The 131,774-nt window shown below is 41.6% G+C and overlaps 1 long non-coding RNA gene across 1 annotated transcript; it reads left to right on the top strand.

The window, feature by feature from the left end:
• Window positions 1-10,557: 10,557 nt before the first annotated feature.
• Window positions 10,558-83,816, top strand: LOC128571772 (uncharacterized). Its single transcript, XR_008375964.1, has 5 exons — window positions 10,558-10,663; window positions 15,848-15,985; window positions 78,034-78,118; window positions 80,428-80,511; window positions 83,350-83,816. It is a non-coding gene; the product is annotated as an uncharacterized LOC128571772 (long non-coding RNA).
• Window positions 83,817-131,774: the final 47,958 nt, after the last annotated feature.

Below are 131,774 nucleotides of genomic sequence, written 5' to 3'. Positions count from 1 at the left end.
CCTACCTCTCCAGTCTATTTCTGAGCTCCAGCACTGTTAAATGATGTTAGCTATTTCCTGGATGCAGACACCATCTCTCCTTCCCTGTCAGTCTAGTCTGGGAAACTATTCAATTTTTGAAACCCAGCACCATGTCTCAGAAGAGTTAGGGTTAGGGTTAGGGAAACGTGTTGGTTAACTAAATGCTCATTAAATGCATGCTGAATGAATGGCTTTAAAGAGTAATAGAAGAAGCACAAAAAATAGAAAAATCAGGCTGGTGCACACCTGTAGTCCCAGCTTCTTGGGAAACTAAAGCAGGAGGATCACTGTACTTATTGATTGCACACTGGGAGGCTTCTCCGACCCTAAGAGAGAGGGCTCAGCTGTCCCTCCTCTGTGGCCTGTATTTATCAGGACCTTTATTCTTTTCTTTCTTTTTTTTTTTTTTGTAGAGACAGAGTCTCACTGTACCGCCCTCGGGTAGAGTGCCGTGGCATCACACGGCTCACAGCAACCTCTAACTCTTGGGCTTACGCGATTCTCTTGCCTCAGCCTCCTGAGCAGCTGGGACTACAGGCGCCCGCCACAACGCCCGGCTATTTTTTTGTTGCAGTTTGGCTGGGGCTGGGCCTGAACCCGCCACCCTCGGCATATGGGGCCGGCGCCCTACTCACTGAGCCACAGGCGCCACCCAGGACCTTTATTCTTATGCTTATCCTTTTGTGCCCCTAGCCCTCACTAGATCATGATGTGTTTGCACAAGGATAGGAGCTTAACCTACTTTTTCTCTCCCACCATGTCTCCTTTTACCCAGTGCTTGGCTATTGGAAATGTTGAAGCTGGCTGGGCATGATGGCTTATGCCTGTCATCTTAGCACTTCGGGAGGCTGAGGCAGGAGGATCGCATGAGGTCCTGAGCAAGAGCTGGACCCTGTCTTTACAAAAAATAGAAAAATCAGCCTGGTGCACACCTGTAGTCACAGCTTCTTGGGAAACTAAAGTAGGAGGGTCACGTAGGAGGAGCCCAGGAGTTTGAAGTTGCTGTGAGCTATGATGATGTCACTGCTCTCTAGCCCTGGAGATGGAATGTGACCCCGTCTCAAAAAAAGAAAAAGTGGATGTTCCCAGGGGCCACTGAAAAGTATGTCAAGATTCCTGTGTCTGCAGCAAATGGCCCACATTGCTCTGCGTGGATTCCTTCTTGAATCCCTTCTACTTCCTTCCCTCTGTTCCTTTCCCCCTCCTTTTTCGCTTTCTTTCTAGATATTTCTGTCAGCTTCCCTACTGGGAATTGTCACAGTGGTCCTGTTGTGTTGTGTGCTGTTGGCTTTTACCTTCCAGTGTGGAGGCCGAAGCCACTGTCTCCCCGAAAAACTGGGTGCCTTGGAAAGCTCTTTCTTACCACGAATAATCCTTTACCCATAATCAGTCCCTAGAGAGTAAATAGTCTGGATTATTGAACAACAACTAATTTAAATGAGTTGTTTAGATTACTTAAACATATTTATATTCTTAAAAAAATGTAGGTAGTCCTTTACTATACAACCAGTCCCTGGACATGGAATAAAATGACTAAAAGTTTTCTGAATAAATAACTGGTTCATGTATATTCATGTTATAGATGACGTTGGCTAACAGCGTCCCTAAGAATTGTTATTTCAGATAAGGATGTTAAGGCACAGAAAAGTTAGATCACTTCCTTAGACCTGTACAGGTAGTTAATTGTGGTATAGTTAAAGTCTAAGCAGCGTGAAAATCATAGATTTTGATTTCAGGATTGTTTCCTTTTAAGAGAATTAAAGCTTTGAATGATGTATAATTAGGCGGTTTTAGTGCTAAAAGCATTACCACTTTCGTATATATTTATAACTAAAATAGAGCAAAGGGTGCGTGAAACACGGGAGAGGAACAAAACAATAAATAAATGGGGGAAGGGAGGGGAGGGAGAAGGATGGGTGGAGGGAGGGTAATTAGTGGGCCCACTTCTACCGTGCATCTTACAAAGGTACATGTGAAACTTACTAAATATAGAATATAAATGTTTTAACACAATAACTGAGAAAAAGCCAGAAAGGTTGTTAACCAGTGTGATGAAAATATTTCAAATTGTATATAAAACCAGTGCGTGGTACCCCATGATTGCATTAATGTACGCAATTTATTATTTATGGGATGTGCACTGCAACGGGGTTACGCTGAGTGAGACAGGCCAGAAACAGAAGGATCAATATTGAGCAACTCCACTTGCATCAGGTGTCTAGAGTTGCTGAGTTCATGAAGGGAGAAAGTAGGGTGGAGGTTGCCTGGGGGAGGGGACGTGGGCAGTTATTGTCTAGTGGGGACCAAGCTTCGGGTTGGAATGATGAAAAGTTCTGGAAACGGATGCGATGTTGATTCCACAACACTGCGCGAATACTTGGTGCCACTAACTTGTACTTCCCAAAATGGTTAAGATGCGACATACTGTATTTTTCCACAATAAGAAAATAAAAATTTTAAAAGCGAATGAACAGTTTTGTGACCCAGGACCAGAACTTCCTCCTAAGGTGGGTGAAGAGGCGGGAAGCCTGGTGGGGTAGGAGGCTGCTGTGCGCTCTCAGCAAACAGGTGAATCCAGCCGGGCGGCCTTCGGGGACAGCCGCCGGAGGCTCGGGACCGTACGGTTGACAAAGCGAACCATCTGGAGAGGAGACAGGTATCTTAGGTGTCCCCTTCAAAATTAAGGAATCGTGCAAAGTAAGTGCGTCGTATCTGATATACAGTGTAACTAGACCGTAATACTGGGCCGCCTGAGCCAGGAAGGGAAGAGAACTCGTCCGTCTGCCACGAAGAGGCAGAGTCTGATGGAGACAGAAACTGCTCCGGGTGACCTGCCACGGTGGTGTTTCTCTGAGTTGCCAATGTTTGAAAATCTGCCTATTTCTTACAAATATCTGGATTTCTAACTTTTCTTGAAAAATCAAGAAGGGGCTGCCCCACCCACACTGGCTGTGCAGAGTTCATATTCCGACCGGACCCTTCGTCTCATCTACATCCGCTGCCTGGCGCCCTCTGTGGCCGCGCGCCTGCCCTACATCACGGGCCAGTGGTCACGTGCCCCGTGTCTGCCCTACGTCACGGGCCGGTGGTCACGTGCCCCGTGTCTGCCCTACGTCACGGGCCGGTGGTCACGTGCCCGTGCTAGCCTTCTGGGTGTCCGGCCTCGCAGGTGGGTTTTCCCAGTCCCACCCCCTGCCCTTCTTGGCTGTGGCACTTGTGTCTGTACCTTTCCTGATCGTTGTCACAGGTTGCCTTTCATGATGTAATGTGGGCATGACAGAAAGTTTCAGGTTTTCTGAAACAGAAAATTTAATTATTTTGCCCCACTTTCTCTTTACTTCTACTTCAGAAAACATAGTCACTAAACAGATGTGTCTCGTGGCCCTAACTGGATTGTAAGATCCTCAAAGTGCACAGACTGTACCCTAAGACGTTTGGTTTTCCTAGCACCAAGGATGGGTAGGGTTGGTATCAGTAATGAATCAAAAGGCTTGGTAATAAGTCAATAGCTTGAGGGAGGAAGCTGACTCATGAAGCCAGCCAGTCAGAGCATGGTGCAGCCAAGAAATGGACCTCACTCCATCCTGGGGAAAGTGAACGCATCTGCCACATCCTGTGGTATCGGCCAATGTCTCATCTCTGGCCAATACTGGTCCTTGTTCAAAGGTGTGACAGACCACGTGAACTCTACCTCTGGGTCCTGGGGAGGAATCCACTGTTCCTGGATTGGCGTGATTACCTTTGCACAGGAGGCTATTCCTAGATGGTAAAGGCATTTTTACCAAGAGAAATCAGCTGTGTGTTTTTCAGCTTCATGCTACAGTATTTTGAGAGAAATGATATTGCATTAATAATGATTCTAACTCAATTACCGACATGACTTATGTGTTAGGAAGGATGTGCTTTGGAGAAAGAAAAGAAGACCAAGACAACCAGCCATGTTAAGTCAGGGTGAAGGAAGTTCATTGTTCGCTGTTACTGAGAAGTAACAGTATTTATAGAAAACAATTCTTGATCTTCAAAAAAATGACAAGGCAGCTACTTGGGAGGCTAAAGAAAATGGTGACATAGTTTGCCTATTTGTCCCCTCCAAGTCTCATCAAGTTGAAATTTGATCCCCAGTGTTGGAAGGTGTTTGGGTCAAGAATGACTTGGTGCCTGCCGTCTGGTAATGAGTTCTCACTCTGTTAGTTCCTGTGAGATCTGATTATTTACAAAAGCCTGGCTCCTCCCTCCTCCCCCTCTGTGTTACGGGCCTGCTCCCTCTTCCCTTCCTTCCTCCCTTCTGTGCTAACAGAAGTAAGCACAATGCTTTTACAGCCTGCAAAACCTCTTTTTTTTATAGCAATACAGTGGACTAAGACAAATGACTGGGAAATTGACTTTCAATGTCTTGCCTATGTGTAGCTTAACACTTTCTAGTAAAATCAAGTACAGGCAATGCTTGCTTTGCATGGCCACGATGAGTGTGATTTTAAATACCTTTTGGGGGCAAAATACACACTTATTTGCCCCAGGGTAGAGTGCCATGGTGTCATAACTTGCTGCAGCCTCAAAATCTTGGGTTCAAGTGATCCTCTTACCTCAGCCTCCCAAGTAGCTGTCCATATAGGTGCCTGCCGCAATTTTTAGAGACAGGGTCTCCATCTTAGGCTGGTCTCAAACTCCTGAGCTCAGGCAGTCCACCTGGATCTGCCTCCCAGAGTGCTAGGATTACAGGCATGAGCCACCAGGCCCAGCCCATCATTCAAAATATTTTTGAGTTTTAATTGTGTGGAAGGCACTGTGGCTAGTAAAACCAGGTGGGGTGATGATAATGGATTCTGCCCTCCAAGGATTTTACGATGGAGAAAGGAGATGGTAGCTATATAAAAGGACTATAATATAAGTTAAATATAATTTAAAAAGTAAGTTAATATTTACTGACTCTCAACTATGTGCCAGGCTCTGGGCTGAGCACTTTGTATGATTTAACTTATTTCACTTTCACTACACGGGGTACCTCATTTTTCAAAACAAACACAAGCTGCGATGCAGAGATGATAAATGATTTGTCCAAAGTAACACAGCTAGAAAGCAGAAGAACTGGGTTTCAAAACTAGTTTTCTTCCTCTAAAGCTGTGCATTTAACCATTGTGTCCTGTTGACTTCCCTATATGTGATAAATATCACAACAAAAATATAACTGCAAGACAAGAGTCTACCTCTATTAGAAGGGAAATTAAGGAAGGCTTCTTGGAGGAAGTGGCATTTGACCTCATCCTAGAGGCATTACTAGGATTCAAGGAGAGAGCATTTGGAGAGGGTATGGTATAAACAGAGGCAGGAATGAAAAAGCTGAGTGTGTTTGGGGAGGACCAGAAATTTGTGTTTGGCTGAAATTGATAGAAAAGATGGAAATGAACTTGAAAAGTAGATTTGAAGTCAGATCACAAGAAGGCTTAAATGTCAAGGAAGTCTGAACTTGGTTGGAAAAAAGTAATAATGGCTCTTGAAACCTTTGAGCAGAGCCGTAGAATGAGGAAAGGCTGTATCTTGCAATGAATAAACTGGCCAACTATGCGAAAAGTGGATTAGATCAGGACTGTCTGGTCAGAGAGACCAATTAGGAGCTCTGAAAAGGGCAGTGGCAGGAGAATGGCAAAGCATGAAATGAGCAAGCCATTGACAAGTGGAACGGGCAGCTTTTGTGCTGCCAACAGGAGGTTGGGGGGGGGGGCTGGAAGAGGGGAGGAATAAAAGATAACCTGGTGAAAAGTCTGGATGCTTCTTTATTTTCTTACCATTTACACTTTGTTTCTGCTTTCACAATTTATCTTTGATCCGCAGGCAGGAGCCAAATAGGAATTTTACAGCAGATTCCTTTGGGGAGATTCAGTGAATGCCAATGGAACAAAGCTACTTATATTGTGAGCTGTAAAACTTCAGATCTCTTCTCCCAATGAAAATCTCATTAGCCGATCATTTGAAAAGTAGCACATTCAAATCTGACTTTGGCTTGTATGGTTTGATCTCTTTAAAGTGATAGTTTTTCAGGAGTGTGGCAGGAAGCCTGAAATTTCAATTAGATAAGCCAAAGGTTTACCTGTTGGAGGAGAGAAGGTATTATCTCCCTGTTGCTAGGTGATGGGTCTCTAAAGCAATAGTTCAGTCTTAAAGGATCAGAGCTCTTTTAAAATTCCCTTTCTTTTGAAAACAAGTATCAATTTAAACCAATCCCACATGTTCAGCTCTGGTTCTCTAAGGAAGAAGACAGCTTCTCTGCCATGGGGCCTGCAAACCTGCTCAACCCCAAATTTACACAACAAGCAGCATTTACCATATCTGTAGGGGAATAGGTGACAATGACTTAGATTAATGCTGGGAGCCACCCTTATTGCTTTGAGTGCATTGTTGCATTACAATTCTATGATATAGGTACTATTTTTCTTCCCTTTAATGATGGTGTGAGAGTTAATTTTCTGTGTCAACTTGGCTGGACTACGGTACCCAAGTTGTTTGGTCAAACACTAGTCTAGAGATTGCTGAAGGCATTTTTGAGGTTGTGACTAACGTTTAAGTCAGTAAACTTTGAGTAAAGCAGACTACTCTCCATAATGTGGTTATCATCCAACCAGCTGAAGGTCTGCAGGGCAAAGATGAAGAGCTCTCGAAGAAGAGGTGATTCTCCTCCAGACTGCAACATAGAAAGTCTGCCTTGAGTTTCCAGCCTGCTGTCCTGAGGAGCTCAGACTCAAGACTGTGACATCAACTCTTATCTGAATTTCTTACCTGCTGGTCTGTTCTACAGATTTCAGTCTTGCGAGCTCCCACAATTATGTAAGCCGATTCCTTAGATCTCTCTCTCTGTGTATCTATCTATCTATCTATCTACCTACCTACCTACCTATCCATCTATCCATCTATCTTCTATTGATTCTGTTTCTATGGAGAATCCTGACTAATAAAGATGAAGAAATCTAGGCTACTTGCTCAAGGTTACACAGGTAATAAATGGTAGGAGCAGGACTTGAGGGAATTCTGTTGCAGGAGCCTGCTGTCCTCACTGCTCTTACCTCTGCACAAGGAAGGGATTTCCTTGTGGCCATTATATTCAGACTTGATAGTTGAAGTCCAGACAAAGCAAAATTTTAAATGAATTTTATGAAATTCCAAATAAGAAGATACAGATACTAGAAGAAAATTTTCTGGCCTTCTCCTGGCTGCCCTTCCTCTCATCTTCCAGGGGAGAGTTCCAATTTGAGTTGGTTGAGAGGTGTAGTCTTCACTTTTGCCTAAGCCCCTCACTTGGCCCCGCCTCTGTGAATTCTGCAATCCTCTATAAGTGGTTCTAAAATAGACTCACACTTTCGGCTGAAGGAAGGGGAAGACAGTTTGGGGTTCAGTCCTGATAGAGGGACATTCACAACAGTATCACAAACCTCTTTCTCTTCTCTTAGAAACATGAGGGCCTGGTCCCCCCTTGGAGATAAGGAGTGTGTATGACATTTATGAAGCTGTCTTAAGATAGGGAAGCCTCACCTCCTGAGGTAAAACTCCGCATGGTCTAGGGAATTCAGGAGGCTGTGTCTCCAGATGCTAGAACAGTATGAAGGGTAGTGACATGGCAAGCTGCCACCTTCCTTGGGATATATTCACTGGGGACAATTAGAAGTGAGTATATCTCTTATAAAATAGCAACTTCTGGGAGATTCTGCTCTAAAAACATGCATCCTAACAACAGGAGACTGATTGGGGTAGGTTGTTTGCACAAGTGGCCACTCTCATTTCCTTTTCTGCCCTTGGGTAATCTCCTCTCATGCTGACTCTGGCCTTGGCTATGTGAGTTGCTTTGGTCAACAAGACAATAGCCAATGTGACATAATCAGCAATTTGAAAAGTAAATGAGCATTGGGGCTCCCACTCTTTCTGTCTTTTGGAACCCTGAGACCAACATGTGAAGTAGCCCAGGGTAGCCTGCTGGAGGATGAGAGGCCACATGGAACAGAGCTGACCCATCTCAGTGGAGGGCCCTGGACCAATTGCTTTGCCAACTACCAGTTATATAAGCAAGGCCATCCCATCAGTTGACCACAGCATGGGAGAGTGCTTGGCAGAGATTGGCTTAGCCATTCAGAGGAAACTCTCAGCTGGTCTACAGAATTGGCAGCTAAATAAAATGCTGGTTGTTTTAAGCTGCTTTGTTTAACAGAGATTTGTTATGTGGCAAAAGTTAACAGGTAGATATTACCACTCTTCATTAAATAAAGATACCAATTCTTTCCAGCAAGCTTCTAAAACAGATGTCTATCAGCTTAAATAGACTCAACATACCCACAAGCTGTTAACCTATGAAAAGAGGTTGAATTCATTTTTTTCTACATCTGTATGATTTGTGATTATTAAACAATCCAATTGTGAAAACACACCGGTATCAAAGTATACTGACTTTCTCTAAAGTCACAATTCAATGATTAAGTGTGTTTCATAGTGAATTCCGGAGTTTCTTTTGATGTTGGTGTGATGGAAAGTCATGGTGATGTTAATATTAATTAATGTTTAGAACATATATGATAGTTTACATTTTCCAAAATACTCAACTGTTGTTAGGTAATTCCAACAATATTGATAAGGGAATATCAATAGATAGACTAGAATATCAATTAGAGTATATATTCTAACGTGCCACCAGAATAGAAGTTTTGTAAGAGCAGCCCTATTGTCTGGTTGTTAATCCATAGCACCTAGAATCTGGAATGTAGTAGGTGCTCAATAAATATTTGTTTAATGAATAAATGATGATTATGGCCCTAAAAAGACTTGGTTAAGTGTACAGCTCCTTTTGGGTCGTATAAGACATTTTTTAGTATTTATCAACTGGATTGCTGCCTTCCCTCTGTTAATCAATCCAACGTGATTCCTCATGTTAAAAAATTTTCAAATAACTCCTTTTTAGATGTAATATGTTAACTTTCCTTAAGTTCTGCAAATCATCAATCATTCCAAAAGAGCTGTAGCCTGCTACTGTTTGTATTATCTCTATTTATGTTCCTTCTAATCTAATAAGGAAGAGAACTCTCCATGACCTGTGACAGTTGATAAGACCGATCATTATGCAATTCAAAGGCACAAACCATGATGGGGTGCAGAGTCATTTTTATTTCAATGAATGCCAGTCATGTTCTCCAGCACAGGCTATTATATTAAGGAAAAGTATTGAGAAAATCTGGAAGAGTCTGCACCATGGTTTAAGCAGATATTACTTTAGAAAGGCTATGGATCTGGGCATGATGAGAGGCACCTGTGATCTCAGCTGTTCAGAAGGCTGCAGCAGAAGGCTCACTTGAGTCGGGAGATGAGCTTGGGCAACGTAGCAAGACCTTGTCCTTAAAAAAAAAAAATAAAAGCTGGTGCTGGTGTGGATTCCAGCTGCATAGGCAATGGTTGCACTAAAACTGAGTTCTTAGCCCTACCTACACATTCGAATCATTTAGGGTGTTTTAAAAAATATTCTGTATGATATAAAGGTATGGGTACATAGAAGTCCTCTATACTCTTGTTCAATTTTTACATAAACCAAAAATGGCTCTAAAGAATAAAGTCTACTAGTTAAAAAACAAGAAAAAGAAGAAATGTGCCCAGATGTGCATATGTGTGTGTGTGTGTGCACGCACACACACACGCGCGCGCACACACACACACTCACAAATAAATGCTGCTGCCTGGTCCCCACTCCAAACCGAATGAATCAGAATTTCTGAGGCTGGGGCTTGGGCATCAGAATTTTTGAATGCTTTCTAGTGGCTTCAAATGTGCACCCAGGTTTGTGAAGGATTACCTTGAAAATACTGCAATGTGACTGGCTGATGGAAGTCGCCTTGGTGGCGGGTGGGTGAAGGAGCTTGATTCTGGTTTGTGGTGGCTATTAGATGCAGAGTGGAAATGATGGATGGAAGTGTTACAGGTCTGGAATTGTGCTATTGTCTGGAAATAGGGAAGCACTATTAAGTGATGCGTTAATCACTGTTGTGCTTGCGCTAGAATCACCTAAGAGGTGAGGGTGAAATCAGTGCTCTCCTTAGCGTGGGACCGTGTCTGCTACCCCGGCAAGACAATGGGCTTGGATTGAGCAACTGTGCGCACAGTGGGTTCAAGGAGCCAGTCCCCCCACCAATATGTTTATAGTGAGATAGTCTCAGGGTTGGCTCAGGGTCCTAATTACGGTGATAAGTGAGCGTCCTCGGAGATAAACTGCAGGCAGGAGCCTAATTAATGAGCTCAGTTCATCTGAAGCAAAGAGCCCACCCACTGTGCAGGAGCTAAGCGTATGCATCAAGTCCAAGTGAGGCTCGGCCGGCTGCAGAAGGTGTTCTATGTATGCCATTTAACATCCTTTATCAGTGGCCCTCAGAGCACTTTATAAACATTAACTGTCACAGTGCTCTTGGGAAAGTTCCTGGTAACACAGAAAGCGTTTGCCTTGCTTTCACCGGGATCTGGATGCCTGCCGCTGGAGCTGCCAGGCTTCTGTCCCTTCTGCTCACCACAGAAGGAGGAGGAGGAGGCTGGAGGAATGCACAGCAGTGGTCGGGAGGGGACACGAAGTGCAGGACATGGTGTTTCTGGTCAGCAGACTTTCGGAGGACTCAGATTGAGATGGAAGGTAAATCTCAGTTTCTGGCGTCTCCATTGAGAAATAAGGGTAAAGCTTCCTCCTCCTCACCGTTTCTTGTCTTGAGATGGGTTCTCTGTCTCTTTTAGGATATCCCCATGCTCCTTCAAGCCCTAAATTGTGGTCTCCCAACTTACTTTCCTCCTGGGCAATGCTGGACCTCGGTGACACCTGTGGGAGTTTGCCTGGCCCGGGCTCAGATTCCAGCTGTGTGGCCTCAGGCTAATGACTCAGCTCTTGGGCTGCAGTTTCCCGCCGCCCCCGCACCCCCAGCCTGAAATGAGGTTTATCCTGCTATTCCTCTCACAGGGCCCCTGTGAAGGTTAAGGTAAAGAAGGATTAGGGTCCTGATTATGACTATGCGAAACCTTGAGACAGCGTTGGAGCACAGTTCTCCGTAATGTGACTATGGTGGCTGTTAAGCTTTCCCCTTTCCCTGTAGGACTAGGGAGTCCAGTTAGGAGACCATTACAGAATCCAGGCAGGATGGCACAGAGGCCTTGTCTGGAGTAGCAGGTGTGTCTCAGAGCAGTTTGAACACAGTGTGTTGCTTTGGCTGCCATTTGATCCAAGCTTCAGGGGTGGTTCAGGGGTGTCCCTTTTGGCTCCTGTTTCTGCCCCTGTAGAGATTACCCACCGTGCTTGTGTCATGGGGCGGCTCCAAGAAAGCACCCCAGACAGGGTGGCTTAGAACAACAGAAATATATCGTCTCGTAGTTTCAGGGGCCAGAAGTCTGAAATCAAGGCTCCCTGAGAGGTTCCAGGGCAAATTTGTCCCTTTCTTCTCTCCTAGCTTTTGGCACCTTCTGGCAATCCTTGGCATTCTCTGACTTGGAGAGATGTCACTGTAATCTCTGCCTCTGTCTTCACGTGGCCTCTTCCCTGTGTCTCTCTGGGTCTAAATGTCTTTCTTCTGATAAGGACATTTAGAGCTACCCTCCTCCAATATAACCTTAACTTAATTACAAGAATCTTGTTTGCAGAGAACTTTTATCCAAATAAGGTCACATTCACAGGATTCACAGTTCAACCTGCCTACAATACCTTTTAAGGGGTTTTGAGCCCAGCAAAGACAATCCAATAACCACTGGCCTGGTTTTATTGCCATCTCTCCCTAAATGCCTTCTCTGTCCTGAGTAGCCTGAGAAGGAGGGGCTCGCCAGTAAGACCTATGCAACCCCCCTTGGGATATGCACACCCTCTGGGCAAGCTAAGGATGTGAGCATCAGAGGAACTCTGGACACCTGAATCAGCCTCCCACCGGCTTCAGGGAGGCGAGGGGCCTCCTTTAACCAGCGCTCACGGGAAGTGCCGCCTGACCTCCTAGCTCCTTAGCAGGACTTCAAGGCCCTCAAACTGATGCCGTGTCACCCAACAACAGATGTTATTCCTGGGACTTCTACAAGTAACTTACCACATTCGCTAACTTTAAATATATACTTTTACAACAAATATAGTTCAAACACTTCAAAAGCAGAATTCCAAGAAGATATTCAACACCAGGGTCACTACCTCATCCCTAAATATTTCTTTATTGCTGGTGAATGTTAATTCATTTAAATATTCAAATTGTTTTTCCTTATACAAAGATAAGATCACCATGAAAAAATTTCCTTCTTACATGCTGTTAAGCTTGTTGCTGGCCTCCTGGACAGTCAGTTCCTTCTCAGGGGCACTGGCCTGTCTGGGAACTTTCTGAGACCACAGAAGGGGTCCATCAGCATGATCATTGCTGATGGGAAATAGCATGGAAGGGAGAAGTAAGAGCTGATGTTGACTTCCTGGCTTGGGTATTTTATGATATCTCTACCATTTTGACAGATGGCACATTGGAGGAGGAGTTGGTATGTGTGTGGTGGTGTGTTGAAAAAACAAACTGTTTTTCCTCTGCTCTCACCCCACAGTGTGTAGGAGGTTTCCCCTACACACTAAGCAAGTAATCATGTCTGCAGCAGATGCCACCCGCTGGGTATCCTCCAGCTCAATTCCAACACTGTCTACCTGGAGAGAGTGTCAGATTCCACAAGCTGCCAGCTCGGTCCCACAAGTGTCCCCCACTTCCAGTGCCAATTCCAAGGCTCAGGCTGTCACCTGTGTTTCTGAATTACTATTTGTGGGATCAAACAGTAATTACTATTACTATTACTGTTTGATCCCACAAACCCCTTCTGGGGTTCGATTCATTTGCTAGAGTGGCCCACAAAATTCCAGGAAATACTTAATTTACTAGTTTGCTATAAAGGACATTAGGAAGGATACAGATGAAGTGAGGCACATGACGCACTGTGCCTGTGCTGGACAGGCCACCTCGCTGAACCGCCATGAGGTCAGCTCTCGGGAAGCTCTCCACTCCTGGTCTTCTCAGGCCTTTTGCAAAGACTTCTTTGGATAGGCTTCATGGAAGCCTGGACAGTGCATAGAACTGTGTGTGGATGAAGGGGTGCCAGCCAACGCTAATAGATGGGGTGGGGAGACCAAGTGGAGCCTGCCTGTTCAGATCCCTCTTGGCCTTTCTGTGCAGAATTCTTCCTCCAGGATTGTGGGGTGAGACCCCTTCTGCAAAGAGAGTCCTAGGATCTACCATCAGACAAGGTAGGTCAGAGAATTTCTTTCCTGGCCAGCCCCAAGTCAGAAGGCAGAGGGAAGAGTGGGGTATATTTTAATTTCTATGGCCTGTCTTGGGGAGAGGAAGGAGCAGGTGGCAGGAGAGCAGGAGAAGGTTAGAGAGAGAGACAGAGAGAGAGAGAGAGAGACAGAGAGAGAGAGAAATTCTGCTTTCTGAGGCTGCTTCTGACACCTCAAGTGCCCCAACATTATAACAAAAGATTGTGTTTTACCTTTCTCAGGAAGCTGCTTCAGGAACCAAGAACAAAAGGCCTGATACTTTAACAAAAGATGTGCTTACTGTTTTAGTCACTTAGGAAATGGCAGGGTTGTGGGACCCTGGGCGAAAATCATTATCTACATATCATAACATCGCAGGTGAGGAGAGGTCCAAATGAGTTCAAATTTGAACACGTTGAATTTGAAATCTGTATGGCATCCAAGTTGAGATGCCCAAGAGTCTACTGGCTCTGCGGGCCTGACGATCTGGAGTGGGACCTCTCCTGTAGATGTTGACCAGGCACCATCAGCTAATGCCCATAAGTGAGGTCAAGGGCAGGTGTGACTGTTCGGTGCAGAGTGACAGTGAAGTTGTAGTTGGGATGGGAGCGGGGTGTGTGGGAAGGAAGTAGGGGGCTCTGGGAGGATAACAACCCAGAGGGCAGTCTGCAGGGCAGGGTGGGGAAAGGGGGAGGACAGAGCAAGTGGTAGGAGATGAATTTGGAGCCTAGTGTGACAGAAGAGGGACAGAAACAATAGTCTATTTAAGAAGGACTGGATTGTACACAGGATAAACTGCTGCTCAGTTGTCCAGACAGATGGATAAGAACTGAAAAGCATCTGTTGAATTATAGGAGAATGGCATGGTGGTTGGTAGAGTGGAAAGAATGCCAGTCTGAAGGTGATGCTTGAAGGATGACAAAATTGACATACAAAGTACAGAAAATTATTTGAAGAAAATTGGCTGGAAAGGGAGAAGAGAGAAGACAGAACAGGAGAGTGGATGTAGACTTTTTTTCTCTTGGAGATGGTTGAGGCATGTTCACAACAAGCAGATGGGAGAAAACCAGGAGAAAAGGAAGGCTCAGAAGTTTAGGGGAGAGAGAAAGACATGGAATGAGAGATGGAGTGAAGTCCCCAAAAGGCTGGGGGTGTTGGGATCCAATGCCTTGGATCAAAGAGGGGTACTTCTTATTTTCAAGCAAAGGTGCTCCCTAGGCCCAACAGGTGTGGTGGCTCACTGCCGTAAATCCTAGCACTCTGAGAGGCTGAGGTAGGAGGATCATTAGAGGCCAGGAATTCAAGACCAGCTTTAGCAGCTGGAAGCAAGACCTTCTCTACAAAAAATAGAAAAATAAGCTGGGCTTGGTGGTGCATGTCTGTAGTCCCAGCTATTCTGGACGCTGAGGCAGATGGATTGCCTAGGAGCTTGAGGTTGTTATGAGCTATGATGATGCCATTGCACTCTAGCCTGGGCAACAGAATAAGATTGTCTTAACAAACAGCCTCATAAAGGTGCCTCCTGTGTCCAGGCTCAGCCTGATAAACCTTGTGCACTCCAACCTCACTTCCCAGGCCACCTAAATGTTTGCAAAGAGGCCTCCTCCTTTCTCCTCCCCCTTCCTCCCTCTCCCTCTCCTCTCTGCTTAATCTGAATTTTTTTTCTTATTATCCCATTTCCCATCTATTAGTATCTCCAGTTTACCTAGGTATACCTGTGGAAACCTCTTCCCAGGCAGGCTTCACTATACCCCCACCTACTCAGCCATTCCTTATACTTGCCTACTTCCTGCATGGTATATGAACTCTTTGGGTTATTGTCAATGTCTTCATTATCAGATTCATTACTAACTTCCCAATCAGTCTTATACGCCAGTATTCACCATCCCCCCCACACAAGTGAGTCACCGTGCCCTCCAAAAGCCTTGCTTATCCTACCACCCTGATCCAATTCATGCTGCTCCCCTACCTTGAAATCACCACCCCTGTGTCCCCAGCCTGAACAAATGCTGCCCAGACTGGGCAGCCTGACTCCAGTGTCATCCACGTCCTGTTTCTTCTGTGCTTTGGTGGAGTTGTCCCAAGGTTGCACCATATTCTCCTCCCTGACCCTTTATGACACTTAGCACTGTGCAGGTTAATTCTTTCTTAGGGGTGAGAACCATCTCATCCATAGGCAAGACTACAAAGTCCTCGAGAGCAGGTCCCTTGATGCCTTTCTTGCATTCCCTGCCATACCTGGAAAAGCTCAGAAAGATGGTGAACTTTGATGTGGATAAAATATCTCCTTGAGAAACGAGAAATAGGTTAGTTTAGTCCAAACACACAATAGGTACAAGGTTGAATTGGAAAGGATTACTGAGCTTTGTCTCAGTCCAGAAATGCAAGGAAATTTGCTTAAAATCATATACTTCTTCAGTGATGGAGCTGGACTTGAACTCAGAATTCCCAACTTTCAGACTACACAGGCAAATGTTTTGCTGGTAATATCATAAGTTGAGGCTGAATTTGCTTTAACTTGAGGTGGCAAGTCCTCAACTCTGATTGGTCTTGATGTTCCACGTTCTCCAGGCATTTGAGCACCTCTAACTCTTACTGCCATGGAATCTTCAAGGAGAGGGAAGCACAGTCTTGACAGTGGCCCTGAAGGACCTATAGCTTCTTCTTGGATATCTGCATCACTGGGAAGCTGAGATCTCAAGGAGGCAGGTAAACTTCCATGGCCACCTTATCAATAATGTTAAGTTAGCCATCAACCAGGTGGAATGAGAAAGTCTCATAGACTTGTTTTAAGAAATGTAATGAGTGGCAATATTTGGATTAAGTGATCATGAGATAACTAGAATAGGTTTCAACCAAACTCTTGGAACCCAAGTTGTTTCCCATGGAACGTGGCTCACCCACAACCACCTGCTCTTGGAGATGCTGTAAGGTATGTTGATGCCACTGCACTGTAGCCTGGGCAACAGAATGAGACTGTCCTACGTGTGTGAAGGAGTTTGCAGTGATTGAGACTCACTTGCCATCTTGGGTTCCCATAGTAGGTAGCTATGTTTGTTCATAATTTGTTAACATTAAATGGTGACAGAAGTCACTTTTGTGAATACAATAAAAGATGTAAAAACAAATATGAACCTCTGAAGGTATTTATTGCTAAGTCAATAAATACCTTAATTCCCTCTAACCACATGATGATTATTCTTATATTCTTGCTGCCTCCTTTCCCACCATATTTCATGTTTACATTTTCTACCATCCTAGATCTCTAACATACTTTCTCTAGCACTTTAAAACAGATTCACAGCTGAGTCATTACTGTTCCTTGTCTAAAGTAGCATGGAAAATCATACCTGTAAGCAAAATTTCCGACCCTACCGTGAAAAGTATATTGCCAATATTACTATTCCCTAGAAGACAGATGGTGTGCTATGAACTAACAAATTCCGCCTTCTTGACCAGTGAGATTGGACCATTGTATGTCACATTAGTGAATGTGTAATCTTTTTTTAAATGCTTTACTTCCAATCTCCTCTCCTCTGCAAAGTTATCAGAGAACCTTGGTTTTCCCATGGGAAATTGTCAAAATTTTGCTGCTACTGACACTATCTCTCAAATTATAACACACAGACCACATGTTCTATTCCCATTACTCATCAATTTGGTGCTACAAATTATATGTAGATCATCATTCCTTTCTAGAAATTGTCATGAAGTGACTGTCATAAAACAAGCTATGTTTTCCTGCAGGAACTGTGCTATAACTATGGGTTGCACTTCGGATCCAGAAGGCAATATCAAATAAATAATGGCTGTGTGAAATATGTGCCATAAAATTTAATACACAAAACTCTTAACCTCTTCAATTAATTAAGATAGCAATGGCCATAAATGAATGTACCATGCATATTATCCACCAGGCTCCCAGTGGGTTATAAAGTGTATAAATAGCACATAAAAATTATGAGTGGCCAAATCAAAGATGTGACCTTAAATAGAAGCTGAAATTCACGTTAAGTCATAAGTTAACAATACTTCTGTGTGCTTTATTAGGCTATGGAAAAAGTTTCTCTGAGTGGATGTTTGCACTGCAAAACTCCTGAGATTATTTCAGAGAACAAGAGTTGGGTTGTGTGAATAGTGCCTTGAGCAGTGGAGCTGGGTGGAGGGAGAACTGGACTGGGTTTGGGGCCACTTGAATTAAACAGTTGCTTCCCCTGTGCCTGACAATGTACAAGTTTAGCTCCTGCTAAGGTCTTTGGACATCACTTCCTTGGCTAGTGAACAATATGTTGGAGTAACGACCTCCAACTCTGAACCCCCATGATTCTATAACCTAGGAGGGTTATGAGGATGATGTGAATAGCCAGGTGTCTTGAAAAGTTGTCTAAAAATGTGTAGGCTAACATCTTTTATATTTTCTTAGATACCCTCAGCTTTAGCAAAGCAGAAGAATTCAGTCATTTCATTCTCATTAGGGATATCCAAAAGTATTTTAATAGTCCATCGATGTGGGGATGGACAGGAAATGAGGTTCGAGGAGCAGGAAGGACATTGTTACTTAAGATGACAAGAAAGGACACAACATCCTTCTTGCATTTCCTGTCTCCTTGACATAAAGCTACACATGCAACTGCTTGACATAAAGACATATAAATGTTCCTAGGGAGAAATAAGCTTTTTCAATTGTTTTACTGGACATAAGTTTGGAAATTATCAAATTAATTCACACTTCACTAGACACTTGACAAAATTAAAGATATCGTTCCATTTCTGGGAACATGCTAGGCTTGATACCCTACTGACTCTGCTCCTGAAATTATTTAGAAGTTATTTTCAAATGCATTGAAGAGCTAACAAGAAGATATTGATACTCAGATACCAAAAGCCAAGTAAAAGCTTGACCTCTGGAAGTAGGTAGCACACTGAATCAACCTTTCCCCATGAGTGTATTTACTGAACCCCAATGACTTGAGTTTGGCTTTCAAAGCCTTGTGGGGATGGGAACATTTGACAAAACCCAGGACCCACCTGTGGAGCATCTGATTGAAGGTCTTATGCATAAAGCTAAGATTGAAAGGGCAATGTCCTGAGGGTAATAATGAAGTGAAATACAATCTCACCAGGGTTGGAGGAGGAGAGGTGCTACTAGGAAACTTCCCATCTCAATCTTGGAGCTGAGTAGAGGGAAAATGCATCTTTCTTAAGGATTAAGAATTAGAAGCCTACCTTCATACATATTTGCTATCAAAAATTTAGAATATTTGGTGACTCCTTAAACCTTAGGGGAAGAGTAGGGTCAATTGTTGCCCCAGGCATCTGGCAAAAGATATACAAATCCTCTTTTTTTTTTTTTTTTTACTGCAGGCAAGCCAAAGCTATTTTTATTCAGGATTGTCTCAAAAAAAAAAAAAAAAGAAAGAAAAAAAGGCTTTCACAACAACAATGGTATATAAAGTCCTAAGATACTGTTTAATGAAGAAATAAACATTTCCTAATGTCAATTATAGGCAGGTGACATGGAAAGGTATAAGGCTGGGCTCCTGCTCAAAGTCACTTATAATTCACCTGAGGAAATAAGACACATGCAACTGAAAATGTCACCTAAAAAGAATCACCTCATCTTGGCGCCCATAGCTCCGTGGTTAGGGTGCCGGCCACATGCACCAGGGCTGGTGAGTTTGAACTCAGCCAGGGTCTGCTAAACAACAATGACAATAATAACAAAAAAACAGCCAGACATTGTGGAGGGCACCTGTAGTCCCAGCTACTGGGAGGCTGAAGCAAGAGAATCTCTTAGGCCCAAGAGTTTGAGATTGCTGTGAGCTGTGACATCACAGCACTCCACTGAGGGTAACATAGAGAGACACTGTCTCGAAAAAAAGATGCACCTAGGCTCGGTGCCTATAGTTCAGTGGCTAGGGCGCCAGCCACATATACCAGAGCTGGTGGGTTTGAACCCAGCCCGGGCCTGCCAAACAACAATGACGATGACAACCGAAAAATAGCCAGGCATTTTGGCGGGCACCTGTAGTCCCAGCCACTTGGGAGGCTGAGGCAAGAGAATTGCTTAAGCCCAAGAGTTTGAGGTTGCTGTGAGCTGTGATGTCATTGCACTCTACCAAGGGCAACAAAGTGAGACTCTGTCTAAAAAAAAAAAAAAAAAATGCACCTAAACAGATGTCATTACAAATCCTCTTTGGAGAAAACTGTCTTCTATGCAGACTTGAAAAAAAATCCCCCAAAATAAAGTTCTAAGGAACATGAGTGCACAGTCAAAAAATTACAAAACAATAAGGAAACAAAGCATGTTGAATGGAAGGAAGTCAGTAGAAACAACAGGTAGCAGAAGCAGATATAAAACAACTTCAGATGTTAGAATGATCAGATGCAGAAAACAACTTTGCTGAATGGTTAAAGAAATAAATGAATTAATGGAAAAACCTCACAAAGAACAAGGGACTAAAAATAAGGGCGAACCAATCCAACGGTTGAAATGAAAAATTCTCATAATTAAAAATACTATGAGTAAATACAACTGAAGAGAGAAATGTGAACTGGGAGAAAGATTCAAAGAAATTGTCCAGAATGCAGCACGGAGAAACAAAGAGACAATCTATGTAAGAGAAGTTAAGATATGTGTACATGAAAGTTAGAAGGAGGAGTTCTAACATATCTCACCGGAGTTCCTGAAAGGAGGTGAAAAACGGAGAGAAAAGATTTGAAACAATAGTGTCGGAGAATGGCATGGAAGCTTGAGAGAGAGAGACACCAAGATGGTAGATACATTATCTTTGTAATCTAATAGCAAACGCAGTATCTTATGGACAAAATGATTAAACTTTATTGAAACACCTCTAAGAAGATGCCAGTAAATTAAGAATACATTGTGTTAATGGATAGGGAAAAAAATTAGCAAAAGAGTCAGTTCTCTCTAAATTTGCCTACGCACAATGTAAATCTATATAAAACACCAGCAAGTTTTGGATTGTTCTGCTTCACCTTGACAGACTGATTTGGTAATTTATATCCGTGAACAAAGGAGCACGAATAGCTGACACACCGCTGAGGAATGAACTGAGTGCCTTGCTCTACCAGAAATATAATCAAGAATTATTACAATGGCTGGCATACTTTGGATGGAAAAATTGACCAATGTAATGAAATTGAATGCCCAGAAATTTTAGGCCTTGCTGGTCAGTGGGTAAGGAAGGGACTAATTAAAATGGTGCCGGGACATGTGGTGATTAACTTGAAAATAAAAAAAGATGAGATTAAACTATCTCATACTACATGACATTCATCCAGGTGAATTAAACGCTACATGTGAATGACAGAACTATGAAACGTTTAGGAGACAAACTAGGATAGTACTTTTATGAACTTAGAAAAGTTTTCTTTTTTTGGAAAAGACAAAAGTCAAATTTGGGTGAAGAAATGTAACACTTTGAACATGGACTGCTTATATCCTATTAATGGATATGTGAATTATTATAACTACCCTAGAAAATAATTGGCAATATTTCTAGTAAATTTGAAAATGTGCACAATCCAATGATCTAGACCCATTCCTAGAATGTCACTTAGAGACACTTGTGTATCTGTGTAACAGGAGACTCACATTTTTGGTAGCAGCAAAAAAATTCAGAAGCAACTGGAGTTTCCATTGACAGTAGAACAGTGCAATGAATTGTGGTATAGTCACATGATAAAACACCATAAAGCAATGAGAATGAATTATAGTTATGCACAGCAATGTGGATGACCCCTAATACTGAATGAAGAGAAGCAAATCTCAGAAGAATAGAACTTTTACATTGCTAATTTAGACATCTCGCACACTGATACAAATCTGAAGTTAAAACTACAGAAAAGAAGCAATATTCAAATTAAAAATAATTGTTCATCAGAGAGAACAATTGGGATGATGGGACTAAAGGTGCTTCACAGGTAACAATAACACCGTTTTTCTCAAACAAGTTCATAGGCTATTATATTGTTATTCTTTATGCCTTACACATATACATATTTTTTGGTATATGTATAAGGTATTTAATTAAACAACTGAAAAGAAAACAAAATGAAAACCTAAACAATGAATAACAAAAGTAAAATCTTTGAAATAATTGCCAAGGCAGGCAATATGCCAACTGGCTCCAACTAGTAAGGGCGTTGGACTACCATGTAGGTACACATTCAGCTGGTTGGGCACTTGGACATAATGTCGTTTTATGAAATTCTTACAAAAATCTTTTGAGATAGGTCTTATTAACCCTGTTTTATAGAAAAGGGACACAGAAGGATAGTGAGGTTAAGGAACTTGACGGAGATAAGTAGTAAATGACAGAATGGGAATTCAAACCCCACTCTTACTCCAAACATGTGGGCCAAAATCTTGCTAAAATCAGGTGGGGAAAATCAAGACTTGGTTCTCCTGCCAGCAGCCTGGAACCAGGTCCTCTTTTTATCATCAGGGAGGCCTGACACAAACACTGTCACTGCAGCCACTGCACCTGGCAGGTTGCCAAGGGAGAGGGAAAACAGGAGTGAGGAAAATGGAGCCATTTCAGACCAAATAGATGAGGGCAGCCCCAAGAAAAGCACCTGTGTAAAAAAATGAATAGACTATAGCATGGTCCGTGAGCGTGGATGTTGAAAAGAAGAGGTGATGGGGAACCTCCCAGGTGGGCGATGGAGAGGAAGGCTGTCTGCGTGGCTCTGTGTAAGGTGCAGGAGGCAGCGCAGGCAAAACCCAGCTGACACTGCAGACACACAGCCTACAAATCCTGCTGGCTGTCCTGAGAGGCTGCTGCGCACAGATAAGGCTGTTCATCAGCGCAGGCGTCCCCTTTACTTTCTGAGAAAGCCAATTAACATTACTCATTGAGAAGAAAACCTTTTCTCAGAATTTCATCTTTCAACAGTGAGCTGGGATGAAAACAACTTAGCAGAGGCGATTTAGGGCATAAGAATTCAGCAAGAAGCAGAGATTTCTGATCGGATGTGTTTCCTAGCAAATGCTTTCTCCTTTGGACAGGCCTTATTCTGTATGAAACATTGTCAGAAGCCTGCAGTTTTTGCTTTCCCTTCCCTCTGTGACCCGTTTACTGCCAATAACCACCTCTCGTAAACTTCGTGCTAGGGAACGAAGGAGTGACATTTCACAAAATCATGACCTTAACACACATACGTGAGACTTGAAATGAGACTTGTGAAATATTCAGTGTTAAGTCACCCAAGCAGCTCGTTGCCTGCATTACCCATGTAGTAAAAGCTCAGGTTCCATGGTTAATTGGATTTCTTGGATGTCTTTTCTATTGTCTGCTAACATTTCCTTAAAAATAAAACAACCAGGTGGTGCCTGTGGCTCAAAGGAGTAGGGCGCAGGCCCCATATACCGGAGGTGATGGGTTCAAATGCGGGCCCAGCCCCAAACCGCAAACAATAATAAAAATAATAACAACAATAATAATAATTAAAAAATAAATAACCAACCCCAGTAAGATTAGCCCACATGACAAACTGCAGATGCTGGCATGGATGTGGAGAGTAGGAAACACTTCTACCCTGCTGGTGGGATTGCAAACTAATACAACCTTTATGGAAAGAAGTATGGAGAATCCTTAAGGAATGAAAAGTTGACCTTCCTTTTGATCCCACAATTCCATTACTAGATATTTAGCCAGAAGAACAAAAATCATTTTACCACAAAGACATTTGCACCAAAATGTTTATTGCAGCCCAATTCATACTTGCTTGCCAAGTTGTGGAAGCAGCCCAAATGCCCATCGACTCATGAATAGATCAACAAGTTGTGGTGTATGTACACATGGAATACTATCCAGCCATTTAAAAAGATGGAGAATTTACATCTTTTATGTTTACATGGATGCAGTTGAAACATATCCTTCTTAGAAACGTATCTTGAGAATGGCAAAAAATGGGTGGCACCTGTAGCTCAAGCGACTAGGTTGAATCCGGGTTTGAATCCGGCCCAGGCCTGCCAAATAATGACAACTACAACCAAAAAAATAGCCAGGTGTTGTGGTGGGCGCCTATAGTCCCAGCTACTCAGGGGGCTGAGGCAAGAGAATCACTTGAGCCCAGGAGTTGGGGGTTGCTGTGAGTTGTGACGCCATGGCACTCTACCCAGGGCGACAGCTTGAGGCTTTGTCTCAAAAAAAAAAAAAAAAGAAAAAAGTATTCAATGTACTCCATACTATCATGAAACCAATGTATAAACACTTACACATTCATATCAATGACAGAACACAAATATAGTTTAGCAAGAGGGAGGGCAGAGTAGGGAATAGGGAGGAGAGGGGACAGCGCAGTTGGTGGGAGGAGGGAGGGCATTTGGTGGGATCTCACCTTGCACAATGCAAGGGTACATTTCAAAGCAACTAAGAGTAACTTATAAATGTCTTACCACCAAAAATAAGTAAGGGAGGCGATGGTTATGTTAATCAGTTTGATTTCAGCATTCCACATTGTATATCAAATCCTCACATGTACCCCATAAATGTCTACGGTTATGATTTAGTATAAGTTTAAATTAAAAAAATAAATAAAACAATCCTTTTATCTTCCAGATCCCTCAGATCTGAGGTAGTGCTCAGTGGCATCTCAGTTTTCGAATCGGTAAAAACTCAAGAACTGGGAATGCCACTCACAAAAACTCCTCATGTTCCGCTGACTTCTAAAAATCCATTTAAAACTGATTTCTCTCGCCATCATCCTCCCCATAAAAAGCATTCCCTCACTTTACTTCACACTATATAATCGAACTTTCTGGATGAGAAGTTGCACCTCAGACATTTAGCCGTGGTGTTCAGTCAATCAATGCATAAATTAAAGTGCCGGGTGACAGCTGTGGTTTCTTTCTTTCTTTTTTTTTTTTTTTAGCTTTATATATATATTTTTAAATTTATTTATTTTTTTATTGTTAAATCATAGCTGTGTACATTAGTGGAATCAAGGGGTACAATGTGCTGGTTTCATATACAATCTGAACTATTCTCATCAAACTGTTCAACGTAGCCTTCATGGCATTTTCTTGGTTATTGTATGTAGACATTTGTATTCTGCATTTAGTAGGTTTCTCCTGTATCCATTCTAAGATGCACCGTAGGTGTGGCCCCACCCATTACCCTCCCTCAACCCTAACCTCCCCCCTCCTCCAGTACCATTATTGACTATCAGCGATTTCTTCTACTTGATTTGCAATGCCAATATCAAGTGCCACATCCTATATATCAGGTTTCTATACATACGCACCGGTATAATCTTATGGGACCACCTGGCACATAGTCCGTAGTTCACAAAAAACGCATTTGTGCAATGCACGGCTGGATATACATATTTGAAATATTTGGAAATTAAATAATTTTAATTACTGATAATTTGGTGTGAAGGGATACTGGAATTGTGGTTATGCAAGAAAATGTCCTTAGTTTTGTGACATGCATGCATGCGTAAGAATGTAGGGGCAAATTAGCATAATATCTATAATTTGCTTTAGCACAAATTTACGAATTACGTATGTAGGAAATCTGGCAAAATAATTACTGAATTTAGGCGGTAGTTATGTGGGAGCTTGTCCTCCTCGCTGTTCTCTAGGTTTAAAATTTTTCTTTTTTTTTTTTTGTTATTTATTTATTTATTTTTATTAAACCATAGCTGTGTACATTAGTACGATTGTGGGGCACCATACACTTGGTTCATAGATCGTTTGACACATTTTCATCACATTAGTTAACATAGCTTTTGTAGAATTTTCTTAGTTATTTTGCTAAGACCTTTACATTCCACATTTACTAGGATTCACATATACCTTTGTAAGATGCACCGCAGGTGTAATCCCATTAATCCCCCTCCTTCCCCCCTCCCTCCCCTCCCTTTCCCCTTTCTCCCTATTCTTAGGTTGTAACTGGGTTATAGCTTTCATGTGAAGGTCCTGACAGCTGTGGTTTCTAAAGATAAGAATCATTTTGTCTCAGTCATCTGACTTCATTTCCCACCCCTCCCTTTGGCGACTGAGGTGAACATGGTGGGTGAATCCAGTTCCCTTTTACTTACTATTAGAATTTGAGAACTGATCATTATCATCAATCAACCAAAAAATAATCTCATCATAGCAGCAACTGCCATACCCAAGAATTTAAAGAATTAAAATACAATGGAACTATGGGAGTTTCTTCTACCCAGCTCTCATTGTTTTGTTGGGGAAAACATATATAACATAAAATTTACCATTTTAAAGTGTATGATTGATTACGTTAAGTCCACTTACAATGTTCTGCACCCAGCACCCAGCCATCTACTTCCAGAACTTTTGCATAATTTCAAACAGAAACTCCATGCCTACTAAACAATAGCCTCCTGTTCCCTCTCCTCCCAGTCCCTGGCAACACCACTCTACTTTCTATCCATGGATTTGACTATTCCAGGTGTCTCACTTAAATGGGATCATGTAATATTTGTCCTTTTGTGTTTGGCTCATTTCTCTTGGCATAATATTTTAAAGGTTTATCCGTATTATAGTATATGTCAGAATTACATTCCCTTTTATGGATGGATAATATTCCATTGTATATCTGTATCATGTTTTGTTTGTCCATCCATCCTTTGATGGACACTTGGGTTGTTTCCACCTTTTGACTATTGTGAACAATGCTGCTATGAACATTAGTGTAAAGGTATCTGTTTGAATCCCTGCTTTCAATGATTTGGGTATAAACCTAGGAGTAGAATTGCTGGATCATATGGTAATTCTAAATTTAATCTTTTGAGGAACCAGGGTCTTATTTTTAAACTCAGAAGCAAATAGGCCGACTGTTGACTTTGAGTAAGAGGATGGCAGATGGGCAATGCCTTAACTCCAGAGAATGAATCTCTCTAGTACAGGGGATTTTAGAAGCCTGTGCAAGCTAGTGAGAATAGAAAGGAATTTTTTTTGTGCTTGTGAGTTGAGTTGGAGGGAATTCCTCAAATACCTGTAGTCACTACTATTATCTATCTACATAAAAATGGTTCTGCCGGGCTGAATATGACCAGAAGCAGAAACTGCTACAGTTATCCTGGAATAGTAGATCCAACTCTGTTGTTTCAATTAAATAAGTTGGATAAGATAAAAATAATAATCTAGTTTTGAGGAGATAACAATGCTTGTCCATACCCACAAGGAGCAAATGACAGGTCTGGGTTCCTGTCACACTCTCTGGTGGGTCTACTCATTGCCTTGCCCAGCAAGGGGGAAAAGAATGAATAAATGACATGATTCCTCAATTTTTCATATCTATAGGTCCCTTTGGAAATCAAGAGTTAAAAAGCTCAGAATCTAAACCATTGGACAAGATGTATCTTTAGGCTCTCCATGATTTATTTTGGGGATGCCATATAGAACTAATAACATGGAACATCTAATATTTTGAGACAGATTGTTCGGTTTCTACAAATATTTGAGCACTGCTTCATGATCAACAGTGTGTTTGACACCTTGTGGGAAATAAAGATGAGTAAGACACATCCCTGGCCCACCAGAAGCTTGCCTCCCTAAAGGGAGCCCTGCATTTAAATGTAATTTTCTTAGATTACTCACTTTATAGTGACCTATGTGCCCTTAAGTAAGAATATAGATCATCGGCCTACATTATAATGACTGGAATAAGCTAATAATTGATGATGTCGTGTAAACATGATACATCATCAGAAGAGGAAGTCAAGAGGAGGAAAACCAAATATCTATGTGCCATAGGCTGGGTAGTCCTCATTTTGCTTAGTTCTCCCAGCAACTTTCCAAAGTATATATGAATGGCTTCATTTTACAGAGACAGAAACCAAGTCTTAGAGAAATTAAGGAAACTGCCTATGCAACCAGTAGAGCAAGGCTAGACTAGGACCTGTCTCAGTGGCTGTCCAGCACCCATGTGAGTCCCCACATACTTCTATTACTTCCAACATAAGAATTCTCCCTGGCCCAGGGCAATGGCTCATGCCTGTAATCCTAGCACTTTGGAGGCCGAAGTGGATGGACTGCCTGAGCTCACAGGTTTGAGACCAGCCTGAGCCAGAGCAAGACCTCGTCTCTAAAAATAGCTGGGCATTGTAGTGGGTGCCCATAGTCCCAGCTAATTGGGAGACTGAGGCAAGATAATTGCTTAAGCCCAATAGTTTGAGGTTGCTGTGAGTTGTGATACCATGGCACTCTACCAAGGGCGACAAAGTGAGACTGTCTCAAAAAAAAAAAAAAAAATTTCTCCCCAAATTTCTTTATACCCTTGCTGTGCTTTCCCAGTGCTTCTGAGCAGGTCACTGATATGATTTAGTGAAGTGATGAACAAATATAAAGAAAGGCTTTCTACGCATATTTTTTTTCCTATCTGGGATGAAACTGGTGATATTTTGGTTTGAATTACCACAGGAGAGACAGGGGCTCTGCGTGCCCATAGACTTTTAGTCTGTTGACTCTCCATTCTGTGACCCTACAAAGGTCATAGTTGACAATACTCATTTACTGTAATTGAAGAAGGACAATAAAATTCATTCTACAATAACTTTGGTGCTCTATGGGTATTTTGATGAGTACTCTGCACTAATAATTTCTGTATATTTTTTTAACACTTCTGGGCCACCCTCTTCCTGCTCCTCCCAGGTGTGTTATAAAATCTGACAGCTGTCAGCCCATAGCAATAGCAGGTTTGCTAGAATATAGCCCATATCCACTAGTTTTTTTTTTTTTGTTTTTTTTTAAATCAAATGCTATCATAGACTATGATAGTTACTTCCTTGGACACTTTGTCTTCACAGTATTCTCAGGTACTTATTATTATCTTTATTTTCAACTGCAGAAAAGTAGTTCAGGGACATGGCAATAGTTGGCAAGTGGCAGAGCTGGAATTTCATGGCATACTCTAATCAGTGCTCTGCTGAACAGGGGCTGAAACAAGCATCCAGGTCCAGAAAGCCCAAGGAAAATGGTTATCAATGGGTAAGTCCTGAAAAGATGGTGAAATGGATGTTAGTTGAACATAAGTATATGTATATTTTTGGTCATATATTGCCTCTGCTTGAGTAGCCCTCTGAGCTCTTTTTCTGAAGGGGCTGGTCAACTTTGAAAATGTGCCCCCTTGTGGCTCTCCTTTGTCCCTCCTGGAGTCCCTTCCTCCCAACTGTCAGGTGGCCCTTTCAACTATGTATCCTCAGAAGAGGAGTTCCTGTGGAGGTGTCTGGTGTCTCCTCCGGTAAGCCCCTCTCTGCAATTACTTACGTTTTCCTTTCCTTCCTTCATTCTTCCTGTACTACTCTATGTGAGGCCCTCAAGGAAGGAGCTCATGGTCAGTGGGAAGGAAAGATATCTAGACAATTCATCATAATGTGCCTTAGAAAGGAGCAGCCAGCCAAAGGTTTAGTATATTTTTAGGAACCATTTGAATGTTGGTAGAATCTCTTGAGATTATAGGACTTAACCCCCAAACTATTATTTTTGACAACTCTAATGTCTGACTGGTCAGAAAAAAGGACATGATTTTTTTGCCATTTATCCCAGGTTACTTAGTACTATTTGTTTCCCATTACAAATCACCTCGATATGACATTTCATGCTCCTAAGCAGCTGCTGGTGGCGTTGGTATTGAATTGCCCTCTCATGATGCTGTGAGGGGCCTGGTGGTGCTATTATCCTGGGTGTCTTACTGAGGAGATTCAGAAGGAATATTGCTGCATACCAATAGACTTGAGTCTTATTTATAGCTCTGTCTAACATTTAAGTGTAACGTCCAGCACTCTAAGCAAAATAAACATCATCTTCAGATTCCTGCAAACAATAACGTTTTTAATGATAGTGCTTGGGAAATTCATCAGGCCTGTGACGGATTTGCAGTAGGAGAGAAACAAGGCTGGGAAGGAATGGTGGGGGGTGGGAGTCATCACCTCCCCTTGCAGCAATCTAAGCAATCTAAACAAGGTTCTTGTTTTCATTAGGTGTATGAAGCTGAGGCCATAAATGGTAATAATAGGATTGAATGGGTATTGGTCCAATGATCTCCATGCCCTATTTTATCTCAGAACTGAAGCTGTTTTGCAGAGAAGCCAGAACCTGCAACCGTATTAACTGAGCGAATTCCATCATCAGGCTATACCATACCCAGAGTCAGTGGAGAGCATCTATTCCTTTTCTCCTTTCCAGAAGACAGAAGATGAAATAAGAATATATTCTAGCCCAAGGACAGGTTTTTGCCATTCTTTATCCCTGATTTCAGGAGGAAAAAAAAAACAACTTCTGAGTCCCACAAGGCCAAGGGCAGGGGAGAGCTGATCAAGGCTGGTCCTGGTCTCTTTAGCTGCAACACAGCTGTTGTAGCTGGGATATTGTCTTCTTGTTTTCTTTCTTATAAGGATTCATAGTTAATTATATAATTCCTGGAAAATTCTTTAAAGCTTCTCAGGAGAAAGAACATATTGAAATAAATTATAACACATTAAATGGTCCACATCCTTCCAACATCTGGGTTGCTTCCTCCCTGACATGGGCTCCTTTATGAACAACATAAACTCCCTCAGAGCACAAAAAGGTGCTGTCAGGACATTTCAGTAAATCATAGAATTCATTCATTCATTCAATTAGTCAGTCAGTCAGCCAGACATTTATTGTTTTTCTGTTATTTGCCGGAAACTGTGTTAGCCAAGGAGGTTATCAAGGACTATAAAGTGATTCTGAGCTTAGAAGTTCTCTGTATGGTAGGGTATTTCAGCACAAAATGTTGCATTTAATCCTCACAACAGCATGGGAAAGTAGATATCATTACTGGCTCTGTTTTACTATGGAGGAATGAAGGCTTAGGGAAATCCAAACCTGTGCTGAAGCACTTACTTGTAAAGCTTGCCTCCAAATTTCCTTCTGTTTCCAAGGCATCATGCTGTATTCTCAGTTCATATGAGCTGTACTTACTAGATTTTAATCAAAGTAGACCAACCAGTGTAAATATACAGACTAGACCCTTCACATTTGTAGACGTAACTTCCCTGGCTTTGCTTATTTGCTAGACTATTCTTGGGCACCATTAGCAAATGACTGAGAAGACCCATGACTTAGGAGTTTAATTTTCTGAGACACGATCTGAATCTCTTGCCCTAAGAGGCTGGGGCCTGGGGGCCACTCACATTTATAGTAGCTCATCTAGCATCTGCTTTTCTTTCCTTGTTTTCTTTTATGTATTTTACAGGGAAAATGGTACAATGGCTGTGACTTATCAATAGTGTCCAGGAATACTGAAATTGCAGGAGAATGTCTCTGGACTTGTCCATCATGACTGTCAATATATTAAAAATTGTTAACATGGAAATTAACAAGTTCAGTTTGGGGATTTGGAGGTAGAAGCCGATGCTCCTGGTGAGTCACCTCCTTGGCCACTTGGCTCATTAGATCCTCTTTTCTACCCTCTGTGCTGGGTAGAAGGGTGCACAGGGCTCTGGTGTGTGGTGCTTTGTGAGGAATTTTGAGCAATCCTGTCCTACAATCCTGTCCTACAAAATCCTGTGCAAGACCTACAAAGAGACACTTCAGGGCCCTGCAGGCTCCATGGTTCCCAGTGGTTACTTCCTCATTCAGAGTAGTTAGCTGGAGTGGGAATTGCAGGGAATAGACAGTTTTATGTGGCCTGGGGATGAGCTATGGCTTTCTGTAGTTATCTATCATGGGATTCACAGCATGTGAAGGTCTTTCTCAGAGCTGCAGTGTTCTTATCTGGTCTGGGCTCCTTATCACTGACGAGACTCTAATTACAGGTCACTCCCTGACCCTAGAACCCTCACCAAGCATTCCATTTCCATAAAATGCCTCAGGTAGAATTTTGAGGAAATAAAACGCTCTGAATATTAGAATTCAAAGAACTTTTTACAGTAGAACCTCCACAGTTGACCACTTCCCTACACTGACCACCTCCTTGAGTTGACCTAATTTTCATATACCAAACATGCACCACATGTACGTATCAGAACAGTATGTTGACCACCTCTGTGTATTAACCAATTTGTTCCAGTCCCTTGGGTAGTCAATATTACAGAGGTTCTACTGTAATATTTGGAGAAAGGGTTAGTAAAATAAAACTATACCAGTTAAGGGCTAATTTAACAGAGTAGAAAAAAGGAGAAGTGAGATTTACAGCATCTCAACTTCAGAATCATAAAGCAGATTATGGAATAGTGGATTTGGGGTGGAGAAGCAACAGCTCAAAACCCAGCACAATCCCTATTTGCAAAAACTATTTCAATAAGTGGACCTTACTGCCCTAATGATATAACAGTACCAGAGGCTCTTCCAAAAGGAGAAAGAGTTAATGTCTCATTTTTCACCATTAGTTACTGATAACTTTAAATACTAAGTCAAAATTCTGTGAAAATACCTTTATTGACCATATGCTAATTTTCTTGTAACAATGGAGTTTTATTTAACCAAACGTATAAATATGATCCTTCCTGGTTGCAAATAGAGATGGCACTTTCATTTATTTATCTTAAAATCACCTGCTTTGCCATTCCTTCCTCTTACATATAAGAATTTGGAAATGCTTTTCAGAGGTCAAGAGCAAGTCTGCGTCATCTCCTGGTATAAGTCAGGCTTGAATAACTTCTGTTCAGCTCCTTCTTTGTCCATGAGAGGGAAAATCTGAGTTGAGCTAGGGCAGGATAAAATTGAGGAGAAAACAAAACAAAACCCCATTTTGGTTTTGTGTGGCACTGGCCTGCTCAGGACAGTACAGGAAGTCCCCATGTTACAGGAGATAGGTTCTATAGGTTTACTCTCAAGTTGAATTTGTATGTAAGTTGGAACAGGTACATTTACCTATTACCTCTAATAACCTCCATTTGTAAGTGCAAGTATCACATCAGTCAGATGTGTGTAGCTTGGGGACTTCCTATAATACCTCTGTTCATAAGTGCGAGTTATACATAAGTTGGATGTTTGTAACTCGGGGACTGCCTGCACAAAGTTTCAATGTTGGATCTATTCATTACCAAAATGTCTTTAAGAGCAAATAAAAGAGCTGCTTTTGCAAATGTGAATACCTAAGTTCTCTTCAAAGCTTTGCTGCAATCCTGCGGAAATGCATAATGAGATTTCCCAGTTGTCAATCATTGTAATTCTGACAGCTGTAATGAGATTCTGGTTTAATGTGTACTTCTTAATAACTTGGGGCCTGGGGCAGGTGTTGTCCTTTTTAAAAGACAACCTGCAGCTTGTAAACCAATTTCTTCCCATCTGGACATGGGGAGGCAGCCTAGACAGTGGTGCGGCATTAGTGGGGCTCATAGGAATGGGGGCTGGGACATGGTGCATTCCTCCCTTCTCCACCTTCAACCATTGTTCAAAGAGACGATGAATTCCAACTGCAACTAGTCTTAAAGACTGGCATTTTAGTGCAAGACTGTCTGATAAGGAAAGGCAAAGTGTTTGAACTTGAAAGTTTTACTCTAATTCTAGTGGAAGCATCTCCAGTAATAATAGAAATTAGTTAAGTATCTGTCCTTGGTAAAAGAAGAATATATTTACTGCCACCTCTTTTGAGATAATGAAATGCTGTTCAAATTACCCTCTCCCCCTGGTAAATCTGAGCAGAAAGCAAACTCTCCAAGTTTCCTATCATTTTGCACAGCCTGAAACTATATCTAGTAATCACTTCAAGTCTCGCTAGGGAAGAACAGCAGGTAGGAAGCTATTCAGGATTTATAGTGCCACTTAGGTCTACAGGTAAAAAAGAGTCATAAAAAGTAAGACGAAAGTGTTCCTGAGCCCTCCAGGGTAAGTAAGGGAATGTATTTGAAAATCTTACTTTTTTTTTTTTAATTACTTGAGACAAAGTAAGACACCTTCGCCAGTTGCTGAAAGAACTGCAGCCAGTCTGAGGCTGTTATTCAACTCAGTCTCCGACTCCACTGAGCTCAGACAGCTCTGGTGTCCTCTCCCTGATTCAGTTTCCTTCCCTCGGACGTGGTGCTAGGTTCAGCATTGGTTCAGCCAGGTTCTGGCATTGTATAGGAGACTTAGTAATAATAGGTGTCATTCTGGGGTGCTAAAGTTCTGTAATTATGACCAAGACTCTGATGGCAGAGAAATTAAAAATGTAATGCTTTTCTAGGTTTTTTGTATAAGAGTTGACCCAGGTCATCTCCTCTTTCTGTTTTAATGTTGCTGGTCTCTGTTCTTTCCTACTGAAGACTTTATCTGGGGTATTGAAGGATGGTGGTAAGCCCTGAATGGTCAATAGCTCAGCTTTTCTAGGCTAACGTGGCCATGACTCAGCAAAGATGCTATAGGAAAACCTCACTGGTGTAGCCTGTTAGGGAAGAGGCCGGAGGCAGTGGGAAGGTGCGTGTGTGAGGCTATTTGCAAATGAAGAAAGGCCTCTGATCTTTCTCTCCCTTCCAACCTTCCCTCCTCCACTCTGGGAAGGAGAGAACAATCCTGCTCTTGGTTTTGACCTTACTTTTGGTCTTAGTGTCCTTCCTCTTCCCCTTGCTGCCAGCTCTTTTCTTCCCTGACTGTCTATCATGTGTGCCTCTCTCCTAGCATAAAAACACAATCATTTGCTAAAGTGTGTTGCACCTTCAGGGCAACTGTATGGCTGTCCTACCATCACACCACACAGCATGACATGTCAGGAACAGCGTGGCCTGGCGACGGGCCCAAATCTGTGCTTTCTCTTTCACTCTGCGTACCTGGGGAATGATTTACACTCTCTCCCCCCAGCTAAAACAGCAACAAAAAGCAGCAATAATCATGCTGCAGGGGTTATGAAGCTGAAATGAAATTGCACATGTAAGCCCAGAGAGGACAAGGCACAGGAACACGGAGGTACCAAGGATGACTCCTTTCATGGCCGAGTATGTTGGAAAGTGGATAAGCCTGCCACCCTCCCGGCTTGGCTCCCTGCTTACTGCTCCTGACCTCTACTCTCTGTAACATTTTTGTTGACCTCTAGTCTTTGTAACAAGGGTAAACACAGCCTCTCCCTAGAGATCTGGCCTGTACCAGTTTCCATGACGTGGCTTTACCTCTGTGCAGTTTACAAAACAATTCAGAATTAGAGTCAAAATAGATGGTCAGTGTTCTGCCTTCAATGCAGGAATCTGTGCTTCTTCAGAGCTCCTGATCCCTAGAGCCCTATTTTGGGGGTCCATCCTGAGCAGCTTTTCTTTCAATACAGGGGGTGTCCTGTACAACCCAGAAGAAGCCCTGGCGTGATGCTCACAGTTGGGGGAGGCAGAGTTGGTGAAGTTGTACCTGTTTTGGAGTCAAGTGGGCCAACTGTGAGCTGGAGAGAGGATATGTTTGGGACCCCCGCCCACCCTCATACACTTTCTCTCAGTGCCTGTTACTCAGACTGAGTCTCATTCCTTCATTGTCTGTGAGGGAAACCAGGGCATGGGGTGGAAGAGTGACCGGACCAGCAATAGCACACTTGGTAAAAACATGGGCCTCCTGTTTCTGCCTGGAGCTGGCTCCACTGCACCTGCAGCCCGTGGACAGTTTGTGGACAAGATGCCAAACTCAGCGTGTTCACTGTAAACAAAGGTGCTTGTGGGGAGAAAGGCAGAAAATAGAGTGTTCAGGTTGCTGGCAGCCGAACAATGGGTGGAAAGAGAGACTCAGACCTGGGGTGTATAGGTAAGGGATGAGAGTGCGGAATAAAAACAAGTAAAAGGAGTGGAGAGACAGGAACCTGCAGGAGGCTTGAGATGAGCGGGCTGGTAAGTGGCTGGCAGGCCAGGAGGCAGCGGAGGGGATTTATGTGCACGTGGAGACCACTTATTCTGTTGTTAGCCAAGAAATTGAGTGCGGGACCAGGGATATTGGACAAAAATCTTTGCCAGCTGTAAGACTCACAACTGAGACTGAGCAGGATGGGAAGCAGGTCATGGACATCAGCCCATTTCCAACAGGAGGGGAAAACAGAAAACTGAGACGAACACAGATTCAGAAACCCCAAGCCCTAGAAGAGAGTATCTCATTCAAGCCCCTCCTTTACAAATGAGTGAGCTGCAACTCAGGGAGGTTCAATGACATCTTAGAAGGTCTCTGCGTCTTCTCCAATCCAAGTGTTTTGGGTGCTCCTTGCTCCCCAACTATCTGTTCAAGTCCTAACTTCTGGTTCCTGTGAATATGACCTTGTTTGGAAATAAGGTCTCTGTGGATGCAGAGATATAAACATGAGGTCATTTGGGAGTAGCCGGGTCCCTAATCTAATGACTGTGTCCTTACATGAAAAGGACAATAGACACGGGGAGGACATTGATAAGATGACACCAGCTCCTTACCCAGACTTACTCCTGCCTGAGTCCCGGTTCTTGGGGCTGTGCCCCATGGTGCAACACCCCTAAACTCCAGGAGTCTTCCCCAGGATGCTCTGATGCTACCCTGGTAGACTATAGGGGGTTATGTGGCTGCCCCAGGTGTCTCCCCACCCTGTGCTCCCTTTACCTGCAGAGTAGCCCTAGGTACTCACAGGAGCCCACCCAGTTCTGCCTGGTTCTTCACTTCCACCCATGGCACCCCTTGGCCTGGCCACATTTGACCCATCTGGAAAGTGTTCAGCAAGATGTCCTCTCCTCAATGTATGATCCTGGTGTTCTTCCGCCAAGGACATCTAGATCCCCCATACCATGAAGGCCTTCACTGTGCTCTTGATACCACCAAGCCCTGCACAGAGGAGGCTGGATGGAGGTAAAGATGTTTCACCTCCAGATGTCCTCCCAATAGCTGGGGCTCCAGCCAGAGGCCCCTGGGCCCTCAGGGCACAGAAGCTCCCTGGGGACAGGATTGAGGTTCCTCCTTCCTCTCTCAGTTCCTGCCTCCTTTACAGTGTTGCCGGCTCAGTGTTGCTGCCATCATTGGGATGGCAGCTATTTAGAGCCAAGGTTCTCCAAGTTTAGTGAGACATTTTATTAAAATTTATTACATTTCTGATATCTACCACCTCTGCTTCGGGGGTATGAGGTGTGGCCTGAGATTTACCTTTTTATTTATTTTTTATTATTAAATCATAGCTGTGTACATTAATGCAATTATGGGGTACAACATACTAGTTTTATATACAATTTGGAATACTTCCATCAAACTGGTTAACATAGCCTTCAGTGCATTTTCTTAGTTATTGTGTTAAGACATTTATATTCTACACTTAGTAGATTAAACTTGTACCCTTGTAAAATGCACCGTAGGTGTAGTCCCACCAATTACCCTCCCTCCACCCATCTTCCCTTCCCCTATTTCTCCTTTTTCCCCTTCTTCTTGGTCTATAGGTGGGTTATAGCTTTCATATGAATGTGTGGGTGTTTATAAATTGGTTTCATAGTAGGGCTGAGTACATTGGATACTTTTTCTTCCATTCTTGAGATACTTCGCTAAGAAGAATATGTTTCAGCTCCATTCATGTAAGCATGAAAGAGGTAAAGTCCCCATCTTTTTTAAGGCTGCATAAAATTCCATGGTGTACATATACCACAATTTATTAATCCATTCATGGGTTGATGAGCACTTGGGCTTCTTCCATGACTTAGCAATTATGAATTGGGCTGCAATAAACATTCTGGTGCAAATATCTTTGTTATAAAGTGATTTTTGGTCTTCTGGACCTAGTAGAGAAATTGAAGGATTGAATGGCAGGTCTAGAAACTGGACCTACACCTTTCACCATTAACTAAGATAGACTCTCACTGGATAAAAGATTTAAACTTAAGACATGAAACCATAAAAATACTAGAAGAAAGTGCAGGGGAAACACTTGAAGAAATTTGCCTGGGAGAATATTTTATGAGGAAGACCTCCTGGGCAATTGAAGCAACACCAAAAATACATTACTGGGATCTGATCAAACTAAAAAGCTTCTGTATAGCCAAAAACATAGTAAGTAAAGCAAGCAGACAGCCTTCAGAATGGGTAAAGATATTTGCAAGTAATGTCTCTGACAAAGGTTTAATAACCAAAATCCACAGAGAACTCAAACATATTAGCAAGAAAAGAACAAGTGATCCCATCTCAGTATGGGCAAGGGACTTGAAGAGAAACTTCTCTGAAGAAGACAGGCGCATGGCCTACAGACATGAAAAAATGCTCATCATCCTTAATCATCAGAGAAATGCAAATCAAAACTACTTTGAAATATCATCTACCTCCAGTAAGATTAGCCCACATCACAAAATTCCCAAACCAGAGATGTTGGGGTGTATGTGGAGAAAAGGGAACACTTCTACATTGCTGGTGGGAATGCAAACTAATACATTCCTTTTGGAAAGATGTTTGGAGAACACTTAGAAATCTAAAAAAAAAAAAAAAAAAATAGAGATTTGCCTTTTTAAATCAGCATTGTGGTTTTTTTGTGAGTGGTCCTCAGACTTCAGACAGCTCATCCTATTGGTAGTCAAAAGCCTTCCAGTGAGGAGGATTGGGGACAGTGGCAGGCAGTGGAAGAGGCTATGCTGACAACTTGGTTGTTCTGTGCTTCCTTTCAATGTGTACCTCATTGATGGCACTGAGCATTGCCCCCCACCCCCCCAGCCTGGACTCCGAGAAACCTTCCAGTGGCCCACTGTGTCAGGGTATGGCCTGGCTGAACGTTCCCTATGGGGAAACCAGGGAAAGAGGGAGGAAGAGGAGCTTGCGGGCATCGGGCTTGGGGCTCTGGGAGACTGTGGGCAGCTGGACAATGCTGCTGTCAACAGTTTACTGGCTGATGCTCTGAGCAGCTGCCTTCTGCCCGGTGGGAGCTGCTCCATCAGCAGACCAGCAGTGTGATGAAGTGGTCTGTGGCAAGGAGCTGTAATACCTCACAGCATTCTTGTGAGGGTTAAATGAGCCAACAATGCCGTGTGCTTTAAGTTGTGCTGGGCACATTGTAAGTACTTAGAAAGCATTAGCTTTATTTCAGCTCATGTTTTCCAAGTACCGTAGAACCTCCATAGATGACCACCTCCTAGCTCTGATCACCTCCTTAAGCTGACGTCATTTTCATAGACTAGACGTGCAGCACATGTACGTGTCAGTACAGCAGGCCTAGTTCCTTATGTCGCCCACCTCTGTGTGTGACCAGTTTGTTACAGTCCCTTGGGTGGACAACTTACAGAGATTCTACTGTATTTGCCATCCTTTCCTACTTGTAAAGTCACTATTGGCAACTAGGGACAGAAGTCACCATTGTCAGAGTAGCCAACCATTGTTTGATCCACAGCCCCCACCTGCCATACCTGGAAAACAACCTGTAAGGAACTTCTTTTTGTAAATATCTGCAAACTTTTTCTTTCTAAATCCTTCCTGCTCCATTATAGACTTTCTGAGGATATAGGAACTGAGAAGTGCTTTGACTATAAATTTAGCAAAGCTGTATCTTTTCTATCTGTCCAAAAGGGGATTGGAATTCTGTTTCCTTGGTTCTTAATCCAGGGTGTCCTTGAACTTGAACCTGGGTTGGCCAGTGTGGGGGAGAGTAGGTGGTGCCCATGAGTCAATGACGTCATGCTCACAAAGTGCTAGCCTAGCACATTCTAGATGCTCCCCAAAGTGATGTTCCCGTCCTCTACTGTTTTACAAGCCTTGACTATTACTCCACTGTGCCAGGGCTTCCCCTGTCTGCCCTACCATGATAACAACAGGATGAAAGCAATTGTTTATAAATCCAGGCAATGATTGAGGAGGAAGGAAAGGCACATATGATTTCATCAATAACATTAGACCACTGAGGCAAAGAAATGTTTAATTTGGGGCGGCACCTATGGCTCAAAGGAGTAGGGCCCTGGCCCCATATGCCGGAGGTGGTGGGTCAAACCCAGCCCCGGCCAAAAACTGCAAAAAAAAAAAAAAGAAAGGAATGTTTAATTTGTTGTCCCTGTTCTAGAACAGTGTCCTCGGGCAGTGAATTTTCTCTTTGCTGATTCTTCTTTGATTCAAGAAGTTGCCATATCAGGTGCCCAACAGCCCAGGTCAGGTGGCACCATTTGCTCCACTGGCTGCTCACCCAGGGGCTCAGCAGAGGCATCCGCTTGTTATAACTACTGCCTGGAGCCCCTGAGTCCACACCAGACTCACCAACTCCGACTGAGTCCAGAAAGCCCACAGACAAACCCCATCAAAGAACATGGAAAAACTATGGCACCGACTTAGTATTGGAAACAAAGAATGAAAAGGAAAAAATAAGAAAATATATAGAAAAATAATCCACACTGATTTGGGAGGACTCCAGGTATTACTGGGAGGAGGGGTTTCATCTCTACACTTTGGGACCTTGGGAGTCAAGGAATTCAGTGGGTTCACAGGGTTCAAGGAGAGGGGAACTGACACCCCAAACTGTTACCACTTAGACACGCCGTGGCATGCTAGCCTCCGTAGCGTTTTTTTTTTTCTGTAGTGTCTAATTTCTGAGACACTAAAGCAATTATTTGTGACAAACCGCCCCTGAGGACCTATGTTCTACAAAGTGTTTTTTTCCCAGAATTTTCCTTTGTGCCTCTTTCCCCCAGAAATTTATTCTCTGCTGCCCCTATTGAGAAAAGAGTTGCCCCTTTAAATGTATTATAGTTCCTAGAACTTCCAAATGGGCCACCATCCATCAGGAGAGCACGCAGAGAAATCTTTATATAAACACTGCCGTTCCCCCACTGTACGACAATAACCAGATTTCCTCCACCCCCACATTCCACACAGCCTGGCACTGGTGTTGCACAGCTGCGGCCCGTTCTTTCAAAGGAAGGGTTTTCAATGCTCATGTGTTTCCTCTTGTTACAAGCTCCAGCTTATTATACCTGTCTCCTGTTGTTCCTATTCACCTAAGAAATGCTTTTGCATTCGGCCTCCCAAAGGAGAGTGACAATGGCCCCAGGAACTCAAGCCAAGGAGCCCAAGAGGGGACAGATGGCTCCTTCTTTTCTGGTGCCAAAACTGTGGCATTTCTCTGAATGTATGACTTTCACACAGATGCTAGAAAATTATTACTCAGGCAAAGAAATTTGTCTTCTATTCAGAAAGAATGTCTATTGTCAGGGTTTTGCAAAACCTGTGTCTTTGCACTGGTTGTTAAGTGCACCCAGATAAAGACCATGCAGTAATCTGCCCAGAGGCCAAAGAAGTATATGCCTTCCAGGTTGACCCCAGCCTATTCTCCAGTGAGGAAACATATTGGTGCACGTGCTTTCTTGAGTAGGAACTAGAACATGAACTCTACACACTTCCTGCATTTATTCTAAGCTTTTAGAAGGTTTTGTACTGAAATTCCATTAAGCATTAGCACATATTTTGTTTTACATGCATCATATACTATAATCTTCCAATAAAGTGTGCTAGAGAAAATAAAATATTAAGACAATCATAAGGAAGAGAAAATATATTTACTATTCATAAAAGGGAAGTGGATCATCCTAAAGGTCTGCATCAATCTTCACGTTGAGTAGGCTGAGGAGGAGGAAGAGTGGAGGCTTGTTGTCTCAGAGGTGGCAGAGGGAGAAGAAACTCACCCTGTAAGTTCTAACTTGTGTGGTTTAGAGGTCAACTGTATGTCTGAATTAATGTGTAAAAATGTTTTATACAGGAAGAAATACCAGGAAGCTGGGAATTTTCTGATTCCAGGCTCTGTATTAAAGGTTTCTAGTTGCCAAAAAAACAATCACATTCAATTTCAGTATGTACAGGAGCTTCTTAAGAAAGTTGAGATGTGTGTTTCCCAGACTTGCATATAGGTAGGGCAACTTTTAACTGAGGAAAAAGTAGGTAAGTGTACACTGCTATCTTTGAGGAATATTCCAGGATCAATAACTATCTCCCACCATGGTTAGAAGACAATTAAGTAGCTGCTCTGAAGAGTGGAAGTTCAGTAGAAGGGTACAGAGTCACACTGACTGTAAGAAAGGCCGGAGCGTTAGAGTCATCTTGCTAGGGGAATCATAGCATAGAAACAGGGAGAATCTAGGCCAGAGGTCAGCAACTTTTTTGTAAGAGATCACTCAACGATACTAAATATTTCACATGTGGTAGGTCATAGGGTCTCTGTCAGAACTACCCAAGTCTCTTGTGGTGGCAGGAAAGCAGCCACAGACATGCCCATCAATGAATGGGCATAACTGTGTTTCAGTAGAATTTTATTAATATTTAGGGGCACTGAAATTTGAGTTTCATCTAATTACTATGTATCCAAAAATATCCTTTTAATTTTTCACTCATTTAAAAATATAAAGACCATTCTTACCTCGCGGATGGTATAAACACAGGCAGTGGGCTGGCTTGGGTGGTAGATTGTCAAACCCTGGTGTGACAGTAAACTGATAGGAAGCAACACAGCCCAGCATACTACCAGAGCCCAAGATGGCAATTCTTTTTTAGAAAAGGGTTTTATAATTGAGACTATATATAACATGTACATTGTATGAAACAATAAAAGCAGCATTTAAGGATTGTGAGAAAAGACCAAAGCTTCCCACTTACACCCACTTTCCCTTCCCTCTCAAACCGCCCCCCAACACCCTGGCTTAAAACCTTGCATGGTCTACTGTGGAGTTCTCAAAATGTGGTCCCTGGACCAGCATGTCCTGGCAACCTATTAGAAATGCATGTTCTCAGGCTCCATTACACTCTGACCTACAGATTCAGAAACTCCCAAGAGGTTGGGCAATCTGTGTTGCTTTAACAAATCCTTTGGGTGGTTCTCAGGAACACTCAAGTTTGAGAAGCGCTGATGTAGGTAACATCACAGTGAGTCAGGCCTGGATGTTAACTGCAGCTCTGGCAGCTCGGCCCCTTCTCAGCTGGTGGTCCTCAGCATCACTTTCCTCACTGGCAAATTTGGGGTGTGAATCTAACAGAGAAAGAAAGGTATAGTTATGAACTACCTATAGCAACTTCGGCCATGTTGTTACTATCAAAGAAAAATATATACTCTAGACTTCTTTGTTCCATTGACCACAACTAGAGAAAAAAAGAAAGGAAAGACTGAAATTTCACAAGTGATGCCAGTTCAGAGACCTGGAGTGATGCCATCTCTGTCCCAGAGATACTCTAGATGTCCAAGGAAAGCCCAGAGCAGGCTGGAAGGCTAAATTGAGTTTGGGAGGCCAGACTAAATTGAGTGGAAAAGCCCAGAAGGTGGAGAGGTGAGGAGGAGCAGAGAGCATCCAGGAATGGCGAGGAGCCCTAGTATTTGGTAGGGTAAACAAATGACTTGGAAAATGGAGTGACTGATGCCCAATTTGAGGGACACTGGTAAATTTGACCTGTGCCACTTCAAGACCCCGTCTGTCCATTGTCTTAAACCTTCAGTGAAGTTGGCATCCATACAATGCTTCCGGGTGAATGCATTTGGAAGGAAATTACAGAGAAAAACCTTGTTCTGGGGCCCGGGCCCCAGCTGTGAGGGGCAGGGAGAACAGGCAAGCTGAGAGAGGGGACCAAGAGAGACAGGTGGAAACACAGAGCTGGAGGTGCCTTGAGAATTCCTACTACTGAGAGCATTCTGCTATCTTGGCCTTCCCAACAAGTTTAAGACAGAGGGGGTTAAGCCAATTGTATTTCTTAAGCAACAAAGTGATCTCAGTTTACCCTGGATTGGATTGGGATCTACCACGGGCAGCTGCAGTAATCAGATTGGCACATGGCAGTTGGCAGTTAGTGGATCTTCAACAATTGACAGCCGTGATTAGTGTAGTGCTTGTTACTGAATACTCTTATTTTTTTAAACCGCTAACTTTGTTTATTTTGATAAGGAAATTGTTTTATAAAAAAGAGCTTGATGAAAAATCCTGCTGCTTCTTAGTTAATTATGATCACAGACCGCTGCTCATTGGATCAGGATTTGGTCTTAGCCCAGGCAAGGCTGTGCACTGGAAAAACTTTTTTTTGAGACCTGGAAAAATCATCCTCCTTGCACCAGCTTGAGAAAGGCCTACATACTTTCACAAAAGTGGCAACAAATTATGGGCCAGTTCTGGCTCATGGCCCAGAATGGTTTATACATTTTTAAGGGGTTGTAAAGAAAAACACCCTAAAAACCAAGACAAACCAAAGAATATGCGATGGAGATTGTATATGGCCAACAAAACCTACAACTTTTACTATCCGATGGAAAGTTTGCAGAGCCCTGGCTTAGGCTGTGGTGGCAGCCAGAGCCCACAGCAGGGAGGGGTTGGAGCACCTGGGTTCGGGGCACGGGGGAGCGTCCTTGAGCAGCTGCAAGGCCAGAGATATACCTTGTGTTTAAACCTGGCTACGTGTTCAGTCCGAGGAAAGCACCCTGGATCATATTTCCCTCGTCCCTTGTCACGGCCCCACAGAGCAAGGCCCGGGGAGGAGAACAGAGCCCAGGCCTCAGGACTGAGGCTGGGAGACGTTGACACTGCAGGCATACGGAGTCTACTGCCTCTTAGGAGGGAGCCTCTGACAGGGATAATTGGCTCAGTCCACGGGAGGTGCATGAGTGGGGACAAGGTCATAGTCTGAAAGGGAGGTGGGAACAAAATGTGAGAGGGAAAGGACGGGGAGGAGACCCTGGTGCCAGGAGCCATGGCCTCTGTCAGCTCAGCAAGCTAGTCTTGAGGGAGCACTCAGAGGATGGGCTACTGCCTAAGGAAACCTGAGCTTCCTGTCAGTGCCACCCTGCACCCTGTCTGAGCACCTGGCTTACTTTCTCTCCTCCCTGTGCCCTGCCACGCTGCTGGGAAGAGAGAACAGCTGGCCTCCAGGGACCTGCCTTCCCTGCCAGATACAACCAGATACCACCAGATGTTTCCAGGGGCCACTTTAGCATATCTGGGTTTAGAGGCCCCAAAACATGAGCTCCTAAAACTGGACTCCCCATCCCATGCTTTCTTTGGAATCTCGTTGTTTTTTCCTTTTTTTGGGGGGGTGGGTCCTTTTTGGCACCATGGGCATTCCTGCAGAGTGGAATTCAAATAGAGGTACATTGTTAAGGGAAAAATGCCCTGCCTGGCCCAAGGCTGAGCTCTTAGGCCAAAGCATGCAGAGAGCTCTGGGAGGCAGAGTTGACCCAGCAGATCCTGCCTGGCTTGGGCCTCCTCAGAGAGTCATAAGATGTTCCCTGAACAAGCTCTTGGTAGCCACATAAATGATCCTGGGCCCCTTGGGGATGAGGGTCTCATGGTGATGACAGGGGCTGAGGTGATGGCAGTGGTAAGGAGGACCTGAGCAAGGTGGGACCAACTCAGGGTGGGGCCCACCTCTAGAGATGCCCAGTGTCAGGGTTAATGGGTGATTGTTACCTTCCTGGCATTTTTTTCAGCATAAGAGGGGGTCACGTCAGGGGAAGGTTGTTTTAAGCCTTTAATAGAAGGGACCTTGTCTGTTTTCATCCCTGCTGAATTCCCACTGCCCAAATAAGTGTGTGCCTCATGGAAAGCACTCAAATATCTGTTGATGTTGGGCATTTGGAAACACTATTTTAAAAGGGAAATCTGCTCATTTTATGAAGAAGGGATGAATCACTACTCAGGCAATGGCTGGTTCGACAGTCTTTTCTGGAACTTCTTTCCCTCTAAACCAGTGGTTCTCAACCTGTGTGTCTCAACCCACAGGGTATTAAAGGCTTGCGGCATTAGGAAGGTTGAGAACCCTGCTCTAGACCCAATCACTCAAGTCTATGGAGCTCCCCCTGTAGCATTTTTAATCCCATGGTAAAAACAGAGCAACATGGTAGATAGCTACACTCTGGATGAGAAAACCAACGATGAACTCATGTTCTGGCTGACCCACCCCTCCAAACTGACTGCAAACCATTCTGTCTTGAATCGAGCTTCAGTTTCAGCCCCCTCCAGTTGTTTGTATGGTGTAGCTAAAAAGACTTATAATGTCTTAGGAGTCAGAGAGATCTGAGTTTAAATCTGAGCTCTGCCACTTCCTAGCAGTGCGGCTTTAGGCAAATTATTTAAATGCTCACGGGCTCAGTTTTTCTGTAAAACATAAGATACTAATAGTATCTCTAATCTCAGGGTGTGGCTATGAGGGAGAAATGAAATGATGTACGTGATTCCAGATTTCCTTTGTCACATACATGGCATTTCTCAAAAAGTGTCTAGAACAGAGTAGGAGTTTAATAGATTTTAGCTAGCCTTGTTGGATTTCTTTCTTTCTTTTTTTTTGCTTTTTTCTTCCTTGCCTGGAATCTTCCCTTTACCGCAGCCTAACTGGCCACTCAGCCCCTCAGGCTCAGTGCAGCTGGTGCAATTCTGTCCTCGAGAATGAAGCATCTTTGGACGTTTTCCTCTCAGGAGCGCCTTGTCTGTGTTTCCATTGTAGCTTGTGCGCGTATCTGTCCTTAGAGTCACTGCCTCGTGCTGTTATTGTCTGTTGCAATGTCTGCCTCTTTTCCAGACTGAGAGTCCCTGAAGTCAGGGCCTCGTTTCACTCACCTACTTACCCACTTTCTTCCTGGCTCACACAATTCTTGATTGTGTTAGGAGTTTGAGTGTGTGCCGCATAAATGAATGGAAACGTAATCCAGGAATAGAGCGTGATGACAGATAACCAGGCCTTCCCTGAGGTCAGAGGAAGAGGAGAAATGCACTAATGCTGGTGGGATGTGTTCAAAGAAAAAAGAAGGGCAACTCAACAAGAAGAGGACCAATTGCGGTGCGTTCATTGTAGCCTGAATGTTTGTGTCAATCCAAAATTCATGTGTTGAAATCCTGACTCCCAAGGTCATGGTGGCAGCAGAAGAGGCCTCTGGGAGGTGATTAGGTCATGAGAGCAGAACCCTCGTAGGAGAGACCCCAGAGAGCTAGCTTACCCCTTCCACCATGTGGGGCTCAGGGAGCAGACACTATCCATGAACAAGAAAGTGGGTCCTCACCAGACATCAACTCCGCCAGCACTTTGATCTTGGGCCTCCCACAACTATGAGAAGCAAATTTCTGTAGTTTATAAGCCACTCAGTTTATGGTATTTTATTATAGTAACTCAGGCAGACTAAGAAAACATCATTATATTATTTATAATTTACTTTAAAGCAACTCTATTTAAATAGGATGTTGATGATATATACTTAAATTTGTTTGATTAATACTCTAAGCATAATTGCTTCACATTTGAAATTTCCTAATACTCCAGGGGTAGTTCTGTTATATTGCAGAGTCTGATACTAGCACTTGGGTTAGATTTATTTCCAGTGAACATAGGATATTTTAATTAGCATACAGGATGTCAGATTGTATTTTTTTTATCTGTGGAATGAGTGGGGTTTGTTGGATTAGTTAGAAAGGTTGTGCAGGTATCCTGGCCTTGGCATGAGCAGGGTATAAGCAGCTCATACGCTCTGGAAGAGCCCCCAGGCCTTAGAGTTCTACTAGATTCTGTGTCCATTTGCTTAAGGAGAATTCTGTCATTTGACCAATTAACTGAATCCTGCTGCTAGCTCCTTTGTTACATCTGCTCAAGTGAAAAGACAGAGCTGGGACGAACCAGGTGGTCTGCTGTTTTAATTCCTGTGCTGATAGGCATATGTGTCAGAATTTAGTCTGCAACTTGCTTTCATCATGACAGGCCATCTGCTTGAGAGGTAGTGGGAGAGGAGACCCCTATAACCAGCAACAGCTGCCAGAAGGTTAAGGCCCTCATGCTGTAACAGTGAACAGCCAGTGGTGCAGGCCAACTTCAGGGGTAGTTTTGGGGAGTGGTGGTAGCAATGGATATGGAAAAATAAGAATGTGTAGGAGGAACCCAAAGGAGACCAGACTTAGCAAGATTTGGGGGCTGATTATATATGGCAGCAAGCAAGAGAAGATGTCAAAACCAAGACACGTGCGTGTATGTGTATCGAGATTAATAAGCTTACAAAACACACTTCACATAGTTTATCTGAGCCTCACAACAGTCCTGGGGGTGGACTGGTGGTTATTAGAAACAAAGATGTGTCCAGGCAAGGTGGGAGGCCAAGGTGGGTGGATTGCCTGAGCTCAGAAGTTCCAGAACCAGCCTGAGCAAGAGCCAGACCTTGTCTCTACTAAAAATAGAAAATTAGCTAGGCGTTGTGGTGGCTGCCTGTAGTCCCATCTACTTGGGAGGTGGAGGCAAGAGGATCACTTGAGCCGAAGAATTTGACTTTGCTGTGAGCTATTACACCACAGCACTCTACTGAGGGTGACAAAGTGAGACTCTATCTCAAAAAAAAAAAAAGAAAGAAAGAAAGAAAGGAAAAGAAACAGAGGTGTGGAACTCTACCAAAGTCCTGGTGATGTGCTTGAGGTCATGTGGCCAAGCAGTATTGAGATCCAGGCTCAGATTCTGAGTGTTAAGATCCAGACTCAGAGTCTCCAGCCCGGAAGTCCATTTCTTTTGCATTATACCTCATAGACACAAAGATTTCAAAGCTGGATGACTGGGAGACAGAGAGAGGTTGGGAGAGAGAGCAAAGAGGGCTGAGGCCAAGGAACAGAGGGGCAGTGGGAGGAAGCAGATGGTGGGGGACTCCGCCAGATGAAGGAAGGATGTGCCCCTCCCAGTCAGGAGCCGACATCGCCTCATGTGAGAGACACACAGCTGCCCTGTCCATTGAGAGTCAGCCTCTAAATTTGAGGACAGTTCTGCCCAGGAGTCCCAGGTGCCACTATAGCTCACTGTCCAAACAAGAGACTTCTGTTTGGGGCCTCCCGTTTCATCCCTAAACTGCCCCATTCAGAAAGAAAAAGGACCTCTTGGAAAAAAGATTTTCAAGCATCCAGGAAAAGAAGCAAATCAAAAGCCACAGAACATGTTTCCACTGGATTCGTCATTGTTGACACTTGGTGATTTATCTGAGTGTGGTACGACAGACCCTTTGTGGTTATTAGAGCTGCCTTGTTGAGCCGAGTCTGCTATCTCAGCATCTTTCTGCTAGTTTGACAAAATAAGTAAATAAATAAGATAAATATCACATTCTGTACTGATGTCCACAACAACACAGAACAAAAGCTAACACAAAACACTTTCCATTGGGTTTTTGTTACCACTTTTTTATTTAGACCACTGGTTCCCAATACTACTGGGAGTCTTTTTAAAATACAGATTCCTGGATCTGGCCCCTGCTGGTTCTGATTCTGTAGATATAAAAGAGAGACTGTTTTCTTCTACAGAGTTGGCTGTGTTTATGTTTAGGGAACCTTTGCTCCTTTGTTCTAGGACAGGCTACAGGCTTGAGTGAAGATAGAACTTTCCTTGTGCCCTTTGCCAAAGTCCACGTGGTCTCATGTGGTTGGAGCTACTCATCAGATTAGTAATATTTTGCCTTCAGGCCTGAGCTAGCTCTGTTCCCCATGAGTGCTTCCTCAACTTCTCCATTTGGCCTCAACCTTCTGCTCCTAAGTTGGCCTTGACAGATTTAGAAGGTGCCTTGAAGACATTTCTGTGCCCAAAGAGCAATTTAACTCAGCACAGTGATCCAGGCAAGAGGGCCGATGGGCAAGAGTGTGGTCTGGGCTTCTGAAAGGAGTGTGGGACAGAGAAGCTGACCAGGGAGAGATTTGGGGGAAGAAGTTTCTAAGTTTATCTGAGAAGTGCAGACAGAATCTGATTAGAAACCTCTGGTTTTGAGACCTAAAAAAACACAGCCTGGAAAAAAATAGTAAGAGAGGTTGCAAACTCTACTCCCATTTCCACATTTTAATTCTTCTTCTAAAAATTTAGCTTCCAGGCTGTGTAAATCTTCTCAGATCCTTACACCTCAGTGTGATTGAGTATATTCTCCTGAAATTGAGAAAGAAAGAGAGAACAGTGTTTGGGAAAGAAAAGCAGAAGGCCTGGGTGGTTGGCAGCCAGGAAGCCACTGGTTCTTCAGCAACTTTGCCTGGACATGGGGAGGACACAGGGCCCAGAGGCACATGCACACACAGCAGGCTGATGACACAGGGACCTGGCTGACATGTGCTTTGGGAAATGTTCTACGTGAAAGCCTTGAGTGGAATGGATACAGGTGTGTCTCCAATTCCTTAGCGTATTTATCTTTTTGGCACCCTTGGGAATGTCATTTTTAAAACGTGGAGAAACTTCACTAGTAGGTTGTATGTTTATATGGTTAATGCAGGAACTAACATCATCACTGACCCAGGAATTTCTTTATTATAGCAGAATACACATAACATACCACTTCCCATTCTCACCGTTTCTATGTACATACCCCAGGGCATTAAGTACCTCCACGTAGTTGTGCACCCATCACCACCATCGCCCCGCGCCTGGTAACCCCTGTTCTATTTTCATCTCAAATGACTCTAGAATCTCATAATATGGATCCTCCAAGATACAAATCCTCTAATTTACACCTTGGGTAAATTCTTGGATAATATCAATTGCTTCCTCTGGTGTCTTTTAGCTGTTTGTCTGCCAGAACCCTTCATTGTAGAGCCATCTTCTCCCTCACTCGTCTCATCCAGAAACCCAAGTAGAAAACACTGGTTTCTCCCAGAAGGGTCCAGGAATCCAGGAAATCACAAATGAATTCCTGAAAGGTGACCCTTAGACATTGCACCAATTGAGAGCTGTTCCCCCTAGATTTTCCTTCAATTTCACCTCCTTTCCTAGAGAATCCCAAGACCAGCAAACAACAGCAATAAGGAAATAGCCTTGGTGATTCCTACGTGCTGACCTTCTCTTTATAAGAAGTCTTTCTTGCTTCCTGAGCTTTCTGCTTCTGCCTTTGTCCCTGGTCCTGTGGTTCCCCACCTTTACCTGGTGTGTGCTGAAGGGAAGGCCCCAGGGCCGATCATTTGTAGGAGAGTTAGGTCAGGTTCACCTGATTGGGAGTTGAGTGTTTTGGTGCATGGCTGGTGGGCCTGTTAATCTGATTAGCCGCAAGACTTCTCTGGGCAGCTCTGGTTGCTTGGCATAATGGATGCTCATGCCCCATCTGATTGAGAAATCACAGCAAACAGCAAGGCACATCGGGCCACCTCTGTAGGACACGGACTCTCTCACCTACCCTCTAGCTCTTAGGAAGGCAGGCTCAAGGTAGCTAATATATAACTTGATTATAATTTTTATTTAGCTGCACGAACTTAACAGGCAGTTTAATTGCAGTTGCAGAAGTGAACCATGTAATCACAAATTGGGCCCTTTACATCTGTCACCCTCCACCAAGAGAAATGTTTCCAGTGGAGGTCTTTATTTTTGCTTGGGTTGATACTGAATCAAAGAGATTTTTAAAGCAGGAGAGGTGAGGCAAGCTAGGGAACAAGGTGCTTCTTTTTCTTTCTTTCTTTTTTTTAAATGCAGAAACCTTAAGATCCAGTCTTGTCTGGGCCAACCAGTAATTCTTCTCTTCCCTTCTGGATTCCTCTGTTAGCTTCTCAATGGGTATTTAAATCCCAGCTACTATTGATTGACCTCCTTGTTTAATTACCCAGCACAGTATATTCTCAACCAATCCATTTTGCTCCTGAAATGCCAACATGCTGCTTCAGAGGGAGGAGGGGATCAATTAATCCTTGTTTGCTTTTTAATTCCTGTTCCGAACATAGTTCATTCACACGCAGGTTAATTTTTAAATCCACTCTCCTCTTACTTCATTGCTTTCTTGAATTCACCCTGGAAACTTCAGTGACCTTAAAACTCTATCAAGCTCTTCTTACTGCTTATGCAGCCTCATTAAATAGCTTAGCAAATACCTGACTTGGTCATTTTCCAGACTTCTGCTGGTAACAATCGTCCAAAGTCCCTTAATTTTTTTGTTCCTGTGTGAAGTCCCTTAGGGTAGAGGTGTTCAGGAACTGCTGACATCTCTCCACCTTAACCTGGAGCTGAAAGGAAAAGAGGGGTCCCCCTGGGCGGCACCTGTGGCTCAGTCCGTGGGGCACCGGCCCAATATGCCGAGGGTGGCAGGTTCGAGCCCGGCCCCGGCCAAATTGTAACCAAAAAATAGCCGGGTGTTGTGGCGGGCGCCTGTGGTCCCAGCTGCTCAGGAGGCTGAGGCAGGAGAATCGCGTAAGCCCAAGAGTTGGAGGTTGCTGTGAGCTGGGTGAGGCCACGGCACTCTACCGAAGGCCATAAAGTGAGACTCTGTCTCTACAAAAAAAAAAAAAAAAGAGGGGTCCCCTTCTATGTGCCATAGGAGGCCTGTTTCTGGGGTCTCTGTCTCAAGGTTTAGCGAATCTTGAGCCCCTGTCCTATTGGAGTTTAAGGACTTTCTGAAGCAAGAATGTACATTCCATATCAGGAGCCTCTGGGCACATAGAAGAGCTAAAGGATCAGGGCATCGCATTTTTCTATGGTCTAAAGCAGTGTTTTTCGACTTTTTAATCTCATGGCACCCTTGCACCTATAGTTAAACTTCTATGGTACACTTAAATTATGTTGATCAAAAAGAAGTGTGCAATCCTTACTGTACTTTGTACTGTACTTTGAAAATGATTTCATTAGTGATCTCTAAAAAATTTGGGGGCATACCTAAGATCCTCTCACAGCACACCATTGTGCCACAGCACCCCAGTTAATGTTCACTGGTCTAAAGGTTGATAATGACCTTTCTAGGTATGGAAATAAGATATCACCTTCTTGTTTAATGTTGGTTTTTTACTTAAATTTAGGCTCAAAATGTTGAGATAGTATGGCAGTCTGGCAGTCAGCAAAGGGAGAGTCCATTCTGAGAGGTGAGTCTTTTCTGTTATTGTTACTCCATCCTTAACCCTTTTACCCAGCTAGGGGTCCAAGGAGTCCATTTAGACACTTTGAGCCCAAGCACTTCATTTGCTTGGGTATAACCTTGAAGTCGAAGATCAGTAAGAAAAGCTTTAAGGAGCACTACAGGGAATCTCACAGCAACTGAGCGATCTGCCTATATTTGGCTAATGTGTGTTTTCTTTCACCTGATAGAGTGCAAAATGCCTTCAAAGCCAAGGCAGGGTCCCCAAGGGACGAGCACATACCATTTCTTCCTAGGATATTGATGTCGTGGTACTTGGCTGCTTCAGCCTTTAAGCAGTGTGACTCCAGCTAGGAAGCAGGCTTTTGACCTTTGGGATCTTTGATCTTGTATTTTTCTGCTGGTATATTTCATATGATAGCTAAAAATAAATGGACTAATGGAGAGACTCTTTTATAAGGCCACTCACAAATATCAGAAAACTAGGAACTTCTAGTATCTGAGGGAGAGGCTGAACAGAGATGGCAAACAAGGCTTCCCTTTGTTCCTCCTGATCTGGGACAACTGTCCCCAGGTCCTATGAGCCGTGCCTAATGCAAATCTGACCCTATGCAAATTGCTGCGGAAGGTGCTGATAGCACATTAGCAACGTGGAAAAAGTTGTGTTATGTATGAAAACACATAGTAAGCTGGGGCATAGACACAGCCAGGAAGGCCCAGAGGACAGTCTTTTCCCTTTCGGGTTTATAGGGATCCCTCGAATCCCTGACCAACTGGTGTCATTTCCAGGGTGTTTGTGTCTTTACACTCACATCCTTCCAGTCTTGTCCAAAAGCCACAAGGATGAAATGAGTGGAGGGATGTTTATAAATGAAGGCAATTGATTTAGAGTAAAAACAAAAGAAGTGAAGCCCCTAGGAAAGGGACCAGAGTCCTCCTTCCATTTTGTGTGAAAACATCTTGGTGGTGTCAACAGTGAAATTCTCTTTTAAATAGTATGATACGCATAAATGTTTGTATTACAGGTGCTGCACCTTTAAAATCCAGGCTGATAACCTAGATTTCGACTTATGCAAAATCTGGGTTGTACAAAACCACGTGGAAGGGAACAATTGCATAAGCGGGATGCAACAATGGTCAATTACTTGGTGGTTGACTGGGGTTGAATTGAGTGTGTCAGGGAGGCAACCTTAAATTAGAAAGACAAGGAACCCTCCCACCCCCCAAGAAATACAAATATTCACACACATTTGTTTGTTGATTTAACATCCTCTGTCCAAGATTGAATTTTGCTGAAAAAGAGGTTCAAGAAAGGCTGGCCTACAGGCGATTTACTTGGGGGTGTATGTGATCCCTGGACACAGGAGTGGGGGCCAGAGTGGGGAAAGCTTGGTAACTGCTGCAACCATCCATGCTCAGTGCTGCTGGAACTTTCCGAGAAGCCTCATAAGATGCTCTTAGAACTGGCCGCCCAAGGGGCCAAATGGGGAAGCATTTATCTAAGAGCTCGCACCACTGATAGGGAGCAGCTCCCTGGCACCCCTGCTCTGGGGGGCTGCCGTGAGTGCAGAGCAGCTCCTTGTCAGACACACTTGGGCTGGAAGCAGAACTGCGGGGAGTGAGGCCCGCTCTGGCCATATCTGTGGAAACTGTGAAACCCCAGTGGACCTGGTCACCATAGCGACGGCTGGAGCAGGGGTGAGGCCCAGGGAGATCTGAAGTGATTCTCTGCATGGGGTGTGGCCAGTACACATCAGGAGTCAGAGAAATAGGAGTTAGAAGGCCTAAGCAGGACTGGGAAGGGAAGGGAGCAGAGAAGGGAGAAGGACTCCTTTAGGGCCACCCGAGCAGCCATTGGTCACGGCTGTTGCTAGACAGGGCAAAGCCAGGGGAGGGACTTCCCCCTGGTGATTGGGCAGAAAAAGAGCAACAGGACAAATAAAGGGCCAATCAACACAGGCCAGTCAGTTAAGGTTTAAAGAAACCAATCAATGTAAGCCAGCTAGGTTTGAAGGACCCAATCAGTGGTTTCCAGCAGGTTTGGGTGGGCAGATAAAGGCATAAAATCCAAGCTGCAAGCTGAGTTGCCCCAGGAACTCATTGGGGGACCCCTTCCATTGTATTGGAAGCTGTTTGAGCCTCTAGTAAACTATTGCTCTGATCTCTTCTGTTTGCCTGTGGTCCATGAATTCACTCTTCAGTTCCCAAGACTAAGAACCCAGAAGGAGAATAATCTGGTATCAAGAGGGGCTTTAGGGTGGAGCAGAGTGGCGTCATCATGAGCAAGAGGCCACACCTAAACCCAAACCTAGCACGTGGCTTGACAATTATAAAAACATTAAGAGAGGTAGAAGATTTATTTGCTGGCTGGCACCTGAACTGTAGGACAAATATATTGAAAATTGGGACTCTCCTGGAAATTTGGGGAGAACAAAAAAATGATACTCGATCAATTTTAATCAATCCACAAGGTCTTGGGGTTGAGTAAGGGAGCAGCCCCAGATCGGAAGGAACTAGGATAAAAGCATATCTCAGTCGAGTGAGAACAGTGGCCTGTGTTTCTTGTCACCAGAGACACCGGATTTGGAAAAGTTTGGTTACTGAATGTGAATGAAATGATGCTTTAGAATTGTGGGATCTTCCTGCTGGAATGGTTCTGAGGCATTTTATACCTTCTCTTCATTTTTATTTCTATAGATTTTGGGGGTACAAGTGTATTTTTGTTCCATAGATATATTTCCTATAAGACTCTGCTAAAAGACTCCTAGTTTTGATAAATGAATTCAGTAAAGTTTCAGGAAACAAAATCAACATATAAAAATCAGTAGCATTTCTATGCATCAAAAATGATCAAACTGAGAACCAAATCAAGGAGTTAGGCCCTTGCCTCCCTTAAATGAGGAAAATCAGAAACCCAAGAAGGGAGGCGATGTGTCCAAGTTCCCACTGCTGGTCAGTAAAATGCAGGAACTAGGACCCATGTCCTTGGTCAGCAATTGTGTATAAGAGTAAGAAAGAGAACTGGCAAACAACATCTTTAAAGATTTGGGCGTTTGTTTTCCTCTCATGACAAGAGGCCCAGAGAGGCTGGTCCCTAGAACAAGTCAGAGGCAAAGGTATGACAGAGGTTAAATTGGGAATAATTTAAAACAATTTTCATATGAGCTGTTTTGTTGCTGTTGAGACTGTATTTTGGGCTCACTATGAAATGCAGAAGCTGGAGGTGTTCATTGTATCAGGAGAGAAACAAACAGATGTTCCACGTACATGTTCCTGCTTAAAATGCCAACAGCTGCAGAAAGAAAGTAACATGGCAGAGAATTAACTGGAATAACTAAAATGTTAGAAAATCAGGAGATAGAGGTGAAGGCAGAGGGCAGCTTCCTCTGAGGCCAAATTATGGGACCTTATGTTGTTTATTTCCCAGAATCTATCTGCTGTTCCTCAGACATCAATACATAATGTTGCACTGGTTTACATTTCCAGGGATTCCAAATTGCAAATTTTTATTTGTCAAAATGTAACACTTTTCTTAAGTCCCAGCCTGGGGAAAACATTCCCAAAACATACATCTTGTAAGAGGCTCATATTGAGACTGTATCAAATATACTTACAACTCAATAAGAAGACAAATAATTTGATTAAGAAATGGGAAGCTCTAGATTGAACCTTTACCCTGGAAGATGTACAGATGACAAATAAGTAAGTGAAAAGATGCTTAGCAGCATTAGTCATTAAGGAAATGCAAATCAAAACTACAATGAGATACCACTGTACACCCACTGGGAAAGCCAAAATTAAAATGATTGACAGTGCCAGGTGTTGGTGAGGACAGGGAGCTACTGAAACAACAGCGTGCGACTGGTGGAAATATAAAATGGTATAGCCACTTAGAAAAAGTCCGAAGCTTCTTATACAGTTAAACATATACTACATATGTATTCTATACGACACAGAAGTCCTCCTTATGGTTTTTCAGAATAAGCACAAACTGGAAACAACCCAACTGTCCATCAACAGAGGAACTGTGATAAATCCATGCAATGAAATAGAACCTATGAAGTGCAGAAGCTGGGGCGTTTATGGTATCAGGAGAGAAACAAACAGATGTTCCACGTACATGTTCTTGCTTAAAATGCGAACAGCTCCAGAACGAAATAATACCAACAATGCCAGCAATATAAAGAAATGAACTATTGATACATAGGAGAACAAGGATGAATCTCAAAAGCATTATGCTAAGTGACAGGCAGGGGACAGTGGCTCATGCTTGTAATCCTAGCACACTGGGAGGCCTAGGCAGGAGGATTGTGTGAGGTCAGGAGTTTGAGACTAGCCTGAGCAACCTTCTAAGATCTTGTCTCTACAAAAAGTTTAAAATTTAGCTGGTCTGGTATGGTGGCTCACACCTGTAATCCTAGCACTTTGGGAGGCTGAGGTGGGAGAATGGATGGAGGCTGGGAGTTCTAGAGCAGCCTGGTAAATACAATGAAACCATTATTTATTTATTTTTTTTTTGGTTTGTTTTTAGTTGATTCATCCTATAATTTATTTTTATTTATTTATTTTTATTAAATCATAGCCGCGTACATTAGTATGATCATGGGGCACCATACACTTGGTTCATAGACCATTTGACACATTTTCATCACACTAGTTAACATAGCTTTCGTGGCATTTTCTTAGTTATTTTGCTAAGACCTTTACATTCCACATTTACTAGGATTCACATATTCCCTTGTAAGATGCACCACAGGTGTAATCCCATTAATCCCCCTCCCTCTACCTACCTCCCCCCTCCCTCCCCTCCCTTTCCCCCTTCCCCCTATTCTTAGGTTGTAACTGGGTTATAGCTTTCATGTGAAGGTCCTACATTAGTTTCATAATAAGGGTGAGTACATTGGGTACTTTTTCTTCCATTCTTGAGACACTTTACTAAGAAGAATATGTTCCAGCTCCATCCATGTAAACATGAAAGAGGTAAAGTCTCCATCTTTTTTTAAGTCTGCATAATATTCCATGGTGTACATATACCACAATTTATTAATCCATTCGTGGATCGATGGGCACTTGGGCTTTTTCCATGACTTAGCAATTAGGAATAGGGCTGCAATAAATATTCTGATACAAATATCTTTGTTATAATGTGATTTTTGGTCTTCTGGGTATATGCCCAGTAGAGGGATTATAGGATTGAATGGCAGATCTATTTTGAGATCTCTAAGTGTTCTCCATATCTCTTTCCAAAAGGAATGTATTAATTTGCATTCCCACCAGCAGTGCAAAAGTGTTCCCTTTTCTCCGCATCCACGCCAACATCTCTGGTCTTGGGATTTTGTGATGTAGGCTAGTCTCACTGGAGTTAGATGATATCTCAAAGTAGTTTTGATTTGCATTTCTCTGATGATTAAAGATGATGAGCATTTTTTCATATGTCTGAAGGCCGTGCGCCTGTCTTCTTCAGAGAAGTTTCTTTCTCTTCAAGTCCCTTGCCCAGCCTGCAATAGGATCCCTTGTTCTTTACTTGCTAATGCTGGTTATTAAACCTTTGTTGGACACATAACCTGCAAATATCTTTTCCCATTCTAAGGGCTGTTTGCTTGCTTTACTTACTGTGTTCTTGGCTGTGCAGAAGCTTAATCAATATTACAAGAAACTTTACTCTCAGAAATACGAAAATCTGAAGGAAATTGACCGTTACTTGGAAGCACGTCACCTTCCAAGACTTAACCAAAATCAAGTGGAAATGTTGAACAGGCCCATATCAAGTTCGGAAATAACATCAACCATACAAAATCTCCCCAAAAAGAAAAGCCCGGGACCAGATGGTTTTACATCAGAATTCTACCAAACCTTTAAAGAGGAATTAGTACCTATATTACTCAACCTGTTCCAAAAGGTAGAAAAAGAAGGAAGACTACCCAACACATTCTATGAAGCAAACATCACCCTGATCCCCAAACCAGAAAAAGACCCAACAAGAAAAGAAAATCATAGACCAATATCACTAATGAATATAGATGCAAAAATATTCAACAAGATTCTAACAAACAGAATCCAGCAACATATCAAACAAATCATACATCATGACCAAGTCAGTTTTATCCCAGGGTCTCAAGGCTGTTTCAATACACGTAAATCTATAAATATAATTCAGCACATAAACAAATTAAAAAACAAAGACCATATGATTCTCTCAATCGATGCAGAAAAAGCTTTTGACAACATCCAACATCCCTTCATGATCAGAACACTTAAGAAAATTGGTATAGAAGAGGCATTTCTTAAACTGATAGAAGCCATCTACAGGAAACCATTATTTAACAAATAGTGCTGGGTGAACTGGCTGGTGACCTGCAGAAGACTGAAACTGGACCCACACCTTTCACCTTTAACTAAGATAGACTCTCACTGGACTAAAGAGTTAAACTTAAGACATGAAACTATAAAAATTCTAGAAGAAAGTGTAGGGAAAACACTTGAAGGAATCAGCCTGGGAGAATATTTTATGAGGAGGACCCCCTGGGCAATTGAAGCAGCATCAAAAATACACTACTGGGACCTAATCAAACTAAAAAGCTTCTGCACAGCCAAGAACACAGTAAGTAAAGCAAGCAGACAGCCCTCAGAATGGGAGAAGATATTTGCAGGTTATGTCTCCGACAAAGGTTTAATAAACAGAATCCACAGAGAACTCAAACGTATTAGCAAGAAAAGAACAAGTGATCCCATCTCAGGGTGGGCAAAGGACTTGAATAGAAACTTCTCTGAAGAAGACAGGTGCACCGCCTACAGACATAAGAAAAAATGTCATCATCCTTAATCATCAGAGAAATGCAAATCAAAACTACTTTGAGATATCATCTAACTCCAGTAAGATTAGCCCACATCCCCAAATCCCAAAACCAGAGATGTTGGCGTGGATGTGGAGAAAAGGGAACACTTCTACATTGCTGGTGGTAATGCAAACTAATATGGTCCTTTTGGAAAGATGTTTGGAGAATATTTAGAGATCTAAAAATAGACCTGCCATTTGATCCTACAATTCCTCTACTAGGTATATATCCAGAAGACCAAAAATCACATTATAACAAAGATATTTGTACCAGAATGTTTATTGCAGCCCAATTTGTAATTGCTAAGTCATGGAAGAAGCCCAAGTGCCCATTGACCCACGAATGGATTAATAAATTGTGGTATATGTACACCATGGAATATTATGCAGCCTTGAAGAAAGATGGAGACTTTACCTCTTTCATGTTTACATGGATGGAGCTGGAAAATATTCTTCTTAGTAAAATATTTCAAGACTGGAAGAAAAAGTATCCAATGTACTCAGCCCTACTACGAAACTAATTTATAGCTTTCATATGAAAGCTATAACCCAATTGTAGCACAAGAATATGGGGAAAGGGGCAAGGGAGGGGAGGAGGAGGATGGGTGGAGGGAGGGTAATTGGTGGCACTACACCTACGGTGCATCTTAAAAGGGTACAGGTGAAACTTACTAAATGCAGAATATAAATGTCTGAACACAATAACTAAGAAAATGCCATGAAGGCTATGTTAACCAGTTCGATGAAAATATTTCAAATTGTATATAAAACCAGCACATTGTACCCCATGATTGCATTAATGTACACAGCTATGATTTAATTAAAAAAAAGAAAAATATATATAACGAAACCCTGTCTCTTCAAAAAAAATTAAAAATAGTGTTGTGGTGTGTGCCTGTAGTCCCAGCTACATGGGAGGCTGAGGCAGGAGGATCACTTGAGCCCAGGAGTTTGAGGTTGCAGCGAGCTATGATGACACCACTGTGCTCTAGCCTGGACAACAGAGTGAGAGACCCTGTTAAAAAAAAAAAAAAAAAAACCTAAGTGAAATAATCAAGACTCAAAAACATAAATGCTACATGATCCAATTTATATTGTTGGGGATGAATTTTTTCTTTAACCTTCATAAGATCTTAGTTGAAGATAGTAATTTTTTCTTTAACCTTCATAAGATCTTAATTGAAACATATCCCTGTAACTAAAGATAGATTAACAAGAGCAACATAAACAAGTTTAACATGTAGATTTCATATATCCCTGGGAAATACTCAGAGAGTGCGTAATTTTCAAAGATTTGGGTTTAAATCACCCTCCCCCCCTTTTTTTGAGACAGAGTCTCACTTTGTTGCCCCAGTAGAGTATTGCTGTCATAGTTCATGGCAACCTCAGACTCTTGGCTCAAGTGATTCTCTTGCCTGAGCCTCCTGAGTAGCTGGGACTATGGATACCTGACATAGCACCCAGCTGTTTTTAGAGACGGAGTCTTACTCTAGTTCAGGCTGGTCTTGAACTCATGAGCTCAGGTGCTCCACCCACCTCAGCCTCCCAGGGTGCTGGGATTACAGGTGGCCGCGCCTGTCCTAAAATTCCCATTTTTATAACATCATTCACTCAGAACCATAATGTTTTTAGAGAAGTGACAAGACAGAAGGACTTTGAGTACTTACAGATGACAACTTGTGGGAGGGCAAATAGCTGTCAGATAAAGGCTAGTTAGGAGGGCTTGGTAAAGTGGATCTCTCTGGTGCCATCCCAGCCCATGAGGGTATAAAGTTGGCTTCCGTGGTTAACTTTTTGTTCTCCTTGGTAGAAGAAGAGATAGAATACTTTCTGTCTTTATAAATCTACATCCTGCTTTTAAACAGAGAAGGGGCAGAGAGCTTTACTGTATCTGCTGCTTCTTAACTGCCTTTAGCTCAACAATTCTTCATGTTTTGGGGGTGTCATATTCTGATTTCCCACAATGTAAAGTTCTAGAAAAGGAAAAACCATGATGCAAAAAAGTAGATCCATGGTTGCCAGATGCTGCAGAAAGAAATAATACCAACAATGCCAACAATACATATTGTTGCAAGTAGGGAAAGGAAATCGACTGCAGGGGCACGGGGGAGCTTTTTGGGGTGATTGGTAGAAATGTCCTGGATGATGGTGGGCAACTGGACATACTTGTTGAACTCACCAGTGGCTTAAATTGGTGAATTTTAATGTATGTAAATTGAACTTCAATAAAGCTGATTTTACTATGCCTTTTTGAAGCCTCTGTTTTTGGCTACAACATCGAGGGGAATTATTCGTCAACTCATGGGTGTGGTGTGGCAACCTCCAAGCTTGCAGAGGATGAACATTACCTGTTCCCAACACAAGAGCCATACCCTGAGGCTTGGTGCTTGGGCACTGTCACACTTTGAAGCTCAGTTTTGAGCTGGGACAAGGAGAAAAAAGGGGGCATTGTGGGACATTCTTGGTCACAGGTGTTAAAAGATGATTTTCAAGAAGGGTAAATTTCTGACTCCCATAGGATATAAAAATGAATTCATGTTAAAGAGCTGACTTCTGAGAGAACCAGGCAGCTATAACGAGAATACATCTTGTTATTAGATAAGAGAATAAGATAATGAGTAAAATTTAGAAGAGTAAAGGAATATTGAAATGAATGTGCAAATGGAGGCAAGATTTGTTTTTCCACAGGGGCTGGGGGAGGTGGGTCCCCCCATTGGATAGAATTCATTTGTGTATCTATAAACAAGATTACTGTGCATTGCTATTAGTTATTTACACTTTATGCACTTATAAAATAAAACGGAATCAAAATTGGATCCCAGGGAGGGTAGGCTATAGACAGTGTCTAGTTTTCTACTGAAGTACAGATTTTTCCTGCCTAGGGATTTTTGTTGTAGATTTTGCTGTTGCCTTTTGTATTCTTTCTCAGGCTCTATCTCTACTTTCGAAGTGATTACTGCAGTAAAACTCCCTTTCCCCTTGCAGAATTAAACACTTCAATGGGATACGGAGTTATTTTTCTGAACACCTTGAGTAATTTTGCCATTGCAAGCAGCAAGTGGCCTATTGTAAGTGTATACCAATCATATTCACTCTGCTCCAGGATATCATCACCCTTGTGAGAATCTATAGGTGGACCTGTCTCAGAGCTCAGGCCTTGCTTAAGGTGAGGCTCTTACTTTGCATCTCTTTGCACCAGCCCATCTCTTTATCCTCCAGCTTCCAGTAGTCAGAAGACAGTGATAAATCACAGTAATATCCACAGTTTTGGAACATAAATGCTCACTTGAAAAACTTCCATATTTTCTTGGATCAATTTTTATTACAAATCCTCATCCCCATACTAATACTACTATTTGTAAAAGGATAGTTGAAATAAACTTTCTCTATAACTTTTAGAATTATATGGAGGCCTCAATTACCACATATCTGAATAGAACACAAGAGAGATTGGAGCTAAACTTGTGTTGTTGCTAGAGTGTGAAGGTTAATAGCAGAGAGAGTAACCAGGTGGGCTTTGGATTAAATCCTTCCTCTACCATATACTATATGACTTTGAGCAAACTTCCTAACTTCCACGAGTCTTCTTTTTCTCTGCACAGTGGGATTGTAATGCAGAATAAGTGGAAATGCAAATAAGGACTTAGGATAGTGGATTGCGTGTAAAGAGGAGGCGTTGAATCATCAACTATGACGTGTATAAACAGGGTGGGGTAAGGAGGGCAGAATTATTGATTTTATTCACTGTGCTACCACATGCCTGATTATTATATTAAGGTTTAGTATGTACAGAATGAATGCTCAATGAATGATGGTATTATTGCAGTCATCTGCATAGTCTGTTTATGTAATGATCCCCATCATCGTGTCCAATAGCTTGAACTTTAAACTCTCTACACCAAACTTCTTTTTTTTTTATTTTTTTCTAGATCAGAACAATTTATTATGCTCAAGCAATTCTTTACATACACTTAACACAGGGAATGTTACTGTAATTTATTTCATGCTTGCTGATTTAAACTTGAAGTATATTCTTCATATCAATTATCAATCCAGTGAAATACCATGAAAAAAATGGAAAATGCTATGACTATAGTTATCTGAAATAGGAAAATAAATCTAGCTGCTAAACAAATATATTCCCTTTCTTCATAAAGGATACTTTAAAAGTTTATATTTTATTTTATTTTTATTTTATTATTAAATCATAGCTGTGTACATTAATGCGATCATGAGGCACCATACACTGGTTTTATAGACCATTTGACATATTTTCATCACACTGGTTAACATGGCCTTCCTGGCATTTTCTTAGTTATTGTGTTAAGACAATTATATCCTACATTTACTAAGTTTCACGTGCACCCTTGTAAGATGCGCCGCAGGTGTAATCCCACCAATCACCCTCCCTCTGCCCATCCTGCCCCCTCCCCATATTCTTAGGTTATAACTGGGTTATAGCTTTCATGTGAAAGCCATAAATTAGTTTCATAGTCGGGCTGAGTACATTGGATACTTTTTCTTCCATTCTTGAGATGCTTTACTAAGAAGAATATGTTCTGTTGAATCTGCTATTTGTTTTTCTTGTAGTCTTTAGGCCTGTAATGCTTTGTATTCTTAGCTATTGACACTGCTGTATCTTTACTTTGTTTATTCTACTCATACATTCAATAAAGTCTGTGCCAAGCACAGGTTTAGGCTCTGCAGACAGACCAACAAAATATGATTCCTGCTCTCAAGTTGCTCATGCTATAGGGAGATAAGATGATCAAGACAAACAATGATTACAATGTTGGGAAAATATTCCCTAATATGAGTGAGGACAGGAGGCTTAGTTGCTCAGGAAAAGGGTTGCTCCCTTATCCTAAGGAGGAGGGGTCAGAGGAAAGGCTTTCTAGAGGAGGTGATAGTTGAGCTGGAGGAGGTGACATTGAGTCTCAAAAGATGGTAGCCATTGGGCAAGAAAATAACTGGCTAAGGGTATTCCAGGAAGAGGGCAAGTTGAAAGATATAAAGACATGGACAGTACATCTTGTTTGGTTAGAGGTGCATTTAGAGGGATTAAGATTTGAGATAAGAGAAGTAGTAAGAGTCAAATCACAAAGTTATGCTAAGAATCTTGAACTTTACATTGAAGATGGAGGTGAGCCCCTGAGTGATTTAAAGCCAGCAGTGACATAAACCAATGTCCATTTTTAGGAATAAATTCTAGTGGCAATATAGATTAGAAGAGGCAAAAGTGCATGTGGAGAAAGCTGGTAGGAGGTGACTGCAGTCATTAGTGAGAAAGAATAAGGGCCAGAGCTGATTGCGCTTATAGCTCAAGCAGCTAGGGCCTAGCCACATATACCAGAGCTTGTGGGTTCAAATCCAACCAGGGCCTGCCAAACAACAATGACAACTACAACAACAACAACAAAAATAGCCAGGTGTTGTGGTGGGTGCCTGTAGTCCCACCTACTTGGGAGACTGAGGCAAGAGAATTGCTTAAGCCCAAGAGTTTGAGGTTGCTGTGAGCTGTGACAGCTTCATCACAGCACTCTACTCAGGGCAACAGCTTGAGACTCTGTCTACAAAAAAAAAAAAAGAAAAGCCAGAGCTGAAGCAATTACAAAGGGAAGAGTTTACTCCTTCATAAAGGAGAATTTGGTAAATGATTTAGGGTCAGCAAGAGGCATATGAAGTTGGAGAAGAAGTCAAAAAGGTCTTTGAATTGTGGCTTCACTAGAAGAACTGACCCTTGAACAACATGGCTTTGAACTGTGGGTCCACTTTCATGCAGATTTTCTTCTGCCTCTGCCACCCCCGAGACTATGAGACCAATCTCTCCTCTTCCTCCTCAGCGTACTCAACATGAAGACGAGGAGGATGGAGATCTTTATGGTGATCCACTTCCACTTAGGGAATGGCAAATAACTTTTTCTCTTCCTTGTGATTTTCTTAAGAACATTTTCTGTTCTCTAACTTACTATCTTATAAGAGCATATTAATAGCATATAATAGATATAACATACAAAATATGTGTTAGTCAGCCACTTATGTTATGAGAAAGGCTTCCAGTCAACAGTTGGCTATTAGTAGTTATGTTTTGAGGGAGTCAAAAGTTATAGGTAGATTTTCAATTGGATGTGTGCAGGGGGTAGTGTCAGCATCCCAATCCCTACTTTGTTTAAGGGTCAACTATATCACCATCAACGAAGAAAGGGAATATTAGAATAAATTAGAAAAAGAGTAGATATTGGGGTAAATGAAGCATTCAGCTTTAAACACATTGCATTAGTTGGGTATGTGTAATATCTAAGTGGAAACCCAGATGTGTCTGTCATTGGCAAAGTTGTCTTATGCTGGAAAAAACCTTGAGTATAGATGATACATGTATTACCCAGTTATATGTGGAGGATGTGGACAGGAAGACCAAGGGTAGAATCCAAGGGAACCCTACAATGTGAGAGGCAAATGGAAAGAAAAGAATCAGAAAATGAAACAAAATGAGTGGCCAGAGGTAGAAGGAGAAGCAGTAGTGAGAAACCTAAATGAAAAGAGATTTTCAGAACAAAGAATTATTAATAATGTGAATTGTTACATTGAAAAAAAAAAAGAATCCGTTGTGCTCCTTGGTGATTACTAAGCTGTGTTCATGTTATCTTGGGTAATTCAAGTGCAGTCCTGTGGTTTAGGGGGACAACTGGAGATGAAGAAGTCAATATCAAGTATTGACCACCATTTCCAGAGGCTGGATTATGAAGCCAGGAAAGACAGAGGTGAGAATTCCTCTGGGGTCAAACAAGGTCATTGTTAATGTTGGTGCCACAGATCTGAGGATGGATGTCAGGAAAGGGGAAGGAGCCACACTAAGGAAGAACCTTTCTAGGCAAGTGGCGGAAGGAAAGACGATGGATGCTATGACCAAGGATGATGTTTCAGGCCCAGACCTGCTTCTAGTGTCTGATCCAGAAGAATATTTAATTTCTGCAATAAGGGTGCGGGAATCAAGGAAGATGGTGAACTCTGGAGACAAATTGATGCATCCAGAGAGAGGAAAAGTCAAGGGCGTATTTTCTTTTTCCCTGGTTCCAGTGTTCAGTAATGGAGCACAGAGGAGAGGTGAGACCCTTGCTTTGAGAAGTACAGAGTTCCCAGCTTTTCATTCATGGCCTTTAAGAACCTGCCCTTGTACAATGCTAGATTTGTCTGGGAGTGTATGCATGATGTAATTCCTACTTTCTGTTCCTAAAGATAATCTGCAGCACAATGAGGGGCATTTTTCTCTCCTGGATGGGAGTCCTGAGAACAAGCAGTGTTGGCAGGCAGGTATTGAGAAGGATTACTCAAATTTAACTTTGCCTTTGCTATAACAAGATCCTTGAATTTTCTGAAGACTTTTAAAATTCACTCCTAGGTAATTATGGAAATCAGCTGGATTTGAGTTTCAGGATGAGAAATTATTGGTATTTTGGCTCTGTTTTCATAGTAAATGGAAACATTTTTAATTGTCAATTGTTGCCAAGAACCTGGACTATCATTCTGAATTGTTGATGCTTAATGTCTAAAATTACAATTTCCTATGTGTCTGGTAACATGGAAGGTACCTTGGTCAGTGCTACAGTGATGCCAATGTGACCTTTACCACGTCTTCTTGATCAGGGCAGCTCTGTATTTCAAGTTGTGACTTTTTTCTCCCATCATTTATCTGGACTATAGACTCTTGGGTTAGGAAGGGGTAAGACATGACATTTACTTGATTTTCCAAGGAATTTTGCTCATATGATAATTTAGAGCTCCCTCCCATGTGGCTACCAGAATAAGACTGGAGTGAAAGACCCAGAGACCTGAAGATGTTATGTCTCCAGTCAAGTTCCCACAGGTTAGAGATGCCCCCCAAGCAGAATGACCCCACACTTGGGCAAAGCTGGACACTTTTGGGCATGGCACTGCAAACTATGGGCTCAGAACGTCCAGGTGAACACTTAGGTGCTTCCCTGGGGGTTCTGGGATGGATTCTGGACCTGGGCCCTCATCTTGCTGTGAGGCTTTGTGTTGATATTCACTCAAATGTAAACCAAGGGCTGTTATGAGGACCAGATATATAATTCCTCTTGCATTCATCCAAACTCTATTGAGTGCCTGGTGGGTACCAGGCACTGTTGAAAATGGTTGGCTTACAACTGTTATCCTAACAGACATGATCACTGCTCTCTTGATGCTAACAGTCTAGCGGGTGTGAAACTGTCTTGGCAATAGATTGTATTATGGCCAGTATAGTTGTTTGCTGCTGCCAAGAAAGTAGGCGACTTAAAACAATAGGGATATATTCTTTCATGGAGTTCTGGAGGCTAGAATTCTGAAATACAGGTAGCAGCAGGGCTGGGCTTCCCCCAAAGGCTTTGGGGGAAGAATCCTTCTTTGCTGGTGTTTGCTGGCATGACTTGTAGACACCCCATTCTCGTCTCCATCTTCACATGGCCTTTGTCCTAGTGTGTCTATGTCCAAATTTCCCTCTTCTTGTAAGAAAAGTGATCGTATTGAGTGTAGGGCCCACTCTAATCCAGTAGAACCTCATTTTAACTTGATTGCTTCTGCAAAGACCCAATTTCCAAATAAGGTCACCTTCATAGATTCCAGGTGAACGTAAATTTGGGGAAGAGAGCACTGTTCAACCTAGTACAGTCAGTCTGTGGCTTCTGTGTATGTTACAGCCCTAACAGGAGGAGATAATGTCCTTCAAGCATTAGGAAAGTGACTTTCATGCCCCCTTTCATGTTGGGTATAGATGGTAGTGACCAGTTATAGTCCCAAAGAGCAGATATAGGTCAGGTGGTGGGTTGAAACTGTGTGAGAGCTTCCCTGTGAAACCCACTGGAACAGGTGGGCACTGCAGTCCATCTGCTTCTCACGCTGACGTGGAGGAAGCCACTGGCACATGACGGACAGAGATGACATCTTTTCACCTGCCCCAGAGCGATGGGTTCTGTGCTATGGGATCCATGGAGGGTGACCACAAGCCCTGCTTCTGTGGGATAGGCGCAAAATAGCTAATTTTTGGTCTCTTCCTTTAATAAGGCTAAAAAGTTATCTAAAGGACATATGAATGATTTTCTTCTAGTGAGTGGACAGCCTGGTCAAAGTCTTGAAAGGCAGTTGTGTGGAAAGAGTTGGGAGTTGGTATACTATTGGCAGGCACTGAATAGCCATAAAAGTTGCTGTAATATTGAAATACTTCCTTATAGTTATTAAATAGCCACTGGAGTTTTTTTTTTTTTATAATTTTTTTATGTAATTGTCACATAATGGAGTAAATTTTACATTGAAAGTAGACATAGTCAAAGTCTTTGGAGACGGTGGATGGTGAAGAAGGAAGACATTTTCAGAGAACCCAGGGGCTTGGGAGGTGCACAGGCAACATGGACTTTGGTGTCATAAAACAGTGAGTAAACTCTGGCTCTGCTCTGTGATAAACAGACTCGGGGAGCAGTACCTTAGTAAATCAGTACCCACAAAAACAGCTTCCAGTACAGGTATAGTTTATACCATGTGGCTCTACCATGGAGTTCTGGATTTATAGAAATTATAATTTTCTTTCTTTATTATAGTTTTACCATGTAGAGTTAGTCATTGCGTCTTAATTATATTAATATAAACTTTTAAAAACCTGGCCACCTCTTCATGTAAAAAGAAAGTTAATTTATTTGCTGAAATTTAACTGAATTGCACTACAGAATTCTTGGTAAGAGTTTTACCTGTGTGTATCTTAAAATGAACAAACTTGGCGATGCAAACTAGGGTGTTGAAACAGTGTAAGATACCTCCCTATGAATCTTCAGTGGCAATGGTCTCTTCCGGGAATTATAAGTAAATGAGCATTAAGTGAAATTCTGGTAGGAGTCTCTTTAATCCCTGCCCAGAGAAGTCTGCTGCAGGTACTGGGCCAGGGTGACCTCAGAGAAATGAGAAGTGACCTCCCCAGGTCTGTGGAGAAAATCCCAGAATAGCTTTCTGAGGTTGAGGGACTGGGGCTTCAGGGTAGAGATGCCAGGCTTCCAACTACCAGTCCAGGGGCAGACTGTCTGCCTCAGGCCACCAAAGGGAGATCCCCAACACACACATCCGAGATAACATTCTCCCAGCGTGGTCCGTTGTCTCTCCCATGGGTATTGGCCTCTTCTTTTCCACTTAGTTTTTTATCTTCAAACCATTATGGAAATCTACTATTTAACAAAAGAAAAATAGCTGGAAACTTTCATTTGACCCTGTTCGCTCCTTTGTTACTGTCTTATTTCTCCAAACTCCTCCTATTGACAGTCTTTACTTTTACTTCTTTTCTCTCGGCTACCTCCCAATTGGATTTCTCTGTCATCCAAATCAACTGCACCTTTGAAGCCTGGCAGATGCTCCCATGGTAAAGATCATGACCAACATCCTATAATAAAAGACGGCCCTACAGAAAAGCACACCTCATTTATTTGGCCATAGTTTTACATGACACAGGAGGCTTCAGAATGAGGGTCCAATGGCACAGGAGAAGATGTCCACTTTTATGCTTGGGTTAAATGAAGAACGGACATTTGTGTAGAACTGGGATTAGACAGAAAAGGTGTGATGCGATGCTATCAGATTGAGTGCAGAGACCCAGCAAGGCCTGTCTGGTCAGGTTCCTCTTGGCCTCTCTGTGCATCGTTACTTCCTCCTGGGCATGGGGTGGGACCCTCATAGGCATTGGGGTGTATGTATGTGTGGGGGTTCTCATGACCTATAACCAGACAAAGTAGGTCAGAGAATTTCTGATGGCCAGCTCTTACGCAGAAAGGCAGGGGAAAGGGAGGGTAATGTGTGTACGTTTTATGGCTAGCTTTGGAGAAAAGGAATTTTGGTTTTTAAGACTCACCTTGGAGGAGAGGGAATGTAGCATCCATGGCTAGCCTCATGGGGGTGGGGGGAAGGGGTGACGGAGGGGTGAGAGACAGGAGGTGGGAGAAAGTCACAGAGGGGAACTTGGCCTCTGATGACTTCACTTTGGTGTGTCATTTTCTGAGCCCCAACACCCTCTTCGTTTTCACCACATGGCTTTTACCTGCACTTTTTTAGTATGAAAAGTGTTCGATTTGTGGAAAAGCTGAAAAAACAGTGCAATGAATACCCACCTACCCTTGACCTTAACTCACCAAACTGCTAACATTTTGCCACGTTTGCTATGCCTCCACCCTGTGTATGTGTTGACAGCAATGTGAAAGAAGGTTGCCTTTATCATGACATTGCACCTAAATGCTTTTCTCTAAATGCTTAATACTTTCTCTTCTAAGAAACAAAGTCACTCACTCCAATACATTGTTATTTCCAAGGAATTTAACTTTGATTTAATAAGGTCATTTAATAAATAGTCTATATTCAAAACCCTCAATTATCTCTCTAAAAAATCTTTTGAATTTTTTTTGTTGTTCTCGCTTTTTAAATCCAGACCTAAATGAGTTTCATACATGGCCTTTGATTGTTTTATTTCTTTGGGCTCCTTTAATCTAGATTCTAGAATGTTCCATCTACTTCTCTGAAATTTCTTAATAGTTGACCTTTTTGAGGAGTTCAGGCCCATTGTCTTATAGAATATCTTCCATTCTGGACTTATTTGATTATTTCCTCATGTTTAGATTCAGGTTAAACATTGATTTTTTTTTGTTTGTTTGTGTTTTGGCAAAAACACAACATCAGTAGTGCTGTGTCCTTCCAGTTGCATCACATTGTGATGTCAATTTTGTCCAGTTCTCATGAGATTGAGTTTGGTCACTATGTTGTCTGTCAAAATTCTCCATCATAGGAGGACCTGTTTCTATTTGGGATGAGCAAGTATTGTTTTAGACCCTGCAAACTTCCTATTCTGATACCTTTTCCAGTGGTTTTAATATGCAACGATCATCTTTGCTTCCACCAATTATTGCACTGATAATTGCAAACTGGAAATTTTCATGTTCCCTTCTATATTTGTTGGCTGGTGTCCTTATGTCATAAAGTGCTTCCTCTGGTCCCTTTTTGTCCAGTGTCGGTATGCGTTAGACAGAATTTCTTCTGTTTTAAAATTCAAAGCCATCATAATTCTTTTTGATGTTCGAATCAACACAAATGTGGCCAGTGGGAGCCCCTTTAAGCCAGCTTCTGTTTCTTTGCCACTGACTCCTTAGTCTTTCAGTGCTTTCTTGCTTTTTGGCCCCAAATGTTCCAGGCTTACCTTGTCCTTTCTCTGCCCTAAAACTGGAATTAGTTGTCCCTCCATGAAACCCGTGTTCATTTCTGTTCTTGCAGTCTTCTTACTTTCCCTGGAGACAAGACCCTGTTACCCACAGCCTTCTCCTTGAAACTTTGTTTTCATACATACTGTATTACCTTGGGGTTCTTGCTACTTGCATAACTGCTGCCTCTGATTCCTTTGTTAGAATCACATTTTTTGGCAGATGGCGACATGCTTGTTACATGTGCCTGGGAAAATTTGTTTAAGGCACAAAGGCAAAGAAGCCACAGGCCCTACCCTCACTCTCTGCAGCTTCTAACCAGGTGATATTATAACTATGTGATATCATTCACATAGGACACTTTGCAAAAGGAAAAGAGGGCTAAAAACAATTATGCGGGGACAAGAAACATAAATTGGTGCTGTCTAAACAGTTACCAGAATACATCACCGGCCCTGCCCTGATACGCTGCCTCTAGTTTTCCACTGTCAAATACACTTCCTTAAACGTAACTTCAGCTCATAATCTCTCAGGCACGAACAACCTGCATCTGTTCCTCTAGGAGTCAAGTCAAAACCTTTTATCTAATTTCTGAGGTGCTTTAAAATCTTACTTTTCATTACAGAACCCCGTTGGCCACTCTGCCCAACATGCTTACTCTAGTCTAGCTGCAGGGCTTGCTGAGAACAGGGATGTGTCTGTTTTGCAATCACAGCCCGAAGCACCTGCACATCTCCCAGCACATAGCAAGTGCTCAGATATTAGAGCGTTCCTAGCTTTCCTCTGCAGGGAGCACTCTCCTCCCATCTGTGCTCTGGCTTTTCACACCCAGGAAGTCTTGCCCTCTCTCCCAGACCTATTTAATTCCTTCCAAGTTCAGTCAAGATGCCAGAAGGAGTATGTACGTACTCTCCTGCCTTCCACTCGATCTGTGTGAGATGAAATGTTGTTTAAAAAAATTTTAAATACACTACCCTATTCCAAAACAAAAGGAAAAACTTCTGGGAAACTGGATGCAGAGGAAACGCACAGGGATGGGGGAGGAGTTGAAGTCACATGGCCCAAAGGATTCATGACCAGATAAGGGGAGTGGGCACTCAAGTTCAGTAGCTGCCTGGGAAAGTCTGCAGGGTTTCCGCTGCCCATGGTGGGATGCTAGAATCCCTGCATGAAGTTAGAGACCTGAAATAACTCCACTAGAGAGCACAGAGGTGGGTGGTAGATAGGCCTTATCAGTTCCAGAAGGAAACAGAGGTTGCCAAGCAAAGCAGAAGCAAGGCTGGTGGTTCAAAGGGGGCACTTCCCATGTAGGGTGGGGCAGTGTATGAGGGTTAATTTTGTGTGTCAACATGGCGAGGTTGTAGCACCCAGTGGTTAAATAGTATTCTAGATATTTCTGTAAGAGTATTTTTTATTATTTTATTTTATTTCTTTTTGAGACAGAGTCTTACTCCATCACCCTGGGTAGAGTGTCGTGGCATCATAGCTCATGGCAACCTCAAACTCTTGGGCTTGAGTAATCCTCTTGCCTCAGCCTCCTGAATAGCTGGGACTACAGGTGCCCACCACAACACTGGGCTAGTTTTTCTATTTTTAGTAGAGATGGGGTCTTGGTCTTACACAGGCTGGTCTCAATCTCCTAAGCTCAAGCATCTACCTGCCTTGGCCTCCCAGAATGCTAGGATTACAGAAGTGAGCCACTGCATCTGGACTCTGTATTTTTTAGACGAGATTAACATTTGGCTCAGTAGACTTTGAGCAAAGCAGATTTCCCTATATAATGTGGGTGGGCCTCGTTTAATCTGTTGAAAGTCTTCATATAAAGACAAGGATCTGTGGAAGAGGAAGGGATTCTGCCAGCTGGTCTTTGGACTCCAACTGCAACTCATCCTTGGGTCTCCAGCCTATTGACCTGCCCTACAGATTTTGGACTTACCAAGCCTCCACAATCATACCAATTTAAAACCTTTGCTCAGCAAATTAAAAACCTCTGCTCTCAATATATGGGTCCTGTTTGTTCCATTTCTTTGCAGAACAGTGAGTAATACAGAGGATTAAACCACTTAATGTAGGAAATAGCCAATGTTTCCAGACCAAAGATATTAAGATTGAAAGTGCTCAGTGCCAGTTGCTGAGCGGGATGAGCTCAGCAACCACAAACCCCATGTGTAACTGTTCATTCATCAGAAGGTGTAGATTTAGGCTCCCTTTCGGCCCTGATCTAGGTACTGAGAATTCAGTGTGGGGAACACACTCGTATATAATACACGTGTAACATATACATATGTTTATATACTATATATGTAGATATATATATGCACATACAATATAAATTCATGTTTAGATAAGTACCGTGAATAAAAACTGGAGTAAAAGGAGCTATTGTAGATAAAATGGGGAGAAAAGCCCTTCTGAAGACATGGCATTTAAACAGAAACTGAATGAAGTGAGGAACAAGCCAAGTGCAACAGCCAAATGTGGAGAACACAGGGAAGTCTCTTCCAAGCCGGCAGCCAGAAAAGAGCTGCTACCCAGGAAGGAATGGCCACCAAATTGGCAGCTGCCTTTTCAGCACTGAGGGTAGATTCTGTAAGAATTCTTTCCATAAGCAAAGTATTCAGGAATGAGAGCAAAGTGCGCATTGTCAGACGTCAGAGCTGGGAGGGCTTACTGTGCATGATCCTTGCTGAAAGAACTAACCTGTGTGTGCCTCCCACAGAGGACAGTGAAGGGAGAAGCTGGGGTCCACAAAAAATAACACTAAAAATATTGCTAAAGAATTGGACTAATCGTCCAAAATAATAAGCTGTTTTCCCCTATATTTTCAAACTCTTGTTCATAATTTATGAGACAAACATCTAGAAGATGGAAAGTAGGGAAATTTGGAGTTGATGGGGAGGAGGTTAGAGATTCTGATTAAATTTAGACTTGGGCAGCTAAACACTAGCTGTTCCTCATCCTTCATGCCTACCCTGGATTGGAGCTTCTTTGTGAGTCGTCACTAATGACCCCAGTGCTCTTTCATTACTCCTCAGCTCCTCCAGCACTTGCCTACATGGTGTCACTTGTCTGCACAGAGTTGAGGACTCAGGCTCTCAAGTCCCTGTGGATTGACAGGCGGGACTAGCCCTGAGAGGAGAGCCCCGCGATGCCTCGTGTCTGCCGCTGGTGCTTGTTAGCTTGCAAGCTTGGCCACCCCGCCAGCTGCTCCAGGTTTCAGTTTTATTCAAGTCTGTAAGATGAGAAGTCCTGATGAGATGAACCCTAAGACCCCCTGCAACACTAAGAATCTGTGCTCGGTTCTTCCTCTGCATTGCTCCATGTCCTAGAGAACCGTCCAGAAGGATTGTCATGTGAACCCATGATATGGCAGAGCCTGTGGGCAAATCTCAATAGCCAGCCCTTTTTTTGCACCACCACCCCCCCACCTCTCCTCCAGTTAGAGGCTGTCACTCTCTTGAGGACCATTCCCTGATGTGTGAGATGGATACCATTGACTCGGCAGAGGCCGCGAGGAGCTTTCAGTCACCAAACCTTCTCAGTCTGCTGGTGTGTTGGGCTTATTGTGTGCATTTCCCATGAGCTTGTTCTGTTGAAGACTCTTTTCGTCTTCCTGCCCACCCCCACTGACATTCTCCTTAGATTCTGAACCAATGACTTGATCCAACCTTAGATCCCTGCCTGATCCTTTAAGCCTCTCCCAGATCCTGCACTTCTGCGCAGACGTCCTAGGTTCAGACATTGGCTTCTACCCCAGCAGAAACCACCATGCGTCTGGGCTACTCCCTCATCCTGGATTATTGATTATTAGCCTTTTTGTAGCTCTTCAGATCCCAAGTGCTCACTCATTGTATATAATACAACATGGCAGCAAAAATATATATCATTCTTAAAAGTAAAGACCTTGGAAACTATTGGGGATGTTGAAAAGTGTTTTGAAAGTACAGAAAGCACACCTGTCTACTGGCCTGCTGTCTTGCAACACATCTCCCCTCAAGGTCAGGTGTTAACAAGGGCCAAAGTGGGTGTGCTATAGTGGGGAATAGTTCCCTCTCTTCTCACAAACACAACTGCATCTATTTGCTTCTTCTCCTCCACCTAGACTCCCTATGATGCATTTTTTCAGACTTTTTACCAGAAAAACATGTAATCTTGTTTTCTCATTTATGATGCCTTTTTTTAAGTATGAATTTAAGGGTTACAAGTGCAGTTTTGTGATGTGGACATATTGCGTGCTAGTAAAGTCTTCTGGGCTTTTAACCATCACCTGAATAACATATATTGAACCTATTAAATAATTTCTCATCTCTTATCTACCTCCCACCTTATTACCCTTCTGTGTCTCCACTGATAGTGTGATGAGCTAGATGTATATTTAAGAATAAGAGTTGCACCAAGAGGCACATAGACATTATCTATTGTTATGTATCAAATTACCATAAACTTCTCAATTTACAGCAACATACACTTATCATGTCACAGCTTCTGTGGGTCAGGAGTTCAGGCCTGGATTAGCTGGGCCCTCTGCTTCAGGGACTCTCACAAGGCTATAATTAATTTGTTGGTGGAGCTGTAGTCTCGTCCGAAAACTCAGTAAGGGAAGAATCTACTTCTAAGCTCACATGGTTGTGGGAAGAATTCAGTTCATGGAGAGTTGTTGGCCTGAGGATCTCAGTTCCTTGCTAATTCTTGGCCAGAGGCCATGCTCAGTACTGTTTTAATATAATCATGGAAGTTAAATCCCATCACCTTTATCGTTTTCTGTTGGTTAAGAGCAAGTCACAGGTCCTACCCATGCTCAAGGGAAGATCAGATATGTCATGAACACCAGGCAATGGGGATCCCAGGTCCCATCTTGCAGTGTGTCTACCACTGCAAGAAAATATAGTGGGAGGACATGGACTTTGGAATTGTCTGCCTGTTTTCAAATTTCAGCTTCATCATCTAGCACATTTGTACCTGTCTGTGCCTCAGTTTCTTCACTCATATGATATGGATAAAAATATCACCTACCTTATATGGTTGTTGTGAGGATTAAATGAGATTTTATATTTAGAGTGGTCAGCACAGCTTGTCATATAGTAGGTGCCGTGTAACTGTTAGCTGATTATTACACTTGGTCTTCAGTGGTGTCATTTTAGAGAGGTCGGTGTGGCACTTGGGCAATGTCTGCCTTCTCTCTGAGAGTATTTTTCACTCTTAGGCAGTGATGCTTTTCATTCACTTCTGCATACAGATTGTGTGCAAACTGTGGTTTTAAGATAATAACAAATAAGCCACATGTGATACATTTGACAAATTGCTTCCTATTGATTTATGTCAGGTTCCTCAAGGGGAGGAGGAATGCCACAAATGGTAAGTAAAGTGTCTAGAGCCAACTATTCAGATGGAAGAGTCTTTGGGGACAATTTGATACTGTACAAAGCGGTTTCATCTTTAGGAACTGTTAAGATTGAACATCAAATATTTATAGGCCTTTAGCAGGAGCTGTTGTCCTTCAGCTAGCTTGTGAAGTCTGATACAAGGGTTATGAATGAAAACTATTGCCATTGGGGAATCTTTGGGAAGAGTTCTGCTCAGAAGATGATCTTTAAAGATATTTTAGTTTTGTGATTGAAAGAGTGTGTGAAATTAGCCCCTGTGGCAGTCTTCAGTTGCAAATTTTAAGAACTTGGTTTACAAAAGAAATGAGAAATATTAGGAAGAAAAGGAGGTTTAGAATAAACCCAGAAAAATTATACGTGCACACTACTGTGATACTGTGAAATGTATGTTTGGTGTTTTTCCCTTTTGCCTGACATGTAACTCCTACAACCTTTGGAATCTCCTGAATGTCTTTTGGGACTTGGTGGCTGGGAACCCCTAAGTAGCTTTGGGATGGAGACTGTTCACTAGAAAGACCAAGGCATTAGATTAGAATGTTGGGGTTTTTAGCACTATCCTCTAGCCTTCAGGTAGGGAAAAGGGGCTGAAGGTTGAGTCCATCTCCAATCGCCAATAATTTAATCAATCATGCCTATGTAGTGATGCTTTCATAAAAACCCAGATGGTCTGAGTTTGGAACACTCCTGGTTAGCTTCACTTGTGAAGATTCCTGAAGAGTGGTGAGCCCAGAGAGGTCATGGAAGCTCTGCATCCCTTCCCACATGCTTTGTCTTACACATCTCTCCATCTGGATCCTGTATCTACACTGGTAGATAAAAGTAAGCACCTCCCCAAGTTCTATGAGCCGTCCTAGCAAATTAAACAATCCCCAAAAGGGGGGTCAGTAGGAAGGCAGATTTACTGCTATTCAGCTAGAAGTATAGGACACAGCCTGTGGTTTGTGACTGGCATCTGAAATGGGGAGTAGTCTTGTGGGACTGCACCCTTATCCTGTGGGATCTGATACTGCCTTTTGGTGGTGTCAGAATTGAAGTAAATTATGGAACACCCAGTTGGTGTCTGCAGGACAATTGCTTGCTTGATGTGTGTGAAAAATTCCTACACATATGGTATCAGAAGTACTGGGTGTGGGGGGGGGCACTTTGTTTTTTTCCCTTTATACGTAATATCTATGTCTCATCAAATTAAGAAATAGCAATGAAGATTTCAGAATTTAAATATCAAATAAAATTGGAACAATCATGAGGATACACTATTTTCAGGAAATTTGGCAAACAGCAGATTTTGCCAGTACCACAGCAGTAGTGCAGGCCCAGGGAGTTGTCGGTCAAGACAAATGCAAAGACCTGTTGCCAGGATAAGTGGCCAAATGAGAGAGCTGAGTTTGCACATGTAAAATGCTCAGATTAAGTGTATCCATTAGGATAGCATTTAGCTGCAAGTAACATAACATCTAGCTGACAAGACATAAAACAAGTATGGAGTTTATTTGCCACAAGTGATGGAAGGTCTAGGGGAAGATGGTCCTGGATAAGGACCTGGATAAGCACCAATTCCAGATGTCATCAGGGACAAGACCTATTTTTCTTGATCTTCTATTTTTTTCTTATTTCAGATTATTATGAGGGTACATATGGATAGGTGACATAGTTTGTTATTGTAAGGTTAATGTCCAGGTTGTAGCTGTAGCAACATCCTCCTCTCTCTTCTTAGCAAGTGGCTTTTGTTTCCAAGGTCTCCAGATGGCAGCTATATCAGCAGGTGTCATACCTATTTTGGGAAAGGAAATGAAGGAAGGAGAAAGGCTGAAGGACAATAGGTAAGGATTTGTGCTAGACAAGCCTGTCCCTTTACAAAACTTTCCTGAAAGCTCTGTCCACTGACTTATCTCATTGGCCAAATCTGTACCACAGACACTTCTAGCCACAAGGGAGATTAGAAATGAAAGTATTTTATCCTTCTGGCTTCTACAGTAGAGGAAAGCAAGGGGGAAAAGGTTGTGAATGGTCTTTGGGTTTCTGATCCACAGAACCTGCTATAGTAATTTCTAGAGCCCTGCATATGCCTTGCCATGTTTGTTTACATTTCCCAGCTTGAATTTCCATCCACTTTTTTTTATCTATGAGCAAAGAGAAAAAGTTGTAGATCAACAGAGAATTGGGTAATTTGATGCTAACAATTGGCTGAACCATGTGTGTAAAGAAAGATTTCCTGTCTGGTCACACCCATCTGAATGGCCACAAAAGAATTTGTACCTCTAATCCTGTGAGTAGTTGTGTGGAAGATACAACTTTTAGTAAATTATGCCTTACTGTCTAGTGATCAAGAGCAATGGACAGAAATATTATCTTGTCCACAAATGCCCATTCTTATAGACTGGAGGCCATGACTTATTTTTATTCTAGCTAGGACCTGGCAGTGCTTGGTCAATGCCTGTTTCAGCAAGTGTACAATCTTTTCCTCTATGACTGTGTTTGTCTCTAACAGTTACAAGGCCAAGGCTAATAAAGCAACCCATTTGCATACAACATTAGCCTTCTAGCTTATAGCATTAAGAATCTGCAAGCATCAATGCTTCTGCTTGGTTTCCACTAGAAGATGAGATGTGCTCATCAGTTCACCAGTGTAAATACCTTGGTTCACATCTTGGCAAAATGCCTGCTCAGTTTTCTGTATCACCATATTGTGTGTCTTATATGGGGAGCATTTGCTAACTCATTTTGACCATGGCTGTTCTCATTTTGCACAAATAATCAATGTAAATCGCAGGGATCTTTTCTTGATGCAAAGGCTCAAAGACAGAAAAAAGAGGCTGGAATCTGATTTTCCTTTTGGAGGAGCATGTGATGAAGACCATGGGCCACCCAAGCGTGTCACATCAGTTGGTGATGGTGAGAGGGAAGAAGGTTGGGATAGGAGAGAATTAAGTCTATAAAGCTTAAATAAATACTCTGGCCTGATTGCCATTTAGGAAGATGCCAAGTCTTTGAGGAAAATACCTAGCTGATCATTAAGCAAGCAATTAAGCTGGCAGAGTGAGTGTAATGAGACTGCAATCACATGTTCATCTCAACATTTGGTCAAATGGCTTTGACACTTGATTGACGAGAAAAATAAAATACTTAAATGAACCCATCCTATACTTGGAAGGAGAGATCTTTGAAATTTTTTCTCTTGTCCCATCCAGCTTTTGGGAACACTAATCCTTTAAAGGCTATTGATTTCCTTTTGCTTGATATGGCAGGGCACACTTTCTCACGACTCAATTAGAACACATTTTCCAGTGGGCAATGATCTTGATCACATTAGCATTCATGAGATGAGCCCGTGTCCCGCTTGTTTAATAAAAGAAATAGAATCTGAGGATATTATTCAGTCGTAGTAGCCCATCACCTTGGGACAACATTACTGTTGCAATTCCATTAAAAGCACTAGCAATGGAAAAGAAAGTAGTAATAATAAAAAATTGTTGCATTTAGGCAACAACTAGAAAATTGTTGCTTGTCATGAATAGCCTCTCTTCACCGTTTAATCAACAGTACAAGCAGACATGCCCCAAGCAGCTGGAGATACTGCAGTGGAACAAAAGGAATGGCCCTTGTGACTGGGCCAAAATCTCACTCATAAAGCAAAAAGGCACCATGCTACTCCTGAGTGCTGTCTTCTAGAGCTTCTGTTGCACTGCAAAGACAGCCTATTTTCCATTAATGCACTCCTCCTCTTCCCTTTTTGGATATCTAAGGAGCATTTTCCCAAGCACTGTGCCAGATACCTTAGACACATGGTTTCATTAAATTCTCACTACAAGCCCAAGAGGAAGGTATGATAACCTATTTTATAAATCTTTGTCTTTAAGCGTCTTGCCTGGGGCTATTCTGCTAGTACGTGGTAGAAACTAGGGTTCAAAATTAGATCCTTGTAAGTCAAAGAGAGAGATAGAGAGAGAGAAATGCCCTATCTTGGACAGTGTTGTGGTTAGGAGCTGCTGGGAAGAGCAGGCTTGGAGTGAATGAGGGACTCACAGGAAGGCCAGCAACCTGCCCACTGATTGGATGTATACTCACATATAAACAGACAACAATGACCAATGTCATGAAATAAATTTAGGCTTGTATTCTTCTTCCTGAGGTTAATTATTGTCTCTTCGATTCATACCCTTATGGATGTTTTCACTGAGCACTGCTCCCGGAGTGAAAGTCACACAAATGAAAGGTAAGCCTATACAAAAGTGTGCTCTCTTTAGCCAAAATACATGTGTAAGAGCATATAAAGGTTCCTACTCTCTGTTTTCCTAGATTACTTCCTTACTTATACTCACAAATTCTTACTTATACTTATACTCACCCCCTATATTAGACCCCTTTTCAAAAATAAGCCATTGTCTTAGCTGGATCATGTTTCCATAACAAAAGCTAAGACTAGGCACCTTTCTTTTCTTTCTTTCTTTCTTTTTTTTTTTAGTGTTGGGGATTCAGGGTACAATAAACCAGATTACACTGATTGCGTTTGTTAGGCAAAGTCCCTCTTGCAATTGTGTCTTGCCCCCCAAAGGTGTGGCACACACCAAAGCCCCACCCCCCTCCTTCCCTCTCTCTGTTCTTCCTTTCCCCACCCCTCCCTCCTTTCTCTCTCTGCTCTCCCCTTCCCACACCCCCACCATGACCTTAATTGTCATTAATTGTCCTCATATCAAAATTGAGTACATAGGATTCATGCTTCTCCATTCTTGTGATGCTTTACTAAGAATAATGTCCTCTTTACATCCTTTGTATTAACTTGGATGGAAGACTAGGCACCTTAAACAACAGCAATTTATTTCTTATAGTTTTGGAATTTGGGAGAGCCAAAATTAAGATGCTGGCTGATTCAGTTCCTGGTGGGAGCTTTCTTCCTGGCTTAGAGATGGTTGCCTTCTTCCTACATCTTCACATAGTAGAGAAAGAGAAAGAACAGGCTCACTATTATCTCTCCTTTTAATGGCACTAATTCCATTATGAGGGCCCCACCCTCAGGACCTCATCTAACTCTAATTATCTCCCAAAGGCCTCATCTCCAAATACCACCACATTAATGGTCAGGGCTTCAACAGATGATTGGCGGGAACATAAACATTCAGTTCATAGTAGTCATCAACAATGTTTTTCTCAGGCTAGATGGCTAGGGCACAACAAAAGCATTTTTCCAGTATAGGGACACTTACTAAGCCTCAGGTAGATGTGCTTAGGAGGCAAGCCCAGGTCTGCCAGATTGGAGCAGCATCCAACTTCAGGGAAGAGGTGAGTAAGGTAGACATTCTCAAGGGCCGCATACTTCATTTCGGTTCTCAAGCCCAGCCCCTTTCTATCCTGGACATTGATTTCTTCTGGTTCTCTGTTAAGTTCCAAGTGAAGGTAATATAGCAAGCAGTCTTTCTTGCAGAGGAAATAGAGTTGCTTCTTTTTCCAGTCCCTCCTTGCATACTAAGTCAGGCTGAGCTCAGCCCTGGCATCAATAGAAGGGCTCAATGATAACAGTCCTGGTCCTATGCACAGAGACCACATCTATCCTGAGGAAACTCCAGCATCATTCAGTCTACAGCACCCTTCCCTTTGAGCTGCCTGGCCCTGGTTACTATACCTTCTCCTGAAGTCCCTGGGTTCATTTTGTTATTCATTGTGTTTCTCCCACTCTCCTGGCCTATGTTTCAACCACTGTAAATGAACTTTCATATGTAAAATTCATATGAGGAGACCTTATGTTGAGTAGACACTCAGGAAGGACATAGAAAGTGCAGGGTGAAATGGATTTTTATTTAGAAGCCTTCTTTCTTTTTCTTCTTCTTCTTCTTCTTCCTCTTTTTTCTTTTTTTTAAACCTTAACCAAAGAACACTTAGATACTGCATAATGAATAATTAAAAAGCCTCTTCTTGTGATTGGAGTCAGGGGTTTTTCTTTGTTCAAGTTAATTCAGCTCCTTTGGCAAAGGAAATCTTTTTAAAGGATAATACCAATATGACATTTCTAGTTATTATGGAATCTAGATTTTTTTATTGAGTGGTTTAGAAATAATGGTCCTTTCCCTTAATTGGGTAACTGAAAAAAAGTAGAAGGAGCTGTAATAATGACCTTGGTGTTTTCTTGAGGCTAAGAGGCTTCACAGTGGCCACCCGTGTCCTTGGCCATTTTGGGTAATTTGATACAGTCTCTCAGTAATGAAGGAAGAGGGATCTTAGCCCAGAACACTGTGCTTTTGCTTAATGAAAATTACTGCTTTCTTACTTCTTTGAGAGTTCAGAGACCTAGGGTGATTTCCCTAAATGGTTTCTGCAAACCGGATGCAGAAGGGAAGATGAGAATTAACGGCGCCCTCACTGGAAAGTTCAAAGTCTAATTAGCTCTCGGGCTGGCTGAGTTTTGTTAATTCATCAATGGGATTGTAGGAGGACACAGAGGGCAAGCAGTCAGGGAAATATAAGTTAGAATGAAGAGTGTAGGGAAAAGCAACGAACCAAGGTGATATTTTCTGCTTTTGGACCCACCTGACACATAAGCCACTACTCACTTGTTACCTCCTTAACAGGTTCTAGGGGAAACTTGGAGTGGTGGCTCACTTACACTTCTGATTAATTTTCTATAACTCAGGATGCTGTAAGTAAATGGATTAAAGAACCATTTGATCTTCAAAAAGAGGTTTATGGTTGCTTTGATGATTAAGTACCCAGGGGACACATGGATTATCATGGATAATGGATTAGGAGAAGTGGGATATGAAAAATGAACTCTCATCCCTGGCCATGTATAGATGGTGCTGAGTTGTTAAAGGAGGACTAGGTTAACTCTATCATGCATTTGAATGAACAGTAGAGATAAGCAGAGTGAACTTGGTTAACCCGTGGGAACCCATTTTTCTCATTCCTGGAAGGAAAATCAAGAGTCTTATTGGTAGGGCTTTGAAATGAAACCTCTATTATCTCAAGGTGATAAATTCTTGGGAAAATATCTTGGCAAGTGTAAGTTCAGACATGAAAAAGAACTCTGAGAAAAATGACACAACCTTTGTTTCTTTGCCAGAGATTTACTTCTGCCTAAGAAGTTCCTACGCTAATATCAAGCTATGGAGAATGGCTCCCATGTAGAAGATTCTCTCAGTATTGCCTGGGTGCATCATTTTCACTCTAATTTTTGATCTTTTCATGGAATTATAGCTCATAAGCAGAGAGAAAGAAATGGCTGTGTCCCTGAGCTACAGCTGTGGGATGGGGAAAATGGTGGGAGAGGAAGATGTTTCATGGTATAGCACATGACTTGTCATGCTGCAAAAAATATTATTGCCCATTGGTCTCTTATCAGAGCTGACTTTTCTTGACAAAAGGAAATAAATGTAAACTCTCTCCTTCATTTCAGCTCTTATAAGAGAATGTATCAGGAACTTGACTTTCCTGACCTTTATAGACAACCATAACTGAAATGATACTTGTGAGTTAATGTATGTTTGTTGACACTCATTTTGTCCTTTAGATTTTAAAATGCAATTTGTAGATTTTCCACCACATTACTATTTTTATTTGAACCAAGCAATTGCTGTTCACTGAACTTAATATTGGAACATCTGGCCCTCAATGACTGTGTAACATTGAGAAGATCACTTAACATCTCAGAACCACATTAATCTTACCTGCAATATCTTATTAGGTAATTTAGAAGACCAGAAAGGACATAATAAATATTATATCTTATACATTTTTAAAATAATGAAGTATGTAGATTATGTTAAAGACCTCCAAGACCACTTACTCTGTTTTCTCCTGTTGCTCAGGAAGAAACAGTTGATAATAATGAAGTGCCCCAAGAACATTTTGGGGAGAGAGAAATTTATACACAGATACATGCACACATATGACATATACCTATCTTGTAGCTTAGTAAATACCTGAGAGTATGGGTGATTTACATGATAATACATATATACATGTTGGCATATGAAAGCCTAACGAATAAGCCAAAAATATTGCTGAAGCTAATATGTATCACCACTCAATTTAAAGAAGGAGTGGAAACTCAGTTACCTACCATAGTCAGGATGATAACAAATGAGATTAGGGTAGACATCACCACTTTTGCATTCATTATGCATACTTGGGGCCATGGCTGACTAACGAGTAGGCCTTTTCTAAAGGGTAAGCACTGCTTGGCTCCTGCTAACTGTTGCTGTGTAAGAACGTGATGCCCAGTGTTATCAGATTTCCCAATTTTTTAAGAGCGGGATGAAGTGTGGAGTTTTTATTGAGAAATCTCTCCCCAGAAAAATTCTTCACAGGCTGAATTTTCCCTGAGGGAGTTCTATTTATGATTTTTTGCTTAAGGGTTAACTAAATAGACCACTTTAAACTAATGATAAAGTCATACCCACAATAGTTTATTATTGAAAATTAAGAATAAGTAAAATATTTAGGTGTAAATTTAACAAAATATGTACAGAACTTGTATGCTGAAAGTGATGTAACACTGATATAAAAGAGATAGACCATGTTCATGGTTTGGAAGCCTTATTGATGTCAGTGCCCCCTAAATTGAGATGGGGTTTTAACACTGTCCTTATCAAAATTCTAGCAAGATTTTTGTAGGCATATAAGCAAGAATTTCTAAAATTTATATGAAAAAACAAAGAAACTAGACTACCTAAAATAATTTTGAAAAAGAAGAATAAAGAAGAAGGAATCACTTTACCTGATTTCAGGATTAATTATATGGCTACAGTAAATAAGACTCTATGGTATTGGTGAGGGAATAAACACATAGATCCATGGAACATGAAACAGAATAGGTAACCCAGAAATAGACACACAACAATATAGCTAACTGATTTTTAATAAAAGGTGCAAAAGCCAGGCAATAGGGAAGGATAACCTTTCCAACAAATGGTCTGGGGGCAATTAGATATCTATAGTTCAAACAAACGAACTAAACTTGAAACCTTATAAAAAAATTAACCCAAAACAGATTATAAATTAAAATTTAAAGCATAATTTTTTTAAATTTTAGAACACCGTCAAAGGTCTAATAACCAGAATCCACAGAGAACTCAAACTTATTACTAATCAAAAAACAAGTGATCTCATTTCATTGTGGGCAAGAGACATGAACAGAAGCTTCTCTGAAGAAGACAAGTTCATAGCCTATAGACACATGAAAAAATGCTCATCTTTAATCATCAGAGAAATGCAAACCAAAACTACTCTGAGGTACCATCTAACTCCAGTTAGAGTAGCCCATATCACAAAATCCCCAAACAATAGATGTTGGCGTGGATGTGGAGAAAAGGGAACACTTCTACACTGCTGGTGGGAATGCAAGCTAGTACATTCCTTTTGGAAGGAAGTTTGGAGAACACTCAGAGATTAAATGTAGACCTGCCATTTGATCCTGCAATTCCTCTTCCACATGTATATCCAAAGGACCAAAAATCATTTGGCAATAAAGGTATTTGCACCAAATTGTTCATTGCAGCTCAATTCATAATTTCCAAGTCATAGAAGAAGCCCAAGTGTCCATTGACCCATGAATGGATCAATAAATTGTGGTATATGTATACCATGGAATACTATGCAGCAGTAAAAAATAATGGAGACTTTACCTCTTTTATGTTTACATGGATGGAACTGGAAAATATTCATCTTAGTAAAGTTATCTCAGGAATGGAAAAAAAAGTATCCAATGTACTCAGTACTACTGTGAAACCAATTTATAATCACTCACACTTGCATATGAAAAATGAAATACAACTTTAACCTAGGATGAGGGAGGGAAGGAGAGGGAGAAAGGAAGGGATGGAGTGGGAGGGATAGTAGGGGATAGTAGGGGGACCACAACTATGGAGCACATTGCAAGTACAAGTTGGATCTATCATGTGTAGAACACAAATGTCCCAATGCTATAATTGGGTAAATGAGGTGAAAGCTATGTTGATTAGTATGATGTAAGCACTCCAATTTGTACAAAGAATCAACACATTGAAAATGGCATAAATGTATTTATGATCTATGTACAAAAGACTTCATAAAAAATAAATTTTAGAACAAACTATAGAAGAAAATATTAAGTATGTAGAACTTTATGAAGCTCCTAGGCATAACACCAAAAGCATGATTAAGAAACAAAAAAAATATGGAAGTTATACCTTATCAAAATTAAAAACATTCTCTAGGAGGGACCTTGTAAGAAGATAAATAGACAAGCTACAGACATGTAAAAAATATTTGCAAACAACATATCTCATAAAGGACTTATGTCTGGAATATATATTCTCAAAACCAAATAGTAAAACAAACAATAATTCAGGTAGAAAATAGGAGACAAAGATAAGGTGACCTATAAAGATAAATGAATGACAAATAAGCACATGAAAGGATCCTCAATATCACTGGCCATTAAGGAAATACAAATTTAAAAAAATGATGAAATGTCACTGTGTAGCTATGTGAAGAGTAAAATAAAAAAGTAATGACAATGCCAAATGCTGGCAAGGATGCAGAGAAACAGAATCTTCATACTTTGTTGGTGTGAATGTAAAACAGTATAGCCACTCTGGAAAATAGTTTGGCGGTTTAAAAAAAATCTAAACTTTGAGACCAGCCTGAGCCAGAGCGAGACCTCACCTCTAAAAATAGCCAGGCATCATGGTGGGCATCTGTAGTCCCAGCTTCTTGGGAGGCTGAGGCAAGAGAATCGCTTGAGCCCAAGAGTTTGAGGTTGCTCTGAGTTGTGACACCATGGCACTCTACCAAGGGTGACAAAATGAGATTCTGTCTAAAAAAAAAGAAAAAAAAATGTAAACTACACTTATACCATCATTTGTTCCAGACAAGTGAAAACTTAGGTGTACACAAAAACCTGTATATGATTATTAATTATACATGATTATGAATATAGCAGAATTATTTGTAATGGCCCCAGCCTGGAAACATTCAATGGGTGAGTGGTTATATAAATTGTGCTATATTTATACCATGGATTACTATTCAAAGATAAAAGAAAACAAATTATTGATAGACTCAACTTGGTAGACAGAATAATACCCCTCCCAAAGATATCCACATCACAATTCCCCAAATCTTACATGGCTAAAGGAACTTTTCAGATGTGATTAAGTTAGAGATTAGAGATCTTGAGATGGGAAGTTTATCCTTGATTATCCTGGTGTGGTAATGTGGTCACAAATGCCCTTGAAAGAGGGAGGCAGAAAAGCCAGTCAGCAACAAGAGACATTATGATGGAAACAGTTCTGAATGATGCATAACCAGGACCCAAGGAATATAAGCATATTCTAGCAGCTAGAAACAGGTGAGGTAATAGACTCTTCTTTGGACCCTATGCGAGGCATGCAGTCCTGCCCACACCTTGCTTTTAGCCCAGTAAAACTGATTTTGAGTTTCTGACCTCCAGAACTGTGAGATAATAAATTTGTGTTAAGTCACTAAGTTTGTGGTAATTTGTGACAGTATGATAGAAAACTAATGATCAACAGCTTGGATGGATCTCAAAGGCATTATGATGAGTGAAAAAAGTCAGCCTCAAAAAGTCATATACTATATGATTCCATTTCTAGGACATTCTTGAAATAGCAATATTATAGAGATTGAAGAGAACAAGTTAAACATTGCCAGGACTTAGGGATGGTGGGGGGAGGGAGGTGGACGTGATTGTGAAGGTAGCTGGAGGGAGATCTTTGTAGTGATGGGGGAGTTCTGTATCTTGATCATGCTGGTGGTTACAGGGACCTACCTAGATGTGATAAAACATAATATAACTATGTACATACATTGTGACAATATCAATTTCCTGGTGTTGATACTGTATCATAGCTACATAATAGGTAACCAATGTGGAAATTGGGTGATAGGTTCATAGGACCTCTCTGTATTCTCTCCGCAACTTGTGAATCTATAATTACTTCAAAATAGATTGTTTTAAAAAGCAAAAATAACAACAATGAAAGTCATGAATTTAAAGCTTATAACAAAGAATCTTCTCCAAAAATATCTTCCATTGTAAGTATATGTAAACACATACAAGATGGCAAATTTTGCTATTTGAAGTCCAACTGCATTAGTACATAGCTCTAGTAAACTTTAATATGATCATTTTAATTTATGAATACCAAATCCAGTAACTCTTTACTCAGCTAGATTACTAGAAAGTAGCTCTTAATTGTTCATAAAATATCTGAAAGAAAGTCTTTGCATTTTTTGTTTCAGCTCTTGGCCCAGCAGGATGATCCTGGGCTGCCCAAGAATCACTGTGTTAAAGATTTAAGCAAGTAAAACAGTGTCTGAAGAGCATGTCCCCTGGATTGAGATCAGAAGGACCCTGTATTAGTCATCTGGGGCTGCCATAACAAAATGCCCCTGATTGGTGACTTAGGCAGCTAAGTTATTTCTCACAGTTCAGGGTGCCATCATAGGTAGTTTCTTGTGGTTCACTGTGTCCTCACCTGGCAGAGAGAGGAAGGGAGGTGCCAAGAAGCTCTCTGGTACCTCTTCTTATAAAGACACTAATTCTGTTGTGAGGGCCTCACCCTCATGATCTCATAGAACCCTAATTATTCTCCTCAGATCTAATTTCTAGATACCATTACATTGTGAGTTAGGGTTTCAACATAAGAATTTGGGATGAGGGGGATGCAATTCGGTCCACAGTGGACACTGAAGTGGATATTCCAGTCTGAAGGCACAAGAAAGAAATTAAGACTTAAATTTCTAAGGAAGTAGATACTTTGGTGCTTCTTAGGTGGTTTCCTGGGAGCTTGTCAGAAAAATTACCTATAAAAGGACAATACTGTGTTATGAGCATGTAAAATATTTTCAGTACAGCTGTGAATTTTTGATGATTTTAAATTTTAAATATTCATATGTCAAATGTGGTAGAATGAAAAGTCATTGAAATTGAACTTGGTTTTAAATCTCTGTTCTGTGTGTCTTTGAGTATGTTGCCTAACCTGGCTGAGGCTTGCTTGTCAGATTTATAAGAGAGAGTAATACTGAACATTTGATTGTTGTAAATATTAATGAGATCATCTATCAAGTATTGAGGACATTGTTGAGCACACACTAAGTGTAATAAAGTTAGTTTATTCCACTTTTCTTTTTATATTATTCTAAAAAGTAAAGCCTCTTTATTAGAAAATATGTTGTGTTTTGCAAGTGAAAAAATGGATGAGAGATTCAAGATTCAGTGGAATCATAACAGGTAGAAAACTACAAGGAATAAATACCAAGGATTTGCAAGGTCAACATCTTGAGGAAAGAAAAACTTCTGAAAATTAGAGGTGACACAGCAGATACAACACTTCCAACCTGCAGTGACCCCCAAACTGACAAGGTCAAAGATTTTTAAAATTACCTCTCCATGGATGATAAACCAGGATACCACCCACAGTAAATTAATCCACCCAAGTTAAATAAGCCACCAGCACTTGTAATGGAAACACTATTTCAAGTCTCATCACATTTTTTTTTCCAACTTGAAGCTGAAAAGGAAAGTCATTTATTTCTATGCCCTTTAAACACTACCGTCACTTCTTTCTTTTGTTTCTTCCAGTAGAATATCATTGCTGTTTTCAGACAATATAGTCTAAGCTTCACCAGGCAAACTAAGATGAAGGGCAGAACAAAGGAGAGTTGAGAAACAATGGGATGCTTGAGATGGATGTTTGCTAGGCTGGTATTCTATTTTACTTTTTAAGTTAATTCAGAGTCACAACTAAATAAAAAGTAGAATCAATTTACTGCAGATCATGTTCATGTCTTTTTTCAGCCTTATTGCCTTTTTAGAGCTCTGTGGTCTTGGTCACAGATATAAATAGGACAGCTCTCTAGAGAGTTATCGGCAAATCCTCCACCCTGGAATGGAAACACCTGCTTTTTAATCTACATGACAGATTTATAGAACTATCGCCTGATATTTTAATTATTACCTTAGAGTGAGTTTCTAAAAATTCATGCCAGATACCAGTTAAGCTTTTGTAGAGCATTTTGTGCTCATCTTAGTACAGGGCGAGCGTGTTCCTTTACACATAGGTGGTGTTCAATGTGTGTTTGATTTGGATTGTACTAGTTACACACACAAATTGTTTTCAACTGGCATTATTTACACAAAAAATATTAAAACATTCCTATGGAATATCTCCAGTTTATGTGTTGAGGAAGAACCTTCATTTCCTTGGCCATGTGTTTCCATGGAGGGAGACTTCAGGCACTCTTCTCTGTCATGTGGAAGAGTTATCAGATGGGTGATTTTAGGGGTGTGTGTGGACCAGTCCTCTCTGGGGTTTTCTCTTTCATATTCCCTTTGCCTCTGAGAGGTTGTGCTCTGGTCTGTTCTCCAAGTGGCGAGTGTAGATGGGAAGGCGTAGTGGTTGTGGGTGTATGCTCTTTCCTGGGAGGTATGTTATGAAGTTCTTTTGGCTGCAAATCAAAGCCATATTGGAGCTGATGTTAGGGCCAAAGAAAGGGACTATAGAAGGTTAAATTTTGGGATTTATGTGAATTGTTCACATGTTCAAGAGTTAGTACATAAACTCTGATCAAACCTTCAGTTTCAGATATCTAAAACGTAGCTTTATTCACAGAAATGTTGCAGTTTTATTAAAGCATTGTCAATTTTTCCTATTGTTGATTCAATCTGGTTAGGTTTTATTTAGAATTTTTGCATCTTTGTTCATGAAGAATACTGATGTGTTGTTTTTGTACATGTAATGGCTTTGGTTTTCTGTTTTCTTTTAAGACAGGGTCTCTCCCCATTGCCCAGGTGGGGTGCAGTGGCATCAAATTCCTGGGCTCAAGTGATTGTCCTGCCTCAGCCTCTTGAGTAGCTAGGACCACACCTGGCCAATTTTTTCTATTTTTTTGTAGAGATGTAGTCTCCTTATATTGCTCAGACTGGTCTTGAACTCCTGACCTCAAGCGATCCTCCCAAAGTGCTAGAATTGAAGGCATGAGCCACCACACTGGGCCCAAAGTCTTTGGCTTTGCTACCAAGGTGATGCTGGTCTTATTTTCAAATCTTCCTTCTTATTCAAATTTTGGGAAAAGATTATGTAAAATTGATGTTTTTTTCTTCCTTAAATTTTGGCAGCATTCACCAGTGAAGTTGTCTGATCCTAGAGTCTTGCTTGTGGCAAAGTTTTAACTACAAATTCAATTCCACTTTTCAAAAGATTTTTCATGGAATAATAGACTTCTAAGTTAACAGTTAGAGGTTCTTTTGGTGCTTTAAATATGTTGTTCCTGAAGAAAAATCTACTACCATCAATTTCTTTGTTTCTATCTTTATCTGTAATGCTACTTTTTTTTTTTTCTGGCTGCCTTTAAGATTTTTCTCTTTATCATTAAGCAATTTGATTATGATGGACCTGGTTGTAAGTTTTTTCATGTTTCTAGTCCTTGAGATTTGTTGAGGGTCTTAGCTCTGTGGGTTTATGGTCTTCATTAAATGAAAAGTTTTGGCCATTATTTCATCAAATATTGTCCACCATATTTGAGAGACTTCAAAGTATATATACAGTAAACTCCCTGTTATCCAGAACTCAAGCAACCTACAATCTCCAGGCAACCAGCATGTGTCCTGGCCAAAAAAAAGAAGTCAGAGGTTAAACTTGGCACACTGTGTGCATCACTCCTGTGGCTTCCATGTGCTGTCCGTAACAATTTTACCTGTTCGTGTGGGTTACTTGAAGTTAAAAAAAATATGGTAGTGAAGTTAAAAAGTTCATTGGCTATCTTTTAACTAAAATATACACTGCATGTACAAAGCTATTTAATCATACAGCAAAACTGTGTTATAGTAAGTGATGTTTGTTTTTTTTTAATTTGCTTTTAATTAGTATATTTTAAAATTTTTTAACAGTGCCAAAACATTTACTGTAAGTTTTAAAATCTTTCACAGATGTTATAAAAAGTGAGCAAACACGGTGAAACTAACAACAAATTAAACATTGAGAACTAACATCTGGGTAAGCCTAGGCAGTTGTGTAGGGGAAAAAGGAATATCTACGAACAGTTATTACAATCCTAGATTAAGGGAGAATGGGAAGAAAAAGAAAGGAAGAGAAACTAATTGATGACTTCTTTTTTTTTTTTTTGTGATGATGATGATGGTGCCACAATGTTCAAGGTCATACATCTATGCGGTTTTAAAAAAAATTAAATGATGCTAAAAGGAAATTCATCAGGGTATTGAGTTATTCTAGGATCCCCTCATCCTTTTTCCTAAGGCAACCAGCCCCAATTCATATGAATAAATAATATTCTTCTCACTAAAAACATATTTATAATCTATTTATTAGGATTAACTTTGTATATTATCTATTGTACATTAATTAAGGATTTTGTTTCTTACATATTTCTGATTATTTCCCCCTTCCTTCATTTCAATATAATTTAAATCAAAATATTTTATAAAATCAATATCAGAATTTACATTTATGAAACTGCACAAACATATTTTTATTGCTGAAAGTTGCATACGATCAGTATATTTCCTTCCTCATACAACATTTTGTTATTCTTGGAGTTAGTTTGGGGGCTTTGTTTTCATTTGCCAAGTTTTCTATGTGCACATGGCTGTTTTCCCCAAATGCTCTAACAGATATCACGTCTATCAAAAATTTTTACAAATGTTCACATGCAATTCTAAGTATTAAATGAATCTGCATCTACCCATTCCTTTTACCCCTCCTAAAGCTCTTCCTTTCCTTTTTTTTTTTGTTTTTTGTTTTTTGAGATAGAGTTTTGCTTTTGCACCTGGGCTAGAATGTCATGGCATCGCCTAGCTCACAGCAACCTCAAACTCCTGGGCCCAAGCCATCTGCCAGCCCCAGTGTCCTGAGTAGCTGGGATGGCAGGCACCCACTACTGTGCTTTTTCTGTTTTTAGTAAAGATGAGTCTTGCTCTCACCCAGTACTCAGGCTGTTCTCAAACTCCTAAGCTCAAGAGATCCTCTGCCTTGGCCTTCCAGAGTGCTAGGATTACAGTTGCAAGCCAACTCACCTGGCCCACAAAGCTCTATTTTGAATTTCTCCACATCCTTATTCCAAATCTGGACTTGTTACCCTTTTGGCTGTGCACGTTTATTTTCCTGGGTGCTACTTTTTTCCCCATTGTCTCTTGTTTCCTGGGTCCTGTCTTTCTCTTTCTTGAATTATTCCCTTATCCTGCTAGAGTACCTCTTCCAAGAAAAAGTGCATGGATATTAAGTGTCTTTATTTTACCTTTACACATAATCAGCAATTGATGAACAGGGTGGATGGGCTCCATGGCCGTACAAGCTATGCACGGTCTGGAGATTAGAAGGGCCCCTTACTTGGTTTAAGGCTTTATTTTTGCCATTTTGAAATTCTTAGTTTTGAACAAGAGGACCCACATTTCTATTTCTCACTGGGCTCTACAAATTCCATAGCTGGCCCTGTTGTCTAGATACAGAAATTTAGGGTAAATAGTTTTCCCTTATAATTTGTTGTCATTGCCCCATTCTCTTACTAATATCCAAGGTGTCTGTTGAAAAGTCTGATGGAATTCTGGTTCCCTTTCTTTCTTTTTCTTTTCTTTTCTTTTTTTTTTTTAATTTTTTTATTAAATCATAACTGTATACAATGATATGATTATGGGGCATCATACACTCACTTCATAAACCATTTGACACATTTTTATCACAGTGGTTAACATAGCCTTTCCGGCGTTATCTCAGTTATTGTGCCAAAACATTTACATTCTACATTTACCAAGTTTCGTAAATACCCCTGTAATATGCACCACAGGTGTGATCCCACCGATTCCCCTCCCTCTACCCACCCCCCCCTTTCCCACTTCCCCCTATTGTTAAGTTGTAGCTGGGTTATAGCTTTCATGTGAGAGTCTCAAATTAGTTTCATAGTAGGGCTGTGTACATTGGGTATTTTTTCTTCCATTCTTGGGATACTTTACTAAGAAGAATATGTTCCAGCTCCATCCATGTAAACATGAAAGAGGTAAAGTCTCCATCTTTCTTTAAGGCTGCATAGTATTCCATGGTATACATATACCACAATTTATTAATCCATTCGTGGATCGATGGGCACTTGGGCTTTTTCCATGACTTAGCTATTATGAATTGGGCTGCAATAAACATTCTGGTACAAATATCTTTGTTATGTTGTGATTTTTGGTCTTCTGGGTATATGCCCAGCAGAGGAATTACAGGATTGAATGGCAGATCTATTTTTAGATCTCTGAGTGTTCTCCATATATCTTTCCAAAAGGAATGTATTAATTTGCATTCCCACCAGCAGTGCAGAAGTGTTCCCTTTTCTCCGCATCCACGCCAACATCTCTGGTCTTGAGATTTTGTGATATAGGCTAGTCTCATTGGAGTTAGATGATATCTCAAAGTAGTTTTGATTTGCATTTCTCTGATGATTAAAGATGATGAGCATTTTTTCATATGTCTGAAGGCCGTGCGCCTGTCTTCTTCAGAGAAGTTTCTCTTCAAATCCCTTGCCCAGCCTGCGATGGGATCCCTTGTTTTTTTCTTGCTGATGCGTTTGAGTTCTCTGTGGATTCTGGTTATTAAACCTTTGTCAGAGTTATACCCTGCAAATATCTTCTCCCATTCTGAGGGCTGTCTGCTTGCTCTGCTTACTGTGTTCTTAGCTGTGCAGAAGCTTTTTAGTTTGATCAAGTCCCAGTAGTGTATTTTTGAAGCTGCTTCAATTGCCCGGGGGGTTCTCCTCATGAAATACTCACCCAGACCAATTTCTTCAAGGGTTTTCCCTGCATTCTCCTCTAGTATTTTTATAGTTTCATGTCTTAAGTTTAAATCTTTAATCCAATGAGAGTCTATCTTAGTTAATGGTGAAAGGTGTGGGTCCAATTTCAGTCTTCTGCAGGTTGCCAGCCAGTTCACCCAGCACCATTTGTTAAATAGGGAATCTTTTCCCCACTGAATGTTTTTAATTGGCTTGTCAAAAATCAAATAGCAGTAAGTAGCTGGATTCATCTCTTGGTTCTCTATTCTATTCCAGATATCTACTTCTCTGTTTTTGTGCCAATACCATGCTGTTTTGATCACTATCGATTTGTAGTAAAGTCTGAGGTCTGGTAGTGTGATTCCTCCTGTTTTGTTTTTATTTCTGAGTAATGTCTTGGCTATTCGAGGTTTTTTCTGATTCCATATAAAACGAAGTAATGTTTTTTCAAGATCTTTAAAATATGACAGTGGAGCTTTAATAGGGAGTGCGTTGAAATTATATATTGCTTTGGGTAGTATGGACATTTTGATAATGTTGATTCTTCCTAGCCATGAGCATGGTATGTTTTTCCATTTGTTAACATTTTCAGCTATTTCTTTTCTTAGAGTTTCATAGTTCTCTTTATAGAGATCTTTCACGTCTTTTGTTAGGTAAATTCCCAAATATTTCATCTTCTTTGGCGCTACTGTGAATGGGATAGAGTCCTTAACTGCTTTTTCAATTTGACTGTTGTTGGTGTATATAAAGGCTACCGATTTATGAATGTTGATTTTGTAACCTGAGACGCTGCTGTATTCCTTGATCACTTCTAGGAGTTTTGTAGTAGAGTCCCTAGTGTTTTCCAGATACACAATCATATCATCTGCGAAGAGCGAGAGTTTGATCTCTTCTGACCCTATATGGATACCCTTGATCGCCTTTTCTTCCCTAATTGCGGTGGCTAAAACTTCCATTACAATGTTGAAAAGCAATGGAGACAATGGGCAGCCTTGTCTGGTTCCTGATCTGAGTGGAAATGATTCCAATTTAACTCCATTCAATATGATATTGGCTGTGGGTTTGCTGTAGATGGCCTCTATCAGTTTAAGAAAAGTCCCTTCTAGACCAATTTTCTTGAGTGTTCTGATCATGAAGGGATGCTGGATATTATCAAAAGCTTTTTCTGCATCAATTGAGAGAATCATATGGTCTTTGTTTTTTAATTTGTTTATGTGCTGAATTACATTTATAGATTTACGTATATTGAACCAGCCTTGAGACCCTGGGATAAAACCAACTTGGTCATGATGTATAATTTGTTTGATGTGTTGTTGGATTCTGTTTGTTAGGATCTTGTTGAATATTTTTGCATCTATATTCATTAGTGATATTGGTCTATAATTTTCTTTTCTTGTTGGGTCTTTTCCTGGTTTGGGGATCAGGGTGATATTTGCTTCATAGAACGTGTTGGGTAGTCTTCCTTCTTTTTCTACATTTTGGAACAGGTTGAGTAATATAGGTACTAATTCCTCTTTAAAGGTTTGGTAGAATTCTGACGTGAAACCATCTGGTCCCGGGCTTTTCTTTTTAGGGAGGTTTTGTATAGTTGATGCTATTTCTGAACTTGATATGGGTCTGTTCAACATTTCCACTTGATTCTGGTTAAGTCTTGGAAGGTGGCGTGCTTCCAAGTATCGGTCTATTTCCTTCAGATTTTCATATTTCTGAGAATAAAGTTTCTTGTAATATTCATTAAGGATTTTTTGGATTTCTGATGAGTCTGTGGTTATTTCGTCTTTGTTGTTTCTGATTGATGATATTAGAGATTTTACTCTTTTTTTCCTGATTAGGTTGGCCAGAGGTTTATCTATTTTATTGACCTTTTCAAAAAACCAGCTTTTTGATTTATTGATCTGTTGTATTATTCTTTTGTTTTCAATTTCATTTAATTCTGCTCTAATTTTGGTTATTTCTTTTCTTCTACTGGGTTTGGGGTTGGAATGTTCTTCCTTTTCCAGTTGCTTGAGATGTCCCATTAAGTTGTTAACTTCCTCTCTTTCCATTCTCTTGAGGAAGGCTTGCAGTGCTATAAATTTCCCTCTTAGAACTGCCTTTGCAGTGTCCCAGAGGTTCTGATAGTTTGTGTCTTCATTGTCATTTTGTTCCAAAAAATTGGTGATTTCTTTCTTAATCTCATCTCTGACCCAGCTATCATTCAGCATAAGGTTATTTAACTTCCATGTTTTTGTATGGGTATGCAGATTCCTGTTGTTACTCAATTCAAGTTTTATTCCATGATGGTCCGAGAAGATGCATGGAATAATTTCTATTCCTTTAAATTTACTGAGGTTAGACTTGTGACCTAAAATGTGATCAATTTTGGAGTAAGTTCCGTGGGCTGATGAGAAGTATGTGTATTCAGTTTTGTTGGGATGAAATGTTCTGTAGATGTCTGCTAAATCTAAATATTGGATGATTAGGTTTAAATCTAAGATTTCTTTGCTCAGCTTCTTTCTGGAGGATCGATCCAACACTGCCAAGGGAGTGTTGAAATCTCCAACGATTGTGGAGCTGGAGGAAATCAAGTTACTCATGTCTGTTAGAGTTTCTCTTATAAATTGAGGTGCATTCTGGTTGGGTGCATAGATATTAATAATTGAGATCTCGTCATATTGAGTATTACCCTTAACAAATATGAAGTGACCATTCTTGTCCTTCCTTACTTTTGATGGTTTAAAGCCTACTGTATCTGCAAATAAAATTGCAACACCTGCTTTTTTCTGATTACCATTTGCCTGAAATATGGATGACCATCCTTTCACCCTGAGTCTGTATTTGTCTTTTAAGTTGAGATGTGACTCTTGTTTGCAACAAATATCTGGCTTGAGTTTTTGTATCCAGTCAGCTAACCTATGCCTCTTTAGAGGACAGTTTAAGCCATTCACATTGATGGAGAGTATTGATAAGTCTGGTGGAATTTTGGGTATCGAGTTTTTCAAAGGTCCAGTGGACATTTTTAATCCTTTCGCCAGTGTGGAAGTTGGAGTTTGATCTGAAGTTTCTGAGTGAGTTTACTTTTGTGGTATAGGATTGGGTTGGTCATTGTGGAGGATAGGTCTGAGAACATCCTGAAGAGCTGGTTTACTTATGGCAAATTTTTTCAACATATGAATGTCATTGAAGTATTTAATTTCTCCATCATAGATGAAACTCAGTTTAGCTGGATACAAGATCCTGGGTTGAAAGTTTTTTTGCTTTAGGAGATTAAAAGTTGATGACCAGCCTCTTCTTGCTTGAAAAGTTTCAGCAGAGAGATCTGCAGTTATTCTAATATTCTTACCTTTGTACGTTATAGTTTTCTTTCGCCGGGCTGCTTTGAGAATCTTCTCTTTCATGTTAACTTTAGTGAAGCTAATTATGATATGTCTGGGAGATGGCTTATTGGGGTTGAATCGTGCTGGGGTTCTGAAGCTGTCTGCTATCTGAATTTCAGATTCTCTAGGCATGTCTGGAAAATTTTCTTTCATAATTTCATGTAGAAGGGCCTCTGTGTCCTTGGCAGCCACTTCATCATTCTCCGAAATTCCTATAACCCTTATGTTGTTTTTTTTCGAATTGTCTGAGAGCTCTCTGAGTGAGTGATCCGTTTTTGCTCTCCATTTCTCTTCCTCTTTGAGAAATTGGGAGCGTTCGAAGACTTTATCTTCAATGTCAGAAATCCTTTCTTCTGCTTGCTCCATTCTGTTACTGAGGGATTCTACTGTATTTTTCATATCTTTGAGTGCTGTAAGTTCTTGTTTCAGTGTGTCTAAGTCTTTGGTGGTTTTGTCTTTAAATTCGTTAAATTCTTGAGACAATTTTTGAATTTCTCCTCGAATTCCTAATTCCATTTTATTAATCTTGTCTACAAACCAAATTCTGAATTCGACTTCTGACATCTCAGCCAGTTGTTTATGAATGGGATCTTCAATCACATCTGCCGTATCTTTTCTTGGGGGGGTTGATCTATTCTGGTTATTCATGTTACCAGAGTTTTTCCGCTGATTCCGCCCCATGGTTTACTCGCTTTGGTTTTTCCCCTGGGGTTTTATCGAGGGCCCGTACAGTGTTGTGGCCTGAGAAACTGGGGCCCTGTCTGGTGTGGTGGAGCAAAGTGGTTCTGTCTTGTTTTCAGCTGGTTTCTGTTCGATCCTATTGCAACTTCTACTCTGGCTTGAAGTCTTCGCTGTGTGGAAAAATCAGCAATTAAGTCACCCCGCCTGCCCACCTCTGGCCCCAGTTGGAAAAGGAGAATCAAACCTTCCTACAATCGCACACCCAGGGCACCGCCTGAAGAGTCCTCAGTCTATTAGCCCAGTTCAAAAGGTCCGAATCAACTGTCTCAATCGGCACTTATCTCGGGTGGAAGGGTTCAAAAGTTCTCTGGGAACTGGATCACAGGGGCCTGGTGACTCCTCTGACACAGCTCACCCCAGTGCAGCGTGGAGTCAGGAGGAGCCACCCAGCAAACAGAGCAGTCTGGGAAGGTTGACGTCTCCTTCCCCACTTTGCCCCTCCGTCGGACCCAGTCACTGGTATCTCTGCAGATGGCTAACCCAGTTACCTGCAGTGAACAGACACTCCAGGGGTTTGCACCTGCCTGAATTGCAAGGAAGTCTGCCAGGCCCCCGCAGACTGCCGCTATCTAGCAGGAGGAGATGGGGCCTGACATCTTTGAGTGTTTGATGCAGGTGATGGGAAGGAGGTGTTCACTCAGGCTTAGCCCCGTCCCTGATGCATGCTGCTAACAGAACAGAACAGAACAGACAACTTTGTGAGGTTCTGTCTCTGTTCCTGTCGTCGCCTACAGGAGACGGGCTGTTTTGAGTTCAAACGTCTTTGCTGCTGGAGAATTGCGTCTGAACACCTCTCTGGGTCGGCCCCGCCCTGGAGGCTTCCAGGTTTGTGAGCCGTGTCACCGGTGGCCTCCTCTGGTTGCCCAGGGAGACAGGGGGTGTGGCCTCAGAATATCCAGAAGTGAGCGTTCTGCCGTTAAAGAAAAAACGGCTGTTGATCTACCTCCAGGGAACTGCTGCTCTGGTGTGGGCACTCAGGCAACCCTTTTCTCCTCTGTCCCGCGCCCCAGAGTCAGCACTGAGCGGCCGCAGTTTGTGCTGGGTCCACACCCCTTAAGAGATCCCCCAAGAATCAGAACTCTTGGGGGATGGGCCCCCAGACCCCGATTGGGATTGGGGCGGGGGGAAGCTAGAGTTTCATTCAGTTTCACACAATACTACGGTCCGGGGAGGGCTCCTGCACTGCACCGCAGGGAAGTGCCGCCAAGGCTTGATTTCCCCTCAGCAGAGTGCCCTCTCCTCGCTCACGTGTCCCAGAGTCAGCGCTGACCTGACGCAGCTCAGGCACTGTGCACTCCCCTCGAGAAATCACCCAAGGAGCCGAACTCCTGGGGGATAGGCCCTCAGACCCCGAGTGAGAGTAGGGGTTCTCAGCTCTCAGCGGGGAGGCCAGAGTCTGATTCAGTCTTGGGCCCCATATGCCTGGGGAGGGTTGCTGCACTGCACCGCAGGGAAGTGCCGCGAGGCGTGACTCCCCCTCAGCCCGGTGCCCTCTGGCGCGCCTCAGAGTCAATGCTGACCAGTCACAACTCGGGGACTGTCCACTCCCCTTGAGAAATCACCCAAGGATCCGAAGTCCTGGGGGACAGGCCTCCAGACCTCAGTGGGCGGGAGGGGAGCGCCGGGGATTCAGGGTTGCCGGCAAAGGATTCCCAAAGTTTTATTCAGCCCTATGTCCGGCAGGAGAACGCCACGGCACCCCAGTAGGGGAGGTAGGTCCAGTGTTTAGAAGGTCTCTCCCGTGGAGTGTAGTGGGAGGGGCTTTAATTTCTGCCCACTTGTTCAATTGTGGGGCTCATGAGCCGGTCTCATGGGGGAGGGGGACTCCCGTCCGCTTGGTGGTGGATTTTGTACCTTTTGTTTGCGTCCTTGTGATCACAGCTTGCCTCAGCGGTGTTGATGTGCGTTCTTCAGCCTTCTCTCTTGGTGAGGCTCAAGTCCACCAGGATACTTACTAAATTCCTGTCCCTTAACTCTCCTTCTGGACGGGAGCCTTTGTTGAAAGCTGGCTTCAGTCGCCATCTTGTCTCCCCCCCCATTCTTTTTTTTTTTTTTTTGCAGTTTTGGCCAGGGCTGGGTTTGAAGCCGCCACCTCCGGCATATGGGGCTGTTGCCCAACTCCTTTGAGCCACAGGCGCTGCCCTGGTTCCCTTTCTATTGTATCTTCTCTCCAAAAACTCATACTAGTCTCCCTTTATCTTCAGTGAACTGAAATTTTATAATAATGCCTTTGAAATAGATTTTACTTTTCATTTATTACCTGTACACTTGGTGAGCTTTTTCCGTCTTAAGGCTTCTGTACTTGAATATAGAGAAATTTTCCTATATTATTGTTTTGTCAGTTTTCTTTGTTCTATTATCTGTGGTTCTCTTTATGGAATTCTTGTTATTTGGATTCCTGGATTGATCTTCTAATTTTTTTTTTTTTTTTTGGCCGGGGCTGGGTTTGAACCCGCCACCTCCAGCATATGGGACCGGCACCCTACTCACTGAGCCACAGGTGCCGCCCTGATCTTCTAATTTTATTACCTATTTCCCTCCTATTATTTATTGGCTTGTTTCTTGTTCTGCTTTCTGGGATTTTTTACCTTCTTTTTCAGTGCTTCTATTAGATTTACTATTTTAGCTATCATATTTCAAGTGACCACCTCTTAGTCTCTCATTATTCCTTTTTCGTAGGTTCTTATTCTTTTATTATGGGTATTTAGTTTCTCTTATCTTTATGATGATATTCATGATGGATTTGGGGGGGTAATTTTCTTCTGTTCAATCTATTTTATATTTTCTTAGTGTTCTTTGCTTCCTTTTATTTTTGTCTTTTCTGCTGTAAATTTTCCTTAAATATCTGTCAATTCTTGGCTCTTAGTATATATTGAAAAGTAATACTAAAAATGTTGATGGAAGGGTGTGTGGGTGTTGTTGTTGGTGGTATTGTTGTGCACTGGTGCACTGTATTAAAATGATTTGACAGAGACCTGGTCTTTTCTTGGGAAAACCCCAAATTCCAGCATTTGTGTCTTTTCTCTCTGTGAAGTCGATTTTTTCAGAGAGCAAATCCTAGAATATTCCCAGCTACAGACATTATTGTAAGAGTGGCCAGGGAAAAGGGAGAATGGCATTTCACTCTTCAGAATATGGACTTTCATTGAGTGCCCCTACTTTCAAAATCCTACCTCAGACTTTCCCTGCATTAGGCCTGCTATTTCTCACTTCAGAGATGAGACTCTGATTCATTTTTTCCAAGACTAAATCTTTAATCTCCTGTGGTGACAGGATGGGCTGGGGTACCCCAAATGTAGTCTTTTCACTAACCCCCTGGTCTTTAGCCCTATGCGACTCCTGCTTGCTTTGTACATCCAAGCCCTGAGTCTTTCCTGAGTTTTGCAGAGAAAACTGACTTGCTTCTCATCATTGCCTCCAACAAAGGCAGGTGGATTTCTGCTCCCTCTGTTTGGCTGAACACTTTTTATGCCACTGTCCATGTTTCATCTACTGTCAGCTCTCATTCATGTTCCTGCTCTTTTTATCTTTCTGACTTTATACCTTTTTTTATTCCTTTCCTAAGAGATGGTGTTTCAAGACGGGACAAAGACATGTATTTTTTTCTCAGTCCACTACATTTAAAGAGATGATTAACTAACCTTCTAAAGTCTTTCTAATATTCTAATTCTGTGTTAAAATTGAAGCTGGTAATAAAATAGTAAGCAGAGTTTCTAAAAATGGGGAAAAAGAGAGTTAAAGGACAGAAATTTAGGAGGTAACCTGGTGGATTAGAGCTGCACCAAGAGAGAAGGTTGAAGAACGCACATCAACCCTGCTGAGGCAAGCTGCGACCACAAGGATACAAACAAAAGGTACAAAATTCATCACCAAGCAGATGGGAGTCCCCTTCCTCATGAGAAAGGCTCGAATGGCTTGGAGTGCCCCACAAACAAATGAGCAGAGTTAAAAGGTCCTCCCACTACACTGCACAGGAGAGACCCTATAAAAACTGGATCTACCTCCCCTACCAGGGTGCCACGGCATTCTCCTGCCAGGCATAAAACTGTATAAAACTGTATATATTCTCTACCTGCAATTCTGAGCTCCTAGCACTCCCCTCCACTCTCATTCTGAGGTCTGGAAGCCTGTCCCTCAGGAGACCAGATTCTTGGGTGATTTCTCAATTGGTGTGGACAGGGCCTAGACTGCAGCTGGTTAGTGCTGATTCTGTGGCATGGGAGTGAGGAGAGGACGGTCAGCTGAGAGAGAACCACGCCAGAGTGGCGGTGCCCCAAGGTGCAGAGCAGCAGCCATTTTTGGCAACAATAAGGCTTACTCCCGGATATTCCAAAGCCACACCTCCAGTCTCCCTGGGCAACCACAGGAGGCTGGGCATCTTCTCAGGTGGCAACCACCATGGAACAGATCTGGGACGGAAACGCAGGCCCCATGAGTAAAGGGTTTGCCTGAGGCAGTACTGGCCTGGGTGGAGCGTGGGGACTAGAGAATGCACGCCCAGAGCCAGGAAATTACCAGGGCAGGGCTGACCCAGAGTTCTGCTTAACTGAGCCTAAGACACACTCGGCCCTAAGGGGATCATCAGCCTATAGACAAAGGAAGGCAGGAGGCTAGAACTGACAGCTAACTGAATACAAACCTGCAGAGGCAAAGACAGGGCCTGAGGCACAGGCTCTGGGAACTCAAAACAGCTTCTCTTCTCCAGGAGAATTTAGCAGGGACAGAAACAAATTCCCACAAAGTTGTTCTGTTCTGTTCTGTCCGTAACATCAATCAGAGGTGGGGCTAGAAATGAGTGAACACCCCCCAGCCTCCATCAAGCACTGAGGTTGTCAGGCCTCACCTCCCCCTGCTGGATAGAGGCAGAGTGCAAGGGCCTGGCTGAGCAGATATAGATTTCCTTGTGATTCAGGCAGGTGCAAACCCCTGGAGTGTCTGTTCACAAGAGGTCACAGCCCCGCAGGGCTATCAGTGACTGGGTGTGACAGAGGTCAAAGAGGGGGAAGGAGGCATCAACCTTCCCAGACTAATCTATTTACTGGGTGGGTCCTCCTGACTTCACGGAGCACCAGACCAAGTCATATCTGAGTTTGTCACCAGACCCCTGCGATCTAGTTGCCAGACACCTTTTAAACTCTCCCACCTGAGACAGGTGCTGACTGAGACAATTGATTTGGACCTTTTGAACTGAGCCACTCACCCAAGGACTATTCAAGTGGTGCCCTGGGTGTGTGGTTGTAGGAAGGTTTGATTTTCCTTTTCCAACTGTTGCCTGTGGGGGGCGGGGTGACTTAATTGCTGGTATTTCTCCATAGCTGAGACTTCAACTCAGAGTAACTGTTTCATTAGGGTAGGACAGAGACCAGTTGAAAACAAGACAGAACCACTTAGCCCCACCACACAAAAAAGGTCCCCAATTTCTCAGGCCATAGCACTGTATGGTTTCTCAACAAAGATCCAAGGGAAAAATCAAATGATGTAAAATAATCATGGCGCAGAATCAGCGGAAAAACTCTGGTAACATGAATAACCAGAATCAATCAAACACCCCCCCCCCACCAAGGAAAGATATGGCAGATGTAACTGAAGATCCCATTCATAAACAACTGGCCAGGATGTCAGAAATTGAATTCAGAATTTGGATTGCAAACAAGATTAATAGAATGGAGGAAAATTTGGAATTAGAAATTCAAGGAACAATTAAAAAGTCAGAATTAGAAATTCAAGGAGCAATTCAAAAGTTGGAATTAGAAATTCGAGGAGAAATTCAAAAGGTGGCTCAAGAATTTAAATACAAAACCACCACAAAGATTTTGATGCACTGAAGCAAGAATTTGCAGCCCTCAAAGACCTGAAAAATACAGTAGAATCCCTCAGTAACAGAATGGAGCAAGCAGAAGAAAGGATTTCTGAAACTGAAGACAAAGCTTTTGAATGCTCACAAACTCTCAAAGAGGAAGAGAAATGGAGAGCAAAAATGGATCATTCTCTCAGAGAGCTCTGGGATAATTCGAAGAAGGCTAATATCTGCCTTTTTGGAATCCCTGAAAGTGATGAAGTGCCCTCGCAAGGCACAGAGGCCCTTCTCCATGAAATTATGAAAGAGAATTTTCCAGACATGCCAAGAGATTCTGAAATTCAGATAGCAGACAGTTTCAGTACCCCAGCAGGACTCAATCCCAATAAGACATCCCCCAGGCATATCATAAGTAACTTCACTAAAGTTAATATGAAGTAGAAATTTCTCAAAGCAGCCAGACATAAGGAATCCATTACCTACAAAGGGAAGAATATTAGAATGACTGCAGATCTCTCTGCTGAAACTTTTCAAGCCAGAAGAGGGTGGTCATCGACTTTTAATCTCCTAAAGCAAAAAAAACTTGCAACTCTGGATCCTGTATCCAGGATCTGATAAACTGAGTTTCATTTATGATGGAGAAATTCAATATGTTAATGACATTCATATGTTGAAGAAATTTGCCATAACCAAACCAGCTCTTCAGGATATTCTCAGACCTATCCTCCATAATGACCAGCCTAATTCTCTACCACAAAAGTAAACTCACTCAGAAACTTTTGATCAAACTCCAAATTCCACAGTGGTGAAAGGATTAAAAATGTCCACTGGACTTTTGAAAAACTAGACACCCAAAATTTTCCCAGACTTATCAATATTCTCCATTAATATGAAAGGCTTAAACTGTCCTCTAAAGAGGCACAGGTTAGCTGACTGCATACAATAACTCAGGCCAGATATTTGTTGCATACAAGAGTTACATTGTACCTTAAAAGATACATATAGACACAGGGTGAAAGGATGGTCATCTGTATTTCAGGCAAATGGTAATCACAAAAAAGCAGGTGTTGCAATTCTATTTGCAGACACAATAGGCTTTAAACCAACAAAAGTTAGGAAGGATAAGAATGGTCACTTCATATTTGTTAAGGGTAATACTCAATATGATGAGATTTTAATTATTAATATTTATACACCCAAGCAGAATGCGCCTCAATTTATAAGAGAAATTCTGACAGACATGAGCAACTTGATTTCCCCCAGCTCCATAATAGTCGGAGATTTCAACACTCTTTGGCAGCGTCGGACAGATCCTCCAATAAGAAGCTGAGCAAAGAAATTTTAGATTTAAACCTAACCATCCAACATTTGGATTTAGCAGACATCTGCAGAATATTTCATCCGAACAAAACTAAATACACATACTTCTCATCAGCCCACAGAACATACTCCAAAATCGATCACATCTTAGGTCACAAGTCTAACTTCAGTAAATTTAAAGGAATAGAAATTATTCTATGCATCTTCTTGGACCACCATGGAATAAAAGTTGAACTCAGTAACAACAGGAATCTGCATACTTATACTAAAACATGGAAGTTAAATAACCTTATGCTGAAGGATAGCTGGATCAGAGATGAGATTAAGAAGGAAATTGCCAAATTTTTGGAAAAAAACGACAATGAAGACATGAATTATCAGAACTTCTGGGATACTGCAAAGTAAATCCTAAGAAGGAAATTGATAGCAGTGCAAGCCTTCCTCAAGAGAATGGAAAGAGAGGAAATTAACAACTTAATGGAACATCTCAAGCAACTGGAAAAGGAAGAACATTCCAACCCCAAACCCAGTAGAACAAAAGAAATAACTAAAATTAGAGCAGAATTAAATGAAATTGAAAACAAAAGAATTATACAACAGATCAATAAATCAAAAGGTTGGTTTTTTGAAAAGGTCAATAAAATAGATAAACCTTTGGCTAACCTAACCAGGAAAAAAAGAGTAAAATCTCTAATCTCATCAATCAGAAACGACAAAGACAAAATAACAACAGACTCCTCAGAAATTCAAAAAATCCTTAATGAATATTACAAGAAACTTTGTTCTCAGAAATATGAAAATATGAATGAAATTGACCAATACTTGGAAGCACATCACCTTCCAAGTCTTAGCCAGAATCAAGTGGAAATGTTGAACAGGCCAATATCAAGTTCTGAAATAGCATCAACCATACAAAATCTCCCTAAAAAGAAAAGCTCGGACCAGATGGCATCACGTCAGAATTCTACCAAACCTTTTGAAGAGGAACTAGTACCTATATTACTCAACCTGTTCCAAAATGTAGAAAAAGAAGGAAGACTACCCAACACGTTCTATGAAGCAAACATCACCTTGATTCCCAAACCAGGAAAAGACCCAACAAGAAAAGAAAATTATAGACCAATATCACTAATGAATATTGATGCTAAAATACTCAACAAGATCCTAACAAACAGAATCCAGCAACACATCAAACAAATTATACATCATGACCAAGTCAGTTTTATCCAGGGACTCAAGGTTGGTTCAATATACGCAAATCTGTAAGTATAATTCAGCACATAAACAAATTAAAAAACAAAGACCATATGATTCTCTGAATTGATGAAGAAAAAGCTTTTGATGATATCCAGCATCCCTTCATGATCAGAACACTTAAGAAAATTGGTATAGAAGAGACATTTCTGAAACTGATAGAGGCCATCGACAGCAAACCCACAGCCATTATTGTATTGGATGGAGTTAAATTGAAATCATTTCCACTCAGATCAGGAACCAGACAAGGCTGCCCATTGTCTCCACTGCTCTTTAACATTGTAATGAAGTTTTAGCCATTGCAATTAGGGAAGAAAAGATGATCAAGGGTATCCATATAGGGTGGGAAGAGATCAAACTTTCGCTCTTTGCAGATGATATGATTGTATATCTGGAAAACACCAGGGATTCTACTACAAAACTCTTAGAAGTGATCAAGGAATACAGCAGCATCTCAGGTTACAAAATCAACATTCATAAATCAGTAACCTTTATATATACCAACAATAGTCAAGCTGAAAAAAGTTAAGGACTCTATTCCATTCACAGTAGTGCCAAAGAAGATGAAATATTTGGGAGTTTATCTAACAACAGATGTGAAAGATCTCTGTAAAGAGAACTATGAAACTCTAAGAAAAGAAATAGCTGAAAATGTTAACAAATGGAAAAACATACCATGTTCATGGCTGTGAAGAATCAATATTGTTAAAATGTTCATACTACCCAAAGCAATATACAATTTTAATGCAATCCCTACTAAAACTCCACTGTCATAGTTTAAAGATCTTGAAAAAACAATACTTCATTTTATATGGAATCAGAAAAAAACTCAAATAGCCACGACATTACTCAGAAATAAAAACAAAGCAGGAGGAATCACGCTACCAGACCTCAGACTATACTATAAATCGATAGTGATCAAAACAGCATGGTCCCGGCACAAAAACAGAGAAGTAGATGTTTGGAACAGAATAGAGAACCAAGAGATAAATCCAGCTACTTACCGTTATGTGATCTTTGACAAACCAATTAAAAACATTCAGTGGGGAAAAGATTCCCTATTTTACAAATAGTGCTGGATGAACTGGCTGGCAACCTATAGAAGACTGAAACTGGACCCACACCTTTCACCATTAACTAAGATAGACTCTCACTGGATTAAAGATTTAAACTTAAGACATGAAACTATAAAAATACTAGAAGAGAGTGCAGGGAAAACCCTTGAAGAAATCGGTCTGGGCAAGTATTTTATGAGGAGGACCCCCCCCCCCCCAGGCAATTTGAGCAGCTTCAAAAATACACTACTGGGACCTGATCAAACTAAAAGTCATCGGCACAGCCAAGAACACGGTAAGTAGAGCAAGCAGATAGCCCTCAGAATGGGAGAAGATATTTGCAGGTATGTCTCCGACAAAGGTTCATTAACCAGAATCCACAGAGAGCTCAAACATATAAGCAAGAAAAGAACAAGAGATTCCATCGCAGGCTGTGCAAGGGACTTGAAGAGAAACTTCTCTGAAGAAGACAGGTGCACAGCCTACAGACATATGTAAAAATGCTCATCATCTTTAATTATCAGAGAAATGCAAATCAAAACTTCTTTGAGATATCATCTAACTCCAGTAAGATTAGCCTGTATCACAAAATCCCAAGACCAGAGATGTTGGCGTGGATGTGGAGAAAAGGGAACACTTCGATACTGCTGGTGGGAATGCAAATTAATACATTCCTTATGGAAAGATGTTTGGAGAACACTTAGAGATCTAAAAATAGATCTGCCATTCAATCCTATAATTCCTCTACGAGGTATATACCCAGAAGACATAAATCACATTATGACAAAGATATTTGTACCAGAATGTTTATTGCAGCCCAATTCATAATTGCTAAGTCTTGGAAAAAGCCCAAGTGCCCATCGCTCCACAAAAATATTAATAAATTGTGGTATATGTACACCATGGAATATTATGCTGCCTTAAAGAAAGATGGAGACTTCACCTCTTTCATATTTACATGGATGGAGCTGGAACATATTCTTCTTAGCAAAGTATCTCAAGAATGGAAGAAAAGTATCCAATGTACTCAGCCATACTATGAAACTAATTTATGGCTTTCACATGAAAGCTATAACCCAGTTATAACCTAAGAATAGGGAGAAGGGGGAGATGGAGGGGAGGGAGTGGGGAGGATGGATGGAGGGAGAGTGGTGGGATTACACCTGCAGTGCATCTTACAAGGGTACATGTGAAACTTAGTAAATGTAGAATATAAATGTCTTAACACAGTAACTAAGAAAATGCCAGGAAGGCTATGTTAACCAGTGTGAAGAAAATATGTCAAACAGTCTATAAAACAAAACCAGTGTATGGTGCCCCATGATCGCATTAAGGTACACAGCTATGATTTAATAATAAAGAAATAATAATAAAAAAATAAAAATAAAAATGGGGAAAAACGGTAATATAAAGAGAAAAACAGAATGCTATTGTTTGATGAAGAATGTTCCTAGCTATCTGAATATATCTTTAACAGATGGGGGACTTTTTTTTCTTTTGAAGATTATTCCCTAGCTCTTTGGCATGAGAGAAAAAGTGGGAGAAATGTATAGGAAGAAATACCTACTGTGGGAGACCTAAGTTGGAACTTTCTAGCTGTGGAATGCTGTATAATTTTTTTAAAAAATTAAAAAAGCCCTCTCTTCAATGAAAATTGTGATTAAAAACATGAAAGGTTTAAAGGTTTTTTCTTTTATGATTAAAAACATAAAAGAAAAAAGTTAAAAATGAAGATTTTGAATTTATGTTTGCAGTTTATTTTGAAATAGTATACATTAAAAAATAAGAAGAATGGGGCGGCACCTGTGGCTCAACGGAGTAAGGCGCTAGCCCCATATGCTAGAGGTGGTGGGTTCAAACCCAGCCCCGGCCAAAAACTGCAAAAAAAAAAGAAGAATGTATAGAGGGATGGATAGAAGGGTAGAGGTGTGATAAAGCATGAAGAGTAAAATATTAATGGCATAATTTGATGCTATATGAGTGCTCATGGTAAAGTTCAACTTTACTGTGTATTTAAAAATTTTCATTGGGTACTTTTTCTTCCATTCTTGAGACACTTTACTAAGAAGAATATGTTCCAGCTCCATCCATGTAAACATGAAAGAGGTAAAGTCTCCATCTTTTTTTAAGGCTGCATAATATTCCATGGTGTACATATACCACAATTTATTAATCCATTTGTGGATCGATGGGCACTTGGGCTTTTTCCATGACTTAGCAATTATGAATAGGGCTGCAAAACCAAGTTACAACCTAAGAATAGGGAGAAGGGGGAAAGGGAGGGAAGGGAGGGGGGAGGTAGGTGGAGGGAGGTGGATTAATGGGATTCACCTGCGGTGCATCTTACAAGGGTATGTGTGAATCCTAGTAAATGTAGAATGTAAAGGTCTTAGCAAAATAACTAAGAAAATGCCACGAAAGCTATGTTAACTAGTGTGATGAAAATGTGTCAAACGGTCTATGAACCAAGTGTATGGTGCCCCATGATCATACTAATGTACACAGCTATGATTTAATAAAAATAAATAAATAAATAAAAATTTTCATGGTATAATGTTGGGGAAAAAATGAGGATTATGGTGATAGAGAGAGACCTAATTGGGGGAAGCAATACTTCTAGACATATACTGACCTGCAAAAATGAACACAGACATTGTGACCTAGATTTTCCTGGAAAAGCATCTCCATGTGGACTTTTAGAATTTTATCTCTGAAGACTGAAGTTGATGCTGTGTTCCTACAGCTATAGGTATATGCCTTGTTGCCCTTTCCTGATACTTGCCCTTCAAATCTGAAATGAACACCATGGCTGAATTCAACTAAAATTTAGAGACTCCCAAACCGTGGCCTGGGCATTCTACAGGGAGGAAGTGATATTGACTCTCATTGCTGTAGTAAAAGGTCAAATTCCTGACATGCTGATCCTGGGAAATGTTTTTTAGGTTGTCCACTTTATCATCATATAAAATCTAACCTTGTGGTTTCAGTTGGCAAGTTCTGATGACTAGCGCGTGGAGCTAATAAAATCGAAGGAGTAGTGGCCAAATGGCCTTTAGCCTAAAACAGCATAATTCTGACTTGATATCGGAATTATGGATTCAGCTATCACACGAACCCATTTACTTTTTTTTATGAAACCACTGTCCAATGGTCGCAAGTACAACCCTGATTTTAGAATTATCTTTTGAAGCCGTGCCCTTTGAGATAAAGGGGAACTGAAAGCAGCTTTATCTCAAACATGCTTATCCCCACGTTTAAAAAAACAATTCACTTACAGCCTTTCTAAGTGTGAAGAGCTAAATAATTCTCCTTTTAGAAGGAGGCTATTTGAATAAAGTGTTTTAAAAGTTGACTATTATTGAAGAGTGCAGAAATATTGTCACAGATTCTATGTAAATAGAAATATCAAATGCACGTGTCTAGGCCTTCCAAACACCTGTCTATTCTCATGTGGAACGACGCTGCTGCTGCTATTCCGGGTACTGTGTATAGTGGGGTATGAGTCGGTGTACAATCAGCATTATTGTGTGCGGTAATCACAGGGTTGCAAGGTTCTAACTGCTGAGCTGATTTTTTCAATGATATGGAGCCTATTCATTAGAGAATTACTTCCCAAGGATTGTCTGAACGTGTTGATACCTGCCATTTCACAGGGAAAACTGTCGTGGTTCTTCAATTTGACTTATGTCAGACATCAGGAGCACCACTAAATGTTTGTAGAAAGTCATTTGAGCATTTGAATGAGATAACTTTAAAGGATCTTTGTGGCTGTTTAAAACATATATTAAAAAGAACTACTTATATGTAGGAGCTGGGAAAATCTTGGTTACTTTAAGGCAACCTCTTATTTTAAAAATGAAGGGATAGAGGTGAGAGGATCTACGTGACGTGTTTAGGAGTGTTGACATAAAGAACAGCTCAGCAAGTGCTTGGTACCAGCTCTTCTGATCACTGGTTGGCAGTTTTGCTCTTTGCTGACATCAGTCTGGCTGCAGGCAGAATTTCTGTCCTGGTTTGGAAAGTGTCTCTGTTGTGTTGTTAATTATTTGGCATAGCTTTCTAAGCCCCAAACTAGAAATACTTTGTTATTTTTGTTCATACTTGTTAGGGGAAAAAAGAAACTCTCAAAAGTAATGGCAGCAATAATAAGACAAACAACCTGATTAAAAATGGGCAAAAAGATTTGAACAGACACTTCATAAAAGAAAATATCTGACTAACTAAAAAGCTCATGAAAAGATGCTCATCATCATTGAGTCATCAGGAAAATTCAGACAAAAACCATCAGGAGATGTCAGACACACTCACTGAAATGGCTTACATGAAAAAGGCTATTACAAATAACCAATTTTGGTGAGGACATGAAACAAATAGAAATCTCACATCCTGCTGATGAAGACATAAATTAGGACAATCACTTTGGGAAATTTCTTGGCAGGTTTGTATAAAAGTTAGATACATACTTGGGGGTAAAACACAGTTGCCCAAGAGAAGTGAAAGTGTAGATAGTATGTATATACAAAGGCTTGTACTTAAATGATTACAGCAGTTTATTTGGAATAATCAAAAAACACAAAGGATTTCAATGTCCATCTGTTGTTGCTTTATGTTTGAGAAACAAACAAAAAAACAAATGTCCATTTGCAGGTGAGTAGATAATTAGATTGTGATAAATTCATGCAAAGCTATGTCCAAGTTTTAACACTTGGTATCTATGAAAGTGACCTTATTTGGAAATAATGTCTTTGAAAATAATAATTAAGTTCAAGAGCTCAAAATAACATCATTCTAGCCAGGTGTGGTGGCTCACACCTGTAATCCTAGCACTCTGGGAAGCTAAGGTGGGAAGATCATTTGCACTCAGAAGTTCAAGACCAGCCTCGCAAGAGTGAGACACCCCCCCCCCTTTACTAAAAATAGGAAAAAAATCTGGGCATTGTAGCACGTGCCTGTAGTCCTAGCTACTTGGGAGGCTAAGGCAGGAGCATCACTTGAGCCCAGAATGTGAGGTTACCGTGAGCTAGGCTGACACCATGTCACTCTAGCCTGGGCATCAGAGTGAGACTCTGTCTCAAAGAGAATAAAAAACAGATAACATCATCTTGGATTTAGGGTGGGCCCTAAATCAAACGACTGATGTCCTAATAAGAAAAGACACAGAGGCACAAACATACAGGGAAGAAGGTAGAAGGATATTGGGTGAGGTTGCTACAAGCTCAGGAACTCCAGGAACCACCAGACACTAGAAAGGCAAGGAAAGATCCTCTCTTAGAGCCTTCAGAAATTTCACGGCTTTGCTGACAACTTGACTTTGAACTTCTGGCCTCCAGAACTATGAGAGAACAAACTTCTATTGTTTTAAGCCATCCAGCTGTTAGTACAGCCCTAGGAAAATAATATGGTATGTGATTCCTTTCACACAATGGCAATGCAGACCAATGGTGACCAGAAGCAGATAAGTGATTGCGTGGACCTAGGGGTGGAGGAGGAACGGACAGTGGAAAGGTCACGGAAAGTGTCTGTGATGACACAAGTGTTTTGTGTTTAGATTATGGTAGTGGTTTTACAAGTGAAAACACTCATCAAATTTTAAATGAGTACATTTTAAATGGGTACATCTTATTATACATAAATTAAGCCTCAGTAAAGTTTATGTTTAAAAAGCAGGGGTTGTTTCCTATACACGTAGGCTCTCTGGAAGTTGAGAAGAGGGTTGGGACGATACCTGTGGAATATGTTATAACATTTGCATCAGCTGGGCCTCTCCCTGCAGGAACATGATGGTTTCATTTCCAGTTTGAGAACGGCCCAGCAGTGGCACATTTTTCTGATTTTTGTGTTCTGTAAGAATGTTAAATAAATCATAGTAAAGGAAGTGGTTTCATTAGCTAATTCAGTTTTATGTTTTTGCTTTTACTTTATAAAGTTCAAAATTAAGGTTGGGACACTTAAAAAAGAAAAAGAAAAAAGCTACGAAGTTGTTCATAACAGTTCCAGCTGTTTCCCCCAAATAGATCAACATTGCTTAAGGCAATGGTCTGTCTTTGTGTGTCTGTGTGTATACATGTGAGAATTTGCAACCCTTCACTGAGAAAGAGCATTCAGACTGCTCTTGGATAAGGTGACCCTTCCTATCACTAAATTCCTATAAATTTCTTAGGAGGACACTTCCTACTACTCAGTACCCTCCACCCCGGGCTCCCCCCGCCCAGCTCCTCCCCCTGAACTGTTGGCATTTCCCCAAGCATATTAAAAGATGTGAATCAGAAAGTCTGGAATCTGATTTTTTTTTTTTAACAAGTTTCCTGGTTCTGAGGTAGGAAGTCCATGGAAACAATGTCCTTGGGAGAAGTGAGCACTCCCTACCTTTATTCTTAGGGTTTAAGACTTTCACCAGGAGTCCGGTCCAGTTTCCATGAATCCTACCTGAAACTCAAGGAACCCTTTCAGTCTGCACAATGGAGTCTTTCTTGAGATGGGAAGATTTGTTTATAGTGTTTATTTAATTAACTCCTTTTCCTCTGTTCTCTCTTTTCTTTCTAGACCTCTGCCCAGCTCCTGGGTCTGCTTTCAAGGTTGTCTTGTTCCATGGTTTCTATCCTTGTATTTTATCTGTGCAGCAACATAGTTCCTCCAGGGCTGTCTTGATCATGAATATGTGCTTTTACAAATTGTCTATTCAATGATTAAATTAAACATTTTCCTTTTATATGAATATTAATTATATGTAATTTAGGGTTTCACAAAGTTTTTCTTTGTCCCCTAATTAGACCTCTTTGAGAAGTCTTGTTCCCATTGTACTGAAGTTTAGCTGATTCTTCTATCACTTCTTTCTTGAGCCTGCTACAGTTGCTCACCTCTGCCTTCTTCCTCTGGCTGCTAAAGACGAATTCTCATCTTCCTTTGCCTGCCCAAGGCTTCTCCATTCTCAGAAATTAAGCCAGGCCGTTGGGATTTCTCTGGCAATGTGAACCTTCCTGTCTACCTCCAGAAATCCTCTGTTTAGAACTCCGATGCAGATGAAGGACACAATTAGGCTGTGGTGTTGATGTATGGAGCAGCCAAGGAAAGGAGGAGTTTAAGGCTCTTGGTACTTTGTAGAATGTTGTCTTTTGGATATAAGCCTCTTTGCAATATGTAAAGATGTTAATATATATTAATGTGTACTTATATGTTATATTAAGGTATGTATGGAGATATAAATTATGCTAAGATATAATATTATATATATACAAGGTGTCCATAAAGTTTGTGTGCAATTTACTTCATTAAACTATTTTAAATTGCACATGAACTTTATGTCCATTGTGTGTGTGTATACAGCTCCCTTCATTTTCTTAATTCAATGCTGGGCCTAGGACTCCCCCTTCTTGAGCAAAGCCCTCTGCTCTAAAAACTCTCATGGAGTATTTGAGGAGTCTGCCTCCAGCGTGAACGATGCTCAACCCTTTATCTGATCCAGGCAGAAGGATCTCTTTGCTCACCCATGGTTCACACCAGCTCTTTGGATGGCCACCTGGGGTTTTATGGCCAAAAGTAGCAAGTGAATTGTTTGTATGTCACCTTGCATGTATTCTTCAAGAACTTGTGGCTGCAGCTGGGCAGGATTCAAAAACTCCAACTCATCTTCCCTTTGTATTGCATTAGGCAGCTCTAGCCCATCTGGGACAAATTCCTTATCCTTTCAAAAGAATTCTTTCTCCCCTACTATTTCTTTTTTTTTTTTTTTTTTAGTCTCTTATTAATCAAGCACTTCGAAGTAGCTCTTTGGGAAAGGGAGCTCTGCAGGACCAGCTCTTGATTCTATAGCTCAGATTCTCACTGCAGAGGACAGTGGTAGAATGAATAATCAGAAAGAAAAATATGCAGAGCTGCAAATTAATTCACTTTGAGAGGGTAGAGTGAGTCTGATTTAAATCCAGGCAAGAATTAGATTTTACTCAATCTCATTACATAGCTGAACACAGGCTTGAAGACGGTCTTAATGAAGGACTGCAGTTGCTAATTGTTGACCTGATTTTTGCATGAACCACAATTCAGTTTCCAAGATCTGACCCATCTGATCTTGCATAAACGTGGAGGTTGAATCAGTAAATATGCAAGGAAAAACAGCAGGATACTTTTTTGAGATATAGTAAAGGTTTAGGTCATAGTAAGATTTGTAACTTTTTTATTGAGAGGAGATATGTGCTTCTTTCTAATTCATCACCAGCTTATAGAGAAATCAGAGGGTTCTGACTGATGACATCCCACGGAAATGTCCTTTCTGCAGTCACTCTTTCTTGGCTCAGTAGCAGGCTGGGTTTACCTGGATCTTTGAGCCAGGTGCTAGAGGTGGCTAGAGGGGACCAAAGGGATTTGGAAGCACTGAAGACATTTTGTGGAATTCACCATTTGACTTAGAAGAGGTCGGAAGAGAAATCTCAACACAACGGGTGCTAGAGAAATGAATAATAACTATACTGACTTACGAAAGGCAGCTGGGGCCACAGACTCGTCAGTGAGAGGAAAGGGGAGGATAGTTTAATGTTATCTAAAATAGGTCCTTCTCTTATTTGCAGCAAAGCTTGTTCAAGATCATATGCACAAAGGTTTCTTGGGAACCTCACTCACATCAGCCTCATGAACTAAGTTGCCTCATTTCACAGGTGAGAAAACTGAGCCTTAGGGACTTGCCTAAGCGCCCACAGCTTCTCAGAAGCAGAAGTGGAAGGAGAAGCCAAGTCTCTTGGTTCCTAGTCTCTACTTTTGGAGATCTGGCAAGTTGCCTAGATCTATTGGTGAAGGCCTTCCTAATCTTTCCTTCTCTCTTTTGACTATGGTGGCCATTAACCAGTAGCACCTACATGGGATGCTACAAGATTCCCTTCCCTAAAGGTGCTGGAAATAGAATCCCTTTTGTCTGTAATCACAATGGCATGATGGCTGACACCGGCGCTCTGGGCCTACTGCCCCTCCTCTCATAGAAGCTGTCTGAGGACAACCACGTGTCTCACATAAGTGGATTCCCAAAGTCCAGGCTGGGCTCAGACTATGACTGCCCATCACTCTGGAGACTACCTCTTTTCTAGATGTGAGCACCCCTGTCATCGACCTCTGCAGATTACCTTCTCTAAGCAGATGTTGGCTAAATTTTAGAATTTTATTTTTGGCTGGCTCAACACTGGCCACAGGTTTTGTGCAGATGGAAAAGTAGACTCAAACTCAGATTTCTCTTCCGACCTCTCCTAAGTCAAATGGTGAATTGCACAAAATGTCTTCAGTGCTTCCAAATCCCTCTGGTCCCCTCAGTGCAAGCGTGACTACCTAGGACAAAGCTTTTGCTTTGCCAGCCGCCAACACCAACCAGGTTGTGCCTGTCACTGAAAAGGAAGGAGCTGCTTATGAACTCCTATAGGGATGACTGCCTGTTGTCACAACTTTGTGGCTGCCTGCCGTCACAACTTTGTGGCTGCCTGCCTTAGAGGTCACCCACCTTGCGTAGGCTGCCCACTGGTGCCCAGCATGCCAAGTGAGAGTCATTCAAGGGAAGGAGGCTCTCACCTGAGCATCCAGGAGTTATGTTGAATTTGGTGATGGCACTTAATTGAACCCAGCTCATTTCCCCATTCTCAAAGTAGATAGAAATTTTATGGATCACACTTAGAGGTCTAGGTGAAAGTGTGGGGCTGGGGGACAGACTTTAGCCTGCAGCTATGCACCATTTCAGGTAGCTCACAGAACTTTTTGGTCATGTGTGCAGAATGCTTTAGTCTTCTAAGCAGTTACAGCTTAGCCTGCAAGCCATGTTTTTCAGAAGTTGAGTTTTATTTAGTATAGCGTGCTTGCAGTTTCTCAGAGGGAACTTTACAAAAGTTCTTCCATTTTCTCTGCACAGCAAGACTGTGGTGGTGAGCAGCAGCATAGTTTGGGCATGGACCGAAGTCAGAGATCTAGACCAAACTCCATCACTACCTTGGAGAAGTCATTTGGATTTCTTGGTTCTCCATTTTCTGTTCTGTAAAATGGAACCTGAGAACCGCAGGCATCCACGTATAATCTGGGCTTTGTTCTGAGCTTCAGCAGGGCTTGGGCAGCATGGGGAATGTGCTGGTTCTGCATTTTATCTGAGAGGGACAGCTTAAGAAGCAGGACAGAACTGGTGGGGCTTGAACTCTTGTTGCTTCTGTCTCTGCTGTTCCCCAAAGGATGAAATGTGCTACCATCTTACTTTGAGATACGACCTACATAGATTTACATTTCAAAAGATGGTTTCTCAAGCGGATTGCATTAAAATTGCCAGCCTTATAGGGGTTAAAACAGCTCTGCAAATAATAATAATAATAATAATCTTCTGCGAATTCTTTTCTTGGCTTATATTCGATCAAATACCAAGGCTGAGATGGCAATAAAAATAAGGTACTCAGGAAAAGTCACTGAACTTTTCCCTTTTGCCCTGTGTTTATTTTCATCTCTTGATGTGTTTCAAGGTACAACCAAGTTGTTAATATTTTCTGTTTAATAAACAGAACATCTAAAACCTCCACTCTCGATGTTCTCTATCAGCTGGGCTGTTAGCTAACCGGGAACTAGTGTGAGCCACAGGATTCAAGGTCACTTTCACTGTTCTTTCATTTGCATTTTCCGTATAATTCATTCTGTTAATGCTCTTTTTGAAAACACTGTGCTTTAAATATATCATTGCTTTCTCCCTTGGGCCCCGGACAAATAATACAGCCCACATCATACAAAGTCCTACGCTGGATTAGCACAATGATTCATATTTGTGAGCTGTGTTCCTGGGGCTCAAAGAGTGACATTCATTTATACCTTCAAAAATAATCCTCAGAGCACTAAAAAAATTAGTCACCAGGCACTGCTGGCTGCTAAATGGCCTACTGTGGCATCTAGACCCGAGAACTACAGGAGTCTTAGTGTAATATGGGCTTTGTTTTGAGCTTCAGCAGGGCTTGGGCTGCATGGGGAATGTGTTGGTTCTGAATTTTGCCAGAAAGGGACATCTTGAGAGGCAGAACAGAGCTGGTATGGTGGTGGTGGTGGGGGGCTGGGGGGGCAGCCTACCTGTAGGGCTCTTGCTATTCCCAGATGGGAAATTCTGCATTTTTATCCTTGTCTAGTTAATAACTACATATCACAAAATAAACACTTAGAGAAGCAGGCAAAAGAGATCATGCCTTTGGTAGCAGTATCCTCCCCTCCTTTGATAACTGATACTTTCTGTCCCTAAATCCTCCCCATCCCCATTCTCATTTTGAAGCATCCGTCACATTTTTACTCACTGTATTATCAAATCATTTATTTTTATGTTTTTCATTGACTTGTTTTAATTTTAACTTATTGGTTAAAAATTTCAAGGAATTCATAATAACAGTTGGATCATTTTTTCTAAAAGTCTTCCTTCATGAGATTTTCCAGAATCCCTAGTTCTCCACATTGGCCCAACCCCCAGCCGCCCATCCTCCCACTTCCCTTTTCTGTTTCAGCAGGCAGATTATTGGCTATTTTCATGAAACAGAAAAAATATAAAAGATCTCCAAAGAAGTACCATGCCAGTGGTGACTACAACTGATACTTTAGGTAGAACACACAAATGGACATGAAATAGTTAAGTTGTAAAAGAATATAAACAAAACAAAATTCACAGCTCACCAGTTGCCTGGATGTAGGGATTTGGGCAAAAGGGGAATCATGATGTGGCAATACAAAAAGCAAACATAGGCTAAAGGTCTTGGGCTAAGGAGGAGAAAAACTTTAACTTGGCCTAAAACCTAAATTAACTCTTCATGACCTTGGTTTGCTCCTTCTTGCCAATGAGTTTATGCTAAATTGCGAACAGCCAGTGAGAGTCTTTGGAGACTTTGATCCTTGATATGCAATCTAAAGATTGAAAGATTATATTCTCTCTCTAATTAAATCTTTCCCTAACCTTGAATGGAGTGCCTGTAAGGTGAGTGAGCAAGACCCAGCCTGCTGTGAACAGTAGATTCCCAGGAAGGCTCGGAGAGTCTGTGACCTGCTACAAGGAGACCCCTGATCATGATTTGCAGCAAGAATTGCTGCAACAGGGCTAAATGTTCACATGGGTACACAGAGACAGATAGTGAGGCACATGGGAGTACGTTTTTCTTGAGATGCTGAAGTTGATGTGGGTAGCTCTAAAAAGATTATAATCTATCAAATGAATGGGAGTGTTTGTATTTAAAAGTCTACGGTCTATGGTGGGGACCCGGTACTACAGTACTACAAAATAGGCCATTACAGGCATGGAATTATACTGTGATGGGTTCTAAGCATTTGTGGGAGTTATTTTCCCGTGAGGAGGATGCCCTAAAGGTTCTAGGGGTTCTTCACATTCTCCCCTATTGTGTCTCCTTTGGTCTTAAGGCCATTATTTATTAAATAACTCTATGACATTAGGTACCTTAAAGACATATTGTTTAACCTGTTCATTTTGAGGAAATGGAAGTCTCAAAGGCTTCAGTCACCCCTGAAGGTCACATAACTAGCTAGCGGCAAAGAAACACTTCTGCCACTCTCAGGCCAGGAGGGATATTTTTCATACCGAATGAACCATCCTTGTTGATTTTGTGTTGCTTTTCTTATACTCTTGCTATGGTCCAAATGCTGGAAAGTGGAGATGAGGAGGAACTGTGCTCTTGCACAAAATTTTCCTTCCTTGTGGAGAAAGAGGAAGTGAGCCTGGAGGAGCACAAGCAGTCCCCAGGTTACAAACGAGATGGGTTTTGTAGGTTGGTCCTTGAGTTGATTCTGTAAGTAAGTTGGAACAGACACATTCACGTAGTACCCAGACTAGCCTCCATTTGTAAGTGTGAGTTGTGTTGGTTGAATGTTTGTAAATTGAGGACTACCTATAGATGAAGTGGGCCCACCCGTAAGTGGAGAGAGTTGAGGGGCACCCCAAATCACTGTTTGTATTAGGTTCCTAAGGTTGTCATAAAAACTACCAAAATTGGGCCACTTAATGCAACAGAAATTTATTTTCTCACAGCTGAGGGGACTAGAAGTCTGAAACGAAGGTGTTTAAAGGCTCCAATGAATCATCCTTCCTTCACTCTTCCAGGCTTCTGGTGGCAGCTGACAAAACTTGGTGTTTCTTGGTTTGTAGGATCCTGACTCCAGTCTCTGCCTCTGTCATCACATGGTGTTCTTCTCTGGGTCTCTGGGTATACTGTTCTGTCTCTTATAAGGACATGTGTTGGACTTGGGGCCACCCCAATCAAGTATGAATCACATGTCTGCAAAGACCGTCTTTGCAAATGCAGTCACATTCTGAGATTCTGGGTGGACATGAATTTTAGGGGAAACCATTCAACTCATTACACAATTCTTAAAAGCCCTCATCTTCACAAATGCTACACTGACTGGTGTTTTATTTAGAGCTTAACCCCGAATCCTGGAGGAGCAGTTTACCATATCACCATCACTTCCATGGAATGAAAGAAAACCATGCTTAGCAAAGAACATGGTGGAAGGCAGATGTTGCTCTTATGTGTGAATGGTAAGGCCACCCAAAGGCCAGGAAGGAACTGAAGAAAACTTCAACTTTTGACCAAAGCTAGACTTAAACACCAAACTTTGGCCAACAGTTCTTGAGTTCACCTGTAACTGGAAGAGTAATCAAAACCCATTTCAGAAGTAAAAGAATGGACTGGATTCTAGGATGAATAAATTAAGTGGCTGGTTCTGTAGCCATTCTTAAGCACCTATAAGTTAAATTTACAACAACATAGATGGTGAAGTCTTTCTGAAAAAAACTTTACAGTCTATTTTTGAAGGAGAAAATTCATGCATACTGCTAACAACTGGAGGCTAAATCTAAAGCATTATATAAAATGAGAAAACATTTTTTTTCTCTTTATGAAATTGTACTATTTATGGCAAACTTGCAATTCCACAGTTAAGCAACTGCATAGCAAAGCTTAGAATGTTACATGAAGCACTCCATCAGGTTTTAAGACAATGTGCTTTTAGTATGTTTTTATTTGTGCCAGGCATTGTGTTCAGTGATTTACTTGAACTAGTTTATTAAATCCTTTCAAAATCTCCATGAAGGTCAGATTATTATGGTCCCCATTGTACAAGTGAAGAAACTGAGGTTCAGAGTAACCTGGCTAGCCTTACCCTGCCTGGTTCCTATTCTCTGTTGGCTACAGAGCTCCACAATTCCATGTATCTCCCAGGAACCTGAAGCTTCTGTAAGTGGAGTTGTAGAGAAGAAAGAACTGTGATCACTTGATGTTGAAAACATCAGGAATAGGGATTCCAGATTTGATGGGGCTGACGGACATAAGCTGACCTTGGGAAGTGGGCTGTTCAAATGCACATCCCTGATCAACCTCACTTTAGTTTTTTCTTGCTGTGGTAACAAATCACCATAAATATAGGAGCATGAAGCAAACAACACAAATGTATTATTTTATAGTTCTGGAGTTCTAAGACTCAGGTGTCAGCAGGGCTACATTCCTTTTGGAGACTATAGGGCAGAATCTGTTCCTTGCCTTTTCTATCTTCTAGAAGCCACCTGCATTCCCTCTATTTATTACAGGGCAAGGTTGTGTGTTAAGATCAAGCGAAGGAAGAAACACATTGGACAAAATCTAGGAAGGTTCCAAATGCAAAGTTTCTTTTGTTCTCTCCCTGTGCGTCAGGGTAGTGTTACCATTTCGGCTTTGATTTCTGACAACTAGGAATTCTCACTAAAATCTTGGTGTTCAGAGTTTTTATTGGGACTCTGTTACATACGCATGATTGAGAGAGGGAGTGAGTGCCCACATGGCAGATTGATTTTAACTTCCAGTCCCCAGCCCCTCTGAGCATGACTCAAAGACCCCACCCTAAATCATATGGCTGGTCTTTGTGACATGGCCAGTGCCCATCCTAAACAAAGACACTCCTATAGAGACTACCTCCTAGAAACGAAGCCAAAGGCTAGACCTGTTTTGGAGTAAAGTTAAACTGTATCCTTCATAGTCCTGAGAAGTTAAATGACTCAACCAAGGTCACATGGCTTTGCCAAAATATTTGTAATTATTAAGACTCAGTAATTCTATATATTCTTTTTATTTATTTTTTATTGTTGGGGATTCATGGAGGGTACAAGAAACCAGGTTACACTGATTGGATTTGTTAAGTAAAGTCCCTTTTTACAATCATGTAGTAATTCTATATATTCTTAAAAGATTGGTACAAAATATGAGACAATATAGCATAGTGATTAAGAGTTTGGAACCAGACTATGAGGTTAGGCTACAGCTCTGCCATATACTACTAGGTGGCCTTCGGCAAATTCTCACTCAGTTTGTGCCTAAATTTCCTCATTCATAAAATGGGGATAATAATAAATGATAACACATAGAGTCAACACATGCACTTAAACCTATATATATATTGCATATTAAGGGCTCAGTGATTTTTATTCCTAGTATTACTAATAAGAAAAAATATGTTAATAAATCAGAAAGCAGGCTTGGCGCCCATAGCACAGTTGTTACGGCGCCAGCCACATGCACCGAGACTGGCGGGTTTGAACCCAGCCCAGACCAGCTAAACAACAATGACAACTGCAGCAACAACAACAAAAATAGCCAGGTGTTGTGGTGGTTGCCTATAGTCCCAGCTACTTGGGAGGCTGAGACAAGAGAATCGCTTAAGCCCAAGAGTTTGAGGTTGCTGTGAGCTGTGATGCCAAGGCACTCTACCAAGGGCGACAGAGTCTCAATAAATAAATAAATAAATAAAATAAACGAAAAAAAAATCAGAAATCAAAATTTATTCATAATTCTCTCTTTTTTCTTTTCCTACCTAATAGCCAAGTGTATATGTTTCAACCCTTTTCTATTCACAAACAAAGAAATCATATTACATATGGTCTTTCATTTCATTTTTACCTAAGCTTTTCATCAAATATTTATTATTTTTAAATAAAGAAGAATATTTTAAATCATTGAAATATTTAAATATTGAATAAGTGAGCAAAACCTAAGCAACAAAATATCTACATTTTTCCATTGTTTGCACTGGTATTAAATATGTGAGCAGTTAAAAGTCACCTGGGTTACAGAGGCTGAGAAAGTCCTTTTGATTTGTTTAACGTCACAAGAACAAATGTTATTTGTCCCGCACACAGTCCTGTTCCAGCTCTAGGATTCTTTTATCACATGGGAGAATAGTATTTGTCAGGAAACACTGCTTTCCTAACGTCGAGGAAGAAAAATAACCTTGTGGAAATTTCTGCTTACCTCAGTGGCAAATTTCCAGTTTTCCAGTTGTGAAGCAATAAAATATTGTTTTAGCTGGTATGTCAAAGCCCAGGAGTTGTGTAAAAAAAAAAAAAAAAATGGCAATTATATTGTAGTAAGTGAAAATTTAAGCAAGTTCTTACTATGTTCCAGGCACTGAGCTGGTATATTTTAGGGAAATAAGGTCAAAGAAGAACTCATTTTAGCTCCCCTGGGTCCTCTATTTGAGCAGGGCATGTGGGTACACAGAAAGTGACAAATGGGATGCTAAGTAGGTGTGCAGCCTGGAGGACATGGGGCCACATCCAAAGAAGCATCTGTAATTCTAGCACTCTTGGGAGGCCGAACTGGGAGGATTGCTTAATTTCAGGAGTTCAAAGTCAGCCTGAGCAAGAGTAAGACCTCATCTCTATTGAAAATAGGAAAAAATATCTGGGCATTGTACCGAACACCTGTAGTCTCACCTACTTGGGAGGCTGAGGCAGAAAGATTGCTTGAGCCCAGGATTTTGAGGTTGCTGTGAGCTAGGCTGATGCCACAGTCCTCTAGCCTGGGCAGCAGAGTGAGACTCTGCCTCGAAAAAAAAAAAAAAAAAATCAGCACTTTATTCTGACTGGGCTGGTAAAAGCAGGGACACTTAAGCTATGCCTAAGCTAAGCTTTAGGGATTTCTGGGGCACCCTGATGTGGAAAGTCAACTACTCCATGTCAGATGAAAGTATGAGACCACGTAGGCATCAAAGATTGGTGATAACAAGAAAGCACTGCTGAATGGAGGTTGACCAGACATGTATGCACCTTCCTTGGCTGGTGATTCACTAGTCTAGAATGTCTCATCTCACTCAAGCAAGAGAATTTAGTGTATACCTTTGGGGTGGCTCAAATGGACAGGTTCTGAAACCTTATACTCTAACAAGAATGGCTCTTTCTTCTCCCTCCATTTTGGGTTGAGACTTAATTGATTAAACTAATAATAACAGGTATTTACAGAAATCTTCCTTATCTTTCCGGAGAGTTTTAGGGTCCTTGTTATGCTCGGAACAACCTTAAACATTAAACCCAACGAGGACAGTGACACCCAGGGCTGTGACTTGAGATGATAATACCACACTGGGAGTGGAATCATGGTCCTCCCTAATTTCCATATTAGTGCTCTTAATAGTCTTCATACTTTATCTCAGAACCACTCAGCTTTCTGGATTTCATTTTTCTTTTTTCTTTTAATGGGCAAGAGTCTTCAAATTGCAAGGCACGCTGGCACCATTTACATTTTAAGAGGCTTAAATTTTTAATTTTCTTTTCCATTTCATTGGAACGCTTTAGAAAGTTGCGCTGCTTCTTATTATGCCACATTCTGAACAAATCCTACCACTTTGATCCTCACCCCTGCAGAGCCTGGGCAGAGCTGGTCTCTTGGGAAATCCGTAGAGCTACCGGGAAGTCCAGCAGGTTGAGAACGTTCCATAATGCACAAGTGGGACAAAGCCCTCTCCCTTGTGAGAGTCCCATCATGTGAGGGAGATGGAGGATGATGGATTTGAGTTGCTGCATTCCAGCAGCCCGAGTGCTCACAGCTTAGCTAACATGGCCTCTGCAGCTTAAGATATTGCTGCAGTCTGTTCCCCCAAAGCATCCTCAAATGGCTGTGTTCCCCTGCCTCAGACTGCTGAGTCGCAGTAGGCTGTATGTCATTGCGTTCCGACTGACACTGATGGTATCTATCTGTTGAATTTCCATCTGAGTGCCATCCTCATTAGATCTCAGGAGGAACAGTTAGGGGCACCATTAAAATTTCCTGACTTATTTTGGTTTCACTCTTAAGCAACTGTTTAATTGGCTTGTTTCCCTTGAGACCGAACATTTTACTATGGTAGGAGCAGAGAAAATTAATAGCTTCTGGAATATAGAACAATGGGGCAGGGATTTGGGAAAGAATCCTCCCTCTTCTAAGGTTCTTCTTGGAAGGGAAGCCTTGTTCCTACCTTAGTAGGCTTAAGTCCTGCATCCTAAAGAGTTGCTCGAATTTAGCTCTGGGTGTTTCCAAGTCTGTATCAGTTCAAGGGGGAAAAACAAATCAGCAACAAGTATGAGATCTAGGGTGGTAGGTTAGTGCTCACAAGTTCAGGCAAAAACAGCCTATTGTTCCCAAGAAAGCAGAGAAAACACAAATTAACAGCATGTAGCTGTTTCTCAGTTGCAATTTCTTTGTCCTTGTCATTAAATCATCCCCACTTTTGAGTTCATAAGCACAGGAACAGGGACAAAAGGGATTTCTACTTGCAAATTGCATTGATATCCCATCACGTAATTCTTCTTTTGAGCTATTGGGAGGAATGTATCAAACAGTTAAAAGAAGTTTAGAATTTCTGTTTTAAATAAAAATACCTGGTTTTGCATTCTTCTGGATCTGTTGACATCTGGTTAAATATTGCCTCCTCTTGCAGGAAAAGCATTATCTGGGGGCTAATGCTAGGAACTGTTCAATCCTGCCTCTTCCTCTTCCCCTCTCAAGTCAACCATGCACATTCATTTATTTAAGTTCAACACATATTTATTGACTTCCTTCACGTCGTATTGTGCTCTGCTGGATGATGAATGTATGACAATAAGCATAAGACTTGGTTTCTAACTCCCTCAAACTTAGAGTCTTGATGGAGATTCAGGTACAGTAGAACCTCTGGAAGTTACCACCAAGGGACTGTAATAAACTGTTCAACATGCAACAGTGGTCAATGTAAGGAACTAAGCCTGTTGTGCTGATATGTACATGTGGTGCATGACCATCTATTAAAATTAGGTCAACTTAAGGAGTTTGTCAACGTAGGGAAGCAATCAACCTGTATAGATAGATATTCTCCTGTATTTATATAGGAACACTTACACATACATGGGCACATAGTGTATAGCTCTATAAACATAGCTATATCTACATCTAAACCTATAACACAAAAATTAAAAATTGCGATAAATGAAATGCGGAAAAGAAATGAATGATCTCATTTTAACTGTGGCTGCTGGGAATAGTCTTCCTAAAGAAGCATCATTTGAGATGGTTTGGGCCTAGAAGACAGGAGAAAAGAATTCAAAAGGGAAGGAACAAGGTGTACGAAGGCCTCAGAAGGAGTGGCCTTCCCGAGAAACTGACAGAAGAGTGACTAAAGTGGGTAAGCAGGAGCCACTAAGGGTTTTGGAGTTTTGCTAATTGTAAAGTCAAAGCAGGTCAGGTGCGGTGGCTCACTCCTGTAACCCTAGCACTCTGGGAGGCTGAGGCAAGAGGATTGCTTGAGCTCAGGAATTCAAAAGCAGCCTGAGTAAGAGCAAGACACGTGTTTCTACTAAAAGTAGAAAAATTAGCTGAGCATTGTGGGAGGTGCCTTAGTTCCAGCTACTCCAGAGGCTGAGGCAGGAAGATTGCTAGAGCCCAGGAGTTTGAGGTTGCTGTGAGCTACGCTGATGCCACTGCACTCTACCCCAGGTAACAGAACGAAATCCTATTTGCCATGAAAGTGGAGCAATAAGGGTAGAGGGTGAAGAGTTCAAGTTCTCTCCTGTTGATGGTTTGGCTATGGGAATCAGGGAGGGAAATACTAAAAATGACACCTTTCCTTCTCATTTATGCCCTGCCTACCCCGTTAATTTCACTTTGGGTGACCCTTGTCCTATAACTGTGTAACTCATCTCACTCACAGTCAGAAATAAGCTGGGCTGGTTTTTCCATTCTGCTCCAGGAACTTGACCAGGAGAGGCCAGTCAGCTCCACAGGTGGCACTGCTGTTTCTATAAATACGTAATGCTGGGTTTATTATCCCAGATCTTGTACAAACAAATAAGATAGAAGACCGAAACCACACTCTGTAGTAGTGAATATTTACAGGTTTACAATATATGTGATGAATTATTGCAGATATAAAATTAGTTCTGTTATAAATATCAATTCCTTTTCATTAGGAAATTGACTTTGTCCCTTAATTAGTGTCAACAAAGAAACAGTTTTGGCCTGGGATTTGTTTCTCCTCCAGGTCTGGGCTTGTTTTCGTTTGTTTGGTTGGTTGCACCATGTTGGGTAGCTTCAGGACATCTGGGTACGATGGTTGGCGGCCTCTTCCTTGGGACTCATCTTTATTTGATTCTGCAAATATGTACAGAGCAAGCCCTTCCAATCATGGGTCTTTGTCAGTTGACTCCCACAGGAGGCTCTGCCTCTCTTTGAAATGTGTTTTATCATATTGTCTGTTTTATTAGTAAATAATCAAAATTAATAATAAGCATAATAGCTACTATGTATTGGATGCTAAGAAACTCTGCTTGGTGCTTTTTAGACATAATCATGTGAGGTGGGTGTCAGTTTTTTCCATCAAAGTCAGGTGGGGACTATGTGGTAGGGACGGAATCTGAGCCAGCCTAGTTTCCAAGCCAGAGCTCTTGACCAGAGCTCGGGTGTCTGAGGCAGGTTTCTGGTAATCCAGGTCCTCTGGATTGAGGTTCTCTGTGGTGACCACATTCTTTGGTGTGACCTGTGATCACTCTCTGCTTTGGCAATGAGAGGATATTTTAAACCACCTGAGGAGGAGACAGTGACGTCCTCTTGGCGTGCCAGCTGCGTATTACACTTCTAGATCCAGCATCCTGTGGGTTACTACATATCCTCTTGGATTTTCCTTTTTCATTTCAATTTTCCTCAGTTAACATTAAAAAAGGAATCCTCTTCCCCAACTTTATCATTCTCCCTCTGAGCCAAAAACGATAACAGCCATCATAGCTGATAAAAGTCAGTGACACAGTTTTATTTTTTTTTAAGTCTGTCTTAGACCTCGTTCTGCCATGCAATGATGGTTTCTAATTTCCTTTTTTTCCCCCTTTCTTTCTTTTCTTCTTTTCTTTTTTTTTTTTGAGACAGAGTCTCATTTTGTCACCCTCAGTAGAGTGCCATGGCATCATAGCTCACAGCAACCCCCAATTCTTGGGCTCAAGCGATTCCCTTGCCTCAACCTCCCCAGTAGCTATTGATACAGGTGCCTGCCACAACCCCTCTTTTTTTTTTTTTTTAACACCTGACTCTTTTTAGAGGCAGTGTCTCGCCCTTGCTTAGGTTGGTCTCAAGCTCCTGAGCTCAGGCAATCCACCTGCCTCAGCCTCCCACAGTGCTAGGATTACAGGCATGAGCCACCACGTTCAGCCGATTTGTAATTGTGGATGTTAGATAAATCATTAACTGCGTCTTCATGTTGAAGCAAGTGGCTAGTACAAAGTAGGTATGAAATCTGTTAGTGGGTACTGAGTCCTAAATATGATAGGGGATCAAGCATACATTCATGTGACAAGGGCCAGCACCCTGCCAGGGCCCAGAGTGCACAAATGACGTTGTGATTTAGACAATCCAGAGTTAGCAGCAGGATTCTAATTTTGTTCTGCTCCACATGAATTGTGAAGCTTGGTGAGTTACTTTGTCTCTCTGAGCCTCAGATTTCTCATCCACAATTAGGGCTCATCCTAGGCACCATGGTAGCTGAGTGGATGAGAGTTCATAGAAGGAATGAACCCTCAGCACAATGTCTGGCATGTTGTACGTGCTCACAAGTGTTACTTGTTATTGTCATGGAAGGGGAGACCAAGGGAAGATGAACTTAATCCTCTAGTTTCACTGATTTCAGTAAACATTCAATAAGCACACACATGCTTATTTACACTCATGAGGAATTTAATTTAATGTTGGAAAGAAGGGTGAATATTCAGTAGAAATTTTTTCTTTAAACTAAGCAATACATTGTCTATTACACAAACTGTGGAAAGTCAAACTTAGCAATCTATTTGTCATTAGGGATCTGTGGGAGAGAGCAGTGATTTTCAGAATGGGAAGCAGAGAGGGAGCTGGCATTATAAGACAATTTCTGGAGACTAAAGTTTCTGTCAGAGGGGATGATGGGTAAAGAGTAAGTATAGTTAGGCTGGGCATGTGACTCATGGCTGTAATCCTAGCACTCTGGGTGGTGGAGGCTGGTAGATTGCTTGAACTCAGGAGTTTGAGACCAGCCTGAGCAAGAGTGAGATCTCATCTCTACTAAAAAGAGAAATATTACCTGGGCATTGTGGCATTGTAGTCTCAGCTTCTCAGGAGGCTGAGGCAGGAGGATTTCTTGAGCCTACGAATTTGAGGTTGCTGTGAATATGATGCCATAGCACTCAACCCCAGGGTGACAGTGAGACTCTAAGAAAACTCCCCAAAACAAAAACAAACAAATGAAAAAAACAGACCGGAATAAGCAAAGTTGAACGGAAGCCTTTCAATGCCCCTCAGTGTTTCTATAGTATACAAATCTATGAAAAAAAAGCAGGCTTGGCTTTGATGTGAATTTAAACTGTACTACAACTAGCATTAACTGGATTTTCAGAGTGTAGACAGACATGGCCCAGTGAACTGTGGACAGAGTAACAGGTTGAGCAGGGCCAGGCTTTGGGAACTGGCCACTATAACAACGTTGCTGCGTGGTGGCAGCCCAGAAGCTGGAGTCAAGCTAAGGTTCAGTGTAGTGTCCAGGAGAGAGCAACCGAGGGATATGAGGAATGCAGGCAGAGTCCTGGCGGGCAGTCAGCATGGGGTGGGGACATGGGCTTGGCCCCAGATGTCAGGATGTTTTGCGAGGCAGGTAGAGCATAACAGAGGAGAATGGAAGAGGTGACACTCAAGGTCCAGCAAGACTGGCAGCTGACATCAGACAAGCGCACCACCAGGGAAAGAAACGTAACCTCTGGGCTGGGCCTTCAAGATGAGGACTGGCTGGAACAAGATGAATCTCATTTGCAGACCTTGAACTCTAGTCTGCATCCCAGGTTTATGTGGCAGGATTTAGGACCAGAACTTCATATGATAACCTGGAAGGACCCAAACACCCCTATTTAAGAGCCTTCCTGACTGGAGGTGGGGCTAGGCTTACAGGT

The sequence above is a fragment of the Nycticebus coucang genome, chromosome 19 (genome assembly GCF_027406575.1).
Source record: "Nycticebus coucang isolate mNycCou1 chromosome 19, mNycCou1.pri, whole genome shotgun sequence".
Classification (NCBI taxonomy): Eukaryota; Metazoa; Chordata; class Mammalia; order Primates; family Lorisidae; genus Nycticebus; species Nycticebus coucang.
This window is presented reverse-complemented; position numbering and strand designations above follow the sequence as displayed.